The following is a 124,763-nucleotide window of genomic DNA, read 5'->3' on the forward strand; positions in this document are numbered from 1 at the left end:
TTTAATAAAAATAATAATAATGAAATGTGCATGCACACCCAAAGCCAGTATGAGGAAAGGATGAAGAAGCTGGGTTTGTTTAGCCTAGAGAGGAAACCAAGCTAGCCATCTCCAGATATCTGAAGAGCTGTCCACACAGAGGACAGAGCAGATTTGTTTACTGTTGCACCAGTGGGTGGGAACCTGAGTCAAAGGGTTGAAGTTACAAGAAATAAGATTTCAAATAAACACTGAGAACTGCCTGAGAGCAGAATCCTGTCTGCTGTAGTGTGCTAAGGCTGCTGACTGTGGTTAGATGGCCCCAACTGCCCTTGCAGAACCACAAATTCCAGAGGGACTGTTAAACCACTCTGAAAATTGTAGATCTGTGAGCAGAGCAGGAAGTCTCCTAACCACTCTCAGCACCCTTAAGGAACTACAGTTCCCAGGATTCTTTGGGAGAAGCCATGACCTTTGGCCGATCTCATGAGAGAACTAGCCAGACTGGGACCCCCGAGCCCAGGAGATAAGTAACTATACAACCTTTAGTAGACATCTGAAGGCAGCCCTTAAAAAAAAATGTTTTAGTGTGTTTTTATATACGTTGGAAGCCGCCCAGGGTGGCTGAGGCAACTCAGTCAGTGGGGTATAAATAATAAAATTATTATTATTCCGGAATAAAGGTAAAGGTAAAGGGACCCCTGACCATTAGGTCCAGTCGTGACCAACTCTGGGGTTGCGGCACTCATCTCGCTTTACTGGCCGAGGGAGCCGGCATACAGCTTCCGGGTCATGTGGCCAGCAGGTCTAAGCCGCTTCTGGCGAACCAGAGCAGAGCACGGAAACGCCGTTTACCTTCCCGCCGGAGCGGTACCTATTTATCTACTTGCACTTTGACGTGCTTTTGAACTGTTAGGTGGGCAGGAACAGGGACCCAGCAACGGGAGCTCACCCTCTTGCAGGGATTCCAACCATTGACCTTCTGATCGGCAAGTCCTAGGCTCTGTGGTTTAACCCACAGCGCCACCCGTGTTCCCATTCTGGAATAGGACATCCCTATTTTCACTGGAGAAATATGGGAGGGTATGAGACTGCAGGCACAGAGAAAGTAAGGAAGACGTACCTGGAATTCTGACAAGCACAAGATGGAGAATGCGAGGCAGGGGGGCAGAGAAGAGAGAAAACTGTCTGGGTGGTGATGCCTCCTTCCTTCTTGTTCCCCATGCAAAGCATAGGAGCAGGATGGGAAAGGATGGGGAGAAAAGTAATTGCCGAACCCCTTGAGCTGCGTTTGGAGTTACAGACAAGACCTAATGATGCATTGGACAAAAAAGAGAAAGGGAAAAAAAGGAAGGCGCTCTGTGTGTCTGTGTGTCGTAGTAGCAGTAGTAGTAAATACCAGGAAGGATTTGAGTGATGGTCCCCGTTTTGTTTATCCTGTGCGTCCTCATTAAATTTAGCACTACAATTTGCCAGCATAGCCACGACAGCTGATTTACATGGGTGCTTAACGAGCTTAGGAAGAGGGAGGGGTGGGAGAGAGGGAGAGATTGATCATGGTGTTTATGTACATGGTGGTGTGTGTCTGTGTGTGTGTGTGTGTGTGTGTGTGTGTGTGTGTTGAGCTTGTCAAGCCTCTTTTGTATAGAAAGGCCTGAAGCCTGGAGCAATAGGTAAGATGATATCTGCTCCAGCCTCTTCTTTGACAGCCAAATTTGGGACGCCCTCCCCAAATTAGGTGCTCCTTCCCTTCTCAGCCACAGGTCAGCAATCTTGGCCTCGCTGGATCCCACTTCCTTCTCAGATCTGGGGGTGGGGTGGGGGAGAGTCTATGTTTCTTCTCACAGCCACCTGTTGTGCCCCAGACAAATAGCTCATAACACAATGGATTGCAAATGTAATTATCGTTGATTGATTATTTAGGCTTCTTTCCTGCCCTGTCTCAAGGGCGCAAGTTGGTCTACAATATATCCTAATCTCATTTGGTTCCTCACAGCCAGGATAAGCTGGAAATGACAGTGGCTATGTACACATTGGCGGCTTGGAGCGCAACGCGTTTGTTCCCCAGCCCCACTGCATTTTAAGGCATTCCAACAATGCTTATGCATGCATCATGCAGGGCTCTCCTTGGGACGCGGGTGGCGCTGTGGTCTAAACCACTGAGCCTCTTGGGCTAGCCAATCAGAAGGTTGGCGGTTCGAATCCTCACAACAGGGTGAGCTCCCGTTGCTCAGTCTCTGCTCCTGCCTACCTAGCAGTTCGGAAGCACGCCAGTGCAAGTAGATAAATAGGTACCGCTGTGGCAGGAAAATAAATGGCGTTTCCATGTGCACTGGTTTCCATCCTGGTGTTCTGTTGCACCAAAAGCGGTTTAGTCATGTTGGCCAAATAATAATAATAATAATAATAATAATAATAATAATAATAATAAATTTATTTATACCCCGCCCTCCCCAGCCGAAGCTGGGCTCAGGGCGGCTAACAACAATCAAAATAATCCAACATTCTAAAAACCTTTCATTATAAAAATTAATTAAAATCAAATTGATGGCAACCATTAAGCAAAATTCTGTGCAGGTTGCCAGAGGAGGGGGTCAGGCTGCGCCCTGACCAAAGGCCTGGTGGATCAGCTCTGTATTACAGGCCCTGCGGAAAGATGTCAGGTCCCGCAGGGCCCTAGTCTCTTGTGACAGAGCGTTCCACCAGATTGGAGCCGCGGCCGAGAAAGCCCTGGCTCTAGTTGAGGCCAGCCTAACCTCTCTGTGGCCTGGGATCTTCAGGATGTTTTTATTTGCAGACCGTAAGTTCTTCTGTGGGACATACCACCGTATAGGGCTTCAAGGGTTAAAACCAGCACCTTAAACCTGATCCTGTACTCCACCGGGAGCCAGTGCAGCTGGTATAGTACCGGATGAATATGATCTCGCAAGAAGACCCCATAAGTAGTCTCGCCGCGGCATTCTGCACCCGCTGGAGTTTCTGGGTCAGTCTCAAGGGCAGCCCCACGTAGAGCGAGTTACAATAATCCAGTCTGGAGGTGACCGTCGCGTGGATCACAGTGGCTAGGTCAGGGCGAGAGAGATAAGGAGCCAACTGCTTAGCTTGGCGGAGATGAAAAAATGCCGCCTTTGTTATAGCTGTAATCTGCGCCTCCATAGAGAGGGAGGTATCGAAGATTACACCCAAACTCTTAACGGACGATGCTGGCACTAATTGCACCCCCGCAAGAGATGGGAGTTGCCCCCTCAATCCCATATCGCCCCGTCCCAGCCAGAGGACCTCTGTCTTCGAAGGATTTAACTTCAACCGGCTCCCACGTAACCATCCAGCCACAGCTTCCAGACATCTGGTCAGTGTGTCTGGGGCCGAGTCAGGATGGCCATCCATCAACAGATAGAGTTGGGTGTCATCGGCATACTGATGGCAACCCAGCCCAAAACTCCGGACAAGCTGGGCGAGGCGGCGCATAAAGATGTTAAAAAGCACCGGGGAGAGAATTGCACCCTGAGGCACTCCACACACCAAGGAGTGGCGCGATGACAATTCCCCCCCAAGTGCCACCCTCTGTCCCCGATCAGAGAGAAACGAGCGCAGCCATTGAAGGACTGTGCCCTGGATCCCCACGTTGGCAAGGTGGTGGTCCAGGAGTTCGTGATCGACCATGTCGAAGGCTGCTGACAAGTCTAGAAGAATCAGCAGCCCCGACCCGCCTTGATCCAGCTGCCTGCGGATATCATCTGTTAGGGCGACCAGAGCCGTCTCGGTCCCATGACCAGCGCGGAAGCCGGACTGGAATGGATCCAGAGCCGATGTTTCATCCAGAAACCTACCAAGCTGTTCAGCAACCGCTCTCTCAATCACCTTACCCAGGAATGGAAGATTCGAAACCGGGCGGTAATTGGATAGATCTAAGGGATCTAATGATGTTTTCTTTAAGAGCGGGTGCACCACTGCCTCCTTCAGTTCCCCTGGGAATATCCCGGTGCCAAGGGACAAATTGATGATATCACCCAGGGGGGCCCGCACCTCGTCTGGACACGCTCTAATCAGCCAAGACGGGCACGGGTCAAGAGGACAGGTGGTGGGCTTTCCAGCTCGGAGGAGTCTGTCCACCTCGGCTGGGGATATCCGGTCAAAGTGGTCCATTACTGGACCCGAGGACAGTCGAGGGGCCTCCAGTTCCTTTATTGTATCCAAATTGGCAGGGAGGTCATGGCGGAGCAACAGGACCTTCTCCGCAAAAAAGCTTGCAAATGCCTCACAGCTGTGTGTCAAATTGTTATTTAAATTTGGCTGTCCTTCAAGGGACGTTAAAGACCTAATTATACTAAATAATTGCGCCGGGCGAGAGCTAGCGGAGGCAATGGAGGCCGAGAAGTAGGACTTCTTAGCGGCCTTCACTGCCATCTCGTAGTTACAGATGGGTAGCCGTGTTGGTCTGCCATAGTCGAAATAAAAAAATTCCTTCCTGTAGCACCTTAAAGACCAACTAAGTTAGTTCTTGGTATAAGCTTTCGTGTGCATGCACACTTCTTCAGATACACTGAAAAGATGCACACTTCTTCAGATACACTGCCATCTCGTAGGTTTTCATAAAAACCCTATAAGATGTTCTTGAGGCTCTGTCACGGGCACCCCGCCATACTCGCTGTAGCCGTCTGAGGTCCCGCTTCATTTTCCGAAGCTCCTCGGTAAACCAGGGAGCCCGGTTTCTGCAGGGTCGCAGAGGGCGCTTAGGTGCGATCTCATCGATGGCTGCTAGGAGCTGGATATTCCAGCCCTCAACAAACTCAGTCAATGAGTCGCCAGGGGGAGAAAGGTCCCGCAAGGCCTGACGGAATCTATCAGGGTCCATCAGCCTCTGCGGGCGAGCCCAAATTGGCTCGCCACCTAAGCAGGGTGGGGGTGGAAAATCAATCCTGGCTTTCAGAGCGTAGTGATCAGACCATGGCACCTTCATCGAAGGAGACATGATCACATCTATACCAACGCCAAAGATCAAATCCAGCGTGTGGCCTGCTTGATGTGTGGGGCCCGAAACAAACTGGGAGAGCCCTAGTGTTGCCATGGAAGACACCAGGTCCAGAACCTGTGAGGAGGGAGTGGCATCAGCATGGATGTTGAAGTCCCCCAATACCAATAGGTTAGGGAACTCCAAGGCCCAGCCGGCCACCGCCTCCAGCAGGCCTGACAGGGTGGCTGCTGGTGCGCTAGGTGGCCGGTACACCAGCCAGACAGCCAAGCTCACCTCGGAGCCCCACACTAGGCCAACACATTCAATGCCGGGGATCGATGGCGATGGTAGAGCCCTGAAAGAACAATCTTCCTGGATTAATAATGCCACCCCTCCCCCCCGGCCCACAGTCCGCGACTGGTGGAGGACGGAGAAACCCAGGGGCGCCATCTCTCGTAAGGTAACAGTTTCCCCTTCGCGCACCCAGGTCTCCGTCACACAAGCCAGGTCAACCCCCTGCGAGGTGAAGAAATCTCGCAGGGTGGCGGTTTTGTTGCCTATAGACCTGGCATTGCACAACACCAGTGACGGAGGTGAGTAATCCTTGCTCACCCTACCCTCATCCCTCGGGATGGGGCGCAGATTGGAAGGGGTACGAGCATATCCGTATCTCGATCCCCTTCGCCTATGACATCTGCCCCCACCGCCATACCTCCCTCGCCCTACCACGGTAGCAATCCCAAGCCTCATACCAACTTCCATTTACAAAATAGAAAAGCAAACCAAACCAAAAACAATTGTACCAAACAAAACCAATCCCCACCCCACTCAATATCCAACCCCAAACCAAAATAAAACAGAACAAAATAAAAATACATCAATAAAAACCACGGTTCACGGTGGTACAACAAAGTAAAAAGTAAAAACCCCTTTAAAACACTTTAAAATATATAAAAACATTTTTAACATTTGCTGCAGCAGCACCAGTGTCCTTAAAGCTGTAGCGGTGGTGAGTCTGGGCCCCGCCCCCTAGGCCTGGTGGAGTGGGCCTACAGGAGGGAGCGGCCTTCCCCAACACCCACGGTGCAACAGCAGCAGCAGCAGCAGCAGCAGCAGCAGCAGCAGTGTCCTGGAAAACTGTCTGTGGACAAACGCCGGCTCCCTCAGGTTGAAAGCGAGATGAGAACAGCAACCCCATAGTCGCCTTTGACTGGACTTAACCATCCAGGGGTCCATTACCTTTTACCTTGCTTCCCCACACTGAGCTCAAATTCACTGAAGCTGTCAACTGTGCATGCCCGGTCACCTGCAGGTGTGCAATGGCTATCTCCAATGTACACACCTCAGCTTCACTTCCATTTTCTAATCTGATGGAAACTGGTTTGAATCACACAAACATAGAATGATAGAATTGCAGAACTGGAAGGGACCCCAAGTGTCATCTAGTCCAACCCCCTGCAATGCAGGAATCTCAGCTAAAGCATCTATGACAGCTGGCCATCCAACCTCTGCTTAAAAACCTCCAAGGAAGGAGAGTCCACCAGCCCTCGTGGGATTCTGTTCCACTGCCGAACAGCTCTGACTGTCAGAAAGTTTTTCCGAATGTTTAGTCAGAATCTCCTTACTTTAAGCCATTGGTTCGAGTCCTACCCTCCAGAGCAGGAGAAAACAAGCATGCTCCCCCTTCCATGTGACAACCCTTAAGATATTTGAAGACGTCTGATTGCCGAAGAATTGATGCTTTTGAATTTATGGTGCTGGAGGAGACTCTTGAGAGTCCCATGGACTGCAAGAAGATCAAACCTATCCATTCTGAGGGAAATCAGCCCTGAGTGCTCACTGGAAGGACAGATCCTGAAACTGAGGCTCCAATACTTTGGTCACATCATGAGAAGAGAAGATTCCCTGGAAAAGACCCTGATGCTGGGAAAGATTGAGGGCACAAGGAGAAGGGGACGACAGAGGACCAGATGGTTGGACAGTGTTCTTGAAGCTACCAATGTGAGTTTGACCAAACTGCGGAAGGCAGTGGAAGACAAGAGTGCCTGGCGTGCTCTGGTCCATGGGGTCACACGACTAATCGACTAAACAACAACAAAATCATATCTCCTCTCAGTCTCCTCTTTTCCAGGCTAATCATACCCAGCTCCTTCAAGCACTCCTCATAAGGCTTAGTTTCCAGACCCCTGATCATCTTGGTTGCCCTCCTCTGCACACATTCCGGCTTGTCAACATCCTTCTTAAATTGTGGTGCCTAGAATTAGACACAGTATTCCAGGTGTGGTCTGACCAAGGCAGAATAGAGTGGTACTATTACTTCCCTCGATATGGACACTATACTTCTATAGCATTAGCTTTTTTTGCTGCTGCATCACAGTGTTGACTCGTGTTAAGCTTGTGGTCCACCAAGACCCCTAGATCCTTTTCACATGTACTGCTAGTAAGCCAGGTGTTCCCCATCCTATATTTGTGCATTTGGTTAGTCCTGCCTAAGTGCAGAACCTTACATTTGTCTCTATTGAAACTGAATAGTCCCTACTGAAATTAATTCCATTAGTTTGGACCCAATTCTCCAATCTGTTAAGGTCATTTTTAATATTGATTCTGTCTTCTGCCGCATTAGCTACCCTTCCCAGTTTGAAATAAAAAAATCCTTCCAGTAGCACCTTTAAGACCAACTAAGTTAGTTCTTGGTATGAGCTTTCGTGTGCAAGCACACTTCTTCAGATACCAAGTGTGCTTGCACACGAAAGCTCATACCAAGAACTAACTTAGTTGGTCTTAAAGGTGCTACTGGAAGGATTTTTTTATTTTGATTATGGCAGACCAACACGGCTACCTATCTGTAACTTCCCAGTTTGGTGTCACCTGCAAATTTGATGAGCACCCCCTCCATTCCTTCATCCAAGTTGTTTATGAAGACACTGAACAACAATGGGCCAAGGACAGAATCCTGCGGCACCTAACTTGCCACTTCTTTCCAGGATGACGGGGAACTGTTAGTGAGCATTCTGTGGGTTTGGTCAGTCAACCAACTGCAGATCCACTTAACGGCTACCTCACCCAGCCCACATTTCCCCAGCTTCACTGCAAGAATATCACTGGGGACATCGTCAAAAGCCTTACTGAAATCAAGATACACTATGTCCATAGCATTCCCCTGATCCACCAAGCGTTGTAACACTATCAAAAAAAGAAATGGCATTCATATGGCATTACTTGTTTTTGAGAAACACCAGCATCCTTTTCTAAGTGCTCACAGACCAACTGTTAAATTATCTGTTCTAGGACTTTTCCTGGTAGCTGGATTCTGTATCAGTGGTTGTTTCCCCATAGGAACAACTAGTTCTTATCAAGTTATAAGAAAGGAGATTCCGACTAAACATTAAAAAACCACATGTTCTGACAGAAAGAGCTGTTCGCCAGTGGAACAGACTCCCACAAGAGGTGGTGGTGATTTTTAAGCAGAGGTTGGATGACCATCTGTCATGGATGCTTTAGCCGAAATTCCTACATTGCAGGGGGTTGGACTAGATGACTCTTGGGTCCCTCCCAGCTCTAAGATTCTATGAATCTATGCATTAGTTCATGGAACACTAACAGGTGCAAACCAGGAGTATCTTAAGCAGGGGTTGGCAAACTAAGGCCCGGGGGCCGGATGCGGGCCCCTGGGCTCGTTAAACCGGCCTGCGAACCTTGCGGACCCTGCTGCCTGCTCAGTCAGTCCCCACGCTAAACCGGCACAGCGTGGAGGCCTTGCTGTGTGGGGACTGACTTCCATGGCGCTGGTGTGGCTTTGGATTGGCCGCAGGCAGTCTGAAGCCACAGACGCCTCTGGGTGGGCGGCGACGCTGGTGCAGCTTCGGATTGACCACAGGAAGCTCCTGCGGCCAATCCAAAGCTGCGGACGCCTCTGGGCGATGCCCCTTCCTTCCCGCTAAGGCGTCCACATATGACCAAGAGCCAAATGGAAGGAAGTGGCAGTGGGGAGGCTACTTCTGCCGCCCAGGCCAGTGGCTTGGGCTCTGCGCCCCAGGGACCCCTGGCCGAGGCAGACGACGATGCTGCCGAAGATGAGGTGGCAGCGGTGGCGTGAGTGGCGGCGGCGGTGGGTCCTTTCAGGAGGGGAGGTGCTTTCAGGAGAGGGTGGGTCTGGCCCCCCACAAGGTCTGAGGGACAGTGGACCAGCCCCATCCTGAAAATGTTTGCTGACCCCTGATCTTAAGGCTATTTATAAGGACGTTACCAAGCATCACCTGCCCAAATATGAAGGGGAATAAGAGGAGGTACAAGCCAAAAAGAAGATGTTTTAATATGCTTTGCACACTTTCTATTATTATTATTATTATTACTATTATTATTACTATTATTATTATTGAAATTATATACCACCCTATCTCCAGAGGTCTCCGGGCTGTTCACAGAATAAAATCAAAATATAAAACCATAAAATACATAATCAAAATAAAAACCACAACCCAATAACCCCCCACCCAAAAAAACACTAAAAGGGCACAGGATCCTCACAGCATTTAAAGTAAGACCATTAACAAACCTGGACAGGAAACCCGCCTGATCTTTATGTATTAATTCCTTCAATACTTTTTTTAACCTGTTTGCTAGTATGTTTGCAAATAATTTATAATCATTGTTCAAAAGCGAGAACGGCCTAAATTTTTTAACCTGATTTAAATCAGAGTCTTGCTTGGGTATCAAAGTGATGTATACTTCTTTCCAAGTTTCTGGTATTTCTCTGTTTAATAGAATGTTGTTCATAACTTCTTTTAATGGGACAAGTAGGATGTCCTTCCATTCTTTATAATATATTGCACTTAGTCCGTCTGGTCCCGGTGTCTTCCCACTTTATAATTCTTTTATTGCATTTCTAATCTCCTCTAATTCTATCTTTTCATTTAATTTTCCTCTTTCTTTTGTCGGAATTTTCTGCACCCCTTTTTCTATTAAGTATTCCTCTATTTTTTTATTACCAAACTTAAAACCATGGAGAGACCTGGTCTGAATAGAGACATTGGATTCTTATCTCATTATACATGATAAAGCTATTTTTAGCAATCTCACCCCTTGCTTTTTCCTGTAAGACCAACTGCAGTCGTTAACAGTCGTCTACAGGTTTACCACACCTACCAGCCAATCACCCATTTCCACCACCCTTCTGAGTAATACCCCTCCCCACCCTCTCACTATATATAAGGGTCTGGTGACTTCTGTTTCAGCGTATCTGAAGAAGTGTGCATGCACACGAAAGCTCATACCAATAACAAACTTAGCCGGTCTCTAAGGTGCTACTGGAATGAATTTTTTAAAATTTTGTTTTGACTTTTAGAAGACATCTGAAGGCAGCCCTGTTTAGGGAAGTTTTTAGTGTTTGATGTTCTTTTAATATTCTGTTGAGAGCCGCCCAGAGTGGCTGGGGAAACCCAGCCAGATGGGCGGGGTATAAGTAATATATTATTATATATTATTTATATTATATTACATTATTATTAAGTTCAGTGTGGTTTCTGGAAGGGCTACAAAGCTCAGTCACAGTCACACTGTGCAAGGAGCTTTGGGGGGCACCACAACTATGAATTAGAATGGAGTCCAAGAGGCGGACAGGCACTGAATTTTTACGTCACAAAGGGTGCTGAAATTTGAGACCCCAAGATCTGCCATTGATGCTAGACATGATGGACTTTTTTTGTAGATGGTCATTTTTATGTAGTCAAATCTGTTCCTAGAGATGTCTACTGTTTGAGAGACCTATGGGTACAGATTTGGCTACTTAGTTCTGTAGTGGGGCTCTCCTCCTTGGCCCCAACCACTGGCAGAGGTAGGGGGTCCGAGGGGGTGCGGTCCACCCTGGGTGTCATCCCTGAGGGGGGGGTGACATCGCTGCAGGCGACGCCCCCCTGAGATGCTTGCCGCTTGCCACGGCACCCCCCTGGAACACGCCTCTGACCCCAACCACTCTCCCTTGACTTCTGTGCTGGCTTCCCTTTCCCCCCAGCCAGCCAGCATGCCCAGTCCAGATCAAGACCTTTTGTCCCTGCTGCACTGCCAATCCAGACCCCCACTCGCCCGGCCCCTATAATTTGCCATGCCAAAGGAAGATTTCCCAGCTGCCTTTACAGGCTTCCTTGCCCAGAGCGTCTCCCAGTTACAGACCTGCATAGACTTACCTGGGAGTAAGTCCCACTGAATTTCATGGTGCTTACTTCTGACGCGGGTGGCGCTGTGGGTTAAACCACAGAGCCTAGGACTTGCTGATCAGAAGGTGAGCTCCCGTTGCTCGGTCCCTGCCCCTGCCAACCAAGCAGTTCGAAAGCACGTCAAAGTGCAAGTAGATAAATAGGTACCACTCCGGCGGGAAGGTAAACGGCATTTCCGTGCACTGCGAAACGCAAGAAGCGGGTTAGTCCTGCTGGCCACATGACCCGGAAGCTGTACACCGGCTCCCCCGGCCAATAAAGCGAAATGAGCGTCGCAACCCCAGAGTGGGTCACGACTGGACCTAATGGTCAGGGGTCCCTTTACCTTTACTTCTGAGTATGCAAGCGCCTTACCTACCCACTCCATTTCCGTTTCCGTTTGTGGTCCCAGAGGCATTAGATTGGTTTCTGTTGAGAAGGCAGTGGCGTAGCGTGGGTTGTCAGCACCCGGGGCAAAGCAAGTAATTTGCGCCCCCTAACCCATGGATTTTAGTAGGGGCAGAGAGCTGTGAGTGCGAGCGCCCCCCCCAGATGTTGCACCCGGTGCGGCCGGCCCCCCTGCACCCCCCACGCTACGCCACTGTGAGAAGGGCAATGCACATCAGAACGGGCTTCACTTTAGGTTTCCTCCAGCGGGGCAGCTCTTGTGGTCTTTGCAGTGTGCCTCCACCCCCAGCGTGACCAAAGATTTCAGGCCATCACACCAGTGCAAGATACATGAGTGGGATGGCTGAAGATGCCACACCGGCCAGCCATCTGGTGCTCATCACAAAGCAATCGAACACCGGTGTCAGCTTGGATCCAGCACCCTTCATGAGCGCTGTCAGGGCCAATTGCCACCAACTTTTCTGATCACGAGGGCGCCGCTTACAACTCCTTTCTTCTCAACCCGGGTTCAGAAAAGTGCTCTTGGTCAATTGGTTTTGTGCGTGGTTTGGTCCTGGGTACAGAAACTCTCATTTTTGCTGCATAACCACTCGAGGATTTCCTCATTTCGAACAGAGGGGTTTCCAGAGAGAAACCCGGCTGCTGCTCTGTATTTTGACTGGTTCTAGCTCCATGTCGGTTTGTTCAATATTATCAATTTGCTTTAAGCAAGAGTTCCCAGATGTTTCACACACACCCAGCGAGTATGTTTTTGGTTGCGGTCGCATTGCATCATGGGTTTTCCAGCTGAAACAATGTTCTCCCCCAGCTTGGTGCCCTCCAGATGTATTAGACTAACATTCCCATCATCCCTGGGATGTTATGTTTTTTATTTATTGATTTGCCACCTTTTCTTTCAGGAAGCTCAAGGAGGAGTACAAGGCTCTCCTGGCTCCCCATTTTATCCTCACAACAACCCTGTGAGGTAGGTTAGGCTGAGACACCATGTCCGCCTCAAGGTCAGCCAGGGAGCTTTATGGGTGAACGAGGATTTGAACCATTTCCCCAACAGCTGGCACCAAGCTGTTCGAACAGGAAGGAACCATTCTTTGTCTCTGACTCAGGGTAGACCCACTGAAATTACTGGAACCAAGTTCATCACATCCATTAATTTTGATGGTCCCGCTCTGAATACGATTCATGTTGAATAAAGCCCCAGATAACTGGCCCCAACCGCTTGATCATTTCATGCTATCCAGGGTGCTATGGAGAAAAGTGAGGTTGAACCCTCACTTAATCTGGAGAAAAAAGGCCAGTCCTTGCCTATATATATACATATCAATCACCTCTAAATGTATATTGCTTTACCCCTATCAGTACCAAGCAACAGAGCAAGGTCTCGGTTTTGAGCCAGGGCCTGCTAGGACTGAGTTCAGGAATTTGTTTTGAATGCAGAAAAAAATGCACTTTTCCTGGAATATGGAAATGACGTTAGAAATACGCTTCCAAATTTGTACGGGGTGCCTTTTCATCATCCCTGGATGAGCGGAACCATTGGCTATGCACCTGGGATTAGAAGGAAAGGCTTTCATATTGTTGACTTCCAAGCAGTCTTTAGTTTCTGACACTTATTTTTGACAGCACTGAATAGAGGAATAGAGGGACTATGGAAACTGATTCTCAGCAATGGAACACATTTATATATATATATATATATATATATATATATATATATATAAGCACTTCTGAGAATGTGCAGAGTGCATTCCCTTCTTACAACCAGTCTCCTCAGACATATAAATATTAGTGGGCAAGAGGCTTTAGTACCAGACATTTCAAGACAGTTTCAAACCCTGCACTTTTAAAAGAAAAGTTCCCTTTAACACACGCAAAGTGTCTTTCCCTTCCCAGTAATAAAGACGGCCATGTATTACAAAACAAATATCTGCGATTACACTGGGCACACTCAGCACATGTGCAGAGGAACTGTCAAAAAACAAAAAGTGCAGAATTCCATAATTCCTCAAACTCCTGTAACCTGTAAAGGCCTGATGTGCAGACAGGCACCTGGTTGAAATTACTCAGCAGTAGATATAAGGCGCTTCGCACATGCTCAGAGACACAAGCAGCTGTTACTAAATTCACATGCTTACGGATGGGTCAGGCCTTCCAGACATTCTGGGTCCCACTCACCCTCCCAGCTTAAAAAAAAAAAAAGGCAAGAAACTTAAACATTGGGGTATGGGGGGACCCAGACTAGGAACCCCGCTGCCAGGTTGGGGGGTTGGGGGAGGGAGACCCCGGTTCGTCTCCAGCTGGCGTGACCACCACCTCGGCCGGGGTGGGGGGCAGAAGGGGGGCGAGCGAGCCGTGCGCCCCGGCTCAGGCAGCGAAGTGGAGCCGACTCTGGAGTTGATCAATATTCGATTTAGGTGCTAATTCGCCGCTTTTCTGCAGCTGTCAGCGGGTGATGTATGGGGGAGGCGGCGGGGGTCGCCGGGAACCAGAGCCTTCTCCGCAAGTTAACAATAGAGCCGCTTGAATATTATTTATGGGCTCGGACTTTGGACGCGCGCGGGGGGGGGGATCGGAGATCTGGGAAGGTGGGTGGGGGGTGGAAGGGTGGCGGCGCGCGGGGAGGTGGGGGGCCAGGAATGAAGTGAAGAGTTGTCTATTTGTGATGTCTCTTTGGCCCGTGAATGACAACAACCCGCTGGATAATTTAACAAACACTACAGAGGAGAGAGAGAGAGAGACAACAAGGCGCGGGGAAAGGGGGTGGGGGAAGAAAGAGTGGGGAGGGAGGGAGGGAAATGCGCTGATCAAGCCCTGGCCCTCCTCTCCCCCACCCCTCCACCCCCCCCCAACCACCCGAGCGCCATCCCAAACCACCCAGCGCCGATTTGACAACTTAATCCCCTTTCCATTGCATTAGAGAAGCGCCTGGGCAAAGGAATGGGGGGTGACGGTTTGGGATGAGAATCTGTAAAAAATAAAACCAGGAAAGGTGGGGTGGGACGAAGAGGATGTGAGGATGTGGGGAAGGACTGAACAGGAATGGGGGGCAAAACTGGGTGATGATCACACAATAACGCACAACCCATGCGCCTTTCTCAAAGGTCAGAGTCCACCCTGATTTGCTGAGTTGGTTGGTCCTAACAGTGGGTGGCAGTGGCGATGTTAGTCTTTAGGAAATACTGTAGGGGGAAAGAGAGAAACGGAGGGTGGAAAGGTGGTATGAAAGAGGGGGGGGGAGAGAGAGAGCACCGCAACAACTAAGCCCCCACCGCAACAACTTTGTCGCAAGAAATCTCCAAGGAGTACTGTGGATAAGAGGGTCCTTCAGTGCTGCTGCCTTGCCAGGCTCTAGGCCTAGGTCAGATACGATTTTGTCCTTGGTGTTTGTCTCTTGATGTCAGTCAGGTAATGGGGGGGGACCTCAAAAATTGTGCCTAAAAGAGAGGGACATCGAAAGCTGCAACCCTCTCCATCTCCATCCCTACCCCCCAGATGGGTGACCACGGCATGTATCATTCCAAGATGTCCAGTAACTGTTTTAACCCCAAAAAATCCCCACAAAGATGGGGGAATAGAGGGGTGGGAGCCTCCTCCTTCCTGTCTCCCCCCCCCCGCAAAAAATGAACAATGTTATTAATGTACAATTGATCCATTGTGTGAGAGATGCTTTGGGTGGCGGTGATTTTTTGCACTGGTGTGTCCTACCCAGCCTGCATTTCATATACAAATGAGCACATTCTTATTCTAGTCATAAATTGAAGACGTGCAAAATATGGGGGTACAGTAGGAGGGCCGAGAGAAGCCCCCCCCTTGTGAAATGGATTTGGGGAAGCAGAGGGTGGAGGATGGCTGTCAAAGCGGCAGAGATGCCAAAAGGAAAGAGGCAATTAGGAGGAAAGGATCTTCCCCCCACCTATAAATCTACCCCCACTCTTCAAAAATAAATAAACAGACAGTTTCCAATCAGAGCCAGTGAAGGGAAGCAGCTTCAAAGAACAAAAAGAGGAGGGGGAGGGGGGAGGGGGAGAGATTTACATAGTAGCATATAATCTCGCCAGTAATTTGTTTTAATTACTATTAAAATCTGCTTTAATCATACAAGTGGGGTTTCATTAGCCTTGCGGGAGGAGAGCTAAGCGACGGCTGCCCGCCTTGGCAGCCAACTTCCTAGGATAAAATGGATTCTCGGGAGTTTAAGCAGAGCTGGGACTGAACCCCAGAACTCTGAAGGCCAAATCTTAGCCCCAGAACACAGGAGTGGAACCTACTTGAGTTCTGTGGAACGCAAAGTTTCGAATGGTAAAAAAAGAAGATGTTAGGGTTGGATTAGCACTGATTGTCTTGATTAACACTGATTGTCTTGTTATTTATTTTTCTTATAATGGGTAAAAATCATAGAGTCCGTGTGGGCCAAATTGTGTGTAGGCTGCAGCCTACCCGGACTTTATGAAGTATGATTCTATGGGATCAAATACTTTTCGCCGGTGGCGAAAGTGAGCAGGTACGGGCACATATTAGCAAGGAGCACTTCCAAATTCTGAAAGATCCCAAACTTCTTTGTGGAATGGGATCTGTGTTCTCAAGCCCTGTAATGGGATATAGGGGTCAGTAATTCTCTTCTGGAAAGAGGTGATGGAGCACAGTTTTTCACAGCGGGGGAATATGAACTACGATAGCCGTTTATGCACTTGACGAAAACTGCTAGTTAAAATGTGCCCCCCCCCCGTGCAGATGAAGGAATATTCCAAAATGCATCAGGCCTAAAATAAATCTTTCTTCAACCACCCAGAATTCCTTCCCCTCCTTCTCTACCACCTCCCATGGAAGGAAACACTCCTTTTAACATTCTTACTGTATGGAGACAAGCTGTCGCAGCCTACTGACAAGGGAACAATACTTTGTACATGTTCAGAGGCATTCCACTACATCCTGTCTATTTTCTTTCTGCAAGCTGGAGATGAAATGGGTGCAGTGAGAAGCAGAGGGCCAGCAGTACCTAAGAGCTAATGTTTGTTTGTTTGTTTGTTTGTTTGTTTGTTTACTTATATTACTACTTTTCCCCACGTGATGAGGAAACAAGGCCCCCTCCTGGCCAACCTTATGGGGGGGCCACTGCTTGCCAATGGTGGGTGGAGCCAGAGACAAAAATGGGCAGAGATTTGGACGCCAATTTTATCTTCCTGCAGCAGGTGAGTTTGTTCATGCACTCACACGGCCTCTATCCAGGCAAGCGAGAAGCATGATCAAGGACATATTCCAGCAAAGCAAAAACTCTCAGGGTGAGCACAGGATCAGCAGCAGTTGTGGCTGGGAGGGGGGTGAGACCTGGGGAGAACCCAAAGGGGCAGATAGAAGGTCTTGCTGAACACCGCCCTGACATGATTATTCTTCTCCCTTACAATAATAATAATTTATTATTTATACCCCACCCATCTGGCTGGGCTTCCCCAGCCACTCTGGGCGAACTCCAACAAAATATTAAAATACACTAATGCATCAAAAATTAAAAGCTTCCCTAAACAGGGCTGCCTTCAGATGTCTTCTAAAAGTCTGGTAGTTGTTGTTCTCTTTGACATCTGGTGGGAGGGCGTTCCACTGGGCAGGTGTCACCACCGACAAGGCCCTCTGCCTGGTTCCCTGTAACCTGGCTTCTTGCAGTGAGGAAACCGCCAGAAGGCCCTCAGCGCTGGACCTCAGTGTCCGGGCAGAACGATGGGGGTGGAGACGCTCCTTCAGGTATACTGGGCCGAGGCCGTTTAGGGCTTTAAAGGTCAGCTCCCTTGCTTTTCTATTCTGCCCTTTCTTCCATCATGGCAGCCAAGGTGGCACACATGTGGTTTTTAGGTCTCCCCTCCAGGCACCAAATAGGGGCAGCGTGCCCCATTTTGCTGCTCCTGCACCAATCTCCTTAACGCCCTATTGTGGCAGAGGCTAGGGCCCCAGATGGTCAGTGCCCTTCATCGGGCGCCACAATTTAAGAAGGATATTGACAACCGGAATGTGTGCAGAGGAGTGCTACCACGATGATCAAGGCCTGATGAGGAATGGTTGAAGGAGTTGGGTATGTTAAGCCTGGAAAACAGAAGACTGAGAGGAGATATGATAGCCACCTTCAACTATCTAAAGGGCTGTCACATGGAGGATGGAGCAAGCTTGTTTTCTCCTGAACCAATGGATTCAAGTTATAAGAAAGGAGATTCCAACATCAGGAAGAACTTTTTGACAGTGAGAGCTGTTTGACAGTGGAACGGACTCCCTCGGGAAGTTGTGGACTCTCCTTCCTTGGAGATTTTTAAGCAGAGGGTGGATGGCCATCTGTCATGGATGCTTTAGTTGAGATCCCTGCATTGCAGGGGTCCCTTCCTTTGGGGTCCCTTCCAACTCTACAATTCTGTGCTTCTATGAACAGTTCTCTGGAATAGTCTATACACTCAGTGCCTCTCTGCCCATACGCATTTCATTACACAGACAGTACGACTAAAAACGTGGTTATGGTTTAGCTCTGGACTGGTTTGTGCATATGCTTCCATCACTCATTAAACACAGTGTTGGGGAAATATTGGGGTTCAATACTCAGTATCCTGTGGGTTCAGCCTGGATGGCCAATAAAATGCAGACACCCGTTGTCAGTCAGACAAGGCTGGTGTGACATAACCTCAACCAGGAAGTAGTTGAAAGATGGCACACCAAATATGAAAAAAAACACAAGCATTTATACACTTACAAGCAAAGGGAAGGGAAGGGGCAGCTGTGCCCCTATAAGGCTGCCCTTCCTTCTGATAGTTTCTACTGGTTTAATCACAAAGCAACTCTCTTATCTCGCCCTCCCCTTTCTTTGTCCTCAACAGTTGCAGCAACAGCTCCTGCCGTTCATTCAGTATATTTCAATAATTTTCATGACGGTAGCATCAAATCAGCAACTTTCCATGTTCATTGTGCAAGGGCTAAAGCTCAAGTGCTGAGATCTGTGGATGAAGGGGGGGGATTTAATAAAAAATAATAATTGTAGAGTTCATGTTGCGTTTGCAGAAAGTTCCGAGCTCATACTTTGACATCTCCAGACAGGGCAGGAAAGACCTCCATCTGAAACCCTGAACAGCTGTTGCCAGTCAGAGTAGACGACACCAAACTAAGTGGCACAGTGTTTTGACTCAATATATAGGAGCTTCCTAGGCTATGACTGAACATAGCATATTCATGGAAGAAAGAGCTTCCATATTACATGCTATCAGCTGAAGCATGGAGTGCTTTTCTGTGGAGACAATTCCCACTTTCTGCTGAGGCTCATCAAATGTTCAATAATCAGGTGGTTTTTACTGTATGCACATACACACACGCACTCTGAGAAAACACAGTTTGGATCCCAAAGACCTTGCAAGTTGAACATTTTGGCTCCCAGACGCCGCAAACCCGGAAGTGAGTGTTCCGCTTTGTGAACGTTCTTTGGAACCCGAATGTCCGACGAGGCTTCTGATTGGCTGCAGGAGCTTTCTGCAGCCAATCAGAAGCCTCGCCTTGGTTTCCGAACATTTTGGAAGTCGAACGGACTTCCGGAACGGATTCTGTTTGACTTCCAAGATACCGCTGTATGTGGGGAAAGTGAGAGCAGGATGCTGGGCTAGATGGGAAGGCAATTCTTATGTACCTGAGATGTATATTCCTGAGACTGTAATTTGCTTTAAACTGGTTTTCATAACGATTTTCAAATTGCTATAACTTTCCTTGAAACTTTATGGTGAATGGTGGGCGAATAATAATGATGATGATGATGATGTCATCAGGGATATATCACCAAAGGTGGAATTTTCAAATCGGCGTATCAACTCAAGCACAATGCTTTTCAATGGAGACCATTTACATGAAGCACTGCATTACAGGGGGTTGGACTAGATGAGGCTTCCTCAACCTTGGCCCTCTAGATGTTTTTGGCCTACAACTCCCATGATCCCTAGCTAGCAGGACCAGTGGTCAGGGATGATGGGACTTGTAGTCTCAAAACATCTGGAGGGCCAAGGTTGAGGAAGCCTGGACTAGATGGCCCCTGGGCCCCTTCCAACTCTTAAGAATTAATAATAATAATAATAATAATAATAATAATAATAATAATAATTTTTACCCTGCCCATCTGGCTGGGTTTCCCCAGCCACTCTGGGCGGCTTCCAACAAAATATTAAAATACAATACAAATGATTCTATGAAGCATTTATAATCAAGTAAAGAGGATTCAAGGGAGGTCCATTCATGTGTGCAGCAGAAGTCAAAGCACTCTGTTTAGATACTGGACAAAACTAGACCTTATGTACTAATTTGTACACTACTCTGCTGGGACACCAAGTGGACAATAGTGAGGTGGGTTAACAACGCCGGTTTTTAAAGCTAGTTCACTCCTGAAAATAATTCAGGCTGCTCACCCACAGGTTGGCAAGGAATGTAGCTGCAAACTCTAAAGCCTTCCTCCATGCCGACTGAAAGTAATTCTTGGAATCGAACTCCCCCTGTGCCCCGAAAAGAGTGGCAGGGATAGGAAAGAAAAGGCACTTTTGATCTGTTTAGAGCGCGTCTACACAGGGGGCTTAACGCAGATTAACAAAACCACATTAAATTCACCCCTTCGATACAGGTTAATTAACCTGCTTACAAACCTCACATGCGCCCGGCCTTGATCAATCGAAGCGTACAATGCTTCCATGTAACCGCTTTCCTCAGTTAAATTTAACTACAGGTTTGCTCACAGGAGCCCGGCGCTAGGTTCAGAGCACAAATACCACCTCTTTCACCGGGGAAATGTGACTGCAGCTCCTGTTTTGAGGTCATTTTGTGTACCTCAGTTTGTATAGATCTCAGGAGCTGCATGGGCAAGTACAAGGAGTTGTGTATATACAGGCATGTCATCTCCCAATCCAGGAAGGAGGAAGCGTCGGCCCTCTAGATGTTGTCGGATGCAACCTCCTGTCACTCCCAGGCAGCATGGCCAACAATCAAGAACATCTGGAGTATTCCAACATCTGGAGGCTCCCCATCCCTGTCCTATTCCCTTATCAGTGTTCACAGAAACTAGAGAAAAGGCAGCTGGAGTAGGCCATTGGCTTTTCGAGCCCAGCATTCTGTTCTCCCCAAATCTGGGGAAAACCCACTGTGGGAATTTTCAGGGTGGCAGGAGAGGATATATTGTTTATTAATATCCTTCCTAACTTGCGCTAGCAGGTTCCTTTACTTAGCAGAGTTCATTCCCCTTTACACAGAAGAAAACTAGTTGCAAACTCGTATGAGTTTCTTAAGACAATACGCAATTCAATCTGGCTTGTCCAGATTGAAATGTGTTCCAATATTTTCCTGGCAAGACCCCTCGAATCCCTCCTAAAAGAATAAAGACACCACAGTCTTATTCGTAAGCGATAAAAAGAAAGTTTACTCACGATCAGGCAGAGCACAGTGTGGCTCAAGGCTTAAAGTTACAAGCATATACAAACAGGTTTGCCCCATATGTGGGGGTGACCTAGTGACTGCAGTTAGCAGTCTGGGAAGTTCGCAGGATGAAAGGAAGATGGAAAAGAGACAGAGTGGCAGCATGCCTTGTCCTTTTACCAGGTCTGGAAAGGTCACGCCCACCCACTAGCCACATGCAAGGAAGGATGCTCCAGGCCAGGGGGAAAGGAAGTTTTGACTGGCTGAACCAAACATCCCCTTGCATGTCCACTCTAGGAGAACAAGGAATGTTGTACTTGACTGCTCTCATCCCACACCCACAAGCAGGAACTGAGTGCAACCGCAGTCTCCCCTTCTGCGGTTCCCAGAAACCGGCCTCCAGAAGCATTACTTCCTCTGACTGCGGAGGCAGAGCACAACCATCGTGATTAGGAGCTATTGATAAGTCTTACCCTCTGTGAATTTGTCCAGCCTTCCAAATCGGTGGCTGTCGCTGCCTTCTGTGGGAATGAGCTGCATGGTTCCTCCCCACACTGAGGGGCGAAGGAAGGCATCGCTACGTAGGGTGAATGTGCGACGTCGCTACGTACGATGCATCTGCCGTACGTAGTGACACCGCACATGCGCTGTATAGCGGTTTGCTGCTCCAGTGCCATACGAACAGTGCCGGGATCCTCTGCTCGCAGCTGCAGCCGCGAATACAGGATCCTCCACATGCAGCTGCGGCAGCGCGATGGGTGCTGGCACCACCGCAAGCCCCCGCAGGGTGACTTCTTGTCACCCCCGAAGACATGGAACCCAGGGCGCACCGCCCCCCAGTGCGACGCCACTGCCCGCACTCTGAGAAAGGGGCCACCGCTTTGGGGCCTGTGGCTGTCAGCATGTCCGGCGGTACCTCTCGTGGCACTTTGCAAAGGGGCTCAATAAATATCTTCTCAGATATCCACATTGCATGAAAAAGCTTTTGCTCTTCCAGCTCAGTACCAAGCCTACACTGAACACCTTTTGCTCTTCCAGCTCAGTTCCAATCCTACGTTGAACACAGGGATGAACCAAGATGATCAAGGGTCTGGAAAGTGGATGATGAAGCTGGGTATGCTTAGCCGGGTAAAGAGGAGACTGAGAGGAGATATGATGGCCATCAAATATCTCAAGGGCTGTCACATGGAAGAGGGAGAAAATTTGTTTTTTCCCCACTCTGAAGGGTAGGACTTAAACAAATGATCTCAAGTTGCAAGGAAGGAGAGTCTGACAGGAAGAATTTTCTGACAGTAAGAGCTGTTTGACAGTGGAACGGTCTCCCTTGAGAGTCCCTCATAGACTCTCCTTCCTTGGAGGTTTTTAAGGAGAAGTTGGATGGCCCTTGGTCCCTTCTAGCTCTACAATTCTATGATTCTATGAGGTGGGAGGGGACCACATTTTATAATTTAACATGGTTGGAGTAATGTTGTTAACATATCTTTGATGCTCATTTGACAATTCCGTCCAGACTGCGTCTACAGTAAGTGCCCCACTCTCGCTAGACAAATGCTAATACAGTCGTACCTTTGGAAGTCGAATGGAATCCATTCTGGAAGTCCGTTCGACTTCCAAAACGTTCGAAAACCAAAGTGCGGCTTCTGATTGGCTGCAGGAAGCTCCTGCAGCCAATCGGAAGTCACGGGAGCCCCATTGGACGTTCAGCTTCCAAAAGAACGTTCGAAAACTGGAACAGGCACTTCTGGGTTTCGATCATTTGGGAGCCAAAATGTTTGAGGACTGTTCGACTTCCAAGGTATGACTGTATAGTCAGATTTAAGCCAAAAAGCTTCATACCTAGAGGTTCATGGAAAGAGGGGAATGTTCCATATCAGGAACCAGCCTGGGACCTCAGCTTGAAACCTGTGATAGCAAAGAGAGAGTGAAAGGCCCCAGACCTCATTCGCCAACCTGTTCTCTGCTCCCCCCTGAATCCACTCTTTTAATTAAGTATCTGTCTGCGTTAATTGATCATTTCTTCTGTTACGTTTCCACCTCCTCAAGTAGCAGCTTTAATTGCATCTGGAGAGGGATGTCCTTTTACCTCTGGGCTCTGTCAAGATTTGGCCTTGCCTCCTTAACTCCATCCACCGACTCTGCTTCTGCGAGGGACCCCACCGTTGTTTTAACCTTGCTTATCAGGATTTTGTTGGTATCCCCTCCCCACATGGAGCCCCGTAGCAAGATAACGTCAAGCGCAGTCCCGAAGCAAGCCCCAAACAAGATATTCTCTGACCAACAACCTCTGAATGCTAAAGTCAAGGTAGCCCATAGCAAATCTATCTCCATGCATTAAACACAGAACTTTAAAACAACTGCTTCATATGATAGCTAACAATCGCCAATGGTTATGTCTCCATCCACAGTAACCAACCAATACATGTAAATGGATTGTTCCTCGTGTATGCAAAACATGCTGGGTTCTTTTTAGAGCAATGGTCCACACACCCTAAGGCGAAATAATAATAGTTTGCATGGTGAAATGAGAACATTGTGAAATGCATTGGGAAGCGAAAAATCAACTTGCCAGCCCAAAGATCAACACTGCAATGCTACACTCATCTACAAGTGAGCAAATTGCTAGTACAGTGGTACCTCGGGTTAAGTACTTAATTTGTTCTGGAGGTCCGTTCTTAACCTGAAACTGATCTTAACCTGAAGCACCACTTTAGCTAATGGGGCCTCCTGCTGCCACCACACTGCCGGAGCACAATTTCTGTTCTCATCCTGAAGCAAAGTTCTTACTATTTCTGGGTTAGTGGAGTCTGTAACCTGAAACGTATGTAACCTGAAGCGTATGTAACCCGAGGTACCACTGTAACGCAAAGGCACACAACCTCCAACAATGGAGTTTTTTTAAAAAATCCTTCTACAATGGTCGTCGTGCTCTTACTCTTTCACCCAAAACATCTCCATTCTTACCTATGCACGAAAAAGCTAGCTGCTTAATGCAGTGTTAAGACTACAAAATCCATGATGCAGTGCAGCCAAACACCTCCGTGTGAAAACATCTGGGAGCCTTTAACTGAAAAGCTGATGGAGTGGATAAAACTGAAAGGGTGCTGGGGAAAATGTAGCCACTGCAAAGTTAATGAAGCAGAAGGATTTTCCCAAGGAAATCTCAGGGATGGTGAAGAAGATATAGGAATGAAATGCCACCTGGATTTTTGCATATGCTTAAGAGAAAAGCATCGTCGCTTGCTGATTTTGGTTTCTCTTTCACCAATTTCTACTTTTTCATAAGCCCAAAATCTTTCCAAACTTACATCCAGTTCCCTCTGCTCCCATTACCCCTCTTCTGTCAATGTTCTGTCATGTGAGCAGAGATGGTGCAGTGGTTAGAGTGTTGGACTAGGACCCGGGAGGCCAGGGTTCAAATTTCCCTGTGGCTATGAAGCTCACTGCCTCTCAGCCTACCCCAGAGGGTTGTTGTGGGGTTTAAATGGGGTAGAGGGACGACCATACATCCCACCATGAGCTCCTTGGAGGAAAAGGTGGGATATAAATGCAACAAGTAAATAATAGCCATCTTTTTTTCTCCGTCCCTGAAACTTACTTCCTCTCACTTTGCCAGTCCTCAGGCCTTCTTCCTCTCCTTTTCTCCCCTTCTGCTTCTCTCCTTTTCCACTCTCTCCCTCCATCTGCCTTTATCCCCCTGCAATTTCCCTCCATCTCTCCCACCCACCCACCCCTCCCCACCCCCCGTTGCTTCTCGACAGCCGAAAGTCCCAATCAATCAATGAGCCAAGGATGTTATCAATAACCCAGAAGATGGATAAAGCCGCACGTCTTGATTACAATCCCTGTCTGCCGCACTTTAATTAACACTTTAGTTAATTAGTTCGGGACCATTTACGAGTAAAATGTTTTTATTAGGGAATTTGCATGATGGTGCCATTTGATGAATTGATGTGTTACGCAAACTATCCGACTGTTCTTAATAGATAATAAACAGGAATCAATCAGCCAGCGCCTACCGAGCCTCCCACGACGGCACATCGTCTCCACTCATTAAGGCAGGGCGACGAAGAAAGTTTCCTTCCTGCCCAGCCTGTGGCGAAGGCATCAAAGAGCATCCTCCGTTCTGTGCTCGGGGAGTACAACAGAGAGCCCTGAGAAAGACCGTTGCCATGCAGAACTCAGAAGCAACAGGAATGCCTTACAGACCATTGCCCACCTAGGCCAATATTATCTAAGCAGCATCTCTCCAGGGTTTCAGCCAGGAGTCCAAGCCCTACCTGGACATACTGGGGGAGGAACCTGGGACCTTCCAAGGAAGATGCTCTACGTCAGAGCTATGGTGCTTCCTCATCTTGATCACCAGCAGCCCAGTCCTACGGCGATCGAACCTGAAAACCTCCAGCGAGGCAGTGCTCTCTGCTCCTCTGAGCCAGTTGTCTTCAAGCTTCTCAGACCCACTTTTAACACAGATGTGTATTTGGGGACCCATTTCTGTTAACCTTTTGCTCCCACTGCGACCCATCTTGGATCCGGCCATGATGACCCACTACTGTGTCCCAACCAAATAGCTGAAGACCAATGGTCCAAGCCAGAGTTTCCCAAACTTGAGTCTTCAGCCATTTTTTGGACTACAGTTCCCATCATCCCTGACCTCTGGTCCTGCTAGCTAGGGATGATGGGAGTTGTAGTCCAACAGCAGCTGGAGACCCAAGTTTGGGGAACCCTGGGATAGATTGCTGATAGTATGCAAATATATATATACATGGAAGGAGACTGTGGCATGGATGTGAGGCTGTGGCAGGGTCCTGGAGTCCTCCCACCTCCTTCCCAAAGCTGAGCAAGTGCTAACTAGGCTTTGGGGAGGTGGAGGGAGGACTCTAGGATCCTGTCAGAGCCCTCATGCCTCCTTCCCAAAGCCCAGCGCCTCGCTTGCCTGGCTTTGGTAAGGCAGCACGAGGGCTGGGGAGGCATCAAATGTTGCCAAGGGCATCAAAAAATGCATTGAGGGCCAGCATGTTGGCAGTCAGGATAACCCCACAATTAATTGGTAGTTGCTGTAGCAATGAGCCCGTATACTTTTGTACATTTGCTTGCATATAAGCGAATTAGTTTGGTTTGAAGGTACCCTTATCTGTGGGTCTGAGATACTGGGTCCTGAGCCCAGAAAGGGGAAACGTCAGTCACGTTTTAGGTATTGGCCACCTGTGTTCCTAATACTCTTCTTCAATAAAGCATTCAATCTGGCCATTTTCGTGTGTTTAGACTCCTTCCCTGGCACCCCTGCAAATCTTGAACTCCCACAGCTCTCCTCCAGTTCTGGAGTCTGGGTGAAATTCAGAACATGCCCACATCACAATCCCACAGTGTCCTCTCTCAACATACCAGCTCTCTTGCTCACGGGTGGTGCTGTGGTCTAAACCACTGAACCTCCTGGACTTGACGATTGGAAGGTCGGCAGTTCGAATCTGCATGACCTGTTGCTCTGTCCCAGCTCCTGCCAACCTAGCAGTTCGAAAGCATACCAGCACGAGTAGATAAATAGGTACCGCTGTGGCGGGGAAGGTAAACAGTGTTTCTATGCACTCTGGCTTCCATCATGGTGTTCCGTTGCACCAGAAGCAGTTTTGTCATGTTGGCCACATGACCTGGAAAAGCTGTCTGCAGACAAACACCAGCTCCCTTGGCCTGAAAGCAGAGATGAGCTCCACAGCCCACAGTCAAATTTGACTGGACTTAATCATCCAGGGGTCCTTTACCTTTACTTTACTTGTCCACTATCCTAGGCCAGCCTTGGCCAACCTGGTGCCCTCCAGTCATTTTGGACTACAACTCCCATCAGCCCCAGCCAGCTTGCTTGGGTAATAATAATAATAATAATAATAATAATAATAATAATAATTTATTATTTGTATTCCCCCCCCCCCAATATGGCTGGGTTTCCCCAGCCACTCTGGGCGGCTTCCAACAAAGATTAAAAATACATTAAAATGTCACACATTAAAAACTTCCCTAAACAGGGCTGCCTTCAGATGTCTTTAAATGTCAGGTAGTTGTTTATCTCCTAGACATCTGATGGGAGGCCGTTCCACAGGGCGGGCGCCACTACCAAGAAGGCCCTCTGCCTGGTTCCCTGTAGCTTTGCTTCTCGCAGTGAGAGAACCACCAGAAGGCCCTTGGTGCTGGACCTCAGTGTCCAGGCAGAATGATGGGGGTGGAGACGCTCCTTCAGGTATACTGGACTGAGACCATTTAGGGCTTTAAAGGTCAGCACCAACACTTTGAATTGTGCTGGGAAACATACTGGGAGACAATGTAGGTCTTTCAGGACCGGTGTTATATGGTCTCGGCGGCCGCTCCCAGTCACCAGTCTAGCGGCCGCATTCTGGATTAGTTGTAGTTTCCGGGTCACCTTCAAAGGTAGCCCCACATAGAGCACATTGCAGTAGTCCAAGCAGACTATGGTGTTTGAAAAGGAAGTTTCTCATGCTTCCCCCACCGCCAGCCAGTTTCCCTTCAGTAGTAATTGCAAGGAAGGCAAGGAGTAATGCAAGGAACGCACTAGCAAGGCAGACCCCTCCCCACACCCCACGATTCAGCTTTTGCAAGTGGACAGGACCACCCAACTATCCGTCACCTGATGTCATGAAGATGCTGGATGATTGACAGGTGGGTGGCCCCACCCTCTTGTCAAAGTTGGCTGGCGGAGAGGGATAAAGATCTGGCCCACTGGGCCAAAAACGTTCCCTACCCTAAGATATAGGAACGCAGGTGGCGCTGTGGTCTAAACCACTAAGCTTCTTGGGCTTGCCGATCTGAAGGTCGGTGGTTCAAAGCCCCACGACGGGGTGAGCTCCCGTTGCTCAGTCCCAGCTCCTGCCAACCTAGCAGTTTGAAAGCATGCCAAAAGTTCAAGTAGATAAATAGGTACCACTCCGGCGGGAAGGTAAATGGCGTTTCCGCGCGCTGCTCTGGTTTCAGTGTTCCATTGCGCCAGAAGAGGCTTAGTCATGCTGGCCACATGACCCAGAAAAACTGTCTGCAGACAAACGCCAGCTCCCTTGGCCTGTAAAGTGAGATGAGCGCCGCAACCCCAGAGTCATCTGTGACTGGACTTAACTGTCAGGGGTCCTTTACCTTTTTTTTTTACCCTAAGATATGTCAAGAGGCCCATTGCATTACCAATAAAAATGCATCATTCTAACAGAAAAGATAACAGACTTAGAAATAATACACGATGATATTTCATAGTTGGAAAGGAGCCCAAAGGGCATCTAGTCCAACTCCTTGCAAATGCAGGAATCTTTTACCCAAAGTGGGGCTCAGACCTATGACCCTGAGATTAAGAGTCTCATGCTCTACTGACTGAGCTATCCTTCCATATTCCTTGCATATATACGGTACATAGGTGAAGATGCAACCTGTCTGCAAATGCCTTATGACTTCTCTTCTTACTAAGCCTACTGTAATGTACAGCACCACAATGTACAACTTCGAAATTTAGTTTTTAAAAAGTGCTGCTAGAGGCTCCTCAGTCTGAGACCTTGCACCATCGCTTACTTAACATGTCATTGAATCTGACACTGAGAGCACTCCTGTCTCCCCCAAGAACCCCCAACCCATCCCTGGAGCAAGATGTTCCTTAGTTTCTTCCACTCTGCTCCTGCCTGGTTCCATTGCTATTTTGCTCTCTCATCTCCTGGAACATGCAAGGTTCTCGCATTGCACGACAGCAGGAAGGAGCAGACATTAAAGCCTTAGTCAGAAGGGTAGGCATAGAAAAGAGGAGAGTAGCGAAGCTGTAGCAAGATGCATCCTCCCTCTTGTTTTTTTAAAAAATTATTTTTGGTTTTAATTTTTTTATTGAAAGCTCAAAAAATACATAGCCATACGTGCACCAAACATGGTGAGACGCAAACAAAAAAGGAAGAAAAAAGAAACAGAACCCGTGCAGGAGGGAAAACAAAGGAAGGGAGGGGGGGAAACCCAAAACGGTATATTTTACAAGGTTGATATTGTACTTCACCAGATCTTAACCTATTACAGTATTTGTAAGAATGGATTCCAAATACCATCAAATTTGTCCATGGCAAGCCTGCATTTATATGCAAGTCGTTCATATGTTGCGAGTTTGTACAAGTCTTCAATTCAATCGTAGAAGGGAGCCACATTTTTATTTTTCCAATTCATTAGTCTCCGTCTTTTTGCTGCAGTAAGGGCACGGAGTGCCCACTCTTACTGTCCTTTTGTAAGGTTCCATGTGCTGGGTATATAATTCAAGAGGATGTTTTGCTCTGTAAATGTGGGGTTGCTCCATACAGTTTTGTTGACTGTTACAGTTACCTTCTGCCGAAAGTCTTTCAATACAGAACAATGAAAAAATGTTTGTTTTAGAGAAGCATTATCCCTATTGCCTCTACAACAGTTCGATACCTTAGGTAGCCCTATGCTCCCTCTTGGTTTAAGGGCATGAAATGGATGGGACAGACACCCTTTTTTTCCAAACCACAACTGTTCCATACAATCCATTTGTTCAAAACTGTTTTCAAATGCCAGTCTTGGCTTATTGTATAGAAAGGATATTGGATCCCTTCGGAGACACCCCTTAGTTGCTGTCTGGCATGTTTAGCGCGGGTGTTTAAATAGCTGCCTGCCTTGGGTTGCCAACTTTTGAACCAGCCCCTGTAACTGTGCCTTAAGTGGCTAACTGATCTACAGTAATCAGCATGTTATCCTTCAGTCCCATGCCATGAAAAGCTTTCTGGTTTCTGCCGATCAGCCTTCCATTTCAGAGTACAGGAGCAGACCACACTGTTCTGCCCAAGGCACCCCCACTTCCTGCCCAGCTGCCAACGCACTGCCCTCGTCTGGTCACCTATAGCGAGTGAGAATCCCGTCCAAGTGATCAAGCAGAGAAGATATGCAAAAAGTTTGGCGCCACTTCCTTTCATGCCATAAATAACTAACATGTAGGCAGACCAGGGCCATATTTTATGGGCTCTAGTAACTTTTTCTGGACTTCTGCAATGGTGTAGCTAAGGCATGGTCTATCCATGCAGAAGAATATCAACACATGGGGATGCCATTTTTGGATGCTTAGCTGTGTAAAATTTCCTGGCACATAAAAAGTTAGATGGAACACAGCTCACTCCTGTGCCTGTAGCAGAGGCCCAATCTGCTGAAATCAGCCAGTGCAGAGAGACACATCAGAATCAGTTAATTGCTCCACATAAACCAGTGTTAAAGGACAGTTTATAGATGCCAGTTCAAAAACTGGTAACCCTATTTATGTTGTATTTTCAGCATCCCTTTGTGTCATGATTCCACGACCGATCAAGAAGTGTTTTCTTATTTTAGTTTTTGCTCAGTTGCACAGGTTTAATTTTAAGTGTGCTATCTTGCTGCAGTTTGTTGGTCAATTAACCTTTTCGGGATTAATCTTTTGGAGTTTGGGGGTTGGAAAGGCACCCTAGAGTTCAGCCAGTCCAGCCCCTGTTCAATGCAGGAATGAGCAGGTGCAAAAGGGGAATGGAGCTACTGTACCTTTAATAGGCACGTGGCAGAGGTCACTCCAAAATGTCACACAGGAAAAAGAGAGAAAAGCAGCTGCTGTTTGCCTTGTTTTCTGCACAGCTATGAAAGGCAAATGTTCCTTGTCCCTGCAACTAAGGAGCAGGAAGCTTGTTATGCAAGGTACATATGTACTGAACTTCCCTCTTGTACACACTATTAAAGGTGCAGGAGCCCCAGTCCTCCTTTGCCCCCCTACTTGCAACTGCTGTGGCCTTTCATGGAGGCTTGAGGTGGAGACCTTCACAAGCAATCACACTTGCCTCCATGCCATGAAACCATTATTGGTTTCTGTTTGCCAACTCTGTTAAAGGCACAAGGGCAATCTGGGCCTTTTTCTGGTCTGTTGGCAACACCTTTTGCAGCTAGTCACCCTTGCTATGAGAACCTATATTGCAACGAGAGAGACTTGGGCCTTGCTCCTAGTGTTACCAACCAGGTGAAAAAACCTTGAACAGCAGCCTGGCCTGTCTCTAGTTAACAGAGGCTTGCTAAGCTGAAATCAGCTGGCAAAACTCTTAATGTCACTAAGCTAAATGCTATCACCTACTAATTGCTGCAGAGGAAGGGCTCTGTTAAAGGGACAGTTTGCTGCAGAGGCTGGCTCAAAAGCTAGAAAGTCAGCGTGCTCCAGAGATCCACGGAAAGCCTGCTTTCCTTTGTATCTTTTTGTTCTACAAAACCAACATTTCTACAGGGACAGAAAGGGGCATTAATCCTCTCCCGGTTTAACAGCCGGCTCCTTTTGCCTTCCTTCAATCAGAGGGCTTCCAGGGTTGATACTTGTGAGAGGAGCGCCACTATGTGCCTGTTAATAGTTACTGCACAAGGATGGCGCACCATGCACAGGCTTCCTTGCTGTTAAGTCCTCAGATGCACCAAAGGGAATATTAATATTTGTGCAGGATTTCAGTTACTGTAGCTTATCCGGCAAGCTGCACCTGCTAAAATCCTCTCTTCTACAGAACTACTAAAGGTTCAGGAGTCCTGCCTGCTTTTGCATCTGGCTGCCTTAGTCTTACTCCTGGTACTCAAGCTCACTGGAGCACAACGGTCTGAGCACATCACACCAATCGTGGCCTGACTGCGCGGGCTGCCAAATTGTTTCTGAGCCCAATGCAAAGCGCAGGCCTGCAGATGTTATCAGACTACAACTCCCATCATCCCTAAACATTGGTCAAGCTGGGTGGGGCTGATGGGAGTTGTGGTTCCCCAAAAAACATCTCAGGGGCCATAGGCTTCCCATTCCGGCTTTCTTCTCTTTGGAGATCACGTGTAGCCGAGTAAGTTGGTCTTCCATGAACATGGTCTTAATGGTGCCCCTGCTTTATCTGTATGCCATTTTAAAAATGACTCTCCTGCATAATTTTCAGGTACAGGAGCAGGGTCAAAAAAGAGAGAACAAGCAGAATGGAACCTTCTTTGACATGAGGCACCAGACTCTCCATGGATAAGTAATTATTGTGTAATAATAATAATAATAATAATAATAATAATAATAATAGTATATCGCCCATCTGACTGGGTTACCCCAGCCACTCTGGGCAACTTCCAACAAATTAAAACACAGTAAGACATCAAACGTTAAAAACTTCCCTATACAGGGCTGCCTTCACATGTCTTCTAAAAGTCAGAGAGCTGTTTACTTCATTGACATCTGATGGGGGGTTGTTCCACAGGGAGGGCACCACTACCGAGAAGTTCCTCAGCCGCACAAACTTAAGCACGATTACTCTGAGGTTCGGTTGAGTGTCAAGGAACTTACACCAAGGGGAATATGCTTCCTGGATTTAGGCCTGTTGTCATGCAGTTGTTAAAGGCACACAGCCTCAACAGCATTTCCTCTGGAGTTTGTTCTCCCTGATCTCAAACGCACAAGGCACTTTGCAGATGCTCAGAGGGACTGCCTTCTTTTTAAACTTTATCCTTACGTTTCTAACTTGGATTGCCAGCTTTTGGTCTTGACAGAGCTCTATCAGTCGTACAGCTGGCAGTGGCGTCAGAGGCACAGTATGGAGATGTAGTAAAAGGAGTATCGTTGGCTTCATGCAACTGTTACAGGCACAACAGCAATGCCAGGGGAGGGGGGACGTTGGCAGACTCCATTTTATGGCATTGAAAAGTGGAGGAACCAGTAACCTGGTGACCCTGGATATAAATCATGTCCCAGTATTGACAGAGAAAGTGGCTGTCTTTATCAGAAGTGAATAGGATGACCTATGTATGGAATCTCACCTACAGCCTGTATGCTGTAGCAGTAACTGCTTCTTGCTGGTCTGACCTCCATGTTTGATTTGTGTGGGGAAAGCTGGTGACTGAAACCCCTTTTGCTTAACAGCTTAACTAGCGTCCTCACCTAGTGGGCATTCTCTTAGCACTTAACCCAACACCTATAGCCAGCCCACCCATGAGACAAGGTGAGGCCGTGTCCTCAGGCAGCACGATCCCCGGGGGCAGCAGATCTTCATTCCCCTCTTGTTCCTGATGTAAATCTTCACTCACCTATTCTTGCCTGGTGGGGAACGAGGGGTACCATTTTGTGGTTCGCCTCAGATGCCCCTGTGCCAAACTTTGCTCTCTGATCTGCCTGGCGCAATCCATGTCTGCTTGTATCAGTTATCATTTTCATTTTAAATTGTACTAATTTAATATTTTGATGTTTGCCACCCTGGGCTCCTTTGGGAAGAAGGATGGGATACAAATTTAATAAATAAATCATGGGATGTACCCCTGAATCCCCAGGCTCCACCTCCACTCCCAGGTTCTTCGATTCTCATGAGACCTTAATTGTTGTTGCCATCCATCTGTCTCGGGAGACAATGGAAGAGTATGCCTTTGGAAGTGAAGTCAAACCATTGGAGGGTTATGGCACCTGCTGTGGCTGTAGAGAATGGTACGGGAGAGACATGTTTTGTTGCATCTGGGGCAGATGAAGGCATGAGGTTTCGCTGTTACAGATGCACCGTGGAGTTTCTTCTCTCTGAGCTCCTCCCAGCAGTCATTTCTCCTCTGGTCACTGCTGTGGATACACAACTTTGATGGTCTGTCTTCAGGCACTGTTGCCTGTCTCTAACCCCACAAGGCCGGGTTCATGTTGCCAGCCTTCATGTCACACTTGTAGGCATCTTTATAATGCAGAGTTGGTCCGTCAATGGGCCTGGCACATGAAGCCAGCTCCCCATACAGCACGTCCTTGGGGATCCTGCCATCTTCCATTCTGTGTATATGACCAAGCCTGCATAGAAATCGCCGAGACAGAAGTGCGAACCTGCAGGGAATGTGGGCTTGGAAGAGCACATCTTTGTTTGAGACCTTAACAACCGGTAAGAACAAACCTGTAAGAATATCTGGCGGGGAAATCCTGAAAGCAAAGCCCAACACCATCCTATTCAGCCCGAAGGCCTGAAACAAAAAATTGGTGAGCCTGTACAGATTTCTGCTTTGTTTTCCTAACCTGTGTACAGGTAGTCAGCCCAGGATGCGACAGCAACACCCCTTCTCCAAAGCTAACTCACCTCATGCTTAGGCAAAAGGATCTCTATATAAACACTTGCTCAGTGCCCCTACCTCATCCCTTGTTCCTGAAGATTCTCCTGCCTACGGGCAGCACCATCTCCTGTATAGTCTTCCAGCAAGGAGCTTTGGATATATTACCAATCATATATATCCAAAAACCCGGAAGTAAATGCTCCGGTTTTCAAATGTTTTTTGGAAGCCGAACATCCGACGCAGCTTCCGCTTGAGTGCTGGAAGCTCTTGCAATCAATAGGAAGCTGCACCTTGGTTTTCAAAAAATTTGGAAGTCGAACGAGTTTCCAGAACGGATTACATTCAACAACCAAGGTTTGACTATGTATTTTGAAAGTATGGCTTCTTCTTTTCTCTGCTGAGGATATTTCCAAAACATACCACACCGTCTCTAATTGGAGGTGGAAAAGGAACAAAACAAGCAATCCACTGTCATTAAAGGCACTGAATGTTGCTAGCCTTTACTCTAGCCTTTGGCATCTGAGATGTGTGTTTTCAGGACCAGCCTTATTCTTGTGAATGTAATCTATTTTAAGTGTATCTTTTTTATTCTGATTTTATTTTTGTAATCTGCTCTGCAAGCTGGTGAAAGTCAGATACTCATCATCAACAACAACTACTATATCTGACTTTAACACCAGCTGCACAGCAGAAATCTTCATTTAACTTAAGCAGCTTCTGTTTGTTAGGGAGCTGTTAAAAGACACAGGAGTAGGGCCACGCAAAAATGATGGCAACTCTAAGGTGCAACTGGGACCAGGTTTGACCAGTAGGTACTTTCTGGCTGCTACCCCAGAGGGCAAGACTGTTAACTGGCCAAAAGAAAATCACCAAGTCTTTAAGGGGAGCCTAAGTCTTCCCAGTAGTGATGTATGGAAGTGAGAGCTGGACCATAAAGAAGGCTGATCGCTGAAGAATTGATGCTTTTGAATTATGGTGCTGGAGGAGACTCTTGAGAGTCCCATGGACTGCAAGAAGATCAAACCTCTCCATTCTTAAGGAAATCAGCCCTGAGTGCTCACTGGAAGGACAGATTGTGAAGCTGAGGCCCCAATACTTTGGCCACCTCATGAGAAGAGAAGACTCCCTGGAAAAGACCCTGATGCTGGGAAAGATGGAGGGCACAAGGAGAAGGGGACGACAGAGGACAAGTTAGTTGGACAGTGTTCTCGAAGCTACCAGCATGAGTTTGACCAAACTGCAGGAGGCAGTAGAAGACAGGAGTGCCTGGCATGCTCTGGTCCAGGGGGTCACGAAGAGTCAGACATGATTAAACGACTAAACAACAACGAAGTCTGCAGAAATCAGCAGGCAGAGGAAGCTTTAGAAGGCATAGAGATAAATGCCTGCTAATGCCAAGACAGAAAGCTTCTGTTAATGGCACATTTACAGTGGCTGGTGAAAAGTTGGCAGGGCCATGAAGTCGGTCTGCAAAACAGGAGAGAGAAGTGGCTTCAGAAATGTGGTTGGAAAGGTGAAAAGCAGACTTAGTAGCTGCACAGGGTAGGAAGAAGAAGAAGTAGCTATAGGGAGTTCGGGTTAGGCCCTAGTTGTTTTTTTAAATGAAGAGCCTACAGAGTCTATTTTTTGATACGTTTCTTGATTTTTACAGTTGATTTTTAATTGGGATGGGGTGGGGCTGTGATCTTACCCGGGAATTGGTTGGCATCCATCTGTCTCAAGAGACAACGGAGGAGTGTGCCTTTGGGAGTGAAGTCAAATGGTTGGAGAGTTACAGCGCCTGCCGTGGCTGTAGAAACCAATACAGGAGAGACATGTTTTGTTGCAGTTGGGGCAGAGAAAGCCGTTCTGTTAAGCTGAAGCAGGTGTTTTTTCTTTCTGTGCTTCTCCCAGGTCATTCCTCCTCCGGTCCCTGCTGCGGATACACAACCTCATTGTCTCCAAGATTCTTACCTGGAAATAAGCCCAGGTGAGCAGAGCTGTGCTTACTTCTTAGTAAACCTTAACCGGGTTGGATTTCAGCCCTGAGCGCTGCCATGGATTCATATTTAAGTATCGAAATGTTATCCTCAGCCAGATCACTGGTCCATGTAGCTCAGAATTGTCTACACTGATTACCTGCGGCTTTCTGGGGCTTCCTCCAGGGAGTCTTTCCCAGCCCTAACCAGAGGTGTTGGGGATCAAATTCAGGATCTTCTGTATGCCAAGCATAAGCTCTGCAACTAAGCGATGGCCTGCCCCTCTGTAACCTTTTGCTAACAGGGATGGGGAACCTCCAGACACTGAAGGCATGCCAACTCTCACCAGCCCCAGCCATCGCAGCCGATGGTCGTGGATGATGGGGCTTGTAGTACAGTACAAGGTTTCTAGTGGGGGTGGGCTCACCCTAGTCTTTCCAGGAGGGGATGCTGGATCCTGGCAGATCAACAGCTTGATCTGCAAAAGATCATGGGGGAGAGTTAGCAGGGGCCACCGTGGTATAGGTCAAAAGGTGGCACACAAAATAAGCAAGCAGCTCCTGTCGCTAATCCTTGCGTTTGTCTTCTTAAAAGTAGACCCCACTGAGTTCAAATGGACTTACTCCCAGGTATACATGCATCTTGTGTGTGCGTGCGCACCTTTTTGTGTGCATTTGTAGAGGACTGCAGTCTAAACCAGGGTTTCCCAAACTTGGGTCTCCGGCTCTTTTTGGACTACAGTTCCCATCATCCCTGACCACTGGTCCTGCTAGCTAGGGATGATGGGAGTTGTAGTACAACAGCTGGAGACCCAAGTCTGGGAAATCCTAGTCTAAACCTTAGGCTAGTCTTCACTATCTAAACCCATTCTTTGATTCTTAACATTTAGCAAATACAGTGGAACCATGGTTCTTGAACTTAATTCATTCCGGAAGTCCATTTAACTCCCGAAACCATTCAAAAACTAAGGTGTGGCTTCCGATTGGCTGCAGGAGCTTCCTGAACTCAAGCAGAAGCAGCGTTGGATGTTCAGCTTCCGAAAAACGTTCGAAAACCGGAACACTTACTTCTGGGTTTTCGACGTTCGGGAACCGATTTGTTAGTCAACTAAGCCATTCGAGAGCCAAGGTATGGCTGTATGGGGCCCTCATGTGTACAGTGGTACCTCGGGTTAAGTACTTAATTCGTTCCGGAGGTCTGTTCTTAACCTGAAACTGTTCTTAACGTGAAGCACCACTTTAGCTAATGGGGGTTCCTGCTGCCGCTGCACCGCTGGAGCACGATTTCTGTTCTCATCCTGAAGCAAAGTTCTTAACCCGAGGTACTATTTCTGGGTTAGTGGAGTCTGTAACCTGAAGTGTATGTAACCTGAAGCGTATGTAACCTGAGGTACCACTGTATTTTATTTTATGTTACAGTGTTTATTTTTTGCTACAATTTTCGCCCTTGCTTTTGTTTGTTTTAAACAGGTCTTCTTGAAGCACAGAGTGGACTTTTTAGGACTGCTAACACCTGATTTTTATTTATTTTTAAAGTTGAGGCATGTGCAGGGCCTGGGGACACAGAGCCTAGGCTGGGTCTAAGACCTGCCCCAGGTTACTGGACTCCAGCCTCCACCAGCCCTAGCTGGTACAGCCATTGGTTAGGGATGATGGGAACTGTAGTCCAGCAATACCTGACGGGCCACTGGTTATCCACCCCTGGTGTAAGGACAAATCAGCAATTTGCATTGGGTCTGGGGGTACAGTGTCCATGCACCCTACTTTACAGAGGCCAGTCCTCTATTTGAAGAGCTGCCAGAGAACAATTCTCTATTTGATGATATCCTGAGAATCTAAGGCGAGCCTGGCAAATCAGGCGAATGGCCCATCTTAGACCAGCAGATGTTCTCACCAGATGTCCTTCTTGAAAGACCTACACTGGCTCCCAGTATGTTTCCGAGGACAATTCAAAGTGTTGGTGCTGACCTTTAAAGCCCTAAACGGCCTCGGTCCAGTATACCTGAAGGAGCGTCTCCACCTCCATCATTCTGCCCGGACACTGAAGTCCAGCGCCAAGAGCCTTCTGGCAGTTCCCTCGCTGTGAGAAGCCAAGTTACAGGGAACCAGGCAGAGGGCGTTCTCGGTAGTGGTGCCCCCCCTGTGGAAACCCTCCCACCAGATGTCAAAGAGAAAAATAACTACCAAACTTTTAGAAGACGTCTGAAGACAGCCCTGTTTAGGGAAGCTTTTTAATGTTTAATAGGTTATTGTATTTTAGTGTTCTGTTGGAAGCCGCCCAGAGTGGCTGGGGAAACCCAGCCAGATGGGTGGGGTATAAATAATAAATTATTAATAATAATATTATTATTATTGAAGGTAAGGAACCATAAGAAGGGAGAAGCAGGGCGGGGCCTTGAAGTTATCCACCGATGCTTCGTCTCTGGACAGAAGACTTGAGAAGGCACACAGGTCGTCTGATCACAGCCTTGCCCACCACAGTGACAAGCACTGCGTTTCTATTTAAGTCCAGTGTTAGACACTGAGATACGAAAGCCAGGAGCTAAATAGCACCTTAAGCCTAGGTTATGGGCGCAACAATGGAATGTCTAGGCACACTTTTTAAATAACAATAATACAAAGCTGAAAATGAATGAACTGCAGCTAAAATATTGTGTTCATTTTTCACATGGTCTAGACCAGGCATCCACAAACTCGGCCCTCCAGATGCTTTGGGACTACAGCTCCCATCATCCCTAACAGGACCAGTGGTCAGGGATGATGGGAACTGCAGTCCCAAAACATCTGGAGGGCCAAGTTTGTGGATGCCTGGTCTAGTCCTTCCCCTGCCCACCCCCCTAATATTCTTAAGAGGGTCTCTTCTCCAGTCTTCAGAGAACAGCTAGAAGTGGGGAGGCAGAAAAAGGTCCTCCTTTCTTTCTACTCTGCAGTTTTAATCTGAAATCTTAGGTGCCCATAGCTCAGAAACTGCTCGCACTAATGAAATTCCCTGTCGCAAAATGTGCCTAGAACAACGGGCGTTTCAAACACTGTTTAAGTTACAGTGGTGATTTCCAAATTTGTACTTCTCCAGATGAATTAGCGTGTGCAAATACCGGTGTGTGTCTCCTTCTACCCAGGCTCATGCCTTTTTGCTGTGCCTTGTCGTGGTGCCTAGAGATTTCATTGCGTGGTGGGCAATGCTCAGCCCCCCCCCCCAGCTGCTTATTCGCCTACGATGTAGGAAAACAACAGAAATGTAGCTTAGAAAAAATGAAAGATTCTTGACCTTTTCTTTTCCATCCATTGGCCTCTAAGAAAAAAGAAATCCTGACGAGCCCAGATCTCTTTTGGCCGCTTGGCAACCCTAGTGGAGTTTCTCATATCACTTGCCCCCTCTCAACCCTGGAAGGCATTTGCTGTTCCTGTTCTTCTTCTGCCCCCCCCCTTTCCAAATGTTTCATTATTCTATATGTTTTTCGGAGGTTCAGATAAAAAAACGCACGATAGAAGTTGGCTGTAAAACCAGCAGGCCCCGGGGCTTCTCTTTTTAACATGCTGATTTTCTTTACAGCTTTCCTTTTTTCATCTTCTGAAACCAGCTCCTCTCTTCCTTATGCCCCAATCTCTGGGAGACATATCCGTTGGAGTTATTTGCTAATGACCTGCGCGGTGTTGCTTTCTCCCTTATTCTTCTGCCAGGGCTGGAGTTCAAAAGGAGCGCTTTTGTATAAAATGGCTTTCGGTTATGTATGTGTGTTAACTTTGCCTCCTGACCGGATCCCAAAGAACAAAACAAAACAACAAAGATGAGTATGCTGTTGAGCATATGCAAAGGTTTTTTCTGTGTGTGAGCGTATCTTCTTCTTTGGTGATCACTCATAGCTGAGTAAGATTGTCTTCCATAAACACGGTTTTAACAATGAGTCCGTAAGTGACTGTGGAGGCCAATTCTGGACCCACAGATCCTTCCACAGCGGGGACATTGGTTTCCGGGCGCGAGTTGATCACGGTGTGGATTTGCCAAGCATGCCTTCCTCCTAGTACGTTTCTCCTTTGCGTCCTGAGTTTGAGTGTCTTCAAAGCCCATGACACCTTTGGTAAAGGCTGTTCTCCAACTGGAGCGCTCGCAGGCCAGTGTTTCCCAATTGCTGGTGTTTATACTACATTTTAAAAAAATTGCCTTCAGACAGTCTTTGAACCTCTTTTGTTGACCACCAGCATTACGCTTTCCATTTTTAAGTTCAGAATAGAGTAGTTGCTTTGGAAGACAATCATCAGGCATCCGCACAACATGACCAGTCCAACGAAGTTGATGTTGAAGAATCATTGCTTCAACATTGCAGAGTTAACATAAGACAAGCCCTCCTGGATCAGGCCAAAGGCCCATCTAAAGTCCAGCATCCTGTTCTCACAGCGGCCAGCTAGATGCCCATGGGAAACCCACAGCCAAGATCCGAGTGCAAGAGCACTTTCCCCTCCTGTGGTTTCCAGCTACTGATATTCAGAAGCATTACTGCCTTCAGCTGAGGAGGCAGAGCCATCTTGGTAATAGCTTTCAATAGCCTTCTCCTCCCTGAATTTGTCCAAGTACCGTATTTTTCGCTCTATAAGACACACCAGACCACAAGACGCACCTAGTTTTTGGAGGAGGAAAACAAGAAAAAAAATATTCTGAATCTCAGAAGCCAGAACAGCAAGAGGGATCACTGTGCAGTGAAAGCAGCAATCCCTCTTGCTGTTCTGGCTCCTGGGATAGCTGTGCATCCTGCATTCGCTCCATAAGACGCACACACATTTCCCCTTACTTTTTAGGAGGGAAAAAGTGAGTCTTATAGAGCAAAAATACGGTACTTTCTTCACCACCTCTCACTGCTATAGAGTTTCGGAATTAAGGCTTCCAGGGTAGAAAACTTGGTCAAAGTTGTGCCCTGAAAAAACCCCAAAATGACACCCACTCATCCAAAAAATTCCATTCTGCAAGAAGAAATGCAGGATTGTGAGAGTTTATCAGACGTTGCTCAAACAGCCTCAAGAGTATATTTGTAACAATAAGGTCTTAAAACATGGTTTGTTTGTTTTTTAATCATGGAATCATAGGATTGTAGAGTTGGAAGGGAACAAACACCTGCAATGCAGGAATCTCAACTAAAGCAAAATGAAAAATGAGTTTCTCAAACATCTGAATTCTGCTCCAGTGGCACAATCTGTGCCCCCTCCTGATCACAGTACACACACAGTCTTAGTGGGTTTGATCCTCAACACATTAAGCAGAAATGAAAGTAGAGATTATCACCGAAGTTTGTAATTACTTGGTTCAGAATATTAATTTCCTCAGTTTGTTAGAGTCAGATGAAGGAGCGTCTCCACCCCCATCGTTCAGCCCAGACACTGAGGTCCAGCACTGAGGGCCTTCTGGCGGTTCCCTCGCTGCGACAAGTGAGGTGAACCAGGCAGAGGGCCTTCTCGGTAGTGGCGCCTGCGCTGTGGAATGCCCTCCCAGCAGATGTCAAGGCAATAAGCAACTATCTGACTTTTAGAAGACATCTAAAGGCGGCCCTGTTTAGGGAAGTTTTTAATGTTTGATGCTGTATTGTGTTTTTAATATATGGTTGGAAGCCGCCCAGAGTGGCTGGGGAAACCCTGCCAGATGGGCAGGGTATAAATAATTTATTTATTTTTTAATTATTATTATTATTATTACTACTACTACTACTACTACAAACAGTCCCCTCCAGAAGTTCTTCCCTGGCTTGGGAGTGAAGTGAGGTTCTGCACATCATGTGCAGTGTTAAGATTGGCCAGCCTATTTAAAAGGCGCATGTGCAAACATTATTTGTCAACTTCTTACTCATGATTAAAAAATAAAAGCAAAACCTCTCATTGATTGCTACGAGAAACTTGAGCAGACCTATCTTTAAGTTTGGTAAAGGCGGTCTACATCTGTGTGAGTCAATTCTCTCAGCCGTTTCTTGCAGATATTTTATGTGGGTCCCTATTCAAGATCTAAATCCCTCTCTTGTTCCACTGTGCATGTTTGGAAGAAGGAATTTCCGGACACTGCTCCCCACCATGGGTGGTGCTAAGCTAAGAGAGAACGCTTGGGAAACAGGCAGGTTCCCTCCCTGCAGAGATCTCCAAGAAAGCTCCTAGCTACTGAATTCCAAATAGGGCCGAGAGAATTTCAGCTATCATTCCTGAGGGCTGGGATTCTGGATTTCTGGAATCTGGACCACTGGAGTCAGTTCTCAGCTCTTGAAGGGGTGGAGGGAAGAGAGAGAAAGGGGAAAGGCTTGCAGCCAGAACCTCTGGCTTTGGTCCCAAGCTCTGGGAATAGTTATTTCATAGTGGTGAGGGTGAGAGACAGGTATTTCTGGATTCCCCATGTCCCATGCCCAATAGTGCTCCTATCTTGCTATATAACAGGGGTGTGGCCTTCCAGATGTTGTTGGACTACAGCTCCCATAATCCCCGGCCACTGGCCCTGCCGGCTGGGGCTGATGGGAGTTTTAGTACAACAGCATCTGAAGGCCACAAATGCCCCACAACTCCTTTCTTCCCTTTAAAATTTTAAATTCCAATTGCCTAAATGCCTATTTTATCTCCATTTTTATGTCCTACTGGGTTGCAACCTATTTTTTAAAAAACTTTCACTGCAGCAGGGGTCCACAACACTTTTGGGCCTGGGGGCACATCGGGGAATCTAAGAAACCGCCACGGGCATCAAAAGTACCCATTTCACAGAAGAACATCTGGCGATGCTCAGAGCCAACCTCTCTTCACCGTAACAGGCAAAACATCTGCAAAGGTGGTATAATGGTTAGAGTGCTGGACTAGCTCAGTTGTTAAATGCTCTGACTGACCTTGGGCAAGTCATGGTCTCTCAGCCTAACCTATTTTAAATAATAAAATAATAAATAAAATTGACAGATAAACAACAACCCCACAGGCAACCAAACACAGGAAGGGGCCTTTTCTGTGGTGGCTCCCCATTCGTGGAATACTCTCCTCAGGGAGGCTTGCCTGGCACCTTCATTACATATCCTTAGGCACCAGATGAAAATGTTCCTCTTCAACCAGGCCTTTGGCTGATTAACATTCTGTGGTCCTTTTAATGTGACTGAGAGGGGGTATATTGGTTTGTTTCACTTTTGTTTTATTATGTATTTTGTGTTTTCATTTTGTATTCTTATGTTGTAAACTTTGGATGAAGGGTGGCATACAAATTTAGTTAACAACAAACAACAACCACACAAAAGCAAAAGCAAAAGCAACAGCAACAAAACCATGTACAGCACCCCGTTTTAAGTACAGTGGTACCTCTGGTTACAAACTTAATTCGTTCCAGAGGTCCGTTCTTAACCTGAAACCGTTCTTAACCTGAGGTACCACTTTAGCTAATGGGGTCTTCCGCTGCCGCCCCGCGATTTCTGTTCTCATCCTGAGATAAAGTCCTTAACCCGAGGTACTACAGTGGTAGCTTGGGTTACAGACGCTTCAGGTTACAGACTCCGCTAACCCAGAAATAGTACCTCGGGTTAAGAACTTGCTTCAGGATGAGAACATAAATCGTGCGGCGACGGTGCGGCGACAGGAGGCCCCATTAGCTAAAGTGGTACCTCAGGTTAAGAACAATTTCAGGCTAAGAACGGACCTCCAGAATGAATTAAGTTTCTAACCTGAGGTACCAGTGTATATAAATTTAAAGGGGCAGGTGATCTTGGCACACTGGCAGGCCCCAATATTATTCCTGCGGCCTGATATTATTCCTGCTTCTTGGTATTATCTGTTCTATTCTTATGATGTTCTATGGCTTTAAAACCAGTATCGATTTCATATCAGGGATTTATATTTTGGATTCTGCCTTGGGAGGGCCCGGCCCGAGCAGGCAGCCAACGAGTATTTTAAATAAATTTTAACAAGCAAGGCAAAGCTTTTCCTGACAAGGAGATAGAAAAGCAGCCCTGTCTCCCTGAGTGTCAGGCTGCAAAAGGCATAAGCTCAGAACCAGCTGGAAAAGGTGGCAACCCTGCCCTAGCAGGTTTCAGCCCGGAAGACAGCTAGTGGGCGGAATCGCTGTCCAGGAGAGGGGGAAATTTAGAAGGACACCTGCAAGAAAAATGACCCGTTGTTCTTGGAGCAAGAAGGGGGAGAGAGGGATGATAGAGTATGGAACAAGGGCTGGGGACATCTGGTACATTACGGGATCTGTTTAAAGACCCATCCGTTTCTCTGATCCTGGCGGGATTTGAGGGATGGATGGAGAAATGAAGGGGGAGCAAATAGCTAGCAATAAGCCATTGATCAGCTACAGGCGGGCTGCAGACAGGCTCTTAGAGCAGAAGGGAAAGTGGGGAGAGGCTCTGACCAGGTAAATGAGGGAGGGGGAGAAGAAGGACTTTAAAAAGGCAAAAGGGCCGAGACCAAGGCGATCGCATGCAACCCAAGAGGTAGTTTTGCATAGTGGTTAGGGTACTGCGCTTCGGACGGGGGAGAACCAGGTTCAAGTCTCCCGTCACCCAGAAATCTCCCTGGGTAACCTTGGGCTGGTCACAGCCTGGCCTGCCTCGCAAGGCTGTTGTGAGGACACTGTTGCATCCATGTGCCCTATGCTTCTTGGGAGGGAGGCCTGGGTTTAAAATGCAGGAACAACAAGCTCTTTTCAAAGGCACAACAAGCCAAGGGTGAGCCTGTGCATGTGCAGAGTTTACCTTCAAGTAACCAGCACCAGTTCTCTGTACTGAGATTAGGAGCAGGACTTTTTGTTCCAAGTACTTTACAGTGGTACCTCAGGTTAAGTACTTAATTCGTTCCGAAGGTCCCTTCTTAACCTGAAACTGTTCTTAACCTGAAGCACCACTTTAGCTAATGGGGCCTCCTGCTGCCGCCGCACCGCCGGAGCCCGATTTCTGTTCTTATTCTGAAGCAAAGTTCTTAACCTGAAGCACTGTTTCTGGGTTAGCGGAGTCTGTAACCTGAAGCGTACGTAACCTGAAGCGTATGTAACCTGAGGTACCACTGTATTCCAGATGTGTTTCAGCACCTTGTTTTAGAAATTAACTAAGCCCCAGTTGTAGGTAACAAGATCAACTAAGTATGGGAATGCTTGGGCCCTCTAATTCTAGAGTTATTTTCGTCTTAGTACCCCCCCCCCCCGGAGAAATGGGGTGTGAAAACTGGGGGAATGCTCCTAACTCTCCAGCAAAATGGGAGGAAGCATTTGCTAACAGAGCAAGCAGCTGCAATTGAAAACATTACACAGAATGAGGGAATGGGTGTCCTCATAGATTTTTTGGGGGGTGGGGGCATAGTAAAACAAGCAGACGAATGAGAATAATAATGCACATTTTGCCTCATATCTCAGGTTCCACAAATGCTAGAAACGTACTCTTCTTTTTCATGAAAGCTGTGGATTTGGAGATTATGGTTCATCTGCCTCCCTTGCCCCCAAAGGTCTGCAAAGTGGTGAAACAGGTAGGACTCGGGGAAAACCCCACATCTTTAGTAGAAGATGTCGCAGGAGGCATCATGCTGCCATATGGCTGTTGACCGTCCTGCAGAGACCTGTGTAGGCCAGTTATATCGTTGGCCTTTTCCCAGGAAGAATACTGCTGGCCAATCAGCAACGACACACTTCCCAGGTGCAGATCAGATAGCTCCTCATGCATCAACCCCGCCCCCCCAAAGGCAGAGAGCTGCACAAAATTTGCATATGCTGATACAAACACGTTCACACATATACATTTAGAAATGCTATCTATTGCATATAATAAAATGGTAAGCGCGTCATCACACTGCAGTTTGCTTGGCCACAGGCAGGTGGCGCTTAAAACTATAGCATAATGAGAGGCACCATGAGGTGGAAAGTCTATGAGGTCAGTGGAGAGTGGCAAGGCCTAGAGGGAAAGAGGTTTGGTGAGGTGGAGGAGTTGGCGATGGAAGCAGATTCCGTCACCTCATTGTGTGTATTATGTGGGGCCTGGTCTACACATATGAAACAGAATGGGGATTCTGAGACAGTTGATTAGGCTGTCTGAACTGGGATTGCAGGACTCCATGCAAGTTAAACAAAACGTAACATTGCCACTAAGCCATGCACATACCAGGCCCAGGCAGGCAGTGCAGACTTCTGGCAACCCTTGAAACACCACCACAGACTCTGTCCTGGTTTACACAAGCTTCAGAATTGGGCAGGAATGAGCTAAAGGAGCTATGTAATTACAGAGTGGACTGTGCTGCTATAGCCTACAAATGGGGGCTCACTTTTCTATTGCTCCCTATATTTAAAAATTCAGCGCAGCAGGGAGAGGCCTGGGCTACAATCTTGCTCCTGAATGTGTGCCCCCTCCAAAAAAATAGTAATAATAATCTGCAGAGAGGTTGTTGTTTTATGTGGGGGCAGCATTCAGACATAGCGTCCTACTTGACTCCACTTCCCATCATCCCTGACCCTTGGCCATGCTGGCTGGGGCTGATGGGAGGTGGAGTCCAATGACATATGGAAAGTCACAGGCCCCCCACCCCTGCTCTAGGTAAAGTCCTTTTCAGGGCTAGGTGCTTGCGACTGCCTGACCCTGAGGCGGCCATATCCCACTTTACAGAGGGCAGTCCTCTGTTTGCAAATGGACTCTTTGGTCCACAGATAAAGAACGATGAGAACTGAGAGCAAGTGGCCCAACACCTGGCCTCACCTGTTCACAGCCTTTCCCACTAGGGTTAGCTAGTTTCCAGTTTAAATAATAATAAATATTTCCAAATTTGCATATGGCAAATAAATTACCACATGCACATTTTTTGCAATTCCGGTACATCTTTTTTTGGGTGAGGCGTGTCCTCTTTGGGGCAACACCTAAGTGGGCACCCTGCCCTGCTTTTACTACTGCACCAATATATCACTGGGTTTTTCCAAAACAAAGTGGGATAGGTCAAGAAATTGCTCATGTCTGAGGAGGAAGTTGTGTCTAACACTGCAATACCCTGAAGAAACTCATTCGCCACTGTCTCAATCCCCAGCAAACTGAATCAACACCACATGTTTAAACAGTGTGGTTTCCTCCAAAGAATTCTGGGAACTGTAGTTCACTCTCCACAGAGCTACGATTCCCAGCACCCTTAACAAATTACAGCTGCCAGGATTCTTTGGGGGAAGCCATGTATGGGGTGTATACAAGCCCAGCCCCTCTGGCCTGGTCACTGTGAAGTATGTGGGGCGGGGCCTTCCTGACAACCACCATCTATTGGTTGGTTGGAGTTCATAGAGAAGTGACTTTTCCTTCATGGCTTCCATTTTGCAGAATGAGTTCCCCACGGAGATCAGGTGAGCTCCGAGGATGGGCTCCTTTTGCATTGAGTTAAACCCCTTTCAATCCCCCCTGGATGGCTAATACAGAGTTCTTCCTCTTTTTTCCATTTCAACCCCTGCAGTTGTTTGCTGATTTATAATATTTCTCGCCCGCCTTTCGCCATGAACGCCCAGGGCCGGTTACAACAACATCATGCACGATGATCAAAACGGATTTTAAAAAATTACAATGACCAAACAACCAAGCCATTCCAAAGCGAACTACAATAAAGGTTCTTAATTCTTCAAATTGTGGATGTGTTAACTGATGGATAATTTTTTTTTAATCGTTTGCTGTCTGTTGGGAGCCGCTCTGAGATTCGCAAATGTCTATACGAAAAGCGGGGTGTAAGTTTAAAATGAAATAAATTTCTGGCTTTCAGTCTATCCTCCCTCTCCTCCGGGGCCTACTCTGTTCAGTCCTCCCCTTCCTCCTCTATTTTTAGCCAGCATCTCTTTTTATTTTTTATTTATTTCGGCTCCCCTCTCTCCTCTTCCTTTCTAAACACTTCCTCCCCTCCTTTCGGGGAGCGCTCCACTCCCCCGAGCGTTATGACTTCATCCCGGCGCGGGCTGCCGGCAAGGAGAAATAAATCTTCATAAAGGCTGGGTTGTGATTAATCCGTGGGCCAAGGCTCGAGAGCGGGACCTTTCCCATTAGTGGATAATGGGAAGATGGAAAGCTCCTGTCGCCAGCACTAGCTGCCCGTCATTTGTTCCACTTTGCAGTCCATTTGGCGGGGAGACTACAAGGCACTCCATCAAAAATATTTTCAGAGTTAATTTCCGTCCCTTAATCTGCTTGATTCTTATTTTGTATCGAATGGCAGAATCGATTTTCGTGGCGACTAAATTAAATAAGGGCTCTTTTCATGCATGGGGGAGCCCGGGAGCTAAGGGGAGAAGGGGGGGGGTGAGTGAGGAAGAATTAGAAAAGAGGAGAAAGGGGAAAAGGGAGGGGTGGGGGAAAAAATAAAAGATGTGCAGGCACATGGAAGGATAAATAGATAGGACTTGGGGGAGAGTGGGGGGAGATTGGTTTCAAACCCACAATCCCACCTTCCCCCTCCCCTCACAGCATCCACAAAGGTGGGCCCAGGCAAATGCATTCACACAAACACCCTCGCTCTTGCCCGGTGTTGGTGCCAGGATTGGCACCCTCCATGCCCCCCTCCCCTGCCTCCATCAGTCCCCCGCCTCCTCCTCACCACAGTTCTTGCTAGTTGGCCCCCTGTGGGAGGGGGGCAGCCCCTTGGCGGATGCCTGAGCATGGCGACCTCTGACCCCAGCTCCGCTCTCGTCCGTAAGATTTCCGGAAGCCCACCGCTGCGTTCTGTGCCTTCTCCTCCGGACTCCAATATGGATATTTTCCATTTAACTATGGGGCTGGTTGGCAGGGAGAGAGGGCTGCCTCACCTATTGCTCTGGGGAGAATTAAAACACCCTTATAAGCCGCAGACATCAGGAACCTCCTGGAGCTATAAGGCCACCTTCTTACCTTACACATCCTGATCCGTCACTTTCGAGAGCAGTCAAAGAGCAACGGCAATCCAATAATGTCTACTTGGGAGTAAAGCACACAGAGTTCGCAAAAGGATGGAGGCCTCAGCCTAATGCACGCTGCCGCCTTTTCTCCTTTGCACCAAACGAAACGCCAAACACTAGTCTGCTATTGAAAGATGCTGAGCAGACTCAGCAATCATAACAACAGTAATATTAGTAATAATACTGATGGGCAGCCCTTCTCCTTAGTTAATAAACAGGGCTTCTGGTTGAGGAATTTATACAAGTTATACCAAGGTGTGGAGAGTGGGCTAGACTTTGCTCCGTAACGCACTGAGAAAGGGTTAAAAAGGGTCGTGGTTATATTTTAAGACCCACCTTATTTCTGTGATTTTTAAGTTGCTTTCGACTGTCTTTGTTTTTTAATTGAAATCTGCCCTGGCTGCAACCTTAAGGTGAAGGGCTGGTAATCAACAACAACAACAACAATTAATCCTTCGCTAGACTCTGAGGATAGATAACACCCTGGGATGCGCAAGTCGGCAAGGAGAGGCCTAGGCCAGATTCAGAAGGAGGATGAAATACAAGGGAGGGCGCAGGTGATCAGTTCATACACAAACACACAACGGCTCCCCTCCACACAAGCATCAGGTTCAAGCGGTCTTTGCTGGCCCCCCTCCATCAGAGCCTTCCATGTTCATTTCATCCACCATTCTTCTTCTTCCCTTGTCAGATAGACTCAGACCCCCCCCCCCCGACTCTGTGGACCCATGGGGAGAGTTGGAGGTGGGGGCTGTTGCTCTCTTTCTCTCTGGATCACATATAACCCTTTTGCCCAGCAAGAGGAGGAGAGTTCATTTATTCATGCTGGAGCCCAGCCATTCATTTATCTCTTTTTGCATCTCTGACAGCTTGACATGCCTTTGGCTCCCACCAAGAGCCCCCCGCCCTATTTCCCCATCCATCCTCCGAGCCTCTTTATCCGCCGTCCCGTCCAACAAGCCAGGGCATCTAACAGGGGTTGTGTGTGTTTTTAGAGTGCCACAGCCACAGTCTACACCAGGGGTAAGCAAACTAAGGCCCGGGGGCTGGATGCGGCCCAATCGCCTTCTAAATCCGGCCCTCAGATGGTCCGGGAATCAGCACATTTTTACATGAGTAGAATGTGTTCTTTTAATTAAAATGCACCTCTGTGTTATTTGTGGGGCATAGGAATTTGTTCATTTTTCCCCTTCAAAATATAGTCCGGCCCCCCACAAGGTCTGGGGGACAGTGGACCGGCCCCCTGCTGAAAAAGTTTGCTGACCCCTGGTCTACACTCTTCCTCAGTGTCTTCTTTGGGAACAATTTCTTCCCAAGCCTTCTCCCATTGGAAAGTTTAATAAGGTACACAAACACCATCTCCCATCAGCGGCTGCAGGCAAGATTTCTAGGAGGGTGGGCTGCCTAAGCCTGTTGTTGCAAAAGCAACATAAAATCCCAAGGTGCCTTAAAAGACCAGCAAGCACATTGCGACAGAAGTTTTTGCAATGTATGCTATTGCTGGCAGAAATCTCTCTCTCTCTCTCTCTTTCACAGACATGAGGAAAAAGAATGTTTTGATTCATTCGTTTCCTCTCTAGACCGCTTTACATTTTCAAGAAAAAAATCTCAAAGCGGTTGACAACGCAGGAAATCGTCATAAAAAGCAATTCAGAAGAAAACACTATTGAAGAAAGACAAAATGTGAAGTATACATTCAAAGCAACGTAATTAACAGGAAGCTGAAATATATGAAAGATTTCAAAATAAAACATTGCAAAGGTCAACGATGGAATGCACATTAAACGCAGCAAAGTTAACGACGACGAAATCTCAAAACATTTCAAAATAAAATCTTCCTAAAAGAAGTCAAATATAAAATGCACATTTAAAACAGCGTAATTAACAACAGAATAGAATATTATCGTAAGCAGAGAACGTACCTGCCGCTGTCGCTGCCAGTTCTGCCAATGGCGGCTCAGGTTCAATGGCCTAAGAGACAGTCAAGGTGGTCTGTGGCCTCTTCAGCAGCCTCAGCCTTTGTAGCTGGAGTCAGTCAGGGCTCTGTCCTCCCAATGCAGGGAGCAGGCCTTCCAGGACTCACAGCCAAGATGGTCCAGCACAAACCAGCACTTTAAATTCGTAACCTATCCATGCTCTGAGTGAGAGACAGCCTTCTTCCTAACGCTCATTCTCTTTCTCTCCAGCAGGGGGCACTGGCAATAAGATGGATAACAAAAAAGAAAAAGGAAGTGATGTACATTGCATGACTTAGTAACACAAGGAGAAATTGACCATGGGGGGGGGGGTCCTTCCACTTGTACTGCGGAAAATGCAAATCACAAACCCAGTTCTACTCTTTCAGAGGAAGGAGCAAGATTGCTTACTCCTACCGTCTCCCTCCCCAAATGAATGTACTTGCAAGGGGGGTGGCACTAGGTCTCAACCTCGTCTTGCAATACAGGATATCCAACAATATAGTCCAGTTTCTAGAGTAGGCCATGTACACGTGAGATCTGCAAAATTATTATTATTATTATTATTAATGTGCTTATTAGGTTCCACCCCTCAAAAGTAAACTGAAAGCGACTTACAATATAATTAGGGTTGCCATACATCCGGAATTTCCCAAACATAAGCCAGCAATCGGCTGTCAGAAGCTGTGTCCGGGTGGAGATTGCTGGTTTTTCCCCTCAATTTCCCACCAAGATTTTGAAAGAAGAAGTAAAAATTGAACAATTTGGGGCAAGATGAAAAAAATCTCAACAACTTTACCAAAAAATGTTCAACAACAACTTTTCTTTCCTGATTGTCACTTTTTGAAATATGGCAACCCTAATATAATACAAATGTTAAAATCAGTATACATTTAAAACAAACAAACAAAAAATATCCATATCCATATATGTAAAGGGTAGCTCAACCCAGCCCACCCACTAAAGGAAACCACAAGATCTAAAACTCTTCAAGGTAAAGGCCAAAAGCCTGGTTGAAAATAAATGTTAAAAGAAACAAATAATGTTATAAGTTTTCAAAACTACCAAGCTTAAGACTAGTTGCTTAGTTTTTAAACTGACAGTCCACCTTGTTGTTGTTGTTTAGTCGTTTAGTCGTATCCGACTCTTTGTGACCCCATGGACCACAGCATGCCAGGCACTCCTGTCTTCCACTGCCTCCCGCAGTTTGGTCAAACTCATGCTGGTAGCTTCGAGAACATTGTCCAACCATCTCGTCCTCTGTCATCCCCTTCTCCTTGTGCCCTCCATCTTTCCCAACATAGGGTCTTTTCCAGGGAGTCTTCTCTTCTCATGTGGCCAAAGTATTGGAGCCTCAGCTTCAGGATCTGTCCTTCCAGTGAGCACTCAGGGCTGATTTCCTTAAGAATGGATAGGTTTGATCTTCTTGCAGTTCATGGGACTCTCAAGAGTCTCCTCCAGCACCATAATTCAAAAGCATCAATTCTTCGGCGATCAGCCTTCTTTATGGTCCAGCTCTCACTTCCATAAATCACTACTGGGAAAACCATAGCTTTTACTATACGGACCTTTGTTGGCAAGGTGATGTCTCTACTTTTTAAGATGCTGTCTAGGTTTCTCATTGCTTTTCTCCCAAGAAGCAGGCGTCTTTTAATTTTGTGGCTGCTGTCACCATCTGCAGTGATCATGGAGCCCAAGAAAGTAAAATCTCTCACTGCCTCCATTTCTTCCCCTTCTATTTGCCAGGAGGTGATGGGACCAGTGGCCATGATATTTGTTTTTTTGATGTTGAGCTTCAGACCATATTTTGCACTCTCCTCTTTCACCCTCATTAAAAGGTTCTTTAATTCCTCCTCACTTTCTGCCATCAAGGTTGTGTCATCTGCATATCTGAGGTGGTTGATATTTCTTCCGGCAATCTCTTAATGCCCACAAATATAAGTATTTGGAAGTAGATAAGATTACATTTTTTTAATGATGTTTGAAATTTGAACTTCAGCATACTATGTTGGAAGACTTATTGGGATTTTCCTTTCTTTAATTTGATTTGTTTTTGTTCTTATCTTCTGAAAAGCAAGCTGTGTAAAGTGAGATTGTATCAGGCTGGATTTATTTACAGCATTTTGAATGTTTTTGTATACATTATTTTGATTTTCAATAATTCCATAAGCAAGGAGCCACCACTAAAAAGTCCCAATCTCACGTTGCCACCCTCCGCACCTCCCTGTGAGAGGTCACACAGAAAAGGACCTCTTGTGATGAACATAGGGCCTGGGTTGGTTCCTATGGAGAGAGGCGGTCCTTGAGGTATTGGGGTCCAGCAGCCACTTCATTCCATTTTCATTCCATCCCATGTTTTCTGTTCTCCCTCTCCCCACCCCACCCCAGCCAATCAGTATCTTGTGGTCATTTTGGTTTTTTATTATTATTAAAACCAATAATAAAAGTTGTTTGTTGTTGATGTTGTTGTTTCATTTTATAATGTATATAAAACAGAGAGAACAATTATAACACCAGACGAAAATTAAAAGATGAAAAATGGAACCATAAAATAGGCACAGAGAATGTGTAGTTTCACATGCGTTAAAATAGCAGTGTTAAATTTGAAATATATAGTGCATATGTTTCTTGAGTCTTCTGGAAGCAACAACAGGCCTTTTCTTTCTTTCAAACTTATTTTGGTTGGCCATGGTGGATGCAGTACGTTTGGTTGGGGATGATGAAAGGGGGGAAAGTTTCAGTAAGAAGTCAGCATTTTCACCCAAAGATTCTCCGAATAAGTTATGTTTTCACAAGTTACTCCAACAACACCATTTGGTCTCTTCACAGTCGGCTCCCATCATTGATCAAGAAAACAGAAGGTGTGCAAGTCATTTTTCAATTGAATGTACGTTCTGATACGGCTCTTATATTCAATATACAAAGCCAAAAGAAGCAAACACCCACATCTTTCTTTCTTTTTCTTTTTCTTTTTCTCTTTCTTTTTCTCTTTCTCTTTCTCTTTTGTTCTTTCTTTCTTTCTTTCTTTCTTTCTCTCTCTCTCTCTCTCTCTCTCTCTCTCTCTCTCTTTCCGTCATTTGGGTAAACACCCCATTCAGTCATCATAACATCTGCATAAATCCAAAATCCAGAGGTGATGGGTAGGAGGTCATGGAGAGAAAGACCCCCAGAAACAATTTTTTTATCTCCAAGGAAACACAGAGCTTCCTTGCTACATCTTCCAGATGGGGTCATTCTCAATAAATCTGTAATTGCCCTGAGATAGTGATAGGTCCCATGACACTCAAATTGTGGATTGGGCCCTCCTGAGAGGAGCAGAATGGCTAGAAGAAGGACACAAACTTTCAAGGAGGGGCATGATCCAGTCTTCAGCACATGAGAATCATAGACTCATATAATGGTAGAGCTGGAAGGGACCACGAGGGTCATCTAGTCCAACCCCCTGCAATGCAAGAATCTTTTGCCTAACATGGGGCTTGAACCCACAACCCTGAGATTAAGAGTCTCATGATTTACCGACTGAGCTATCCAGAGTATTCCCAACCACCACCCCAAGTACCACAGCCCCAACAAAACTACCCACCCCAGGGTGCTCTGCTCCCTGGACAAAATCTACCATTGGCTTTCCCTGGCCTTGCAATTCTTAGGCTGTGTAAAAACCATATGTTTAAAGCTCTTTAACTCCTTCAAAGAATCCTGGGGATTGTAATTTATGTTGGTTAACATGGTTCAAGAACAAAAGCAGAATTCCCTGGGTGCCTAGATCCAGGTTTGGGGCAAGTACTCTTTGGTTAGAGAACCCCAGCAGAGATTTAAAATCACAAAACATGCAGCAAAGTAAAGCGTAGAAATATAAGCTGTTGGACCTTTAAAATATCCCCTTCTAAGTTGCTTCCAAAGTTCCTCACTTTCCTTAGCATAAAAGGAGACCACACGTTTGGGAAGTTAAAACTGGTTTACTTACAAACTCTTCAAAGGTCAGGTTCATGTGCATATCCATACAGCAGCAAGAAAAGACAGGCAGTATAAATTAGGTTCCAAAACAGAAAGCGTTTGTAAATTATGTGTATAGAAGCACAAAGATGGTTTGCTTAAGCCATGTGGTCAAAGCCTGGAGCACCCAGCTTACACTTCCTTATTGGTAGGCTTTGCATGGTTGAAGTGAGAGAACAAAGAGTCTGGTAGCCCTTTCTCCCAAGGTGAGGGGCTATGACCTAGCTAAGCCTGGCAGGACAGCTTACTCTATGGCCTTAACCTCTTCATGCATCAATAAGAGTTAAGCATGTTGGTTTTATGAGGCTGATTTATCCCACAGTTTAAGAGTGCATGGAATTGTAGCTCTGTGATGAATAAACTGCACCTCCTAGGATTCTTGCTGGAGGAGGGCATTCACATGCTTTAAATGTAGGGACTCAGCTACACAACTGCAATTATGATGTTATAAGTGTGCTATAAAAATGTGAAACAAGATGGGGCTGTAGAGCTCAATGGCAAATTGCACATGTATTTTTATAGCGGGTTTTTCATAGTGTTTTTTATATCTGTGTAGATCCAGCCTAGGTGTGTACACAGGCCTAGGCTGAAATCACATGTTTTAAGGAGGAGGTAAAAGTGGGTGCCAGCTACATGTGACATCCCTTTGATAATGAGTGAACCGGAGTGTTTTAGGACAGGATTTAGACAAGCTCATTCCAATTTCTGCCAAGGCAATTTTATTGGCACAAAATACCAGGCTGCTATACTTTGCCAGCGTATTACTTTCCTAGGAAACATTCACATAGGTGCAACACAGGAATCCATGGGGAGATGAGAGCAAACAAGGGTTCTAGGGTTCTGCAGGTTTGTAAAATAAAAATTCACTTTTAAAATAAAGGAAAGAGAAAGGGGTGCTTGAAGGGTATTTAACATTGGAAACTTAAACCAAAATGATTTCATGGCAGGGGGAGAAATGTGAGAAGGGAGAGTTGTGCGAAAGGGGAAAACTAAGAACTACTGTATTTTTCTGTGTATAACACGCTCCCATGTATAAGACGCCCCCTATTTCTGGCGACTCTGAATTAAGAAAATGAGGGGATATTGTCCAGAGTTGTTGAGCTTTTTTTTGGAGGGGGGTGGCCCAGAATTGTTACGCTTTTTTTAGGGGGAATTGCAGAAATTTGCTCACCCGTCTGACCTACGCTGCCACTCACATGCGTTGCAAAAGCCAGCTATCGTCTGTCCCCTCGCCCAACAGAAGCTGCCAATCACCCTCCCAATTGCCACAGCGACAGCCAATCAACAACAGCCCTTGCCACCTCCACCAATAACACGCACAATAGCTAATGGGGCATCTTGCTGCTGCTGCGCTGCCGGCACATGGTTTCTATTCTCATCCTGGGGCAAAGTTCTCAACTCAAGGTTACTCGTTCCAGGTTAGCGGAGTTTGTAACCTGAGGCATTTGTAACCTGAGGTGTTTGTAACTCAAGTTACCACTGTATAAGACGACCCCCAATTTTTGACATACAGTGGTACCTCAGGTTACATACGCTTCAGGTTACAGACTCCACTAATCCACTGTAATTTTTAAATAAAAAACCTTAGTCTTATACACGGAAAAGTAGGGCATGTTATTTATTCATTTTCCAGACTATAGCCATGCTTGTTAGATTAGTCACTGAAACATAAACAGATGGTGAGGACTTGATAACCTTCAATGCCTAGGCCTGGTCAGAAAACCCCACCCCTACCTGCCCAGCCACACCTGAGGGCAAGGGTTCTCCATCCTTGCTCTACCAGTGTTTTTCAAACTTGGCTCACCAGCTGTTGTTGGGCAAATGATCCCTGCAGGGGCTTAGATGGGGTCCCTTCCAACTCTGCAATTCTATGTTTCTATGACTACAACTCCCATCACCCTTGACCACTGGTCTTGTTAGCTAGGGATGATGGAAGTTGTGGTCCAACAATGGCTGGGGACCCGAGTTTCAGAAACACTGGTGGCCTGAATTTCAGAGAGGAGTCTTTTCCACACTTCCTGGAGGGTGGAACTGGGCATCGTGGTCCAATGCTAAGATACAGTTCCACCCCTGACATGCCAGGATCCACAGTCTGATGCAAGAAGAGGTGCTTCCGTCCTAAGAATAAGTTTTGATGATTTTAAAACAGGATCTGAAACAAGCTAGTGTTATGGAAATGACATTGCGGGGGCACATCTTTAAACAGGAATGCGGGTGGCACTGTGGGTTAAACCACAGAGCCTAGGACTTGCCGATCAGAAGGTCGGCGGTTTGAATCCCCGTGACGGGGTGAGCTCCCGTTGCTTGGTTCCTGCTCCTGCCCACCTAGCAGTTCGAAAGCACGTGCAAGTAGATAAATAAGTACCGCTGGGTGGGAAGGTAAACGGCGTTTCCATGCGCTGCTCTGGTTCACCAGAAGTGGCTTAGTCACGCTGGCCACATGACCCAGAAGCTGTACGCCGGCTCCCTTGGCCAATAAAGCGAGATGAGCGCCGCAACCCCAGAGTCGGCCACGACTGGACCTAATGGTCAGGGGTCCCTTTACCTTTACTTGGCTGGAACTTCCTTCTTTTACTGACTGCATAGACCTGCAGGGGACCGATGAGCTGGGCCTTGAGTAGTCTCTCACCCTGGAATTTTCATCCTTAACACCAGCTAGTTGACTCAACTCAGAGGGAAGGGATGCGAATGGAAGTGATCAGGAACTCCCTGGTTATTTTTATTTTTTAAAATTGGGCTAGCAGGCCCAGTTTGATGAACTAAAGGTGGAAGGGCTTTAACATACAGGACGGTTTGCAGCCTGGTGCTTCTCAGGTTGGTCTCCTGTTACGCTACATTTGGGGGGAGATTCCAGCTTTCTCACTTTCTTCCCGCTATTGAAAATGATACCCAAAGCCCTTTCCAGTGTGAAGTTGTATGTAACAGTTATTTCCCAAAGCACACCCACTTACTTTATCCGACCTCCCAGATGTCCCAATTTCCAGGTCCCCTCCTCCACCTTAAATAACTTGCTCCAAGGCAGGCTGCTGTTTTCTCCCTTATCTGCTCCTTCCCCACAGCAAATTGCTACTCCCCCCACTCCCCGCCCTTCCAACCTAGTACATATATATATAAGAGGCGCCAACAGAACCCCACCCAACTTGTTTCTTTACCCAAAGTCATCTGGTCAACACAGAACCTGAAGTTCCAGGGGGGAAAAACCAGGTGAGCAAGGAAAGCTTTCACAGAAATATTAGCAAACTTTCCATTCATGACGGACTGGTGTTTGGGGTGGGGGGGTGGGAGGCTAGCGACCTAAATGACAAATGCATGGCTTTTTTGGGGGGGGGGGTCTGCATTAAACTGTTCTGTGCTGCCCTTCAGACTTCTTATATGTGCTTCCAAGCACACAGAAAATGCATACATGCCCTTTTCCTAGTCTAGTCATTTTCTGACTTTCTACTTTAAGAGGGAAGTGCTGGGATAGCTCAGTCGGTAGAGCTGGAGACTCCTAATCTCAGGGTTGTGGGTTCAAGCCCCACATTGGGGGGAAATATTCCTGCACTGAAGGGGGCTGGACTAGAGGACCTTCATGGGTCCCTTCCAAATGCTACAATTCTGTGATTCCACATTGATATGTGCTGTGTGGCTTGTCAGGTAACCCTTGTATGTTGCAGGGGTAGGTTTAGGGCACATACTTGGTGCATGCAGACTGCTGGTTAAGTGAGCATCACTGCCACATTGCATGAAAGTTGTAGACCCCTGGAACATATTGCAGGAGAAATGTCCAAGCAGTGAGCAAGCTATCTTCCGAGGAAGCTAAGCTGCCATGGGAACGTTCCAAGGAAGGTGATTCTGGAGATTGATTCTGGATGCAATTTGGGAACCACAACCCCACTTCCTTGCCTGTTGTCTGCAGTTGCTAGGTGGATCACAACCCAACAGGTCTCTCTTGTTGTTTTCTGCAAAATGTCTGAGCCAAGCGAATATTGGGGAGATGTGTGCATTTCAGTATGGATGGAAGGACAATGTTCCTGTTGGTCAAGCATTGCTCAGTTGTTTGCTGTGCCTGAGGAAGGGAACATAAAGGGACTACTGAGAGGTGCCTGGTGTAGTCTGAACATGTAGATCAACCTTCAGCTGGGCCGGCTGGGAGTGATGGGAGCTGTAGTTCAAGACACTTGGAAAAACTGGGTGGGAACTGATTCCGGTATCATAAAGTGGATTAATAGTGGTGAGATCAGGATTGCCTGGTAAAGAGCAGTGGAATTGCATTTAGAATAGCCATGCCTCTTATATGAAGGAGTCCTCTATCTGAAGAACTGCCCAGATCACATCTTAATTTTGTTGCTCATCAACAGACTGACACCCAATCAAAGAAATGGCTAGTCTTCCCCACTATGGCGAGATCACAGAATTATAGTATTGGAAGGGATCCTGAGGGTCATTTGGTCCATCTCCCTGCAGTGCAGGAATCTTTGTTCCTGGCTTCCTTGAAGAAACCGCAGATAAGAACAAACTTATTTCCTTGGAGGAAGCTGTTCTTGCAAGCCCCAAAAGACTGCTCGGGAAAAGGTTTTGTTGTTGTTTAGTCGTTTAGTCGTGTCCGACTCTCCGTGAACGCATGGACCAGAGCACACCAGGCACTCCTGTCTTCCACTGCCTCCCGCAGTTTGGTCAAACTCATGCTGGTAGCTTCGAGAACACTGTCCAACCATCTCGTCCTCTGTCGTCCCCTTCTCCTTGTGCCCTCCATCTTTCCCAACATCAGGGTCTTTTCCAGGGAGTCTTCTCTTCTCATGAGGTGGCCAAAGTATTGGAGCCTCAGCTTCAGGATCTGTCCTTCCAGTGAGCACTCAGGGCTGATTTCCTTCAGAATGGAGAGGTTTGATTTTCTTGCAGTCCGTGGGAAAGGTTTAGATAGAAAAAAAGAACAGAAATAAATAAATAGCAGGCTGAGAGCTAAGCAATAGTAGGAAAAATGCTCCTCTGACAAGCCAAAGTCATACCTGTGTTGTTAATCCAAAGAGCAGCTCTAGTAAGGGTGGAAGACCTAGGAATGTTTTGTGGGTTTCCTGGAGTCCCATGGCTATCTCAGGCTATTTAGGCAGAGACCAGTCACCTGCAGAAGTGACTTCAGGTTATCTTCTTCGTGGAAAGATGTAATGTGACTCAGGTGGGCTGTCTGGGAAGCACCGTTAGGCCTCTCATGATGACACACTTTTTGGGACACTTCGCCCTAGCACACACTTCTTTTTGCCTAGTAAAGGCCACTTTGCAAATCAGTCTCCTTCCTGATGGCATTTAGACCCCAGAGCTCTCTTAAAACATCTATCAGGTACCTTGAATCCACCTCTGTAAAGAAGAAAGACAGGGGCATCAGAGATGCATTGTATTTGCTTAAATTAGAGGAGCCATTTCTACAGCTACATTTATCCATATATATTAGGATATGCAAAATTTAAGCAAATCTGCAGCCCGCTTTGTCCTTTGTTTAAAGCAGAGTTTCTCAACCTTTTCCCAACTGTGGCCCCCTTCCGACCTCGTTTCCTTCCTGTGAACCCTCTGTCCTACCAGTAGAAAGGTAGCTAGTTCAATGTTTTGTTTGTAGATAGAACATGTTTTATTTATATTTTTTTATAATTTACACAAAATACAACTGCATAAAAATCAGTGGGACCCTTGTGCTTGGTGACCAGAAACAAGTTTTATATATATACTGTACTTTTCCGTCTATAAGACACCCCCATTTATAAAACACCCCCTATTTTGGGGGACTCAAATTTAAGAAATTGGGGGGAGATGGCACAGAGTGGTTGAGCTTTTTTGCAGAGGATTACCCAGGGCTGTTGAGCTTTTTTAGGGGGGATTGCTGACACACGTCACTAAATCTGCCTCCCATCGCCAGCAGAAGCTGCCAATCACCTGCCCAACCGCCAGAGCATCAGCCAATCAACATCAGCCATTGACACAACAGTCAATAACACACAAATAGCCACTGACAGCCTTGGCAGCAACCAATCAAACGTCCACCCTATACACTACCCATGCATAAGATGACCCCCACTTTTTAGCATGATTTTTAAAGAAGAAAACATAGTCTTATACACGGAAAAGTACGGCATAACCAAAGAGGGATAACTAAAGAGCACCTCTGTCCATGATGTTAAGGTGATTCCGTGTTAGACTGAGTAAATAATTCACACAACTGAAACCTGATTCTACCAAGTACGAAGTAGGAAATGCCATGAAAAACAAATTCACTTTATCCCAAAGCTGTGGAAACTTTTAAGATATTCTGTTTTCTTTTCGATTCTTGGTCACTTCTCTCTTTTCTTCACTTCTCACGTCCCTCTGTAGCCCCCTAGACTCGTGCCGTGGACCCCCCATTTACAAGATTTTCACCTGTTTCCCCCTTGGAATATCCTAGGCGCCCCTAGGGGGCCATATGACTCCCAGTTGAGAAACACTGGTTTTAAATGATGGATAAACAGCCACCCAGCTGCACTGGGTGCAGTGAGATACAAAAGGATACTGGACAACACCCCAAGGTGGGTGCAGCGGCTGAACTCCTTGAAAACTGGGTTTGAATCCCAGCTGAGCCATTGAAAAGGTTTGTCACCTCTTTTTCCGGCCCTGGTCCTACGCAGTTAATGGTTGCCTGGCACACAAACTATGGAGGCAAAATATGCCAATGCATGCCAGGAGGGAAAAGGTCACTGCTTTAATTTCTTTGTGAAGCTAGTAACCCACCCAATGAATCACTGGGTGTGCCTTGCACAACCCCTCAGTTTTCGGTATCTGCAGAAGGGGGCGTGTAGCTTTCTTGACACAGTTGCAAACAGTGCCAGATTTATGTATAAGCTAAACAAGCCCTATAGCTTAGGGCCCCACTCTCTTGGGGGCCCAAAAAAAAATTTAAAGGAAAAAAACTGGATGTACATTTCCAAAATATAAGATAAAAAACAAATGAAATAAAACCTACATACAGCAACAGTGTTTTGTTTTGTTTTGTGTTGTGTTAGGCTCCTATGATGTAACGGGCCACACCTGCTAGCCTGCTCCCTAAAATATCACTGGTTTGCTCATTTCTATATATAGGATGCCTACATTCTGCATGTACAAATGCCTTTAGATACCTATTAGGTCCATAAATTACCATATAGCATATATACAACACAAAAAAGCAGTGACAATTTGTTGTTGACAAAGGACAGCTGGACATATAAAGCTATTACTGTCAGTAGCTTAGGGCCTCATCAAACCTAAATCTGGCCCTGACTGCAAAAAAATAACGGCTGGGGGGGGGGATTGTAAAGCACTATACATGCTAAAACTATGCAGTAGAAGCTGTTTTTTAAAAAATAAAATGAATGTCGTGTAGACTAGCCCTTGAAAGAGAAATGCCAGGAGCACATACATTCATGTCTGCCTGTACCATGCAGAAGTCAGGAACGGCACTACAGTCCCAAGAAATCTAAACCCAATTGAGAGCTGAAGCACAGATACTTTGAAGTAAGCTGCATTGAAATCAATGGGATTTACTTTCAAGTAAATGTTTTTAGGATTGGACTTTTAAGCTCATTGATTTCAGTGGCAGTTGAGCACAGTTAAGTGCTTAATTCTCATTGATTTCAACAGGACTTTCTCTCCCATAAAATCCGGTGGTACCTTGGAGGCTAACTAGTTTATTGTGGCCTGAGGTTTTTCCTCCTCTAAGGAGATACATCTTCATGAATCCACATCTCTTAAAATGAGGTTACCAGCAGGGCGATAATAATAATATAAAAAAAAGTCCAGCCAGAAACGCCACTATCCTTTTAACAGAGGTTTGATATGTAGAGATCAGCAACCGTAGCTTTTAATAGCATGGAGTTAAATGTGATAAAACCTCTCTGTCAAAGGCATGGCTGCATCAAGACCCTGCTCAAAATTTGGCAACCTTGTTTAAAATACAAAAACATCTGGCAAATATAAACGGATATGCTTTTTGGCAATTCTCGGAAGGTGTCAGTTGTGGGATGAAACTAACACAGGCTTTGTCCTTAACAGAAAACAAAAACAAAAAAAATGTACCCCAGGCCTGAGTATATCCTTTGTGCCAGGGCAAACTCTGGTGACGGTAAATAATTTAGACACATTTCCTTGCTTGGGACACCAGCCAACACTTTCTTTTAGAAAGGTAACTTGAAGAGATGCCCTAAGGGTTGCTGTATAAACTGCTGACTTACGTGCAGATTAAAAATGGTGTTTCGTGCCAGTCCTGTTGGGTATATTACTATTATATCCACAACTCCCACATAATTTTCTTGTTCTGGGCCCAGTCCCAAACAAAGCCGATCCGGCTCTCATGAAAGGGAAGTTCCGTTCTTTTATCAAAATTGCGTGGACAGAAACTCCTGATAATGGCTGGATTGTACACACTATAGTTCCACCCTTAAATTTCCTCTAGTGCCATTGGTCCCTTTTCATTTCAGATAAACCACACGTTATCTGACAGCGTAACATGTTCCCCAGGGCTAGAACTACCAAGGATATGCGCCACCTGTAGGCAAGATCATTGGTGTTAAATAGTGGGTAGACATATCAGACGACACAGCGATTCTTCAAAGCAGCTCTTTATTTGTAAGCTGGAACAGAACTGAACTGAAGGGTTCAGCCAGCCTGCTTATATAGAGCTCCAGTACAACGTAACTGTAGCAACTTTCTGCAACTATCCAATCACTGAAAGTCACTTTCGATCCCTTATTTGCATATGTGGACCTGAACTATCCACAGTATCCCCCTGCTGGCCCAGGGTGAGAACTTCAGTACATAACAATTGGAGACATGGCCACATTCATACCCAGCATTGAAAGCACTATGGTGCTTCTTTAAACAAACATGGCTCCCCCTCCAAAGAATTCTGGGAGCTTTAATGCGTTAAAGGTGCTGAGAATTTTGAGGAGACCCCTATTCCTCTCACAGAGCAACAACTATCAGAGTTCCCTGTGAAAAGGGATTAATTGTTAATCCAATCTGAAAATTGTAGCTCTGTGAGGGGAATGGGTCTCACCCAACGGCACGCTTAGCAAATTACAGCTCCCAGAATACTTTGGGTGACGCCATGACTGTTTAGAGTGGCATCATAGTGCTTTAAATATATGGTTGAATGTGGCCATAGTCTTTTGGTTTATTTGCAAGCAGCCCATATTTATTATTATTTATTGGATTTGTTAGTGGCTTTTCTTACAAATTAACTCAGAGGGCCCATCCACACCATACATTTAAAACACTTTCATATCCCTTTAAACAATCAACAACTCCAAAAGACTCCTGGAAACTGTAGTTTGCTAAGAGTTGTTAGGACACACACACACACACACACACACACACACACACACCCCTTCCACTCACAGAGCTATAATTTTCAGAGTGGTTTAGAAGGATTCTTTGGGGGATAAAAATATGTTTTAAATATATGGTGTGTACTCAGCGGTTCTGTGTGAAAATCTGAAGGCATCCTCTGTTGACCCTGACCAATTTCCTCATCCTCAATCTCTTCCTTTCACAGACTTCAGCAAAGAGAGAGAGTGAGAGAGAGAGATTCTTTCGCAGAGCATATATATTTGCTATGAGGGTGTGAGCTTCTTGTCCTCTCAAGGCGTTTCCTGTATTGTTTGGAAATAGTTCTTCCACTTTGTATTTGGGGCCTTGCCCAAAATGCTCACTCAGATTGTCTGGGAACAAGCTAGATTTCTGCCTAAAATGTCTCCGTGCAACCCTCAAGGAGAGCCGAAAAGCTAAGACCATCTCAACGTGGCTTCAAACAAGAGCAAAAAACGGGTGTTTGGGGCCTGTTTGAGCAGATGCGGTTGTAGGAACACAGCCCGAGGAGGTCATACAAGGATCTCCGCAAGAGATCGGCTATCTGAGCACGAGTCTACCTTGTTGCCATGCCAACAGGTCTCCATCTTCCTCCACCCTAGCAAGATGCCATGAGGCAAAGGGAGTTGTTTTGAGGGCCATTAAAGATAGCAGCAGGATAGAACCGAGCCACCACAATCCACAGGGCAAGGGTCCCTTTGACCAAATCCCAAAAAATGAGCAGGAGCTGTGCAGCAAGACAGGCTGCGCACACAATATCAGCTTAAAACACAGCTAGGTCGTACTTTTTCTCAATTTGGATCGGAGGTGGTTTCTTGGGGGGGGGGGCGGGCATCAAAAGGCAGCATTTCCTGAGGAACGACATGATTTTACACCACTTTCCAAGTAGTGGGAGTGGGAGCCAACCAGATGCAGAGTAAACAGGAGTGTGTACGCAGCTGCGGTGCCTGGTTTGCATGTCATTTGAAAGCCATGGTTAAGTTGAACTATCATTTAAAGGCTAGGAAACAGCAGACACTGTAGCTGCTTCATTCTTCCCCCTGCCAGGTGCTAAGCGATGGTTTAGCTTAGTATTACATCAGAACCCCAGGTTTGGGATTTATGTCTCACTTTAAGCAAAACACAAGTTGTAACCATTGTTAAGTTGTGGGTGAACATATCAGACGACACAGCGATTCTTCAAACAGCTCTTGTTTATTCAGAGGCCAGAAGAAAACTGAACTGAAGAGCTCCAGTACAACGTTACTGTAACAACTTTCTAAAACTATCCAATCACTGAATGTCACTTTTGATCCTTCATTTGCATAACTATCTACAGTATCCCCCTGCTGGCCCAGGGTGAGAACTTCAGTACATAACAACCATGGTTTGTTCTTGGCCTACTGCTCATGGTTTGGGGGGAAACAAACCATGAGCCAGGGTTTGCATGTAATCCTAAACCAAACCATGGCTTAGCTCCACGCAGTGCAGTTAGCAGCAGGGAAGGAGTGAAACCGCCATTATCCCCGCCGCCATGGACCAGCAGACTGCACACTCACACTTCAACCACAATTAAGCTTAACTATGGTTTATAATTAAATGCAGATAAAGGGAGGGGGCTGGCCAAAAGCCTCAAAATACAGGCCAGGATTGGTGAGTGCATACCCTCCAACAATAGGGACGTCTTGTTCCATACAATAATGATAATTTTATTAGTTATACCCTGTCCCTCTGACATGGTTGCCCCAGCCACTCTGGACAGCTTCCAACAAACATAATAAAGCATTAAACATTTAAAAACTTCCCCATACTGTACAAGGTTGCCTTCACATGTCTTCTAAAGGTTGTATAATTACTTATCTCCTTGGCTCGGGGGTCACATAGCTCCATACCCTGTCTAATGAAAATAGGGACGTCCTAAAGAAAAGCGATAGGGACACGGGTGGTGCTGTGGGTTAAACCACAGAGCCTAGGACTTACCGATCAGAAGGTTGGTGGTTCAAATCCCCGCGACGGAGTGAGCTCCCGTTGTTCGGTCCCAGCTGCTGCCCACCTAGCAGTTCGAAAGCATGTCAAGTGCAAGTAGATAAATAGGTACCATTCTGGCGGGAAGGTAAACGGTGTTTCTGTGCGCTGCTTTGGTTCACCAGAAGCGGCTTAGTCGCGCTGGCCACATGACCCGGAAGCCGTCTGCGGACAAACGCCAGCTCCCTTGGCCTATAGAGCGATATGAGTGCCGCAACCCCAGAGTCGTCCGCAACTGGACCTAATGGTCAGGGGTACTTTTACCTTTAAAGAAAAGCGGGACATTTCAGGATCAAATCATAAACCAGGACTGCTTCTGTAAATCCGGGACTGTCCCTGGAAAATGGGGACACCCGGAGGGTCTGTGAGTGGGTTGGTTCCAAGGGCTCACCATTACCCAAAGCACATTAAATCCCACAGCTGGGGCCTGGGTCTGATGGTGGAGAATAACAGGAGCTCTCCTGCCTCTCCTCTCCACTTTCCAGGAGCTGACATGGCCTATCAGACGGAGTTCATCATCGATGCCCAGCCACAAGCTGTTGGCGCCAGCTACACTTTGAGCAACCAAGGGGCCTGGAATACAGACCTGTGTGACTGCTGCTCCGATATGGGCATCTGTGAGTAATTGGGGTGTGTGTTGGCGGCTAGCAGTTCCTTTCTGCCACTCAAGTGGTAGGCTGTACATGAGAAGAAGGAAGGAGGGCTAATGAGCTGTCTGTCAGGCAATCGGAAGAGCCAGGAAACTCAAGATTTTGCCACTGATCGATCCACGGGGCTGCCCTTTCCCTGCCTGCCTTCCCTGGAAAGAGCAAGATTCTTGAAATCAAAAGTTAGCCAACCTAGAAGGGGCGAGGGATCGGTTGTTGCTAATACGTGAGGCTATTTTTATTACCGGCACTTGCAGCAAACCGTTACAGTGTGGAGTGATCTGGTACAGGGTCCCAGCCAGGCATGCCCTTTCCCTGGATACTCCATTACCCATTTCTCCCAAGGTCTGTTCCCCGCCCACTAGTCAAAAAGCATTCTGTTCCCACTGAGCATGTTCAGTCTGCACTGAGTTGTTGTTGGGTTTTTTGGCCCCCTCTTGCCCCCAAGGATTTTTCTATGTCCATGAAACATGGTGTTCCTTCAAAACAGATGGCACCTCCCTCATGGGCAGTGTGTGCCTTTTTTATATTGTTACTTAAAACTGCTTGGGGCAATGCAGGAATTAGGAATAGCACGGGCCCTGCCATCAGATTCAGCATCTAAATGTAATGGCGAACGGCACTGGGGAGAAAACGAAAACACAGGGGAAGAAGTAGTTAGGAAGAATGAGGTGAAGCATTAGGAAGAAACAGGCCGATGGAAGGAATCTTCTGCATTAGGCTTATGCAGGAAGCTTAGGCATTGGGAGACAGTGATGTGTAGTGGTCAGAGTGACAGACTGCAACTGGAGTGTGACAGCATAGGATGCAAGTGCGACTTGCACTGTGCAAAGAAAGGGAGGCAAGCAAACCAACTTAGCAAGGGGTCAGCAAACTTTTTCAGCAGAAGGCCGGTCCACTGTGCCTCAGACCTTTTTGGGGGGCCGGACTATATTTTGGGAAAAAAGAAATTAACAAATTCCTATGCCTCACAAATAACCCAGAGATGCATTTTAAATAAAAGGACACATTCTACTCATGTAAAAACATGCTGATGACCGGACCGTCCACAGGCCAGATTTAGAAGGCGATTGGGCCGCATCCGGCCCCCGGGCCTTAGTTTGCCTACCCATGAGCTTAGCTAACCCCTCCTCCTCCTTAACCTCACTGCTGCCACCAAGTGGGTGTTTTTTATTTTTATCTCGCTGGCTCCACCAAACAGCTTTTTAATTCTCTGGATTCAACTGGCCCAACCTACCAGTTAGCGTGGTATGGCAATTAGACATGTTTTGAATAACTAGCCCCCAGACCATTCCGCCTGCCCCAAAACCCCAAAACATTCATTTACCGTATTTTTCCATGTATGAGATGTCCCCATGTATAAGATGCCCCCTATTTTTGGAGCCCCAAATTAAGAAACAATTAATTGCAACATTCTGTGTATAAGACGACTCCCAATTTTAAACTTTAAAAATTTGGGGGGGAAATATCGTCTTATACACAGAAAAATACAGTACTTAAAGTAATGCATGATTCTATGAAAGCGGAGGTGGTCATCCAAATTGGTGGCCTTCACGACCTCCTGCAATTGCGAGTTCCACAGTTTTAAGTCTGCTCCACCTTTTACATGACAGCCTCTTCAGACTATAATCTCTCCCCTTAACCTTCCTTTCTCCCAGCTAAACATATCCATATCCCCTATAGGACTTAGTTTCCAGAGCCCTCACTGGAAATCATTTGCCTTCCTCCAGATACATGCAGAATGCTTCTGTCTCCCTTCCTCCAGGTCTCTGTGGTACCTTCGTTCCGTGCATCCTTGCCTGCCGTGTGTCAGAGCAGGCAGGTGAGTGCTGCTGCCTCCCATACCTGCCTGGTACTATCATTGCTCTGCGGACCAGTGTGCGCGAGAGATTCCACATTGAGGTGAGATGTGGGAAGTCAAATAAAGATGGGTGTGGGGAGAGGGGTTGGGGTGGTAGTTAAACTGATGGGCTGGCCGGGGTTGGGGCTGGGGTGGAGTTGCTGTTCTGCTCCAAAAGAAAAGCCCAGTCTGTTTTAATGAATACCTTTTTATAGGTTCGAAATTAGGCACGGGGGAGGAATCTGATTCAGCTCACGTTTAAAAGCAAACCCTCCCAATCTGCATTTTCTGACACAATGCACGAACCAAAACGCAGCCGTCCTTTGAAATTTGCACTTCTCTGAATGTTGCAACGCAGTTCAAGCAATGTGAACAAAAATGCAAATACTAGGGCAAGGTGTGCATTGAAATGCGTATATCACTGCAAAGGCCATACAAAAATGCATTATGTATGAGAATATTGCTTTGCAAAAAATGTGTAAATTAGGCAAAACTGCATACAAACTATATTAAGAGAAATTTGCATCAAAATGCTAATGAGTTTCATAGCAACTTAAAAAAACAAAAGCCCTGCAAACTGATGTGGAAATGTGGAGAAATTAAGACTGGGAACGTTTAAAAAATGAGACAAACCAAAATTGACGGATTTGCCCATCCTTACTCAAAATATGTTGGTAGCTATCAAGCTAGTTATGCACCTGAAACCTACCAAGGAGGAAGACACAACAGGGGTGGATGGGCTGGGTATAAGTAGTAAATCATCATCTACCCGTTGCTGGTTTTCTTACCATGATTAGAGTTCCTTAGGGCTGCCCAACTTTTCAGCTGACCATTGGAAGTCTGGCTTTTAGCAACAGCTTGATGCGCAGACACCAAGTGACAATGTGTTTCTTTTTTGTTAAAAGCTTTATTTGCTGACTTCTGCATATTACGCTGCTACTATATGCATGGGGACACCCTGGGCCATTTTATTCTAGTCATTTGGCAGTATTTGATGGCAGGGATTAATAGGAAGGGAGGGCCTCTTCTGTGGTGGCCCCCTGTATTTGGAATAGCCTCCCCAGAGAGGCCTGCCTGGCACCTAAGTTGTTTTTTCTTATGCCCCAAGTGAAGTGCCCTTTATTTTCCTGATGGATGTTGCTTTTGAATTGACTTTTATCATTGCTTTGGGACTCATTGGGAAAATGAACCTTGCTCATGAGAACAGGATACACAATTGCATATTCAAAAGTAAAGTGTTCTTGCAATTTTTAAAAAGTGCTATAATAATCAATGTGTGGGCGGTGTGCCTTTGCTGAACCAGCTCTAAGGCTGATTTGCCTGAGTTTGGCTGAAAGGAATCCCTAGATGGTTAGGAATTTCAGCCTCTGTCTCAGTTACAAGCCAGTTTTGTCTCTTGGGAGCTACACAACTTCACTTGCCCCTGACCTTCCATTTTAACGCAGCCTCTTTGTTTCCGAAACCCAGGGGTCCATTTGTGAGGACTGGGTGGTCATGGCCTGCTGTCCATTCTGCGGCCTCTGTCAACTCGCCCGAGAGCTGAAAAACAAGAACTGAAGCAGAGGGGAAGCTGGCAGACATTCTTCACTCCTGCAGGGAGAACGAAGTAGCTGGATCACTGGCAGTGAGGGACGGAGGCCAGCTTCTGAACCCAGAAGCGTATCAACTGCAGAGCAAAAGACCTATTGTCTTTGCACAAGGAAAGAGGAAAAGATACGGCTCTCCTTTGTTCAGCCCCTGCGGTCATCTCACCTTGAAAATTGTGTCAAAATAAAATAATCATTGTCTCAAACTGCATGAGCTGGACTGTCTTTGTTTTTTGGAAGAACGGGTTAAATCCGAATCAGTGTGATCCTCTGGCCCAATAGAAGACTTGGGGGTGCCAAGTGGTCAGGGGCTTAAGAAAAGGCAACCTGGCCTGCTCCTGTCTGTCTAATCAAGGACTCATATACATTGGTACCTCGGGTTACATAAGCTTCAGGTTACATACGCTTCAGGTTACAGACTCTGCTAACCCAGAAATAGTACCTCGGATTAAGAACTTTGCTCCAGGATAAGAACAGAAATCGTGCTCCGGCAGCATGGCGGCAGCAGGAGGCCCCATTAGCTAAAGTGGTGCTTCAGGTTAAGAACAGTTTCAGGTTAAGAACAGACCTCCGGAACGAATTAAGTACTTCACCCAAGGTACCACTGTACAGAAATCAGCCCATGAAGCTTTTTTTATGGCATGGAGGGAAACTTCTGGGAGAGGCAGAAGTTCTCAGGTTCAATCCTTGACAGCCTGAGTTGAAAGGGTTAGTGCTAAGGTGATGGGAAAGACCTCTCCAAGAGCAGACCTACTGAGCTAAACCAGAAGAACAGATAGTTTGGCCTGATAGAAGGAAGCATCCTTTGATCAGCTTTGAGGATTGAACTTGTGCAAGCACTTGTGAAACACAGACAATTGCATATTCTGTGCCTGCTTAGCCATGCAGCCAGTTTCTTCCCTATCCTCTGTTGCTTCACCTCTGGTGATCGCAGGCGCCTCAGGGCAAGGACAACCAACAAGGATGGAGCTAAATAAATAAATGATTATCTCAATTGAGTACAAAGGAACTTAATGCTATAAATTAACAGGCCCAACTGAACCATCCCATATTACCTTCTGAGACAGCGTAATCCTATGTTCGTATACATGGAAGTAAGTCCATCGGCATTCATCTGGGCCGAGGTAACGTGCATAAGAGCAGAACCTCTTTATCGCCACTGTATTTTCATGTGTCTTACAGCCGCAACGTGAGGTCAGGGTGCCCTAAAAGGTGTTTAAAATATTCTATAAATAAAATAACAGATAAACAGTTAAGGTTTGCAAAGCTGAGGGAAGATTAACTACTCCATTAAAAACAAAGGATAGGTCTGATAAGCAATAAAAAAATCTAGTCCTTTATCCTCGATCCACCAACAATACAAATGCATGTGTGCGACCATAGCTGCAAGAATGTTATTTGCCCCAAAGTGGAAGGATGAAGAGGTCACGAAGAAAGAAGATTGGATACAGAAACTTAATGGAGTTTGCAGAAATGGTGAAAGTTACCAGAAGAATAAGAAATCAAGATCATAAACTTTTTAGAAAGGAATGGAAGTGGTCTACTATTTACAAACAAACTGTAAACAGACCAAGACATTGGTAGGATTATTGTGAAAACCTGCAATTATAGATATATAGATATAGATATATAATGTTGCTGCTGCTGCTGTTGTTGAATTTGCATACTGTCCTTCATCTGAAGATCATAGGGCAGTTCAAAACATAAAAATATATGAGATATATATATATGACAATAGATGATTAAAAGAGTAAGTTAAGGCAATCTGGAGTATGCAGGAAAGGACGAAAATAAATGTAAGGAACCGCAGAAAGAGGGGGAAGGGAGTCAAAACTGAAAATGTTAAAGCTTGGTTAAATAATTGTTGTAAATTATTATTGTTATAAATGAAAATTATATTTTTTTAAAAAAGTAATACAAACAAGGACAAAATGAAATACTTATACTGCAGAAAGCACAAAAATATCAGATACTACAGTATTCTTATAGATCCGGTTGACTGCATAAACAAGAAAGCCACTATTACCCGGGCGGGGGGGGGGTGGGGGGGTGCGCGCGCGCCAGCCAGGCTGTGGGTTGTAGTCCAGCAATACCACAGAATTGTAGAGTTGGAGGGATCCTGATGGCCATCTAGCCCAACCCCTTGCAATGCAGGAATCTATCAGAAGGCCTACAGGTTCCCTAGCAAATGAGAAAAAGGTAAGAGGTGCGCCAGCCAGAAAACAGGAACCAGCCACGCACACTTAAAAGACGCTCTATTGCAGCCTTTGCCACCCCGGTGTCCCACTTAGAGATTTTGGACTACAACTCCCATCAGCCTCAGCATGCAGCCATGCTGGCTAGGGCTGATGGGAGTTGCAGTCCAAGGCGGGAGAGCGGCAAAGGCTGCTTTGTTACGCCCATGCGGGGAAGGTGGCACTTCCGCACTCTCCTTCGCCCTCACTCGCTGCGGGAGCCTCAAGCACGTGAAGACTACATTTCCCAGCATGCTCCCCGCCGCCTGCTAACGTAAACGCGCGTTCCTCCCCCTGCCACGCAGCCACACTCTGCTTCCTGCGCGGAGCTGGACCGGATTCCAAAGGAGGCAGGTGAGTGAGCGGGGGTTCGCTGTTGCCAAGGGCAACCCTGGATGCAGGGGGAGTCTTGGTCGCAGAGCATCCTCTGGGCCGCTCTTAGGCGGAGGCGCCTGGAAGGGGGCTTTAAGCTAATTTTTTTGCTGAGCCTGTAGCTTCCCGGCCCGGCTTGCAAGTCAGCCAAAAGCTGCTAAAATGCGTGAGACACACCCTGCGCTATCAGGGCTTTAGCGAGGGAAGGCCTCGTCATCAAGTTGTGCTCAGGGGATTAGGTGCCCACCCTGAGCCGGTAGTAAACCAAATTGGACTTTTCCTATCTTCTCTCCTTAAACCTTGCATCTTGGCTAATAAGGAGGCGGACTTCGGTAATATGGTGCCCTGAGCGAGGACAAAATTTGACGCTCCCCCTCCCCAATATTTCTTATTTACCCATATGTTTACCCATATAAATATAGGTATTGTTATTATTATATTATTATAATATTATTATTATAGAGTAGCTGGGGAAACTTAGCCAGATGGGTGGGGTATAAATAATAAATTATTATTATTAGGCTTCCTCTTGGCTCTGCACCCTGTGCAGGAGAACTGCCCGAACTGCCCTAAATCCAGTGCTGACTGCCTTATGTTCAGCCAGACCATTGGGGTCCATCTAGCATAGTATTATTGCCAGTATCGGTGCTGGCAGCTGCTTTCCAGGAACATGGGTCATTCCCAGCCCTGAATGAAGATGCTGGCGATTGAAGCTAGAATCATAGAATTGTAGAGTTGGAAGGAACCTATCACAGTCATATGGCAGAACAGCCCTTACTGTCAGAAAGCTCCTCCCGATGTTTTGTTGTAATCTCCCTTCTTATAACTTGAATTGGTTCAGGTCCTACCCTCTGGAGCAGGAGAGAACAAGCTTGCTCCATCTTCCAAGAGATATTCCATAAGCTAGGTGCTTATATATCAGGTGCCTTGGGCCAGCTCTGCGGCTAGATTTTGAAAACAGGTTTCCCACCCCAACACTTTACACCAGAGACCATTATATCACCATCATAATAATTTATTATTTATACCCCGCCCATCTGGCTGGGTTTCCCCAGCCACTCTGGGACAGCTTCCAACAGAATTTTAAAAACATGATAAAACATCAAACGCTAAAAACTTCCCTAAACACAGTGTACCTTAAAAGCATAATTAACCAATTAGTTATTTAATTATGTTGTCAGTAATATCACTGACAATATCTGATATCACCCTCCTGTTGTGACTCTTCTAATCCAACCAGTCTACTGTTCTGGATCTGCTTGGCACTTTTTTTGTGCTAGCTGGCTCCTCTGTACAGGATATATTTGTTTACAGAGCTGTGGGTGGATTTTATAAGGCACTTGCTGGCTAAGTAAGAACTGCAAATTTGCCTCCCAAAAAGTAAAACTGGTCAGATTCTGCTGCTGAGTGCTTTTATTTGGAATTTGCGCAGGAGAACGAAGGGTGCAGAAAAAGGCAAACAAGATGTCTGGAACCATCACCTTGGTGCCTAGATAATTGTTGGGTTACCAGCCGAAAACAAAGTACAAGGGGCAGCCATGATTTGTAAAAATTCCGGTGGCTAATGCTCCTTGTACTGGGGAGCAGGATTTAGAGGGGCTACATGCAAGTGAAATAACCAATTAGGAATGATGTATGTATCCCACAATTCCTCACAAGCTCAGAATATCATCTTTCTCTTTTTTTTTGGCTTTATAAATGTTCTTCATGCACTGTCTAATCAAATTACTGAAATCAGAGGGGCTACTGATTTTAAGATTTCCAGGAGTCACTGGGAAGAACTTCCACACTCTGCATAGATGCTCTTATGTCACCCCCCATTTGGTAGCTAGTAAAAGCTGAATAAGTTAAAGAAGAAATCCTGCAATATTGTTAACTTCCATGATTTTATCCAGGACTCAGAATTCCTCTTGTTTTAGAATTTGGGTTAGCTCTGCAGAAAAGCTTGTGGGCAGTTTTTTTGCTTTTGAATACAAGCAACCCTGCCATGTAGCAAAACAGCAGATGTATTTTTATCCAGGATGCTGTGCCTCATTTCTATACTTTCGCTGGAGTACATTCCCCACAAAGAAGGCTCTCCAGAACACCCACCCCTCACTTTCAGGAAAGTGCCCTTCTTCTAAGCAAGGCATTGTGGGTGAGATCATCTCAGAGGCCATCTGCACTGTCAACTCTTTGCCACTCTGGCAGCAAATATTTGTTTAAAGCTAACTTCTGAAGGCTTAATGTTTTTGAGTAACAGTTGCCGGAAGCCACAGGAGCAGCGGGTTGTCAGGTCCTGCTTTTTAGGTTTCCCAAAGACATCTGGTTGGCCACTGTGAGAACAGGGTGCTGGACTAAATGGGCCATTGGCCTGATCCAGCAGTCTCTTCCTATGCTCATATGTGATTCTTAAACAAATCAGATGTGAAATTGCTGGTCTTCTTAACAGACACATGTAACATGTCCCTAAGATCAGCCTCCACACTTGGGGACTGGAAAGCAGCCAAAGGAGCATCATTAAATTTTATTTTGCCTGTTTATAATGTGTGAAGTGCCCCTTAGATTCTACATCCTAAACCAGCAATGGTCTTCTTTCCTAGCTTTCTCTGGACAGCACTCCGATCTCCACACCTGTCTCCGCCACCAACTTCTGAGTGTTACACCTGACTCTCTCCCTCTCCTCCCATCTCTCTGTAGCTCTGCCTTCTCTGTAATCGACCGAAGCGCAATGGCAAGCAAAACAGGACCTGAGCATCTCTTCAACCCTGCCACTGAAATGGAGACAGCAGGGACCGTGTTGGGCACAAAGTAAGGAGCTGGGAGGGGGTGGGGAGCCCCTTAAATGGGTGGAGCATTAAAGTTTTTAGATTGGGGTAAGGAACTGTCGGCCCACAGCCCAAATCCTACCCAGTTGTTTGGACAGGCCCTGCTGCCTCTCCTGGGCCTTGCCTCTCCTTGGGGTGGTCCAAAGAGGACCACGGCAGCAGCACCTTCTGAAATGGCTGAAGCAGGAGGTAGGCCAAGCATTGGAGAAGTGGCGGTTTCCCAATGAGCTTGTTGTGACTGCTGCTCAGCTGAGCGGGGCAGAGAGATAAGTCTTCCTCACGTTCCCCATCTCTCCTACTGCCCACCAAATTGGAAACAGCTGAGCAGTGGCAAAGAGGAGGCTGTGTTTGTGTTTTCTGCTGTACGTAAGGGTCATTTGTACATGAGGGTGTGCGGTGGCCTCCCCGTTAGGGCTGGGTGATATATTGATATGTCATTGGAACATTGCGAGCTGCAGCTACGCACCCTTTGGACACACCCACTGCCTGCATCTGGCTCCTTGGAAAGTTGGCTCCAAAGGAATGTAGCCCTTGTCTTGAGAGCAGGTTCTCCCATCCCTGCTCCAGCAAAGAAGGCTGCTGGCTCAGTCCTGGGCCTCTTGTTTCGGAGTTTGTTTGTTTTGGGGGAGGGCATGTGCGCTGAGATAGGGCTGAGACCCTATATACCCGCAGTCTGTCTCGCCAGAGTGGTGCATGCTCTAGTTATCTCTTGCTTGGACTACTGCAATGCGCTCTATGTGGGGCTACCTTTGAAGGTGACCCGGAAACTACAACTAATCCAGAATGCAGCAGCTAGACTGGTGAATGGGAGTGGCCGCCAAGACCATATAACACCGGTCCTGAAAGACCTACACTGGCTCCCAGTATGTTTCAGAGCACAATTCAAAGCGTTGCTGCTGACCTTTAAAGCTCTAAACGGCCTCGGTCCAGTATATCTGAAGGAGCATCTCCACCCCCATCGTTCTGAGGGCCAGTGCCGAGGGCCTTCTGGTGGTTCCCTCGCTGCGAGAAGCCAAGTTACAGGCAACCAGGCAGAGGGCCTTCTTGGTAGTGGCACCCGTCCTGTGGAATGCCCTCCCCTCAGATGCCATGGAAATAAACAACTATCAGACTTTTAGAAGACATCTGAAGGCAGCCCTGTTTGGGGAAGCTTTTAATGTTTAACAGACTATTGTATTTTAATATTTTAATATTTTGCTGGAAACTGCCCAGAGTGACTGGGGAAACCCAGCCAGATGGGCAGGGTAATAACAACAACAACAACAACAACAACAACAACAACAACAACAACAACAATAATAGTTATTACTTATACACCGCCCAGCCACTCTGGGTGGCTTCCAACCGAATAATAATAATAATAATAATAATGGTTATTACTTATACACCGCCCAGCCACTCTGGGTGGCTTCCAACCGAATATTAAAAACAATACAGCATCAAACATTAAAAACTTCCCTAAACAGGGCAACCCTCTGTTGTCTTTTAAAAGTAAAATAATTGCTTATTGCCTTGACAGATGGTGAGAGGGCGTTATTATTATTATTATGTGACTCTTGTGACTTACCCCTCTTCTCACTCCCTGTTCTCCTGGCCTCCCCTCCCCTCCCTCCCCAGGATCAACATCCCAGCTCTCCTGCCCCAAGGACCCGCCAAGGAGTGGCTGGATCAGCGCCGGGCCACCATCCGGCCCTGGGCCAACTTCATCGACCAGCGGCGCTTTGGGAAGCCTCGGAACTTTGGGGAGCTCTGCAAGCGGCTGGTGCGCAACGTGGAATATTTTCAGAGCAACTACGTCTTTGTCTTTCTGGGACTCATCGTCTACTGCCTGTGAGTGGGATGTTGAGGGCGTGGGAAGGAACCCTCTTAACTTTGAGGGCGTCACTGAGCATGCACAGAGCTGCATTTTGTCCCACAGCTGGGATAAGCCACACAAGCTGGTCTCAGGGGGAGGCTGCTTTTGGCACAAGATGTGGGAATATCCCTTCTGACAGAGCAATTTTTTGTTTGTTTGTGATGATACTGAGGTGTCATTGGAATAAAGAATGGAAAGAGCAGCGAAGAAGTTGCATGTTTGCCCTGAAGCAGTAGATTGTATGTTGATGACATACAAATAGAGATAGACAAATAGTCAAAGTTAGCATGTCAAACAGGAGGTTTCAGGTTAGCATTTTGCTCAATTTCTTTTTGGTGGGGAGAGCATTCAGTCGAGAACGTTTATTTCACTTTTCAAGGGAGCATTTACACATTCAGTTCTGCCACCTGCAATATGAAACAGTAGCTCTCAGAAGCAGACAAATAACAAGGAGGATCTGCAAGCAGGTTGGCTTTAGCTCTTGTGCAGAATTTTGCTGCTTAAGGGTCGCTGAGGAATACTGTGTAATGTCCCAAAGCCGGGAACCCTTTTGTGATTATAACTGTGATTTGGGGAGAGGGTTGGATTGATGATCCGTGATCTTTCTTGACGCTTCTAACCCCCTGGCCTTCTCTCTCTGCCCTGGCAGCATCACGTCTCCCCTGCTCCTGATTGCGCTTGCTGTCTTCTTTGGAGCCTGTTACATCATCTACTTGAAGACCCAGCAGTCACAACTTGTTGTCTTTGGTACGTAGAGGGAGGCTGGCATTGACATGTGTGTGATAGGCAAAATTCATACCAGTGCAATAGATTGCGTGCTGATTACATAACCATCATGATCACTGAAGCCATAACATTTCCTGTTTTCTTCTAAAGCCACACACTAACCTTGTTATCCGAGTGGCTTATGGCATAAAACAATGACATACAGTCAAAACATAATATTGTAAAATAAAGTAAAAAACCTGCAGCATAGGACAGAATAAAAGCAGTGTTTCAGATCTCTAAAAACACAGATTTCTAAAAAGCCTGGGAAATGAAAGTGTCTTCACCTGATGCCAGAATAACCATAAGGTAGACATTTCCACAGCTGGGGGGCCACCACTGCAAGGCCCTGTTTCTGGTAGCCACCTGTTTCACTTCATTTAGCACCTTGATGGCAGAAAGTGAGGAGGAATTAAAGAACCTTTTAGTGAGGGTGAAAGAGGAGAGCGCAAAATATGGTCTGAAGCTCAAAAAAACTAAAATCATGGCCACTGGTCCCATCACCTCCTGGCAAATAGAAGGGGAAGAAATGGAGGCAGTGAGAGATTTAACTTTCTTGGGCTCCATGATCACAGCAGATGGTGACAGCAGTCACGAAATTAAAAGACGCCTGCTTCTTGGGAGAAAAGCAATGACAAACCTAGACAGCATCTTAAAAAGCAGAGGCATCACCTTTCCAACAAAGGCCCATAGAGCTAAAGCTATGGTTTTCCCAGTAGTGATGTATGGAAGTGAGAGCTGGACCATAAAGAAGGCTGATCGCCAAAGAATTGATGCTTTTGAATTATGGTGCTGGAGGGGACTCTTGAGAGTCCCATGGACTGCAAGAAGATCCAACCTATCCATTCTTAAGGAAATCAGCCCTGAGTGCTCACTGGAAGGACAGATCCTGAAGCTGAGACTCCAATACTTTGGCCACCTCATGAGAAGAGAAGACTCCCTGGAAAAGACCCTGATGTTGGGAAAGATGGAGGGCACAAGGAGAAGGGGACAACAGAGGACGAGATGGTTGGACAGTGTTCTCGAAGCTACCAGCATGAATCTGACCAAACTGCGGGAGGTAGTGGAAGGCAGGAGTGCCTGGCGTGCTCTGGTCCATGGGGTCACGAAGAGGCGGACACGACTAAATGACTAAACAACAACAACAACCTGGAGCAGGGCCTCTGAAAAGGATCTCCCAGGTTAGATTCATAGAATTGTAGAGTTGGAAGGGACCACGGGGGTCATCCAGTCCAACCCCCCTGCAATACAGGAATCACCCACAACCCCGAGATGAAGTCTCTACCGACTGAGCTATCCTAGCATAGGACTCGGGTAGGTCTATTGGGGAGAAGGCGATCTTCCAGGGATCTTTACCGGTTGCTGGGAATCTCAAGCAGGAGGAGTGCTGCTGTGCTCATGTCATGAAAAGGGAGGGGGCAGTTCTTGGCCATGTGATTCGGACACTCCGGCCCCTTTCGTGGGCGACACTCCTTGAAGCTCTGTCATGCCTTGAAGCGTCCTTGAAGGTTGCAGCTCCCAGAGTAGCCACCAGGTGGCGGTGCATCAACAAGAATGATGCAGATCACTGGCGAATGCCCTTTTCTTGCTAGGCTTCAACCCTGTAGTTTGTAGCTAGAGTAGACCATAGAGTGCTTGGCGTCTTGTGTTCATTTGCAGTAATCAGGCAAAACTCTGTTGTTGGGCCGGTGGTCGATTTACACAGGCTTCCAGCTTTGTCTCAAAAGGCCCTGAGAGTTAGAGCGTGAGCCCGGTATTTCTGCCCTCTGTATTCTCACCCAACCTCTTTTTCTTTAGGGCGGGAGCTCAGCACAGCCCACCAATACGGCCTGGCTGGGGGCGTTTCCTTTCCATTCTTCTGGCTGGCAGGGGCCGGCTCTGCTGTCTTCTGGGTGCTGGGTAAGTGAACAGCCACATTCCAGCTGTCAGACACAAACCACCTTCCATTTCTGGATAATAAAATAGAAGGGGTGCGTGTCTTCTCTTGTTTCCTGGAAATCTGGGAGACAGTCCACAGCTTGCACAAACAGCAAGTTGTAAAAAGTGTTCCTGTGGAGTTACCCAGGAGGAGAGCTTTCCCTCCTGCACTGCTCATAACTGCATGTGTCACAATGCATCCCGTACTCTCTTTAAAATGCATAAATCCTGCAGGAAGAAGAGCTAAATTCTGTGATGTGCATAACTTAGGTAAATGTGCTTGCATTACGTAATAGACTCTTAGTTTGCATAATTTATTCTGCTTTTGCTAGTCAGGAGTTGGTGTGCGTAATAATTTTAGTAATAATTTATTATTTATACCCCGCCCATTTGGCTGGGTTTCCCCAAGCCACTCTGGGCAGCTCCCAATAGAATTAAAAGCACAATAAAACCTCAAACATTAAAAACTTCCCTAAACAGGGCTGCCTTCAGAAAATAACAACAACAACAACAATTTATTTATACCCCGCCCATCTGGCTGGGTTTTCCCCAGCGCTCTGGGCAGCTTCCAGCAAAAGATAAAAAATACATTAAAACAGATGTCTTCTAAAAGTCAGATAGTTGTTTATTTCCTTGACATCTGGTGGGAGGGCGTTCCACAGGGCAGGCGCCACTATCAAGAAGGCCCTCTGCCTGGTTCCCTGTAACTTGGCTTCTTGCAGTGAGGGAACTGCCAGAAGGCCCTCGGAGCTGGTCCTCAGTATCCGGACTGAACGATGGGGGTGGAGACGCTCCTTCAGGTATACTGGGCCGAGGCCGTTTAGGGCTTTAAAGGTCAGCACCAACACTTTGAATAGTGCTCAGAAATGTACTGGGAGCCAGTGTAGTCTTTCGGGACTGGTGTTATATGGTCTTGGCGGCCGCTCCCAGTTACCAGTCTAGCTGCCGCAAGGCACTAGTGCAGGGCACTAACACCTTGTTCTAGAAATCTGTTCAGTGACCTGTTTGACTTCTTAGATGTGATAGTCCTTAACGGAAGCTTGTTTTTAAGAAGTGCAACCTGAGATTCTCAGGATGCCGGGTGTGTGCATTACCTGCACGTACAAGTTGCAGAATACACGAAGCCTTCATTATTGGCCGTCTGCTTCTCAGGCTTCTCAGCTGACACTCATATTTTGCAAGGTCTGCATTTTGATCATATTCATGGTCTTCTGCTTACTGTTGCCCCTCCCAACCCTGCTCAAATTTAGTCCACAGCCTTGCACGGTTCAGCTTCACTTGCTGCACTATTATTTGTGACCTTCCACTAGTTCAGGGGCCCTGGCATGTGACCCTGATGGGGATGCAAAAGGAGTAGAGCTCTGTGGTTTACTCTTGAGAAAGAGGTGTATACCTAATTAATAAGGTGTAAAATTAATTCACCTTATGTTCTCCAGGCAAGAGGACAGTAAAAAGAAGTGAAATGGAGGGATCTGCCCCTGTTAACTTTCCTGGTCTGAAAGTGTAGTTCTGTGGGCTGTGGGCTCACCTAAACCACCAGAGCAATGAATAATAATAATAATAATAATAATAATAATAATAATAATAATATTTATTATATATGAAGGGAATAGAGTACTGTAGGTTGGCGTACCACATTCCGCCTGAGTCAGTTCTTGCAAAAAACAAAACTATACAGTGGGAAGAGAATTCCCACCTTGCAGAAAATCTGCTTCTGCGAACTATTTCCATTCTCCGACAGCATCACATGTTGTTCCTGTGCTACCCTTGCCATTTTCAGTGCCATTTGCACAGGAGAAAGGCTTATTTGAGTTAAGCCTACTATGTGAATAATATTTGAAAAGGAAACTGTATTGATGAGAATAGTGCTGGCATAATGGGTGGGTGGTAGTATTACATTGTTTTGTTGTATTTTTGCATTCTGTTGGAAGCTGCCCAGAGTGGCTGTGGCAACCCAGTCAGATGTGTGGGGTAAAGGTAAAGGGACCCCTGACCATTAGGTCCAGCCGTGACTGACTCTGGGGTTCGGCGCTCATCTCGCTTTATTGGCCGAGGGAGCCAGCGTACAGCTTCCGGGTCATGTGGCCAGCATGACTAAGCCGCTTCTGGCAAACCAGAGCAGCGCATGGAAACGCCGTTTACCTTCCCGCTGGAACGGTATCTGTTTATCTACTTGTACTTCATGCTTTCAAACTGCTAGGTTGGCAGGAGCAGGGACCGAGCAACGGGAGCTCACCCCATCACGGGGATTTGAACTGCCGACCTTCTGATCGGCAAGTCCTAGGCTCTGTGGTTTAACCCACAGCGCCACCCGCGTCCCTATGTGTGGGGTATAAACAAAGAAATAATAATAATACTTCCAGGTCTTCCATCCCACTCTGTGTGACTCCGTATCTACTTCGGCTCCTTTCTCTCCCTCCCCACAAGCCCAAGGTGCCCTTAGGAGCTGCAGCGGAGACAGAGAGCATGTCAGAGTCCCATCACTGTGGAAAGAGAACTAACCTGACCTTTTTGCTTTCTCCCTGTCTGGTCTGTCACCCCCTGCAGGTGCCACGTTGGTAGTTATTGGTTCACATGCCGCCTTCCATGAATTGGAATGTGCCGAAACCGATGAGCTGCAGATGGAGCCTGTGTGAATGGCCTGGGGCAGCCCTTCGCCCCCTGTATCGCTGTTACCGTGTCCTGTGTAAATACCGCTGCTGCTTCATTCCATTGCCATGTGCCATGTCCTTCCTTCCTTCCCCAAGAGACTGGCTTTGAGGCTCTCTCCAGATCTTAGAAACCCTTGATGCTCTCCCTACTTTTTGGGGGTGCAGCTTGCCTCCCACCCCTCGTCTCCCCATTCCTTGGAAACCCCCCCTGCCCTGAATTCCCAATGACCTCGCCCTTGGATTTCCCCATCTCGGGCACGTGATAAGGCCGTGTCCAGCACTCTCTGCCTTCGTGAGATTATTTAACTCCTGTTACACTTCACCCAGTAGCCGGGCCTTGGAGGCCTTCCAGAACAGCTTTTAGTTCAGCCTCCTTTTATCTTCTGCCGGTAACATTAAAGAAGCAGAAGTGTTAATTGGAATGTCCTCCAAGCGCTTACTCTGCTCTGCCCAAGAGGTCACAGGGACACACGGTGTGTGTTGATACACGACAGCTCCTTCGTTTTCTCAAGGTCGCTGGTTGGTTTGAGGCCAGCCGTCAGCAGGCCGTCGGAAATGCGAGCAGAGAGGCCTCTTGTCGTCGTTGCTCGGAGCCGACAGTGGATAAACCACCAAAATACAAATTTTAAAAAATCAAAACTCCAGAGTCTACAGTCAGGGCAAAAAAACCCACACTCCACAACCTAATTCCGTACACGTGGCACCATGAATCATCCAGATTCTCCACATTTTTGAGTGCTTTGGTCTGGCAGATCAGTCAGAATAATTCATTTGGTTGGATTGTGGCCCTGACGTGGCCAGAGATAATTTAAAATTCATGTGAGGTGCCCTGTCCTTTTTTGCCCCCTAGCGCCTGATAGCACAGTATGCAACATTACTGCAAAGTTTTATAAGTCTCTGTATGTATTTGCATCCTGTTTTAACCCCCAGTGACTAATGTAATAGCAACACCCTTTCTTAATGTTACAGGTTCTGTGCAATTTTAACTCCTCCCCCTCCCCCCCCGCAGCAATTATTCATCCATTTGGAAATTGCAAGGGCTCTTAATACTATGCTATTTACAAGTGATTCATATTCTGGGAGCACTTAATAAATTCCAAGTTAAGATGGACTGTTAATTCTGTTCATTTCAGCCCGGCTTCTCCAGAATTTCGCGTTGGAGCTGGTCCCGGGGGTGGGGTGGGGGGTGTCTCTCTAGGTCACAGAGACGAGGGAGCAAATTTGCTTTCTGTTGCTCCAGAGCAGCCTTGGGCAACCTGGTGCCCTCCACATGTTGATGGACTACAACTCCCAAATCAGGTGGGAGTTGTAGCCCAGCAAAATCTGGAGGGCAGCAGGTTGCCCAAAGCTGCCCCAAAGCAACGAGTTTAAATTGCAAGGGGATTTCACCTGAGCCAGTGGTACATGCTCTCCAGTTTCTGTTTCAGTACCAGACTGAATTGGAAGGTAGTGATGACAACTCTTTCATTAGACATTTTCAACGCAAGGCTACATGTTGTAGCAGCATATCAACTCCATCTTTAGTGGGTTGGACTCGATGTCTTTTAAGATCCTTTCCAATTATCCGATTCTCACGTCACAATGGAACTTACTTACTGAAGTTGAGTGGCAGTAAATTCAGGATGGACAAAAACACAATCTGCTTCACGCAGTGCATAACTACGGAACTCACTGCCACAAGGTGTGGCGATGGCCCTCACTTCCAATGACTTTTTAAGGGGAATGGACTAGTTAACAGAAGAGGGGGAGTCTGCAGTCATACATGCTAATGGTAACATCAGTTTTCCAAGTGCCTTCTACACGCAAGAAAGAAGCATCCACAGGCTTGCGAAAACCATAGGTTTGCAGCGGAGTAAAAGCAAATCTTTCGAGGGGAAACGGAAACCTAAGCAGCTTGCGAAGCGGGCATGCTCAGTGCTGACACTGGGAGGGCGAGATGAAATTGAGCATCCTGGCTGGGATAGAGTGACTTGTTGGCTGGAACCTTGAGCAGGAACCCTCAGTGCTGCAATACTTTGTTGCAGGACTCCCTTGCCACCTGCTTGTTATCACACCATGCATTGCGGGATTCCTAGGACCATATAGCTCAGGGGTAGGCAACCTAAGGCCCGTGGGCCAGATGCGGCCCAATAATAATAATAATAATTTATTTATTTATACCCTGCCCATCTGACTGAGTTTCCCCAGCCACTCTGGGCAGGTCCCAATCGAGTGTTAAAAATAATACAGCATTAAATATTAAAAACTTCCCTAAACAGGGCTGCCTTCAGATGTCTTTTAAAGATAGGATAGCTGCCTATTTCCTTCACATCTGAAGGGAGGGTGTTCCACGGGGTGGGCGCCACTACCGAGAAAGCCCTCTGTCTTCTCAATCCAGCCAGCAGACAGTCTGGGAATCAGCGTGTTTTTACATGAGTAGAATGTGTGCTTTCATTTAAAATGCATCTCTGGGTTATTTGTGGGGCATAAGAATTCGTTCATCCCCCCCCCCCCAAAATATAGTCTGGCCCACCACATGGTCTGAGGGACGGTGGACTGGCCCACAGCTGAAAAAGGTTGCTGACCCCTGATCTAGCTGGAAGCAGGAGGGTGAATTGAGTGGACCTTTGGACTGATGCAGCAGGACGGTTCACTGCATCCCACAACATTGCCATGTGTTTGCTGCCAGAGGTTGTCACCCCAAAACACGTTGATTGCAAAGTCTTTATTTTGAGAAATGGGACTGCATGGATGAAAGTTGCTTCCCTGCCCTAAATGCCAGGCAGCTCAAGATACCCTGCTGTTTTTCAAGTCGCGTTTGCTGAGATTAAAACTGGCTTTCTTGCTGAAGCCTCAAACAGGCATCAGCCTTAAAATGGATTTTCAGAGGAGGTAGCAGACTTAATAAATTAGGGCAGCTCGCCTAGGTCTTAACGTAGTTTTCAGGTCACACCTGAAGATGCTAGAATGAAGAAACACAAATGGCAGATCCCCCCACCCCCTTTATGTATATCCAGCAGTTCCCTAGATCTCTAGATGACGAGGCTCCACTGCATTTAATGACTGCCATTGTATGCCAAGATGATTGAGCAAAAGAGCGCTGCCTCTCACCACCATGGCTTGGTTTCCCTGGCAGGGAATGCTGAAATCTCCATTATTTATTTATTTAGTTTTGCTGCTGTTAAAGGCACAGGAGCAGAGGGCTGCTAAAAGATTTGGCAGCAATAAACCAGGGGGGCAGTGGCAAGAGTGGCATCTAAAAGCCCTCTCCGATGCTCTGTAGAACTTTTAAAAGAGAGGAAGGAATTATAGCTCAGTTGATAAAGAGCACGAGATCCTTGATTTCCGGGTTGTGGGTTTGAGCCCCATGTTTGGTGCAAGATTCCTGCACTGCAGGGAGTTGTCCTAGATGACCCTCAAGGTCCCGTCTGGCTCTAAAATTCTACGAATTCTGTGAAAACGGGCCACCACCCAGCCAAGCACCTGGGTCTCCCGAGTACCTCGCCACCACCTTTCCTTCGTCAGCAACTTCAGCCTGCTTTGTCACCATGGCAATACCCTGCGCTCTCTCTCTCTCACTCTCCATCCTTCGGTTGCCGTGGCAATGACCTCCTCCCCACTCCCCACCCCATGGGAGCCAGATGGAAAAAGCAATCCGATTAAATTAGCTGCGTCAAGAGGCATCTTTCAAGTTAGAGGACAGTGCCAGACAGTGGGGAGGAGGTCAGGACAGAGCTGAAGCCTCAGAAGAGAACTTGGGGAAGAGAGGAAGAGCAGCTGAGGGCATCCCAGGCCAAGGCTCGCTCTCTTTATTATTATCCACCCAACCCACCGCAATGCCACCTGCAACCAGCCATCCTCACTTAGCTGTTTGCTGCAGTGCTGGGAGTGGCTGCTTGTCTCCCTCCTGTGGCCAAACACAGAACAACAAATCCACCCTTAGCTAGAGTCTAAATTTTGTCTCGCACCTTTGCAGCTGCTTCTCAGAAGCCACGTAGGCAACATTTAATTCAAGCAGGATGCCCAACTGTGTGCTCCTTCCCACCCCAATCTGCTAAGCAAGAGTAGCTGTCTCCCCATCAGCAAAGCCACAGCGGCTCAGATGCACATAACAGTGGCGCATGGACCGTTTTGCTCCATGTACCGTGCAAGATCTTTAATGCCTGACGTCTTAATAAGCAGCCCTATAAAAGCTTTGGCTGAGACCATCTATAAACGACATTTCCCTTTCCTTTCTCTTGGGTTTTCTTCTCAGAGCTCATTGGCACATTATGAAGCATCAAGTGTAGAAGAATTCTGGGCTGCATCGCTTCAGAGGGAAGGGGGCAGTTCTTTGTGCGTGCAAAAAATAAAAATAAAATAAATGCTATAGCCAGCAGAGGAAGGATGGAGCTACTCTAAAACTTTCTCTACAGCAGTGGTTCTGCCACACTGGTTTGGTAGGAGAGGGTGGCAAGGGTGGCAGGTAGACAATCAAAGAAACATTTAAACATTGCGGTGCAGTGGTATGGTATCAAAATATTTTTTGCATTATACGGATAGATACCTTTTCAAAATGAGAGCAGGAGCATCAAGCGATACGGAGGACGACCCTAGTTCTGCTCCAGAGTCACTGTTCATTGTGTGGCACGAGCACATTTTTATTCTGAAAGTGTGGCCCAGAGGCAAATAAAGTTTGAGAGCCGCTGCTCTTCAATGTGTTCATGTAATTAGTAAGAGGGGCAATAATACACAACAAACGCAGGTTTCCACCTCCACTCTGAATTGGCACAGCCCAGAATTTCAACACCTTGGTCTCCACACTTCATTCTGCGTAATGGGTAGGCGGGCTATTCATTGCGCACCATTTCTCCTGACAGAAACGCAGACACACAGAGAGAGAGATATATATGTAATGAGACGGCTATATCTCATATATTAAATATTCCACTTCTGGTTTTTATTTGTTAAATCGGTTTGTTTTTTCCTCCTTGTTTTTGTTGGTTCACACGACAACACAATCCCAAAACGGGAAGGGGAGATGGGACAGGACAGACTACATCTCCCCCCCAACACGGGCGCTTCGTGTCCCCACTCCCCTCCCCACCCAAAACACAAAGAAAATAAAAGTTTATTGAGGGTGGGGACACACAGAGGTGAAGTCGCCTCACCCAGTCAGAAGCCAGAGAGGTCCCTCTCCTCCCACCTCAGGGTAGATGAGGAAGGGCACAATTTTTCCTGGGGAGGGAGCTATGGCTGAGGTCTCTGTACTGGGTCGTGGGCCAAGGAAATGGGAAAACGGCTGCCCAAGAGGAGAGGGTGGTGTTCAGCACCAGTGGGAAGGACTGCCAGGAGGGTCCCCGCTTCCTCCCGATGGGTTACCTTGGGACAGAAGGGTAACATCCTGGCCCCCGCATACACACACACACACACAGAGGAGGAGGAGACGGGAGAAAGCTGCGGTCTTGGTCCTATGAGAGCAAATCTGTACATGCAGAGGAGAGGGACTCCGGACTCGTGGGTTTCATTTACACATCTAGCGGGAGTCCGAGTCGAGAGGGGAGGGGTGCGGGAGCCAGGAGGAAAGAGGACGAGAAACCCTGGCGCGTTTTGTTCTTGAAGGGTTTTGTTGTTGTTGTTGTTCGCCTTTGTGCTGCAACACTCGCCACACGCAACCCAAAAAAAGTTGATAGGAGGAGGGAGGCCAAGGAAGCGTAGATGGGCAGTTGAGGGTCACCCATGGCTAACCTCTGCTCCCCTCTCGTGCGTACACACACACACACACAAATGTACACACACGCACACACAGATCCCCCACAGGAGCAGGGGAGAGGGAGAAAATGGAAAATGACAAGGGTAGGGGAGCAAAAGGAGTTTCCCTCCCCAAACCTGGGGGGGTCAAAAGCTTTACTACTGCTAACCAGATAACAGTAAACCCCGCACCCTCCCACCCGAAACCCTGTCCCGTTTGGCTCACGTAATCCGAGGCATGTTGTTTTTTGGGGGTACTGCTGGTCCCCGGGTTCATTCCCAGCTATGGAAGGGGAAATTTGATGCAGGGGCAATGGTTGGTGGGTGAAGATGGGTTTTGCCGAGGTAAATAAATATTGCCCCAATGACCCCGTTTCTCTCTCTCTCTTGCACCCATGCCCCCTCTCCCCCCCCCACCAGGCTGCTCCGAAAAACTAAAGGAAGAATATGGCAGAGAGCAGAGGTCGAGGTGTGTGTGGGGTGGCGGTTTTCCCTCCCCCACCGCACCCCTCCATCTTGGGACATGGGTGCAGAATGAGACAGGATGGCGTTCCTATCTCAGCCACCGGGGTCCGGGGAAATGAAGGCGGGGAAGGTGGTTTTGTTGTTTCTGTGTCCGAACTTATGATCCTGGCATCAGGCTCTTTCTCTCTCTCTCATAATTAGGCGGGGAGGATAGGCAGAATTTTGGAGGGGAGAGCACTCCCCCTTAAGGGGAGACAACCAGCCACGGACAAGGGAGGAGACTCAGTAGTAGGTTTCTTTCTCCACCCATCCTGCAAAACAAAATAAAAAACCAACATGAGCAAGGCAGCAGTGGCAGGCACGGTTCTCCTGTCATCATCCCCAACCCTGGCTCCACCCACAGGTCTCCCACCCACCCGCTCTCCCTTTTCCCCCTCACCCAGAAGATGATGATAATCCTTATTACTAGGATAATTAGTCGCATTCAGTGGTGACTTAGTGTTTAGACTCCCGCAAAGCTCCTCTTCTCAAGCTCCAAGGCAAGGCACCCTATTTTTGCACATTCCCTGCCCCAAGCCACAGCAACTCCCTGCACCCTCTGAAAGGCTCTTTCTAATAAAGTCTGGGGAATCTCCAGAACTGGCCAGGAGATGGATCAGTGAAAAATTAAGGTAGGAGATGGATCAGAGGAAAATTTAAGTCTGCCACATGAGAGGTTCCTGATGGTGCAATGCCATCGTTGGGTACAACATGTATTATTCATCGTTGTTGCTATTCTATCAATAGGTGTGGTGTTCACTGAAGAAGACAAGTCCCTGCCCCAAACAGTTTGTAGGCTTCCTCAACCTTGGCCCTCCAGATGTTTTGAGACTACAGTTCCCATCATCCCTGACCACTGGTCCTGCTAGCTAGGGATCATGGGAATTGTGGGCCAAAAACAACTGGAGGGCCAAGGTTGAGGAAGCCTGGTTTACAATCTAAAATATTGACATAGGGGAGATGTGGGAACTGGGGGGCATAGTAATAATAATAATAATAATAATAATAATAATAATAATAATATATACCCCGCCCATCTGGCTGGGTTTCCCCAGCCACTCTGGGCAGCTTCCAACTGAATATTAAAAACAATACAGCGTCAGACGTTAAAAACTTCCCTAAACAGGGCCGCCTTCAGTTGCCTTTTAAAAGTAAAATAGTTGTTTATTGCCTTGACATCTGCATGAAAATGGACAGCAAGGGAAAAAGTTGAGTTTAGATTGTAAGCGCCTTGAGGGGGGACCTCTGTCTTGTTTATATGAAGCTGTGAAGTCTATAAATAAATATATTATTAACATAAAATTAGGGTGCCTACAACCCTTATTTCAAACTCAACCCAGTTCTGCACAAAAGCAGGCCTGTGGAAATGAATGGATCGAAGTTAGTAATGCCCATTCATTTCAGTGGGTCTATTCTGGGTGAGGCTAATAGTGGGCCCAGTCCCAGGGAAGGGGAACTTCCCGCTTCAACATCATCTCCCGAAATATTCCTCACGCTCCTCAAAGAACTCCCGACTCTCCCGGCCCCACTCACCTCCTGGGTTACGGCGCAGTATAAGTTTACGGATTTCATCGTACACAAAAATGAGGAAGCTGTAAGGGAAGGCGCAGAACCACCAGCTGGGCCTGAGGAGAGAAGGAAAGATCAGCACAAGAGCAGAGGAGACGATGGATGGGTGTGAATGTGCATCTGTGTGTGTGTGTGCCTGTGTGCCCCCACACAAGGATTCCCAAGACTGAAACAGACATCCTGGCTGTGATCAGGCCTCCTCCAAATGAAAAGTCCTTGTGCCAAAGGTGGAAAGACTCCTCCCTCTTGTCTGAAAACCCCGTCCGCACCATACATTTAAAGCACTATGATACTGCTTTAAATAGTCATGGCATCCCCCAAAGGATTATGGGAGCTGAGGTTTGCTCCAAGGGTGCTCAGAGAGAAGGAGAAGAAGAGTTTGGATTTGATATCCCGCTTTATCACTGCCCGAAGGAGTCTCAAAGCGGCTAACAATCTCCTTTCCCTTCTTCCCCCACAATAAACACTCTGTGAGGTGAGTAAGGCTGAGAGACTTCAGAGAAGTGTGACTAGCCCAAGGTCACCCAGCAGCTGCATGTGAAGGAACGGAGACGCGAACCCGGTTCCCCAGATTACGAGTCCACCGCTCTTAACCACTACACCACACTGGCTCTCCAATTCTCCAAGTGGTTTAACAATCAATCCTCCTTCACGGGGAACTCTGGGGTCTCCTGGCAATCTCTCAGCACCCTTAACGAACTACAGCTCCCAGAATTCTTTGGGGGGAAGCCGTGCCTGTCTAACACAGTATTGCAGTTCTAAAAATGTATGGTGTGAACATGGCCTAAGGCAGGGATTGAACCTGGGACATTCTACATGCCAAGCAAGATGCTCTGCCACTGAGCCACACATCTGTACTCACTTCAGGGGGTACATTCTCAGCGCCACATCCATGCCGGGGCAGTAGGACAGGAAGGCGGCCAAGGCAGTCTCTTCAAAGAGACCAAAAATAAGGATCTTGTTTCTGAAGGGGGAAAGAGAGAGAAAGTGAAAGAGAGGAATACTCTTGTTATAAGTCACCTGCTGCCCCCATTTGCTTAAGGAGAACTCCCTGAGGTTCCATTGGAACCTCCGTTTTTGGAAACTAGTCCATTTCTCTGCTGTGATTGGCAGGTGAGTGCCACCCTCTGGGGGCTGCCCAGCTGGCGTTGGCCCACGTCAGGGCCTTTCCAGTGGCAGCCCCGCTTTTGTGGCGTGCCTTCCCTCATGAGGCACCTCTTGCTTCTCTCATTATTGTCTTTCAGGAGAAATTTAAAAACAATCCTGCTTACCTAGATGACTAAAAAACACTGTTCCTGGCAACCCTGAGATCCATGTTTTTAGAAAGTTTTAAAGTGTTTTCAGAAATTTTATTTAAAAAACAAACAAAAACCAGCTTGTAAGGAAACCTGAGGGTCATCTAGCCAAAAGCCCCCACAATGATTATGGATATGTTTGCTCTCCTGGGCTCTTCCTGGAGGAATTTATTTAAATAAATGAATAAATACAATACAATATTTCAAAACCCAGACATGGCAAACTCATCCAGTGTGAAGGGAAAATTTGTATCCTTAAACATGTAGGAGTCATGCACTAATAGCCAATCATAGAATTGTACTTGGAAGGGACCCGCGGGTCATCTAGTCCAACCCCCTGCAATGCAGGAATCTGTTGTTCAACACGGGATTTGAACCCACAACCCTAAGATCAAAAGTCTCACGCTCTACCAACTCCATCTTCTTCTAGGGTCCTTTCACACCCTGTGAGCTCCCAGATGTTGTTGGGTCCCCACCAGCCCAGGGATTATGGGTGTTGCAATCCAGCAACATCCAGAGAGCCGTAAGATCCCGACTCATGCGGTGGTACCCTCCTGCTTCTACAATGGATGAAGTTGTAAGGCCCACAATGGCCGAAGCAACCCTACAGAGGGCAGTGCTCACTGTGTCCTGGAACAGATATACTGTACAGTCGTACCTTGGTGGTCAAACTTAATCTGTTCCGGGAGTCCGTTCGACTCCCAGAACCGTTTGAAAACCAAGGTGCAGCTTCTGATTGGCTTCAGGAAGCTTCCTGCAGCCAATCGGAAGCCACAGAAGCCACGTTGGAAATTTGGCTTCCAAAAACACTTCCGGGTTTTTTATGTTCAGGAGCCGAAACATTTGGCAACTAAGCCGTTCAACATCCAAGGTTTGACTGTAGTAGCTTGATAATGACCAGCACAGAGGTCCTTCAACATGATATTTTAAAAAAGAAATTATATTTGAAAATATAACGAATGCATGAGATGAAGTCATATTAGAAAATACACTTGCCATGCAGGTACAGTCATCACCACAGAGCCACCTTCCTAACAAAGTCACTCTTTGTGGCATGTTCCAGTTCACTGCCACGTAATGTGTGGGGCAGCCGATAGCCACCAAAGGGGGTTGGAATTTTTAAGGATTCCTCGATCCTTGTATGTCAGGGGTTTCTGCCCATAGGTCATAGCCTTTGAATCATGAATGCATAACAAGCAAGCCTTCATTTTTCAGCTGTGGGTTTGAGACTCTTCCCTCTGTCACGCACTAAATTTTGAAATGTGTACTTGTCTCTCTTCCACAATCCCCCTTTTTTCTGGTTCCAAAACAGAGTTATGGTTTCCTTGAGCAAATGGAAAATCAAGCAGCCTTACCTCATGCCCTGCTGGAAGACTGAATTCCTTCTGGTTTTGCAGATGATCAAGTCAGCCCACTGCACCACCACGATGCTGACAAAGAAGGCTGTGTGGCAGGTAAACTCCACCACTTTGCGCTGCTCGTAGGTCTAGGGGGCAGAGAGGGTGCAATCAATAGGGCAACATGGGGAAACCAGAAACATTCAATGCCGCCATTCTCACCCGCCACGCTCTCCGCCTCTCCAAACCAATCCCCGCTCAGCCTTGTTGAAATTTAGGAAATTTAGGTGTGCGACAGGTAAAAATGCACCTTGTCTGAAAGTGAGGGTTGCAGGCACTGCGGCAATGATTGCAAAGCCCACCAGGGGCACCTGCATTTACAAAGGCACTACCTGTGAGCTGATCGTCAGCAACTGCAAATCGTCGCTTCTTTTCCTGTGTAGGTTGATTTCAAACCACACAGGCAAAGGAGAACAGTCACTTGACACCACTGTGCCATCGGGTGATTGACAGGTGGGAAGGGAACCTGTGGCCTGGCAGGTGCTGGTAGATTCCAGCCCCCATCATCCCTGACCATTGGTCATGCTGGCTGGGGCTGCTGGGAGTTGGAGACTAGAGGGCCATGGATTCACCAGACCTGCTCCACAGCACTACCATAAGTCCTGTTTGACAGAGCACAGTATTTGAAGGTTGCCCTGTCTGAGCCCGGTTTAAAGAATTGTTTAAAGGGCTTGGCATCATTTTCATCTTCAACTGCTCAAGAAATTCTGCCGTGTAGGAGGAGTAGTTTGGATTTGATATCCCGCTTTATCACTACCCTAAGGAGTCTCAAAGCGGCTCACATTCTCCTTTCCCTTCCTCCCCCACAACAAACACTCTATGGGGTGAGTGAGGCTGAGAGACTTCAGAGAAGTGTGACTAGCCCAAGGTCACCCAGCAGCTGCATGTGGAGGAGCGGAGACTCGAACCCGGTTCACCAGATTACGAGTCTACCACTCTTAACCACTACACCACACTGGCTCTCGTTTCTTCCCATTTCACAGAAACGGAACTGAGTTTGAGAAAGATGAAATGGCCTAGGGCATCCCAGTGGTGCTGCAGCGGCAACAGGCTTTGTGGGGACCTTGGAACAAGAAGACTCTCATTGTGGGCCCCACATTGCCTCGTCATTCCTGCCACCTGCTTGTTTGCCAGCCAGAGCCAAAAATCAGGCCCTGAGCAGCAGCTCCTCCTCCTCCTCCTCACAACCACAGCCACTGACCAGTTATGACTAACATTCTGAGTCACAAAACGTATTTTCCCTCACCAGACCAAAGTTGATCATTCTCCACCCCACTCCCTTTTATATATTGGACCCAGTTCAACTTCACTTAACACATTGGCACTCAGTTTAATTTCTGGCATCTGCCCACTTCCAGAAACATTCATTTGCTGCAATTCCACAAAATGCTCGGCCTCGCTCACGGCTGTGCAAGCAAAATGGGCACCCTCTTCTTACCCATTGTTGCCCGTACGAATCTTCCAGATCGTTGCATGTCCGGTCATCCCAGTTGAGGCGGATCCCGACAAGAATAGATGGAAGGAACCCGTTCTCGGCCAAGATGACAAAGTAGGAGAAGAAACCGCCCAATGCCTGAATCATGCCTGCAAAAAAGAAGTGAAGAGTTGGCAGAAAGCAGGGAGACCCACAGTGGGTGGAGCCAGAGCCCTGGATAGGCAGAGTCAAGAACCAATGACAGGTGGAGCCAACTAATTATTGGGGCGGGCTTTCCCCTCCCTCCCTGCTGGGTTCTGCAAGGGGCAACATTGAGATTGAAGAGGAGCAAACTGTCAGGCAGCGCTACCCCTTGGAGTGGCAATAAGTAATAAGGCAGGTGGGGGCTTCCTGAGGGCAGGCTAAGCTGGGGATGGGGGCAATGCCAGCCTCTGCTGGCCCATGCCCTTCAATCACATGGTTCCCATTTCAGCCACCTTAACGCTTCTAATCCTCCTTAGTCTCGTGTCTAAGCCTGCACGTTTGCCCTGTGGATAAAGCCACAGGTCATTAGCCCGCATGCGCAACACAAACGCCTTCCCACAAGACCCATAGCAGCTACAAAGCTTCCCTGTCTGCTTGGCCACAGTTTGCTCCTCACTCACCACAGGAGACCAGATGAGCAGCTATTCGCAGACCTAACAATTTTGGCAACACAAGCATGTCATCTGGAATCCGACCCGGAATTAAATATCCACCTTGAGTAGTGAACTGCTGACCAGAATTGCAAGAGGCATTTATGTAAGTGTGGTAAAGACCTGGGAGGCCAGTGGGGAGCAAAATGGGCCTATATGCTACCTTGAGCTCCTTGAAGGAAAGGTGAGGCGTACATGTAATAATAAAGATGGATAAACCAGATTTACATGTTGCACGGTCCTCCAAATATCACAGGAACCTAGGAAGCTACCTTATCTTCAAGTAGGGCTGGGAAAGAACCCTGTCTGGAATCTTGGAAAACTGCTGCCAGACCGTGTAGACAATGCTGGCCTAGATGGACGAGTGGCTTGATTCAATAGAAGGCAGCTTTCTATATAAAGCTGTAACCCTGTGCACAGTTACTTGGGAGTAAGTCCTATTCTCACTACTCTGAGAAATATTTCTGTCTCTGCCACAGAGGACTTGCCTTGGGAAGAAAGCTTATTTGCATTCCTTTTTTTAAATGTGCAAATAATTTTTATTGGTTTTCATGTAAATACAAGAACAACATATGACTCCACCCACAACCCAAGAATCTCTGTGGAGAGGATACTTGAACTGATGATACATAAATAAACATATTACTTGTGTACTGTGTGTTGCATGTGAAACTTAATAAGAACATACCACTGGACAAAGCTGCTTGCATTCCCAGGTCCCACGTACGCCACTGGGACCAGCAGCCAAGCACCTGCACGTTGGCCTGATTTTCAACACCTGCCCGATTCATCGCCACTCAACTCCCTTCTGCACCTGTGGGTGCTCAGCCCTGCTCAATGGCCCCCGTTTACTCACCAATCTGCCCGTAGGCCATGCTGATCAGCCTCTCATTCACCAGCTTGTCAGTCCTGGGGTTTCGTGGCTGTCGCTTCATGATGTCACTCTCAGCTGCTTCGTAAGCCAAGGAGATGGCTGGCACCTGGAGGAAGAATTGAGAGGGTCAGCAGGATTGCAGGATCGCAGGGCTGGGGGCTGAAGTTTTTGGGTGTAGGTGAGGGGGTGGGGAACCTGTGCTAACAGATCAGCCCTGGCTAAAATGGTCAATGGTTAGGGATGATGAGAACCGTTCAAGCATCTCATTGGGGATATAGCATTCAGCGACAGAACCGTGGGAAGTTCCAGAATGACTTTTCTCTGTACTTTTGCTCAGAATGAGTCTGGTGTTCAGAGGCAGCCATTTTGTCAAATTGGCAACATGGAGATTTGAGCCTCTGCCTCCATGTTCAGATTGTAAAAAGTAACATGCAGACAAAGTGCTTTAAGGAAGGCCTTCCCTAGATACATCAATCAGTTTGAGCATCATGGTTTCTTCGCCTCAAAGGAACCTGGGGACTGTAGTTCTGCAATGAAATGACAGAATGCTCTGCACCCTGGTAAGAACTACAGCTCCCAGGATTCACTGAAAGATAAAATCTTTCCCAGGTTCAAAGCTAGTTTCAGTTGGGGGGGGGGGAATCCCTGCATGCAGAAATCTAGTTATAAAGGAGACTATTTCTAGACAAGTGTTTAGAATCTCAACTTCTCCCTGACTAGTTTTCCGTGTGCAGGTATTGCTTTCAGGTAGGAGCCCTCAGAGATACTACCTTTCCTCACACACAGTAGCACAGTTGAGTAACTTCTACCATGCAGTTCACACTTGGTTTATGCCAGGCTTTAGTTGGGCTTTTGACACAGAAGTGAACCAGGGCTCCTCCACAGAGCCTGAGTCCAATCAGAAGATGGGTTGCAAAGAAGCAGCAGTAATGGGAATTTGGGAATATCTGGGTACTGGATCAATGCCCTCCTGATGGTGCAGCAGTAAAACTGGTAGCACATCTGCAAAGCTAAGCAGGGTTTGGTATGGTTTCAAATTGGATGGGAGACCAGCGTGTTGAGATTCCTGCATTGCAAGCGGTAGTCAACCTTTTATATCTACCGCCCACTAAAGCATCTTTCTTGATGGTAAAATTTCCTTACCGCCCACCAGTGCTCGATGGAAGGAGGATTCAGCTTGTGCCGTAGAACCCCCTAAGAACCTAGAATCCTGAAATGCCCACTAGTGGGCGGTAAGGACCAGGTTGACAACCCCTGGCTTAGATGACCCTCAGGTTGGATTGAGTTGGAAGAAAAGCGTTTCTGTGTGTGAGGGGATGAGACTCACCATGTCAGTGCCCAAGTCAATGCAGAGGATGGTGATGGTACCCAGAGGCAGAGGGATGTTGGCCATGATGAACAGCAGGAAAGGGGTGATCTCAGGGATGTTGCTGGTCAAGGTGTAGGCAATGGATTTCTTCAGGTTGTCAAAGATCAGGCGTCCTGGCCAGAGGGAGACACATGGGCGTAAGGGGGAGAGACAGGGGGCACAGCTGGGGGGCAAGGGGATTCCCAAAAGTCAGAGCAAGCCAGATCTCTGCACCCCTCTTCCGCTCTCTCACCCACAACTCAATTGCTGCTGCTGCCCTCTTCCCTTTGGGAACAGCGCTTTCCAAACCTTTCACGTTGCTGACACATTTTTTAGACATGCATTGTTTCGCGACACGGTAATTCAGTTTTACTAGCAAGCCGGAAGGTTAAACTAACCCCCTTCCGGCCCCAGGAGGGGCATGGGGAGCATTTGCGCAACACACCTACACATTGCAGCTGACACACTGATGTGCTGCGACACGCAGTTAGGAAAGCTCTGCTTTAGAAGGATCTTGAATTGAAGAGGCGGAATAAGGAACAATTCCTCAGCCAATCCACTAAGAACGGTTTAAGAGGCGTTGCCTTCAGGTACTGAGAGGGACGTAATGCGCGCAGAATATTTATTGAATCAGTTTAAATAATAAATTTGTCCTAGTTGCCTCCTGGAGATTTTAAACGAAAGTTGCACAGGCATTTATTGGGGATGGCTTAGATCAGGGATAACAGATGCAGTCCCTTCTGGATGAGATCTGCAGGTACAGGGCAGTATATAAATTCTAACAATGAACAACAACAACAACAACAACAACAACAACAACTGTTGTTGGAATTACTGGCTGGCTGAAATTCCAGAGTGTTGCTGCCAATCCGTGTAGACAATACTGAACTAGATGGTCAAGCTTCCTATATAGTCCAACACCCCCGGGGGGCTATTGCCCCTGGCTGAGGTAATGAAAATCCTGTTTATAGGATCCTGCCAATGCTAGTTCTACTCAGAGAAGACCTGTTGAAATGAACGGACATGACTAGCTTACCTCCGTGAATTCCAGCAGCTCTACTCTGAGTAAAGCTCAGCTGCTTACAGCCCTGCCATTTTAGAGGCTCCCCCACAGCAGAAGCAAGATGGAAGCTGTACCTATATAACCAGGTTCTGCTCACACCCTTAGCGCTCGCTGATTATGAATCCAGTCCCCCTCTTCACTGCGTCCGGCAATCCTCAGAGCTTACCCTCTTCGACTCCAGTGACAATAGAGGCAAAGTTGTCATCTAAGAGGATCATGTCAGCAGCCTGCTTGGAGACGTCAGAACCGGCAATCCCCATGGCCACCCCAATGTCTGCCTTCTTCAGGGCGGGGGAGTCATTCACGCCGTCGCCTGTTACAGCCACAATCGCACCCTATTGGTGTGGGGAGAGAGAGAGAAATGCACACTCAGAGCCAGAAGAAGGCCCAAAAGGCTTCACCTGTGGGGAACAGAGATGGGCAATCACCCAGCGTCTCCATCCAGGGATGATTTCTGTGGAAAGAATGGCAGTGGGAAGTGTTGCCTGTGAGCCTGCAGTGGGGTATAGTGGTACCTCAGGTTAAGAACTTAACTCGTTCTGGAGGTCCGTTCTTAACCTGAAACTGTTCTTAACCTGAGGTACCACTTTAGCTAATGGGGCCTCCCGCTGCCGCCACACGATTTCTGTTCTCACCCTGAAGCAAAGTTCTTAACCTGAGGTACTATTTATGGGTTAGCAGAGTCTGTAACCCGAGGTACCACTGTATATCATAAGCCTTTCTCAGACAGGTTTCTGGCTTTTTAAAATTGGTCATATAAGCTTTACCTGCTGATTTTTGCAGAAGAGCAGGCTGGGTGATATTTTGGGGTGAAGGGTGTCTTTGGCAACCTTAAGTTCACACAAACTTCCAGGCGTTCCCAAAATGATACTAATGGGAGGCTGTGTGTGTGTGTGTGTGTGTGTGTGTGTGTGTGTGTCAGTATCTCTTAAGGCACCTGCAAAATATCTCAGCAAATTTCCCTTCAAAAACACACAGGGCATGAGAGACCATTCGCTACTCCTGCTCAGTCCCTGTTTGCGCCAGCTCGGCCTCTCCTACATGCTGACTGCGGCGGCCATTTTGTGTTATGTCACACACACAATGGCAGCCATTTTTTGACCGGTGCCCATGGCACCTTCCTCAAAATTCCAAATGTGCCCAGTGGCTCAGAAAGGTTGGCAAGCCCTGCGCTAAAATTCCTTGGATTGTGCTGTTTTATAGAGGCAGGTGGGGAAATCATAGGGCTGCAAGCTTCCCCGTGAGGCAACTCCCTCCACATTAACAAGCCAGCCAAAGAAGAAAACGCTAGGCTAGAACTCTTCTCCCTGAGTTTTCTATGCGCAGAGAGATTGGGTAACGCATGGTTCCCCGCTAAGAATTCTGGGAGCTGTAGTTTGCCCAAAACGCTGAGAGTTGTTAGGAGACCTCTAGTCCCCTCCCAGAGTCACAATTCCCAGAGTTCTCTGTGAAGAGGGATTGTTAAACCACTCTGGGAACCGTAGCTCTGTGAGGGGGATAGGGACCTCCTAACAACTCTTAGCATCTTAACAAACAACACCTTGCAGCCAGATTAGTTGGTTGTGCTCTGTGGGGCCGGTTTGGGATCCCGCTGGATGTCCTTACCTGTCTCTGGCAACCTTCCACAATGATGAGCTTCTGCTGCGGGGACGTACGGGCAAAGACAATTTCCGTGTGGTTCTGCAGAATCTCGTCGATTTGCTCTGTGCCCATGTCTTTCAAGTCGGTGCCATGGATCACACAGGCTTTGGCATCTCTAGGTGGGCAAAAAGACAGCGTCAAGGTGGTAGAAGATGCACCTGGTCATCCTTACTCAGGGCTGGCCTCACCATGAGAGGAACCAAAGCGCCTGGACAGAAACCTTCTGTTACAGAAATGTGACTATCCTATAGAAGCTCAATGAACCAGGCAGGACAGGAAAAGGAAGAAGCGACTAGCCAGCCCGGGACCTGTACTATAACTCCCATCATACCCAATCATTTGCCATGCTGGCTTGGGCCAGCGGGAGTTTTAGTCCAAAAGGGCTGGGGGAGGCTGGTCTATGATCTCTTGTGGGGTAGCAATTGAGCATTGTTTTGCTATATTCTCATTCTAAGCAGCTCCAGTGAGATATCTCCACTACGGGCTTAATCTGGCTGAAGAGTCATTCTTTCTCTCTTGGGAACTGTAGTCCTCTGAGGGCTCCCACCAGGCTGCAAGTCCCAGAATCCTCGCACAGGGAAGGGGGCAGGGGGAGAGAGCCATAACAATTGAATAAGGTACATTTGTATTGTAGCTAGACGGCGTTGGATGCCCTAATACCATGTGGCTTCTCGTTCTGGTATTTGCCAAGCCGAGATCTGCTTAAATTCATGGAGCGAACCGTCTCACGATAGGCAGCAAAATAATAATAATAATAATAATAATAATAATAATAATAATAATAATTTATTTGTACCCCGCCCATCTGGCTGGGTTTCCCCAGCCACTCTGGGCGGCTTGCATAGAAACCAAAAATACACTAAAATATCACACATTAAAAACTTCCCCAAACTGCCAAAGGCAGGCCACCACAGCTTTCTTTGTTCCTCCCTCACCCCAGCCAATGTTCTTCCAAGTCTCCCTCCTCCTCTCTGCCTTGGAAGAGTTATCTGCTTCTTGCGCCATCTCCCCAGCCTCATTATGTTTGTCTCCAGCCTCTGCCCCCTCCCCTACACACCCACACACCTTGACCCCTCTCACCTGGGGTTGACCTGGCTGACAGGGATGTTCAGCCGGGCAGCAATGTCTTCCACGGTCTCGTTACCTTCAGAGATGATGCCCACACCTTTCGCAATGGCCTTGGCTGTGATGGGATGGTCACCTGTTACCATGATCACCTGGTGGGGGAAGAGTGATGGTTACCAAAGGAGTCCCAGTGTAGGCAAAGGAGGAGGCTGGCTAGCTAACCAGCATGACTCACCTGGTCCAATCCATTCCATCCTAAGGGTTTACAGGGCAGAACAAGGGGCCCCTGGGGAGGCCTGGGTGGTTGCCAGCATGATACCAGTTCCTTCCTGGTGCCTTTCTCAGTATGTATCTCAACCCTGATACAAACCCAAGGTGCCACAGCCTCGCTGGATGCCATTTGGCTTAGCTGCGCTGATGTCACAGAAGGCCTGGCAGGCCTTGGGCTAATCAAGCGACTGCCAGTCTTGGAAGGATCCTTTAAAAAAGTCCCATATGACCTGAGAATTTGCGCCTGCCCTTTGGGGGATATAGGAAGCCCTGAACACATATTTTTTAGATGTCCCTTTTATGATGAGGTACGTAGAGAAACCATTGACCCCCTGCTGGTGAGGCTTACTGACCTCCCGGTAAAGCAAAAATTTGATCTTCTCCTGTTAGGCAAAGACCACAAGATGACCCGGATTGTCATCAGATTCTGAGCACAGATCTGTAGGCGCAGACCATCCCCCGATTCAATCTAGTTTGCTATGAAAATTCCCAAACCCATGGGTGACTTTGGGTCATTTTTCTAAGGTAGTCTATTTTAAAGTTTGTATGTGTTTATATGCCTATCGCACTTTTAAACTCAAAATCCATTGTCGTATATTGTTTTAAATGTTTGTTTTGCTATTGGGACTGTAGTTCCATTTGTGTTTCTCAAGCTGGTCTCTGACCGTAATAAATTTCATGTTCGTGTTCATGACCGCTCAGAAGCAAAGGAACCCCTTGATTCCGAAGCCTATGGGCAAATTTGAGATTTAGGGAATGAGTGAGCTGCTTATAAGACACGATTGCCCCTCCACAGAGACAAATGCACCCAAGCAAAGGATCTCAAAAGAGCTGCGGCACTCCAGAGCACTCCACAGTGGGCCAAGAACGCCTTCCTGCAGCAGCCAGTCAGTTTGCTCGAGGGGTAGCTGAATTTTAGCGCCTGGCACCCACAACTCAGTTTCAAGGCAAGCGACACGGCATTACCTTGATGCCAGCGCTTCGGCATTTGCCCACGGCATCGGGCACAGCAGCACGGGGAGGATCAATCATGGACATGAGCCCAACAAAGCAGAGGTTGTCGGTGGTAAAGTTGACATCGTCGCAGTCGAAGGCAAACCCTTTGGGGTACTGTTCCTCGGGCATGAAGAAGTGGCAGAAACCTGGAGGGTGAGAAGGAGGCAAAACCCCTCGGAATATGCCCTTTGGATGCCCTGTCGCCAGGTGCTAACTTGAGAAAGGAAGGTGTTTTGCATGCAGAAAGTCGCAGGTTCAATCCCTGTCATTTGCAGGAAGGGCTGGCAACCCCCCCCCCTTCTGAAATCCTAAAGAGCTGCTGCCAATCAGAGTCTGCAATGCTGAGCTAGATAGACCAATAGTCTGACTAGGTATAAGACAACTTCCTATGTTCTTATGGAGTCAGGAGTGCGTGCAGGAGCCAGGCCCTGTGACCAGTAGGGCTTCGCAGGACTGGGGCCTTCCTAAGTTTGTTCTGGAGAGGCAAGGCTCAGCCGCACAGGTGAGGCCGCTTGGTAACTCACTGCACCAGGTGGCAAGAGTCGGGAAGGGATATAAGGTCAGCATTTCCCTTTGGCTCTTTGCCACAGCAACACGTTTCCTGCCTTGGGCTTCTTGCTTCCTGATCGTCGGACCTCGGCTTCTTGACTCCTTGCTTCTCAACCCTCGGGCCCTTGACTTCGTGACCCCCTGCTTCCTGACCCTCGGACCCCTGGCTTCTGGACTCTCATTCGTGCTCCCGCCCCGCCATTTTGCCCCCGGTCCCAACGTCCTCAGCCAGGGCTTCGATCGCCCATAGACTGGACTGTGACATATGGTCTCTTTTTTAAGGAGCTTGAAACTTCCAAATCCATGGGCACAATTCTTTATGCACTCAAAAGCTACTGGTGCCCAGAAAACCAGGGCTTGGAAACTCTGGGTTACTGCTGAGCTCAGCAGGCTCCCTACTGGCATTGTAGTAGCTTCTTAGTCTCGAATGAAATTTGGCAGGCAGCCCACCCTGTCCACCTGCATCTCATGTTTTCCAGCCCTCTTCCCATCTTCCCCCAGGGAGTCCATTCTCCGCAGCCAGGCATACCTAGCACCCTCTCGCCAAGACCTCCCAGCTCCAGGTAAGCATTCTGGAAAGCTTCTTTCATCTCCTCGTCAAGGGGCTGTTCTTTGCCTTGGAAGAGGATGGTGGAGCATCGGTCCAGGATGCGCTCAGGTGCGCCCTTCATCACCAGCAGGTAGCGGTTATCGTTGGGGTCTTCTGTCTCATGAATCGAGAGCTGTGGGACAGAGGAAAAGAGAGCGGTAGCATTCCCAGATCCTACCCAAGGTGCTATTTGAGGACAGTGCGCCACGTAGAACCAACCCATATCTTAAACACAAAATAAGGTGCAAAATGATTGACGGGTACACTTCAAACGTTTTTAAATTGTCATCCGTGTAAAGAAGTTCCCTGCATGTAGTAAGCTAGTTCACCAGCAATAAGGGCTATGGAGAAACTGGATAAGAGGAGACTGAGAGGAGGGACGATGAAGGTAAAGGTAATGGGACCCCTGACCGTTAGGTCCAGTCACGGACGACTCTGGGGTTGCGGTGCTCATCTCGCTTTATTGGCCGAGGGAGCCGGCGTACAGCTTCTGGGTCATGTGGCCAGCATGACTAAGCCACTTCTGGCAAACCAGAGCTGTGCACGGAAACGCCATTTACCTTCCCGCTGGAGTGGTACCTATTTATCTACTTGCACTTTGACGTGCTTTTGAACTGCTAGGTTGGCAGAAGCAGGGACTGAGCAACGGAAGTTCACCCTGTCGCGGGGATTTGAACCGCCGACCTTCTGATCGGCTAGCCCTAGGCTCTGTGGTTTAACCCACAGCGCCACCCACGTCCCTCCAGCAATAAGGGCTATGGAGAAACTGGATAAGAAGAGACAGAGGAGATACGATAGCCATCTTCAAATATCTAAAGGGCTGCCACGTGGGAAACAGAGCAAGCTTGTTTTCTCTTGCTCCGGAGGATAGGACCCAAACGAATGGCTTTAAGTTACAAGAAAGGACATTCCGACTAAACATCAGGAAGAACTTTCTCATGGTAAGAGCTGTTTTACAGTGGAATGGACCCCCTCCAGAAATGGTGTCCTCTCCTTCCTTGGAGGCTTTTAAGCAGAGGTTGGATGGTCATCTGTCCTGGATGTTTTAGTTAAGATTCTTGCATTGAAGTAAGTTGGACCAGATGATTCTCAGTGTCCCTTCCAACTCTACGATTCTATAATTATGTACTATATTTCCGTGAGTAATGGAGTGATAGGGTTTTGTATTTAAAATAAAAATAAAAATTGGGAGAACATTGAATCCTACGTCCGCAGTCTAATGTGGTTTAGCAATGAATCTCCCCCCCCCCCCGGGAACTCTAGTAATTATAGCTCTTTGAGGGGAATAGGAGTCTCCAAAGCAACTCTCAGCACCTTTAACAAACTACAGCTCCCGGGATTCTTCAGGGAAAGTAATGGCTGTTCAAAGTGTTATAACAGAGCTTTAAATATATGGTGCGGCTGTGGCTCTTTTAAATAAATTGTTCAGGCCACCCGTACAACACTTCCGGGGCCCAGTGTTGCCCACATGCCTCCAGCTAACCTTTCTTATTTCAGAATATGCTGGTTGTACATCAACCGGTGGCTGGGTTTTTTTACCCTGTCTGTGCAGCTAGAATCCATTATGAATTTCTGCAGGAGAACTAGGTCGGTGTGAAGCAAGACAGCTTCCATGTTTGATGATCCTTGGGATAGCTCTGCTGGTAGTGCTGGTTGTGGGTTCGAGCCCCACATTGGGCAAAAGATTCCTGCATCGCCGGAGGTTGGGCTAGATGACCCTTGGGGTCCCTTCCGACTCTACAGTTCTGTGATTCCATGATGTAAATTTTGGGGGACAAACATTCAACTGTCCGTGTTTTTCAAATTTTCAAATATACATTCCCAAAGAAACCAGAGGCTTTTTTATTAGGGATAATAGGAGATGAAGTGAGAAAAGAAGACTGCAAATTATTTTTCTATGCCACGACTGCCACAAGGATTATTGTGGCCCAAAAGTGGAAATCCCAAGAGTTACCAACCCTGATGGAGTGGCAGACGAAATTATTTGAGTATACTGAATTGGCAAAAATGAGTTATAAAATTTGAGACCAAAAAGTGACAAAGTTTGAGGAGGAGTGGAGTAAATTTGTTGTGTATATACGAAATAACTGTAGAAGTTTAAAAACTGTAGCAGGGCTAATATAAATCTTGTGATGTATATAGAATGTAATTAAAAATCTGCAGGAATTGATGTAAATTGGGAAAACCGAAGCAGGGAAGGAGGGAAGTTCGGGCGCGAAATTGCGCAGGGTAAATAAGAAGATAAAAAAGGTTGAATATTAAAGTTTAAGTTTTATTTAATTTTGTTTTGTTTTTGAAAATCAATAAAAAAGTAATAATAAAAAAAAACTGTCCGTGTTTTTCCCTGCTCTTTGGGCCCCGAGGCACTTGGTGATGAAAGTGCTTTGATTTCCCCCATTCATTTATATTTGGATACCATGACGGTCAATGGCCAAACTCAACTGATCTGGGTAAGCGAGGCTTACATGAAGCCCTGCTGGCATGGCAGCCGACATGACGTAGGGCATCAGATTATGGTGATGGGCTGTAAGATGCATCACAGGGCGTAGCTGGTTCCACTTTTGGCTTGGGCAGAGGCAGGCCTCAATTTACCTTCCTGGCTCCAGAGGGACTTGTTCACTGAGGCCAATCATTCCGGACTGCTGGCCACAGGGAATCCTGACTAATCCTCTCCAGCTGTCGTTTAAAGAGGCAGGATTAAGGCTGATGGGCCTGAGAATCCTGGAATGGGGAACTGTATTGGGATCACTGACTCAGTCCTCTCCATGGGAACTGTGGAACACAATTTAGTGGCTAGAACCAGACCCAGGATGGGATCCTCACTCCCCGTTGCAGAGGAGTGTCAGGTTTCTAGGAAAAGTCATCACAGCCTTTTAGGATCTTGGAGGGGTGAGGTCGGGTGGGGCAGTTCTGCTGAGCTGGAAGATACATATGTCAACCACAGCTATCTGATCACTCCTGAGGGGCAGAAGAAGAGACTTCCTCCCTTCGGCTGAGGAGGAGCCAGAGTTATAATCTCTGGCAAAGTCCCGTGCGTTTACGCAGCCCCCTTTTCACAAGCTAAGATCTGATCGTCGTTCTCACTGATAGATCCTGTGTTCTCCGGCTTCAATGTCACATGGCCACGGCCTTGCCACAAACAAGAATGTTACAGAACGTTATTGTATTTGACTTCATAGTTTTTGGACTGTTATGAAAAGTGAAGGTCTGTTTTGCAATGTCGCGAGATCATTTTGAACATGAGCAAAGACAAAAGAAAATGAGCCTGGAGTGAGGTGAAAAGCTACGAAGGAAAATTCTAGAAGACAGGACCGTGGGAAGATGAAGCTCTATGGCAGGCATAGGCAAACTCAGCCCTCCAAATGTTTTGAGATTACAATTCCCATCATCCCTGACCACTGGTCCTGTTAGCTAGGGATGATGGGAGTTGTAGTCCCAAAACATCTGGCGGGCCGAGTTTGCCTATGCCTGCTCTAGGGTGTGGATGACTTGCATTTATAGATGAATAGGAAAATAATATTGGGGAGAAGGTTCTAGCAAATGCCATCAAATCTTGAAGAGGAGCTGTGGAGTTTTATTAATGTTGCAGCTCCCCACTGAAGGAATACCATCGGCTTTTTCAAGCGCCCTAGTACAGGGAGATATTCTGTTAATGTGGAATGTCACCTTGCCCTGGACCTCTTAGCACAGCTAACACCATTTTGAGGGTTGACAGCGCCACCCTGAGACATCTATACCTGGTATTTGTTGGTGGAGTTGAACGGGATCTCAGCCACTTTTTTGTTTTTCTCCCTCATCAGTTTGACGGATCCAGACGAGAGCTCAATACACTTTAGCAGGGCGGACTCAGAAGCATCTCCTGCCACGTCACGCTGTGAAGAAATGGAGGCTCTTTTAAACCAGGGAGGCGGCCATTTCCATCTCTCACAGTGCCCCCCTCATCTACCACATTCCTTTGCTTGGCAGAAGTCACAGCAATCTTTTGTAACCTCTTTCCCTCACAGCCACCCTCCATATCTCACACACTTCAGACTGACAGCCACGAACGATACTATTTTCCAGAACAAACAAATAGATTTCTGTTCTGAAAAGCTTTCCTAATTGAATGATCTCTGCCATGGGTGTCTGCTTTGTATTGTTTTTAAATTTATCTATCTGATGTTATTTTCTGTGTTGTTATCGAATCTCGAACATCACCTTAAGATGTGTGTGGAAGCTGATACATAATAGTAGAATTATTATTATTATTATTATTATTATTATTATTATCACTCAGAAAGGAGATGAGAGAAATGAGGACACCCACCTTTAAACCTAACTACGCAAAGGGCATCTTGGTTTGAAATGATATTCAGCATAGGTCCCAGTGCCACCCCAATACCTGACTTTTCACCTCCCGGCTTAGACCCAACTATGGTGTCCTTCACATTCTCTCACGGTGTCTTGCTCTCACCTTGAGGATGGGCACATTTTCCTGACCTCCCTTGAAGACAGCTCGGTTGCAAAGCCCTGCAATGTGGGACAAAGCCACCCAGGTAGCAGAACTCTTGTCGAAGGCCGTGCCTACAAAGAAGGGTAAGTCAGATGAAAGGACTGAACAGCGACGTTCTAAGCTGAGGGAGGAAATGGATCTGGGCTGTAGAATCCACTCCATTAAAATACTACGATGCTACTTCAACTGTCATGATTTACCCCAAAGAATTCTGGGAAGTGCGGTTTGCTAAGGGTGCTGAGAGGAGTTAGGACACTCCATATTCCCCTCATGGAGCTACAGAATTAACAGTCAATCCCTCTTCACAGGAAACTCTGGCAATTGTAGCTCTGTGAGGCTCTCCTAACAACTCTTAGCATCCACAACAAAACACAGTTCCCATAATTCTTTGGGGAACTGACTGTTCATAGCGCTTTAAATTTATGGTGCGGGTGTGGCCTGATAGGAAATGGAGAATGGGGTGAGGAGAAAAATCCAGAGAGACAGGAGCTGCCCCATTTCACAATGCCTCACACAAGAAGATGCATCACGCCAACAGCTCATCGCACTTCCCACCCCAAAACCAACAAGGGGTACCCTTCTTGCCCTCACCAGACTGGTCCTCAGTAGTATCAGCCTCGTGGATCTGGTTGTCAAACCACATGTGGGCAACGGTCATACGGTTCTGAGTCAGGGTCCCCGTTTTGTCTGAGCAGATGGTGGAGGTGGAGCCCAGGGTCTCGACGGCCTCCAAGTTCTTCACCAAACAATTCTTGCGGGCCATGCGTTTGGCTGTCAAGGTCAGACATACCTTGAGGGGAGAAACACGAGTCAGAGGTGGTTAAACCACTTTGATTTAAACATACTAGGGCAAGCTGGAGGTAGGGATTTGCCATTTTGCGTGGACTTAAAATGCCACCCTTTGCCAGATCTCTCCTCCCACAAGATCTCCAGCTGCAGGCCTAGATTGCCTTCTCCGTACTGCTTCCTCAAGAACATTTACAGCCCCGAGTTACTTACGGTGACTGTAGCCAGGAGCCCCTCGGGGACGTTGGCCACAATGATGCCAATGAGGAAGATGACAGCTTCCAGCCAGGTGTAGCCCAGAATCAGAGAGAGGACGAAGAAGGAAACCCCCAAAAAGACAGCCACGCCGGTGATCAGCTGGATGAAGTGCTCGATCTCCCTTGCAATGGGGGTCTTGCCAACTTCCAAGCCCGAGGCGAGTGTGGCAATTCGGCCCATCACGGTGCGGTCCCCTGTGGCGATGACGACCCCGCGTGCCGTGCCTGGGGAGATGAGAGACAACTCGATGGGCACCAGGGATTCCTACCAGGTTTCTGCCAGTTTAATGGTTGCTACCACCACCACTACCCAAAAAAAGAATCTTGAGAACTGTCGTTAGGCAGAAGAGAGAGAGAGAGAGTTAATTGGTTAGAACAAAAAAATTACACCCTGCTTGATTGTTAAAAAAGCAAACAGCCCTACCTCAAAGCAGTTCCCAGAAAGTTGAAACAAGAAAAAATTGCAGCTCTACTTTAAACTGTACCAAAGTTAAAATTCTAAAACAAATTAAAATGACCTCTACCTACTAAGCATCTGGGTAGGCTTGTCTAAACAAGACCGCTTTTAGCAGGCGCCCAAAAGAGTTCTGTGAAGACCCCTGCTTGAACTCAATGGGCATGGAGTTCCCAAGGTTAGGTGCAGCCACACTTAGCGATCAAATGAGGAAGGGGTCAAATGTGGCAACTGTCGTAGTGCCCATTTTGCCAATCGAAGCAGCTGATTTGGGTTCATGCAGCGCAAGGCGATCTCGTGGGTAAACTGGTCCCAAGTTGTTAAGGGCTCCATATACTAACACCTTGAACTTGGCCCAGTAGCGGATGGGCAACCAGTTAAGGTCTCATTCCCGCCAGCATCCGTACTGTTAAAAATCCCTATTTCCCCTTGCAGAACTACATTTCCCAAGGTTCCATGGAGAAAAGGAAGGGGCATTAAGCTAACTGAGGGCTATCGATGTGAACAGGCCCTCCATCATAGCAACGCAACCTTGTGAGGGTTTCTCCCAGGCTCTTCTCCAACTGCTTCCTATACACACTCACATCTGCAGATAAAACTCTGGCTGTACCTTCTACACAATTGGTAGAGAAGAAAGTGATGTTCCTTGTCTCCAGAGGGTTGTCATGGGTGCAATCAGGAGATCGCGTCTGTGGCTCTGATTCACCAGTCAATGAGGAGTTGTCCACCTGGAGAGAAAACACTGCACATTTAGTTCTTTTTCCCCCTAAGGAAGTTCTAAAAATTCAGTTCTAACTTCGATGTGGAAATTCAAATGTTAGATTTCCAGATTCTCAAAGGTGGTATGTAATAAATTCAAGGCTCTCAAAGTCTGACTTTCAAGATTAAGTTTAAGTTTTGGCTCTGAAGCACAGCTGCTTCATATATTATGAAATTCCGGCAAAGGTAAAGCCCAATGCATTGTGAAGTTCTCATGTTAAAAAAAACAAAAAAAACCCTAAACAAACCAAAAACCTTCCCTTCATGGTTTTAGGGTAGCAATGTGGATTAAGCAATTTAAAAATATTGGCTCAAAATATGTGCCACTGACTAAAGCAGGTTGCAGATTTTTTATAAATAAATAATTTTTACAGCAAATACATATGCAAACTAAGATGAGCCACAGTTGTTTTAGATCAGGCACCCCCAAACTCAGCCCTCCAGTTGTTTTGGGACTACAGTTCCCATCATCCCTGACCACTGGTCCTGTTAGCTACGGATGATGGGAGTTGTAGTCCCAAAACATCTGGTGGGCCAAGTTTGGGGATGCCTGCTTCAGATATTCCCCTTAGGGAGAGAGACAGAGGGAGAAAAGGGGATGCTTTTTTAAGAGGATGCCTCATGCATTATCTAAAATAAAGCAATTTTCTTCAGAACCATTTGGGTTTTCTTTTTCTTTCTCTTCATGTGTATCTAGGCTCATTGAATTAATTCATTGACTAGGCTGTTAAATGGACCAGCACAGCTCTCACTGGAAGTGCAAGAACAGGGCAACGTTTGGTTCAGAATGGGAGAAAACCAATGGCAAAAGACACCGTGATGATGGTCCCGGATGCCTGTTGAGAAGCAGAGGGCTGGAGACACTGGTGTGGACGGTATGGGGAGGGGAGCAGATCTTACCTTACAGCCATGAGCCGAGATGATCCTGAGATCCGCCGGGACCCTGTCTCCCCCTTTCACCTCTACCAGATCGCCAACCACCACGTCTTCGGCATTCAGCTGCATCTTCTCGCCTTCCCGGATGACCAGGGCTTGCTGCAGGGTGAGAGAGGCAGGCTCAGGTAGGTAGGCAGACATTCTGGGTTCTCGGCTACTGGCACACAGATCCCCTAAAACACATCACCTTAGAGCATCGTCTCCAAGAGAGATGGAAGTAATAGGGTTATCACTCATGTTGTTAAGACTCATCACACACGTAGCAGCACTTCCAACCTGTGAAGGATCCCGCCTATACCAACAGTACCAGTCAGCAGTGGATCATTAATGTGTCGTTTTATTCACACTGGGGCAGGGTTGTTTTTGTACTTCTCTTCCCATTTCACAGGTGGGAGACCCGATGTCCAAAATGCAGGTGTTATCTTGTAGTTCATTGTGAGATATTGCTATCACTACTTGACATAGACAAAGTGGAATCTGGGGGGCCATGGCTAAGCCTGATGGGACAGGGGTGGTGGAGCCAGGATGGAACCCTAGAGTGTAAAGGCTGGAGCCATCATTGCAGCTGGAAGTTCATGCATCAATCCTGGCAAAATCTCATGGGCCATGGGAAAAGTTTGGAGTTCAGTTGGAGAGAGGGTTTCACACCCTGCTATTGGTTACCTGCTGGTAGGACTCATAGGATGGGCCCATGCAATTCACTCAACTCTTTGTTCCTCCTCTCATACCTGGGGCACCATGTTCTTGAACGACTCCATGATCTTAGAACTTTTGGCTTCTTGGTAGTAGGAGAAGCAGCCGGTGATGATGACGACAGCAGCCAAGACGATACCCAGGTACAGCTGTACAATGGGCAGAAGCAGGATGTTGGCATGTCAGAAGCTGCATGGGGTCCCGTCCCCTCCGCCTTGCCTCCCTGCTCTGTCCTCCATGCCCCCACCCCAGATGCCATTCCCCCAGAACTTACATTGTCTCCCGCTGGGTCGTCCTCAGTTCCTGCCTGGATGCCGTAGGCCAAGAAGCAGAGGATGGCACCGATCCACAAGAGGATGGAGAAACCCCCAAAGAGCTGGCGGCAAAACTTCACCCATTCGGGAGTGGTGGGGGGCGGGGTGAGTGCATTGGGGCCATCTCGGGCCAAGATCTCTTGGGCTTTGCTGTGGGTCAGACCCTGAGAGGGGGAGACAGGCAAAATAAAGACACCCATGCCCTACTGAGCCATCCCCACAAAAGTGCTGCTGGGTCAGGTGTCTCTGATCTGCCACCTGCTGCACACCCACCATCAATTTAAAGCACACGACTTCCCTCCAGAGAATCCTGGTAACTGTAGTTTGTTAAGGGTACTGGGAATTATAGCTCTGTGGGGTGTAAGCTACAGTTCCCAGGATTCTTTGGGAGAAGCCATGTGCCTAAAGGCATCCTTTTTCTTGTCTTCATTCTGCATAAGGCAGGCATTCCAGATGTTTTGGAACTACAACTCCCATCATCCCTAGCTAACAGGACCAGTGGTCAGGGATGATGGGAACTGTAGTCTCAAAACATCTGGAGGGCTGAGTTTGCCTATACCTGGCATAGGGCTTCCCATACTTTTGTGTCAGGTTCTGTTTTAGATGCTGCAGCACCTCTGAAATTATTAGCTATTGAATAATTGACTATTGTTATTGGCTGTTGATTGGCTATTGTCTGCTGGCGATTGACTGATTGATTGATTGATTGATTGACTGACTGGATGATTGATAAAGCACCTAATACTGCTTTGTTCATCCTGCCCCCTCAATTCTATCTAGAAAATAAAGATCAGCTCCCACAATCCTGCAGGGTCGTTCTGTTCCACATAGCTAGCTACTGCCCAGCTCCCTTGCTGGCCACCTCGGCCAGCCAGCTGTTTCCCCCACATCAATACCCCACTAGCCAGGAGGGCCAGGCCGCACTTGCCAACCCAACCCTTAAGGAAGCAAAGTTGAGCATCACGCCTTGGATGAAATCAATGGCTTCCTTCACCTGCACACAGTCTGTGTTGTATTTCCGGCACACTTCTTCAATGGACATTTTATGCTCGGTCTGGAAAACGCCAGATGGAGAAAGAGAGAGAGAGAGAGAGAGAGAGAGAGAGAGAGAGAGAGAGAGAGAATTAGGTGGTGTCTCCACTTACTGCCCCAGATCTCCTGCCCCACAAATGTCCTCCCTACTGCTGCGATGTTAGATGCCCCAGTCTCCACTGCAGCACCATCTACTGGTCAAGAGCAGGCCACACACGTTCCTACATCTGCGCTGCCTCCCCAGCCTCCCCACGCTGTGCCAGGCCATTGTCTTACCATCGCCACCTCCTTCTTAAGATCATCCAGATCTCGGACCTTCTGCTGCGCTTTGCTCTTCTTCGGGGAAGAGTTCTCATCGTGCTTGTCTTGCGTGGTTGCCACGCGGTAGCTATCTGAGCGGCCGTACTATTTGAGGGAAGAGAGACAACAGAGACGAGGGGGTGAAATGCCACACGCTAGAATGTCAGCCCCTAAATCAACACCATTATCGGTGCAATCGTTTCACGTAGACTGCAGTCCAGAAGCATCCCACCCCCAGCTATCTGTGTATGGAAGCAGCTCCCGTTAGCACCCAAAGGTTCAAGAGTCCTTATCATCAAAAGAAACTTCTCCTGTGCTCCATCACAACCACTCAGACCAGCCAATACATCTCTCCTGGCTATATGTCAGGATGGGGGACCTGTGACTTTCCAGTTGTTGGTTTGGCTACAATTCCCATCTTCCCTGACCACTGACCATGCCATAGGCTCCCTGCTATATATGAAGAGTCCATAGAACAACAAGGTATTCCGCAAGACCTAATTCACACAGAGCATAATTGGTTTATGGAACACAGTAATCTCCACTAGCTTGAACAGAAGGATTAGAGAAATTCACAGAGAACTATCGGAGCCTATTAGCACTGGCAGATAAATGGAACTTCGGTGTTCAGGAACAGTATATCTCCAGTTCTCAAATACCAGAGCTAAACAATAAGCTATCACCTTCATGCTTTGCTTGTGAGCTTTAAGGAACATTTGTTGGATCAAAATGCTGGATTAGCCGGCTCCCACGGTCTGCTCCAGCAATGCAATTCTTCACGGGCTTAAGCAGACATTGGCCTAAAACAATTAATACTATATTTTTATCTTTGTCCTTTGTTTAATCCACTTACTGGTTTTTATTGGGTTGTGGTTTTAGTGTTGTTGTCTCTCTAGAAATTCAACTAACTAAATGAAGCCATTCCTTCTTCCTCATTTAATTTGTGGCTTTCTCTCCCCGCCCCCTGCCCCCAACTGGGAAATGACGAGACATTTTGACTGCCATAGTTCTGCCACCAGGAGAAGATGGAAGAAGCCCTGCAGGGCTCCTGTAAGGGAAGTAGGAGACCCGGAAGAGGTGGCATCTTGCTAAGGAGCTGGCTAAGGCAAAACGCAGTGGCAGAGCATGTGCTTGGCTTGCAGAAGGTCCCCTGGTTAGTTCTTGGCACCTCCAGTTAAAGGTCATCTCAGGACAAAGAGCTGGGGAAGCCCTCTGCTTGAGACAATACTAGGCTGGGTGAACTGACCCAGAATTATGCTGCTTTGCCGGCTGATAAACTGCAACTGCATCTACAACTGCATTTGATGAGCATTGAGCATTGAGCATTGATCCACATACGCACTGCTTTGCATCACCCCGATCTGCGCAATCAGAGCTGCGCATGGGTTCCTGCTCAGGGGTTAGTCTGTGCTTTCTGAGGGCAAACCGTTGAGCCCTGCACACATGGTCTCAAACACGGCATCAGAATTCGCACCCGTGTTAGGTGCCTTGGTAACTGCACAGAATGTAACCTGCTGCATGCCAGGTTTCGAACCCAGTGTGTCAGAGGAGCCTGTTTCCATGCATGCATTTCTGGGGGTGCACATGATCAGAGCATCACGTGCTTGTCTGATGCTGCTGTCATGCAAGGACTATGGCAATGAGCTGTGAGATGGAAAGATCTTAGCTACTGAACTCACTGGGTAGTCTTGGGCAAGACACGTGCTCTCAGCCTCTCAGATCTTCGACTAGCCTGCCTTACAGGGTACGGAGGAGCATAACTGAAATATTATATGCAGAGTGCTTTGAACACTTGAGAAAAATGCACCTTTTCAAAGGTTTAATTCATGGTAAGCCTTAACCGCAGAACCTATGCACCCTGTCATACATGCACCACGGTGCTTTTTTTATATAGAAAAAGAGGTGCAGGAACTCCCACTATTTTTTTGATGGACAACCCAGATGCCAAGTTTTTTAGGGGGGAGCTCCACCTGATCACCCCACCACTGGCATCGCTGCAGCCACATTACAACATCACCTCTGTCACACAGCTCTGGCCGCTGTGCCGATATACAGCTTCTGGTACGCTACAAAGAGGTGGCAGAACTCAATTCCGGTGAGTTCTGGCTTAATAAAAGCCCTGGCGCACCTCTGGAACAGGTGCAGTACTGGATGCTTCTGAGCATGCACAGAGCACCTTTCCTTCTTCACTGGGGAATAGAAGCTAATGCACATGGATTTTTGGAGCAACAAGAAGAGCTTGAGGCCTAAGGTCTCTTCCTACAGAAATATCCTATCCTTCCAATATCTTCAGCAAACAGAATTGGTGGTTGCCAGGGAGTTCCCCACACGAGGGCATTACTAGCAGGTTGAGATTTGCGAGATCTCCCATTCCGCCCTTTGCTTCTTGTCTATGCCCTTGACCCATCCAAGGTAGAACTTCATCTGGCCAAAGGAAGGAAAGTGACCTGCAGTTGTGTGCAGACTGTACTCCTCCCCCAGACGCTCTTTTGAACATAGTTCTTCTGCCCAGCTGCATTCTTCAGTGAAGCAGGTTTTGTAGTATTCTCCATTTCAAAAAACCTGCAGAACCTGTTTGACTCTGCGCCATGGCAGGACAGGGTGGTGATGGAGTCTGCCCACCACAAGCAACAGTGGTGGTCCCATCATTCCACCTTACACGTCTCTCAAAACTACTATCCGAACACAGCTCCACACTGTCTTCCTTCTCCAGGCCCAATCCTAGAAGAAGATTAACTAAGAACTGAACAGGGTGAGAGAAAAGGTGCGTGCTTTCTGAAAAAGGGAGGGGAATCTATAGGCTTGTGATGCAGTTTCATCTCTAAAATCTGGCCAGGCCATTATCCACATAAGAGGAGGAGGGAGGGAATAAATGTGCTCCTAAGGCCCAAGGAGGATATTCCATGACCTTGACTGACTTTGAGATGCCCTTTGCCAGAAGTGCTGATGAGCAAAAAGCTTGGGCCTTGATTTGTGACTGAGAGTGGGATTGTCCTCCTGCCGGTCATCAGATGACCATTCAGGGTGAGGGAACCTCAACAGACGTCCTCATTCACCCATGTCCCTATCAGAACACCCATTGCAATTCAAAGCGTTGGCAGAAAGCTGAGATGTTTGGAAAGAGCGGTATACAACCTGAGAGCAGAGTATACAAAGCATGCACACCCTTAGACATGCTAATCAGTATACATGCACATGTAGAATCCCCCCCACACACAAAATGGCGAGGCTGACATTTACAGATATTCACATGTACTGAGGCCCCAAGCCACCAAGGGGAGGCAGGCATGCGATACACTTAGAAACCCTGACAAGTCTCTCTCTTGCATGTGCAACCATGAACAAAATATGCACAGAATCACATGGAAAGAAAAAGAATGCACTCTGCATGCTATCCGAACCACCAGCACCCCAATGCTTTTCCAATGTGCTTTCCTTCCCAGTATGCAGATATATGCTGTTGCATATACATGTCCATTTCCGGACTAGTTGTGTGCATGAGAGTGGCACACACTGATGTCTACCAGATTTCCTACAGTGGAGAATACTGCAGTCTCACACAAGGTGTTTTTCCCCCCTCTAAGAGACCTGGAAAGCAGTTGGTGGGGCATGTGGTTAGAATGCAATACTGTATTCCCCAAGCAAAATGTCCCAACTCTTTGATAAGCTCAATGGTTGAGAAAGGAGAGTTTATAAGCTCCCACAGTTGCCGCTTGGGGTTTTTTTTTGGGGGGGGGGATGTGGCATACTGCAGTACAGAGAAGAGGAACCCATCCTTCCTCCTATAACACTAGTTATAAAAAGAGGATGTCCCTGTGGACCAAACCTGCTGATGTATTTCTGAGAGATGACTAAAGGCAATTGGTTACTCTGAGCTGGAGATAGGGGGCTTTTGTGGAGGGGCGTGCCTAGCTTGGGGGGAGGGTCTCTGGGCACCCGGGACCCGGCAAGGTGCCCGCCGGCCTCCCCAGCTCCATCAGGCCTGACCGCCACCCCCATTTTCTGCGGCGCTGCGACGGAAGGAAGGGAGAAATCCCTGGCGTGGTGCCAGCGCTGCAGCAAGGCTCACCAGCCGCAGAGCCCTGTGCCAAATGAGGAGGAGGAGGAGGAAGAGGCAGATGAAGAAGGGTAGCAAATGCAAATCCCCAGCCAAAGGGACAAGACACTTTCCGCACCCTCTGGCTGCCTTTGCAGGGCTCCGGAATGAATTCCTGGGGAGGGAGCGACTGGGTCAGGGTGACCCAGGCAAGAGGAGGCAGAGGGGGGAGAGGCTGGCCTGGGGAGGAAGGGGGGAGAAAGAGGATGCCTTTCCCCTATAAAAACCAGAGGAAATACACTGTTCTGGCTTGGGAATCCCTTTCTCCCTAGGCCCTGAAACTCCCACAGCCAAGAAATGAGGGGTGAGGAAGCAGATCTAGGGAGCCAGCTGCCTTTTCCTTTTCCTTTTCCAAGGCCCATAATATATTAAACAAGGCCTAGAATAACCCCCCTCTATCTCTGTCTAGCTTCTCTTTCTCCCAGTATTTCCTACCCACCCTCACAAAAAAACCCACCCTTCCTCTCTTTGCTGCAGAGAGACGCTGGCAACGAGAGCTTGCCTCTCCTTATCCGCAGACACCAAATATAGGAGCCTGTAAAGGGGACTGGAGGGAGCGAGGGCGGGGGGGAAACCTCATGTGGGAGGGGGAAGCAATGGAAGCAGAAGGGGAGGCTGAGCAGCCATCAATACCTCCCCCTCGCTTTCTCTTCAGGGGGAAAAGAAAGCTAAATAATGGTGCGTCCCCAGCTAAAGAACCCCGTTCCCACTCGATGGTCCTATGCTTTTCCCCCTCCCCATCCTGTCTCTCTCTCTCCCCCCCCCCCCCGTTCCACCTCTCCCCTTCCTGCTCTTTGCAAGGTTACAGCTGCTGCAATGGTGCCCTCTCTCTCCCCGTCTCTTTGATGTGCCCCCTCCCTCTTGCCAGAAAGGAAGGCGGATTAGCTGCTCTCTGCCCATATGCTTTCCCTCCCCCCTCCCCCCCCCCGCTCCCCGCAGCCACACACACATACAGACAAGAGTGCTTGTCTTTTGGAAATCCGCGCCATCATTCCTCTGACCCCAGTCTGTTTCTTTCTCCTCTTGCATTCTCTCCCCAGCCCCCACCCCAGCCAAAGATAGGGGCTTTTAATACTAGATTCTCCACTCTCCTCCCGCTGGGAACCATCAGGAATTTATTTGCGCGTAGAGAGGGAATCCTATCCCGTTTATGTCTCCCATTCCTGGTGATGATCGAGGCGCAAGGGATCTAGAAAGCACCCCAGCTCCGTTCCTCCGGCCTCCTCCGTTTCCAAACAACATCCCTTTGCTGGATGTTGCAAAGGCTAGGAAAGGTGGCGTTGCGGGGGGCGGCGAATATGAACAGGAAAGGTGACCTTCCTAAATGAATTTCTCTGTCACTGGACGCTCCTAGGACTGTATTGCTAAAGGACACCAAATGGGCAAAGTATATTTCTAGGTGGGTGAGAAATTTAAACAACAACAACAATAATAATAATAACAGCATATGTTGATGATAGAAGTTCAGAAATAGGGGGATGGGTGGGGGTGAGTTTCTTGTTTGGCACCCCCCCCCTCTGGCGCCACCTACACAAAACGAGGGGGGCTGCTGCTGCTGCCTTCTGATGCCGCAGCCCCCACTAGCACCTGCCCCCCCCCCCCGTCCAGAGGAGAGAACAGCTCCTGAATATCAATGAGGGGGGATAACAGCGCCCTCCTCTCCCGAGCACCGCCTTTGGGTGCCTGGCGATCATTTCCTGTGCTTTCCCTTTCTTCGCTCCATCTTTTTCCATTCCTCTAAAGCTGCCTCTCCTTTTCCCCTCTTCCTCTCCTTTGCTCATCATCTCTCATCCTCCATTCCTCTCTCTCTCTCTCTCTCTCTCTCTTTCTCCCCCCACCTCCAGCCCAATGACTCATCCTTTCTCCTTCATCTCTCCATCCGGCGCTGACATCTTGTCACCCATGGGGAGGGAGAGATCTGCCTGCCATTTCCCTGCCAGCCCCTTTCCCTCCCTCTTCAAGGTTTTATCATCCCCTTCCGCCGCCCCCCACCAAGAAATCCAAGTAAAAAAAGCGCCCCAAATTCCAGACACCCCTCTCCAAAACATACACCCAGGAAGGAGAGTCTCGGTTTCTAAGGCTTGAATCTCACATCATCATCACCAAATCATGAATCTCGCTGCGCGGACACCACTTTCCAAGGGATGATAAGCTTTTCGTTTATCACAGCACAGCTAAAAATACGTCCTGAACTGTCAGGATGAGGTCCACACATCCTAGCGGATGCGGTGAAGAGAAGAGGGAGGGACACAGGGGGAAAATGGTCTCGCAGTCCTCGCGCTCTCCAAGGACAAGGACAGAGATGTGCTGCGTGTGAGCATGGAGCCGGCAGAGGGGAAAAGAAGGTGACCGGCAGGGTGGGGGCGGAGGGTGTTTCATACGGGTACCAGCTCCTGCGTTGCAGAGGGACACATACGCCCCCCCCCCATGCACAGACACATACAAATACATGCCGGGGCACACCGCACAAAATCATGATCCACAGCGATCCACGGGATTAAGGAGTCACACGGGCACCGTACACGAGTGCGCATAGACACATCTGCGCGGATTGCACAGACATTTCCCTGCTGTATACGTACAGCGCAAGCGAGCAGGATTCTAGGTATGTGTCATCAGGAGGTGGGTGAGAGGGAGGTAAGCCAGCGGCAGATACAGGGATGGCGCGCGCGTGCGAGAGATGCGGATGTACAGCGTCGTGCGCACGCGGCCACACGCGTGCATGCAATGCGGGCACGGAGGCGTGTTTAGAAGCGCAAGTACGCAACACAAGGGCACAGCAAGGCTGCCCATCGGTATATACAGGTGCAATGATGCACAGAAACCCAAAGGTGTTGGGGGGTATTGTTCGCTACACAGAGAGAGAGACACAAAAAGAGAGGAATGCGCAACTTACCCCCATGTTGGCGGCTTGGGCGTCTCAGTCTGGATGACCCAGACTCTCCTGGGGGTGTCTAGCAGGCAGGCAGGCAGGAGGATGGATGGATGGATGGAATGGGGAAAAGAGAACGAAAGAGAAAGGGAGAGAGAAAGAGTGAGACAGACAGAGGGGAGAGGAGGGAGCTGCCTGCGCCCCAGCCAGGGATGCTGTGCCCACGGCTGCCAGGCGCGGAAGGACAGAACTCGACGCACTCCTGCCGCTGCTGTCTGAGCCGGGGCAGCACAACAGCCAATCAGCAGCTCCTCTCCCCCTCATGTACCCACCCCGACCCACCAGCAAGCCCCGCCCCTTTTACTGCAGAATTCACCTTGCCCAAGGTGGGGAGAGAAGGGGCAGGGGATCCCCCAAGCCTGGCCTGCGCAATCTGCCCCAAACCAAACCGGTTGATGGGGACCCTCAAAATCAAAGCATGCACACACACACAAATTATTGGGAATATGCCAAACTCTGCTGGATCGCAGTCTCCGGAGAATCTCACAGCCTCTCGGTTCACCACAGGCCTCCGTATGCACGCATTTCAAACCCCATCCAGTTGTCCCCCAAAGGCAAAGTGTCACCCCACCCCCCACGACACGCCAAAACCACAATGTATCTTCTGAACTGCACAGAATATGGAGACCCACAAATGTGTCAATGTGCCAGTCGCTCAGAGGCGGCCGGAATCCCCAAACCCTTCTCAAAGCAGGTGACAAACATGTACCGGAGGCCTTTCATATCCGAGGGCTACTGCCAACCTGAAATGAGGACACCCCCCTCACCAGGACCGACGCCGCATTGCTCCACATCACCCCTCAGAAGCACAATTCGCCTCCCCAACCTGTACACACACCACACCGCATCAAAACAATGCACGATGTGCCGAAACATCCTAAGAACACACAATCGTGATTCCCCAACACACTGTGTTCCCCTCTCTCCCAAACAAACCCTATGGGAACCAGTGCCATTCAGATATATTTTCTGGGGAATAAACTCGAGGAGAAGGGAGGGAGGGAGGTCATAGCTCAGTGGTTGAGCACATGCGTTGCCGGCCTGAAGGTCTCAGGTTCAATCCCTGGCCTCTCCAGTTAAAAGGATCAGGGAGCACGTGGGAGGAAAGCTCCTTCTCTTCTCCAGGAATCCTGGAGAGCCACTGCAGGTCAGATTAGGCAGCACACTGGGCTGGAGAGGCTATTCCTCTGATTTAGTATAGGGCAGCTATATAAATAAAACCAGTAACCCCTTCAGATACGGAGGTCACATCCAGACCATCCATTTAAAGCACATTGCTCCTCCCACCAAAGAATCCTGGGAATTGTAGTTCCCCCCTGCAGAACAACAACTCCCAGCACCCTTAAGAAACCACAGTTCCCTGGATTCTTTGCAGGGAAGCCATGAGGAGTGTGGATGTAATCTGTGCTCAGGGAGCCAAATCTGGCCAAACTCACAGATCGAGGAGTCTGCAAACTGACCCTCTGGGGGGAAATAGCTGCTGACTGGGAGATTTACAGCCTCTTAACCTCCAAAAGGGACACGGGTGGCACTGTGGGTTAAACCACAGAGCCTAGGACTTGCTGATCAGAAGGCTGGTGGTTCAAATCCCCGTGATGGGGTGAGCTCCCATTGCTCGGTCCCTGCTCCTGCCAACCTAGCAGTGCAAGTAGAAAAATAGGTACCACTCCAGCGGGAAGGTAAACGGCGTTTCCGTGCACTGCTCTGGTTCTCCAGAAGCAGCTTAGTCATGCTGGCCACATGACCCAGAAGCTGTATGCCGGCTCCCTCAGTCAGTAAAGCAAGATGAGTGCCGCAACCCCAGAGTCGTCCGCAACTGGACCTAACAGTCAGGGGTCCCTTTACCTTTAACCTCCAAAAACATACACAGTAATATAGAGATTGTTAACAAAGAGAGTTTTCCAGACATAACCATTGGAGAATGATTGGCACCTTGACCAACCCCAGGAATCCTTGGGGATAAAGCATGATATTTGAATTGGTATGAAACCACTGCTAATATGCAGTGATACCATCTGAACACATGTTTTGTTTTTCCTGAAAGATAAGTGGATCCTCTGGTTTGTGCATTTACACACACACACACACACACACACACACACACACACACTTCACCCCACTTTCCTAACTGCACATAAGATATGTGGCTTCACAGTCCTTACCACATTTCACCCCATCAGTCACAGAACCTGCATTGCACTAAGGCTTCCCTTTAAGCTGATAATGTTTGTTTGTTTGTTTGAAAACATCAGTATAGAACGGTGGAATTCTCTGCTTGGCAGCTGTTCGTGTGAAAAGGATCTCAGGACTGCAGTGAACATGAGTCAGCATTGTTGTGTACCTACAAAGAAAATTAATGCAATTTTAGGCTGCATTCATAAAACCACACCTTGCAAATCGTTGCAACTAGTAGTTGCACTTTACTCTGCACCAGTTCGACCTCACATTGTTCCCACTCTTTAAGGAGGATGTCCCAGCCTTTGTAAACCTGGTGCGCTTCAGATGCATTGGGCTGCAATTCCCATCTGTCCCTGTCAACATGGCCAGCGGTCAGTGATGATGGAAGCTGAAGTCCAAAACTACTGTACCTCAGGAACTGGTCTGGCATTATAGTCTCATGGAGACAGGACCTGGAATATAGTATGACATGTTCACAGGAACCTGAATGCCTCTGGCATGACCAGACACCTGTGCAGTGCCACAACATGGCCATTACACGGATGTGAATACCGCACCACTTGCAAAAAGCTCCCAGAAGGGAACACAGCCTAAAACTATTTCCCTGCCCCTGCAATAAACAAGCAAGCAAACAATCAAAGCTTCTATCTTGACCTTCCTTGGAAAAGCCAAGTTTGGTTCAAGTGGGGCTCTCAGTGAGTTCTTGGGGCTATGAAATAAAGATCTGAGGACTCTGGGGAATAGTTAAAAATCAAGCTTTACTGTGATGAAATCAAACTCTAGTGAGTCAGATTACAATTCTCCCCCAAACCACCACCCCATCAGTGAGATCCAAGGTAAACATCTCCTGTAAAAAGAAAAGAAGTGAAGCAATGGTATTATCTGACTGGTAACTGTTTACTGGTTCTTTTCAGAGCAAGGACGGCCCACTCCCCAGGGATTAGTGCCAACTCCACCCTGATAGTCTCCCTGGATCTAAACTGGAGTCAGGGATTAAGAGTATCCAGGCCCCAGCATCATTTCTCAGCCTCCATCATCCCTCATTTGATCTCCATGGCAACTGGGCAAGGGGAAGTCCATGTGACCCAGAGTCACTGTGGCAACAGAAGGAAGGGGTTTCCACGGCAGCAAGACAAATAGGATCACTGCCCAATGGGAGGAGGGGTTTGCCACAGGTTCAGAAGGCCTGATATGGGGGAGGATAAACTTTAGGCACCCCTCATCTGTGAAAAGCTTGTGGAGGCCAGAGAGAGAGGGGTGGATTTCTTAATCCTCCCTCTGCCTTCTAACATAATCTTTCTCCCTATCCAGAGCATCAGTAGGATGAATTAGCTGGCATTCAGGTTTGGGTAGGAATCAAGAAGTACCTGGGAAGAGACAATCAGCCATTGCCTGTCCCTTGGCTAGTGTGAATACTGTATTTGATTACATTTACTTCTTACCCATAATCCCTACCTTCCCCTATTCCTCTGCTCATTCTTTATTGCCATTCTTTAGCATGTAAACTCCTAGGAGACAGTGATCAATCTTATTTTGCCTCTTTTTTTGCTGATTCAGCACTGTACCAGACACATTAATAGTGCTGTGAAGTAATAATAATAATAATAATAATAATAATAATAATAATGTACTCTGTAGAAATAAATAGCTGCATTAATCAATGAAGTGATTTGGTGGTCAGTGGGGTAGAAAGGAAGAGAATATTCTTTTAGAATCATAGATTTGTAGAGTTGGAAGGGGTCCAGAGGGTCATCTAGTCCAATCCCCTGCAAT

General features: G+C 47.5%; 4 protein-coding genes across 8 annotated transcripts in view; 2 read left to right on the top strand and 2 right to left on the bottom strand.

Annotated features, from left to right (window-relative positions):
* ERFL (ETS repressor factor like) overlaps positions 1–51,069 on the bottom strand; it is a 154,879-nt gene extending 103,810 nt beyond the window's left edge. Inside the window, exon 1 of the mRNA XM_081019069.1 lies at positions 50,735–51,069. The gene's annotated coding sequence lies outside the window, so the exon portion shown is untranslated. The remainder of the gene's footprint in view (positions 1–50,734) is intronic.
* A 6,767-nt stretch (positions 51,070–57,836) lies between these two features.
* Positions 57,837–70,388, top strand: LOC308484506 (cornifelin homolog A-like). Its single transcript, XM_081019529.1, has 4 exons — positions 57,837–57,964; positions 66,595–66,726; positions 68,522–68,658; positions 70,064–70,388. Exons 2-4 carry the CDS (start codon positions 66,603–66,605, stop codon positions 70,151–70,153), a joined length of 351 nt encoding a protein of 116 aa, XP_080875655.1. The 5' UTR covers positions 57,837–57,964; positions 66,595–66,602; the 3' UTR covers positions 70,154–70,388.
* A 2,231-nt stretch (positions 70,389–72,619) lies between these two features.
* On the top strand, positions 72,620–83,894 carry RABAC1 (Rab acceptor 1). Of its 5 annotated transcripts, none has more exons than XM_081018083.1 (6): positions 72,620–72,770; positions 75,468–75,578; positions 77,213–77,425; positions 78,100–78,197; positions 80,013–80,114; positions 82,680–83,894. In XM_081018083.1, the coding sequence occupies exons 2-6, from the start codon at positions 75,499–75,501 to the stop codon at positions 82,766–82,768; spliced, it is 582 nt and encodes a 193-aa protein (XP_080874209.1). In that variant the 5' UTR covers positions 72,620–72,770; positions 75,468–75,498; the 3' UTR covers positions 82,769–83,894. The 5 variants fall into 5 exon arrangements, with proteins under 5 accessions (XP_080874209.1, XP_080874211.1, XP_080874210.1 ...); XM_081018085.1 differs by having other exon boundaries at positions 72,671–72,770; positions 75,371–75,578; XM_081018084.1 differs by lacking the exon at positions 72,620–72,770 and adding an exon at positions 72,803–73,210.
* Positions 83,895–87,679: 3,785 nt separating this feature from the next.
* On the bottom strand, positions 87,680–121,016 carry ATP1A3 (ATPase Na+/K+ transporting subunit alpha 3). Its single transcript, XM_081018626.1, has 23 exons — positions 120,777–121,016; positions 113,761–113,889; positions 113,447–113,506; positions 112,413–112,616; positions 112,174–112,287; positions 111,410–111,544; positions 110,361–110,478; positions 109,253–109,521; positions 108,845–109,043; positions 108,215–108,324; positions 107,499–107,633; positions 103,702–103,894; positions 102,594–102,769; positions 101,373–101,509; positions 100,257–100,407; positions 98,818–98,986; positions 97,568–97,722; positions 96,223–96,346; positions 94,696–94,841; positions 93,216–93,346; positions 91,428–91,529; positions 90,530–90,621; positions 87,680–89,268 (listed from the first exon to the last, which is right to left on the bottom strand). Exons 1-23 carry the CDS (start codon positions 120,780–120,782, stop codon positions 89,240–89,242), a joined length of 3,084 nt encoding a protein of 1,027 aa, XP_080874752.1. The 5' UTR covers positions 120,783–121,016; the 3' UTR covers positions 87,680–89,239.
* Between the last annotated feature and the right edge of the window lie 3,747 nt (positions 121,017–124,763).

This window comes from Podarcis pityusensis (assembly GCF_964106645.2).
Source record: "Podarcis pityusensis genome assembly, chromosome: 8".
In the NCBI taxonomy this organism is placed as follows: Eukaryota; Metazoa; Chordata; class Lepidosauria; order Squamata; family Lacertidae; genus Podarcis; species Podarcis pityusensis.

Excerpts from the sequence above, each read along its gene's own strand:
- ATP1A3 (XM_081018626.1), bottom strand. Across the intron at positions 107,634-108,214 it reads AAAATGTGCCCATCCTCAAG|CGTGACGTGGCAGGAGATGC; the intron begins GTGAGAGCAAGA and ends ATTTCTTCACAG. Across the intron at positions 97,723-98,817 it reads TGTCACTGGAGTCGAAGAGG|GACGCCTGATCTTTGACAAC; the intron begins GTAAGCTCTGAG and ends CCCTCTGGCCAG.
- RABAC1 (XM_081018083.1), top strand. The coding sequence starts at position 75,499 with ATGGCAAGCAAAACAGGACCTGAGCATCTCTTCAACCCTGCCACTGAA. Across the intron at positions 77,426-78,099 it reads GGACTCATCGTCTACTGCCT|CATCACGTCTCCCCTGCTCC; the intron begins GTGAGTGGGATG and ends CTGCCCTGGCAG. Across the intron at positions 78,198-80,012 it reads GTCACAACTTGTTGTCTTTG|GGCGGGAGCTCAGCACAGCC; the intron begins GTACGTAGAGGG and ends CTTTTTCTTTAG.
- LOC308484506 (XM_081019529.1), top strand. The coding sequence starts at position 66,603 with ATGGCCTATCAGACGGAGTTCATCATCGATGCCCAGCCACAAGCTGTT. Across the intron at positions 66,727-68,521 it reads CTGCTCCGATATGGGCATCT|GTCTCTGTGGTACCTTCGTT; the intron begins GTGAGTAATTGG and ends CCCTTCCTCCAG. Across the intron at positions 68,659-70,063 it reads GCGAGAGATTCCACATTGAG|GGGTCCATTTGTGAGGACTG; the intron begins GTGAGATGTGGG and ends TCCGAAACCCAG.